At 51.3% G+C, this 142265-nt stretch overlaps 2 protein-coding genes and 1 long non-coding RNA gene across 5 annotated transcripts in view; all 3 read right to left on the reverse strand.

Annotated features, from left to right (window-relative positions):
• Positions 1-14149: 14149 nt before the first annotated feature.
• Positions 14150-34317, reverse strand: TBL2 (transducin beta like 2). The gene is made up of 7 exons (XM_005294340.5): positions 34101-34317; positions 31185-31315; positions 29598-29782; positions 28486-28637; positions 16488-16614; positions 15299-15451; positions 14150-14716 (listed from the first exon to the last, which is right to left on the reverse strand). The coding sequence occupies exons 1-7, from the start codon at positions 34216-34218 to the stop codon at positions 14260-14262; spliced, it is 1323 nt and encodes a 440-aa protein (XP_005294397.1). The 5' UTR covers positions 34219-34317; the 3' UTR covers positions 14150-14259.
• A 2712-nt stretch (positions 34318-37029) lies between these two features.
• On the reverse strand, positions 37030-94318 carry MLXIPL (MLX interacting protein like). 3 transcript variants are annotated; one of them, XM_065573281.1, is made up of 18 exons: positions 94217-94318; positions 93487-93638; positions 78869-78975; positions 78460-78542; positions 77428-77517; positions 76278-76322; positions 73697-73895; positions 72016-72096; positions 59215-59414; positions 58412-58982; positions 52404-52477; positions 46691-46865; positions 45322-45434; positions 44955-45074; positions 44373-44500; positions 42935-43058; positions 39873-40002; positions 37030-38921 (listed from the first exon to the last, which is right to left on the reverse strand). In XM_065573281.1, exons 2-18 carry the CDS (start codon positions 93615-93617, stop codon positions 38800-38802), a joined length of 2493 nt encoding a protein of 830 aa, XP_065429353.1. In that variant the 5' UTR covers positions 93618-93638; positions 94217-94318; the 3' UTR covers positions 37030-38799. The 3 variants fall into 3 exon arrangements, with proteins under 3 accessions (XP_065429353.1, XP_005294396.3, XP_065429352.1); XM_005294339.4 differs by lacking the exon at positions 94217-94318 and having other exon boundaries at positions 93487-94167; XM_065573280.1 differs by lacking the exons at positions 72016-72096; positions 94217-94318 and having other exon boundaries at positions 93487-94170.
• A 44789-nt stretch (positions 94319-139107) lies between these two features.
• The window catches only part of LOC135976542 (uncharacterized), a 10825-nt gene continuing 7667 nt past the window's right edge, over positions 139108-142265 (reverse strand). The window contains exon 2 of the long non-coding RNA XR_010593755.1: positions 139108-142265. This exon is cut by the window's right edge and continues 526 nt beyond it. This is a non-coding gene — a long non-coding RNA (uncharacterized LOC135976542).

Here is a 142265-nt window from a genome sequence, read left to right on the forward strand (position 1 = left end):
GGCCCTCCTTTTCCTTGGCCTGCTTCTCACGGTCACATGCTTCCACTGCCGTTGTTCTCCCCCCGACATTCCGGTTGTTTTCCGAAAGGGCTTTGTCTGGTCTATATAGAAGGCGAGTGCCCTTCTAACGTCAAGAGAATGGAGGCGTTGTTCACGTAGGTCAGCATGCGATTTCGGGTAGAAAACCGGTAGGAAGTTATCCTGGCTCACATGGAAGCGGGACACCACTTTTGGTAGAAAGGCTGGATGAGGTCTTAGTTGGACTTTAGTTTTATGAAAGATGGTATAGGGTGGCTCACACGTAAGAGCCCGTAGTTCGGAAACCCGGCGTGCGGAAGTGATGGCCACTAGGAAGACGACCTTCCAGGAGAGAGAGAGGAGAGCAGGTGGCCAGTGGCTCGAAAGGAGGGCCCATAAGGCAGGAGAGGACCAAGTTAAGGTCCCATGCAGGCACGGGTGGCTTCGTTGGAGGATGGATTTTCTCCAGGCCTTTGAGGAAACGCCACATGACCGGGTGTGCAAACACTGAGCGCCCCGCCGCGCCCGGGTGAAATGCAGAAATTGCCGCAAGGTGAACCTTAAGGGATCCAAAAGCTAGATGCTGGTCCTTTAAGGACATCAGGTAGTCTAAGATGCAAGGAATGGAAGCCTGGAGTGGGGGCACCTGCCGCTGAGCGCACCAGCTGGAAAACCTCTTCCACTTAGCCTCGTAGGTAAGCCTAGTTGACTGCTTGCAACTTTCCAAAAGCACCCGCCTTACCGAGTCCGAACAGGCGCGTTCAGCCTGGTTCAGCCACGGATCCTCCAGGCCGTGAGGTGGAGCGACTGAAGGTCCGGGTGTAGGAGACGACCGTGGTTCTGGGATATGAGGTCGGGGTCAAGAGGAAGACATGGGGAGCCTGAATTGATAGGTCCAGCAAAGTCGGGTACCAACACTGACGCGGCCAGGCAGGGGCTACCAGTATGACATCTGCCTTGTCCCGGCGGACCTTGAGGAGCACCTTATGAACTAGCAGGAATGGTGGGAAGGCATCCAGCAACTGGCCCGACCAGGTGATCTGAAAAGCATCCGCTAAAGAGTCCGGGCTGTGACTCCGGAAGGAACAGAAGGCTGGGCACCTTCTGTTGGTCTGCGAAGCGAACAAGTCAATTCGGGGAAACCCCCTGGTGCAGAAAACGGAATGAATGATATCTGGGCATATGGACCATTCGTGAGTCAGAAAACGCCTGCTCAAAGTATCCACCAGAACGTTTTGGACACCTGGCAAGTACGAGGCCTGAAGGTTGATGGAGTGGACTAAGCAGAAGTCCTACAGAAAGAAGGCTTCTTGGCAGATCAGCGATGAACCTTGCTTGTTCAGGTAGAACATGGTCGTGGTGTTGTCCGTTAGGACTACTACGCAGCGGCCCCGCAAGTGGGGAAGAAAGGCTTGGCACGCAAGGCAGATCGCCCTGAGCTCTCTGATGTTGATGTGCAGCGACAGCTCGCTCTCGTGCCATAAGCCCTGCATTGTCAGGCTGCCGAGGTGGGCTCCCCATCCCAGGGCAGATACATCTGTAACCAGAGTCAGAGTGGGTTGGGGGGGGATGGAACGGGACCCCGGCACCCACCATCTGAGGGTCCAGCCACCACTGCAGGGAGTCAAGTGTGCACTTTGGGACCGTGAGGACCATCTCTAAGCTGTCACGTCCTGCTCGATAGGCAGACGCCAACCACGTCTGCAGCGGCCTGAGCCGTAGCCTGGTGTGTTGCACCAAGTATGTACAGGACACCATGTGACCCAGCAGCCTGAGCCACTGCCTTGCTGTGGTGGTGGGAAACTTGCAGAGGCTGGTAATTATGCCTGCTATAGCCAGGCACCGTGCTTCTGGAAGGAAAGCCCTCGCTTGGTTTGTGTCTAGGACTGCTCCTATAAACTATGTTATTTGAGTAGGAGCGAGGACGGACTTGCTGAGGTTTACCACGATACCCAAGCGAGTGAACGTGTCCATGAGTAGGTTTACCTGCGACTGGACGTGATGGTGAGACCAGCCCCGTATAAGCCAGTCGTCTAGGTATGGGAAGACGTGTATGTGGTGTTGGCGAAGAAAGGCAGCCACGACCGCTATGCACTTGGTAAACATGCGGGGGGCTTTGCACAAGCCGAACGGGAGGGCTGTGAACTGATAGTGTGTCTTGCTCACCATGAAACGGAGGAAACGTCTGTGAGGCAGAATAATCTAAATGTGAAAGTACACGTCTTTCATATCGAGAGCGGCATACCAGTCTCCCGGATCCAGTGAAGGGATGATAGTGGCTAAGGAGACCATACAGAACTTCAGGTTGACAATGTACTTGTTGAGCTCCCTGAGGTCCAGAATAGGTCTTAGGCCTCCCTTTGCCTTGGGGACAAGGAAGTAGCGGGAGTAGAAACCCTTGCCCCTGAACTCCTGAGGAACTTCCTCCACTGCCCCTAGGGCAAGGAGGGATTGAACCTCCTGGATGAGGAGTTGCTTGTGAGAAGGGTCCCTGAAGAGGGACGGGGAAGGGGGGTGGGAGGGAATGGAAATGGATAGAATATCCCGTCTGCACTGTGCGGAGGACCCAACGGTCCGAGGTAATATGGGACCAGGCATGGTAGAAGCGGGATAGACGATTTAGAAAGGGATAACTGTCCGGGGTTAGAACTGGTAGTCTGTCCTCTGGCGCACCTTCAAAATGGGCGCTTAGGGCCCGGGGGTGGCTTAGACTGCCCTTGACCTTGTCCAGAGGGGGGCAAGACTGTCTACATAGAGAGTATCTACCTCTGCAACAAGAAGGGTCCTGCCTTGGTCTAGGAGGGAAAGGACGTTGCTGGGTGATCTGTGGCCTAAAGGGCTTCCTCTGGTTAACCAGGGTATGCATACCTAAGGACTTAATGGTGTTTCTCGTGTCCTTTAAGGTATGCAGGTGGGAGTCAGTTTGAGCCGCACTGACAAGCCCTGGCCATCGAAAGGGAGGTCCTGGATGGTATGCTGAACCTCGGGCGGGAGGCCGGAGGACTGAAGCCAGGCATTCCACCGCATAGCGATTCCCGACACCAGGGTGTGCGCAGCCGCGTCCGCAGCATCGAGGGAACCCTGGAGAGAGGTCCTGGCAACCAATTTACCCTCCTCAGCAATGGCCCCCAGTTCTGTACGAGCCTCTGCTGGGAGGAGATCTTGGAATTTGAGGACCACAGATCAAGAGTTAAAATTGTACCTACTGAGGATCGCCAGCTGGTTAGCAATCCGCAGCGAGAGACCCCAGTAGAATAAACCTGTCTCCCAAAAAAGGTCTAGCCGTTTTGCATCTTTTGATTTGGGAGCAGGCCCTTGCTGGCCCTGTCTCTCCCTGGCATTTACCGCGTCTACCACAAGCAAACATGGGGCAGGGTGGGTAAAAAGGTATTCGTAACCCTGGTGGGAACAAAGTACTTTCTTTCTACCCCCTTAGCTGTAGGGGGAATGGAGGCCGGGGTTTGCCAGAGAGTCTTTGCATTGTTTTGGATGGTTTTATTCATGGGAAGGGCCACCCTGGAGGGCCCTTCCGGGCCTAGAATGTCCACCATGGGGTCCTCATCTGCCACAACCTCCTCAATTTGGAGGTTCATATTGAGGGCCACGCGCCTCAACAATTCTTGGAGGACCCTAAAGTCCATCGGGGGTGGCCCAGACGTGGACGTGCCAGCCACAGCCTCATCAGGGGAGGACAAGGATGACTCCACTGGGAGGGCTGGTGCAGATGTAGCATCCTGATCAGACATGGGTGGCTCCTCCTGGGGAGCTGGGGTAGCCTCTATCGCAGGCGCTGGCTCCACAGTTTGGTCTGGGTCAGGAGGAGGGCGGCTGAGAGTTGCCTCAGGAGGTTTGGCGCTCGAGCGAGACAGCGGCCGGGCAACGGGGAGAGCGCCCTGGGCTTGATGGTATGCCCAGGGTGTCCAAAATTGCCACTGAGGTTGCCAGTGGGTTGCTGGTGGAACTTGGCCGAGGCTCCCTGGGCCAGAATGAGGGATGTCTGAGATCCCTGAGGTTCTTTCCAACCTCCCAGAAGGGGATCAGGACCGCGAAGGCCAAGGAGGGGCGGTACGGGAGTGGATCAAAGCAGCACCGAGTCTCTTGGAAGGCGCAGGTCACGCAGGGATCGGCGCCATGAGGCTGATCACGACCAGTGCCGTGTTGGGGAGCAGTGCCGTGATGGCGATCGGTGCCGATCAGTAGTGGACTGCAGACCGGTGCCATGGTGATCGTGACCTGGACCTTGAGTGGGACCATGTTCACGCAGTCGAAAGCAACCCCGAGCGGGAGCGGCTCCGAGGTTCGAGACCGCAGGACCAGTACTGCGAGTCAGACCGAGACCTGGGACGGTGCCAGGACTCAGAATGGCGCCGGGACTCCGAGTGGGAATGAGATGCTGGTCTGAGAGCTGACAGCCATCGCTGGCTTGCCCTTAGATGGCACCGGGACCCGTGCTGGGACCATAGGCACCGGAGCCGTCATCTCTATGAGACATCTCGCTGCCTCGAAGGTATCCAGCATGGACAGTAGAATGATCTCTTCTACTTGCACCATCTTGTGTGGAGGGGTGACCTGAAGAGATCGAGGCATGGTGGCCTGCTTAAAGGTCTGGCCAGGGTTTTGCTCCGTTGGGACCGTGGTAACTGTCTCGATCCTAAGAGGGGGTCCTCCCACAGCTTCCTTCTTAGCAGCAATTGGGGAATGGGAACGGTGCCGAGGTGGGCGTTTTTGGGGCCCGGGAGATTGCCAGTCCCGAGATGAGCGTGGGATCTTCTGCGGTGCCAGAGCCGGTACTGCTGGAGGGGCGCTCCACACCGAGGCGCTCGGGCCCATGTCTTGAGAGGGCTGCAGGGCTGACTCCATGACGAGTTGCCTAAGACAAAACTCCCTCTCTTTACGCGTCCAAGGTTTGAACGCTTTACAAATTCTACACTTGTCTGCTTGATGGCCCTCCCCCAGTCACCTGAGACAGGAATCGTGGGGGTCGCCCGTAGGCATGGACCTGTTGCAAGACCTGCAAGGCTTGAAGCCTGAGACGGCATGCCCCAGGGCCCCGCAAGGCAGTCGTTGACAAGACTGCCCTCAACAGCTAAACTACACTTAATACTATAGAAAAACAATTAACACTTACTAACTACTAACTATTTACAATGAAAATAAGAGAACACTAGGGATAAGTGGAACACTTGAAAAGACAAGAGAGCACTGTTCCAACAACAGTCACAGGCGGTAAGAAGGAACTGAAGGGGGGTCGGGCCGGCAGGGGCTTATATAGAGCGCCATTTCGGCACCACTCCAAGGGGCTCCCCAGCCAGTCCGACGGGTAGCTGCTAGGGTAAAAGTTTCCAACATCCGTGCATGCAACACGCACACACCCCTAACTGGAATTGATATGAGCAATCGAAGAAGAACAGCTGTTTCGTGGCGGCAAGCGCTGGGAGGAGGGGGAACGTGGTGCGCTCCCGGGGAAGAGGTGGGGCTGGGACGGAGATTTGGGGAAGGAGTTGGAATGGGGGCAGGGCGGGGGGGGGGCGCGAGCACCCACCACTGCCGGGAAGAGTTGGCGCCTATGCACAGGTCAGCGTTAGTGTTAGAGATGACAATACACAGCTTCATACTGGACTTCAATCAAAAAGTGCTCACTAAAGAAAAATGGCGATTTTGATACATATAGTATCATATATACAGTGATACTAACATATCTAACTTTAGCACAAGACTATAATTGTACAAAAAACAGTGAATGCTAACAACGTTCTTTGAGAACTTTACCTCTAGAATGGAAGTTACAGTCTGAGATGACAAGCCCCTTAAAGCTTACATCAAAAAGAAAAACCTCTCCACAAACTTTGAAAAATGTGTTATTTGTCAAGAAAATCAAAAGAATGCAAAACTGTAAAAAGGCCCCACTGGTGGACAGATTTCTGGGATGCTGATAGCAAAAGCCAGGAGAGATTAATTATATTGGGTATCTACTGGATGAATTTTCTAGTTCAGATGATGTGCCACCAATACCCTATCACGGGGGTTGCTCTCAGAAATACATAAGCAAGTTGAATTTGGCACATGTCAGAGTTGTACTGAGTCCAAGAAAGAAAAGACTCTGAATCTGATCAGACAGCAACACGTTCACCTGCTTCTACAGCCACCAGAGCAAGCATGTCCTCCAGCGATTTGTCCTGTTGTCTTGTTTTTCTCAAGTAAACAATGCAGACAAGAAACTTCATAAAATAGAAACATTTGAGAGAGCAACCAATCTAAGGGACATAGCACTTCAGAGAGGAGATGACATGTTGCGCAGACTAGCTGTGGAAGTCTTGATTGCTAAGGATCCAATTGATCACTCAACATGCCTTTCTTGCTGCTTGAGTAAAATAAATCTTAAAGCAAAACCATCTAGTTACACTGCAACAATAATCGCCATATGCAACTGCATTTTATCAGCTGATGGAAGATATAGACTATGATCTTGTACAGCAAGGTTTTTCTCCTGCCCAAGCTGCTACAAAGATATAAACACTACTTCCCTCAGATGTAGAAATTGCAAGCTTTTCCAAATTACAGGTAAGATCAAAAAACACCACTATGGTTCTACAATTTCATTCCATGCAGAGCATGGACAAAGCAAATCTACCATTGCTTCGTGCAGAAAAACATTAGCTGAGGCTATCCAAGTTGCTAGTAAGCAGAAGCAGGAACTTAAGTCATCCACATGTTTTGTGAATGTTCTTCTGGTGCATGAGCCTGATGAACAGCTTTCAGATGAACAAGTGGTTTTGTATAATGCTGCTTCAGTCCTTTGGTCTGAAATATCCAAAATAGCCTCAGAATATTATCCGAAGCAGGTGATTGTAGCTTCCAGGGATCTGCTACTTTTGTCCCCCAGTTGGTACTGGAGTTTGTCCTTTGGTCAATAAAGAGGCATCTAGTTCAGACAGCAGAGATATCATCTTTCAGAAGATATTCAAAGAAGCTGACATGGCCACGGTCTATACTACAATGCTGAAATATAAGCAAATGTCAGTGCTGTAGGACAGCAGCATGCCATTCAGAGCATGGATCAGCAGCTGTGTGCTATTGCTCAGCAAGTGAAATGGACTCACCCAAATGAACTCGGTACACAGCCTATGCTGTTTTATTTCACATATTGGAAAATTTTGGGGAGATGCAAGCTTGTTAGACCTTTTTGTTGATTCTGATTGTCCCTCCCTTGCCAAACGTAAATTTGGTGGTCTTGGCCATGTCAGCAAACGTTTTGATGCCAGATTTCCTGATTGGGCTGAAGAAACTACATGTTCCATCAGAATCATAGAATATCAGGGTTGGAAGGTTCCTCAGGAGGTCATCTAGTCCAACCCCCTGCTCAAAGCAGGACCAACCCCAACTAAGTCATCCCAGCCAGGGCTTTGTCAAACCTGCCCTTAAAAACCTCTAAGGAAGGAGATTCCAGCACCTCCCTAGGTAACCCATTCCAGTGCTTCACCACCCTCCTAGTGAAAAAGTTTTTCCTAATATCCAACCTAAACCGCCCCCACTGCAACTTGAGACCATTATTCCTTGTTCTGTCGTCTGCCACCACTGAGAACAGTCTAGGTCCATCCTCTTTGGAACCCCCCTTTCAGGTAGTTGAAAGCAACTATCAAATCCCCCCTCATTCTTCTCTTCTGCAGACTAAATAATCCCAGTTCCCTCAGCCTCTCCTCATAAGTCATGTGCTCCAGCTCCCTAATCTTTTTTGTTGCCCTCCGCTGGACTCTTTCCAATTTTTCCACATCCTTCTTATAGTGTGGGGCCCAAAACTGGACACAGTACTCCAGATGAGGCCTCACCAATGCCAAATAGAGGGGAACGATCACATCCCTCGATCTGCTGGCAATGCCCCTACTTATACAGCCCAAAATGCTATTAGCCTTCTTGGCAACAAGGACACACTGTTGACTCATATCCAGCTTCTCATTCACTGTAATCCCTAGGTCCTTATCTGCAGAACTGCTGCCTAGCCATTCAGTCCCTAGTCTGAAGCAGTGCATGGGATTCTTCTGTCCTAAGTGCAGGACTCTTGTCCTTGTTGAACCACATCAGCTTTTGGCCCAATCCTTTAATTTGTCTAGGTCCCTCTGTATCCTATCCCTACCCTCCAGCGTATCTGCCAGTCCTCCCAGTTTAGTGTCATCTGCAAACTTGCTGAGGGTGCAGTCCACGCCATCCTCCATATCATTAATGAAGATATTGAACAAAACCAGCCCCAGGACCAACCCTTGGGGCACTGTGCTTGATACCAGCTGCCAACTAGATATGGCGCTATTGATCACTACCCATTGAGCCGGATGATCTAGCCAGCTTTCTATCCACCTTATAGTCCATTCATCCAGCCCATACTACTTTAACTTGCTGGCAAGAATACTGTGGGAGACTGTATCAAAAGCTTTGCTAAAGTCACATCCACTGCTTTCCCCTCATCCACGGAGCCAGTTATCTCATCATATCAAGTGCACCTCTCACGAATCTCTCAATTTATTCTTTACCAATTTCTGCTATTTTCAGTAAAGGCTCTTGTACACCTGATATTACATGCAATCCAGTAAACATGCTGGTAAGCACCTCTGGCTGTGATTCAGGATTGAATGGCTTTGTCATATTATTGATGACATGGTTGGTAAGACCAACAACATACTCTTCATCCCCATTCAGTGCAGAGGCAAGGAATTTTGTTGATTTTGTGTTCACTACTTCTTGTTAGGCCACTTCTTTCTCTTGTAGCTTTTGCATATTTACTTAGGACATTTCTGGCTTCTCTCTCATCAGTCCTACAGTCCCAATGCTGACCTCTGAGTCTTTGATGACAGTTTTCTCTAATCCCATGTGACTCCAAAATTCCACTGAAAGAACCAGAAGTTGAACAGACAGCAAATTCCCAGATTCAGAGGCACTGTGTACTTCAGGCAGCTTTAACATATAAAGAATGTAGATTATTATCCACCTGGCACAGTTGTGCCTATTTGGACTAAAAAGTATGGAAACATGGCATGCTGTGTGTGTAGGTGAAGTTTCCAATCACACACTCGCTCTGTATGAACATTCTTCTTAGCATATGCGCAACATGCTTCAGGTGGCATGTGACCAGGACTCATCACCGAATTTGGTCAGCTGGTTGGATCATTAGCTTGCCAGGTACTGACAGAGAGCGCAACATGAATGCTGATCCATGCCCCCCTGCATGGACATTTAGAAGTAATATCTGCATAACTTGACAAAAATAACCCCAAAACTTGAATGTAGGATACTGGACATAACCCCCATTTGAAATCCCGCAGTACTGGTAGCATATGCTGAGTTATATCATCATCAGACTCTTTAAGGATATGTAAGAGCTTAATGTCTTCAGATTCAAACGCCTTTTTAGTGATAGCTAACGTTTGCCAGACAAATGCTGGAACTACACGAGTACTGCTCACACCATTTAACAAATGACTAAAGTTTCAGAGCATTCAGAATCTCAAATGCAGAGTTAAACTATGTAGAGTGAATTGCACTGCATATTGACATGGCCAAGGCCACCAAATTTGTTTGGCAAGGGAGGGACAATCACAGCAGCTATCAGTCCAGAAACTGTTTTCCGCAGAGCCCTGTCCTTAGCGAGACAGAGATGATGTTTCAATGGCAACTGTTCTTAGTCACCCAATAGCACTTGTGTCTATGGTCCTCCTCCATGCTGATGGAATAGTTAGAAGAACAGATAGAGCAGAATTAGGGCATCAGCTGGAAGCTCAAGCTGAAAAGAATCCATGAGCTAAGAGCGTGTAACCAAGAAACCACAGTGTACATCAGAAATGCCATTGCTATCGTACAAACTATGGCTGGAGACAAATTTCACACATTTGATGAATTGGTTACTGAGTACTTGGAGGCAGGTCCTAAAATGACTCGACAAACTAATTCTTTAATTGAAGTTTTTGACAGATACGTTAACAGTAACTCTGTAAAAACTGCAGAAAGACAGCACCAGAGAAGATCTAAGGCTGGATGCAAGAAATGCCAGATGATTGGTAGATGCCCTGTGCCTCCACAGCAAAAGGTTTCTAAACATGATAGCCAACAAGCAGTCACTTGTAAAATTTCTCTGAATATACAGTTCAAAATGCATCTGAGCATACCAAACACAAATACTGTTTGCTGGAGGTTTTTCCAATTGTGAAGTAGCAAAGTCCATCACCGGTAGAGGTGTTGAAGAAGCCCAAGATTTGCACAGTATTCAATAGGAAGCAGACACAAGGATGCTCCTGCATACTGTATGTGCCAATATGACTTTTTGGGTCTCTTGATGTCCAAGGAACAATAGTAATTTGATCACGTGATACAGATATTTTGGTCCTTGCTCTTCACTACTTTCCAAAATGGAACACCCAGATGATAGGAGGACTGAAACAGGCACCATTACCAACACAACTGACAAGCATAGTTTCATACTGTGCATGCAATTTGTGATACACTCATTCTTGACTTTGCAACATTCTTCCTGTTATACGCACATTAATAGAATGTGACTGTCATCCCTGTGTGGTATTGGGAAAAAGTCTGTGTTTAGTGCTGTCAAAACAATGGGAGCTTACCGCTTCAGAGATCTTGCAAAATTGGCAGAGTGTGACAGCCAAGCCACTCTTTCTGCGGCAAGGAAGTTGGTAGCAGTGATGGATGAGTAGAACAAGGAAAATAAAAAAAAAAGACCCACAAAGACCTGAATTACTTGTGCCTCTATCTACCATAAAAAAGGACAAGTCACTGGCCTAACTCCATCCATGTGAGGACAGTTTTGAAGAGTATGTCAAAAGACCATCTTGGCAAACAAAGATTTGGATGTCTTCACACGTAGGTAAACCAGATATTGGATCACCAGTGCAACATGGATGGAAAAATGTAAAAGATGAACTACTTCCCTGTATTCTTCAAGGATCCAGTGGCATCTGAGCATCTACCAGACCTTATTTGTGCCTGTCCAGTAGGGGTCATTGCATAATCAACTGTGTCTGTAGTCAGAACAAATCTTCCCTGCACAGAACTGTGTACATGCCAAGGCATTGAAGGCTGTGGTGACCCACACACTTTCAACAGAGATCATAATGAACAAGATCATGTTGACTAGAAATGTCATTGTGACATTCCCCTCTGGTGTCATCCGGACCGGTGACCCCAATTGGGTCACCCCAATCCTTGACTCTAGGAGCCAGCCTTATCCTGCTCTGCCATGAGAACCCCCACTCCGGGGCTGTTCATGCACAGCCTCTGGCATGTAAGCTGCTTCCAGCTACTTGCAAGCGAATGACACTAGCCAATAGTGTCCCAGACACAACCCTAGGAACCGCCGTCTTGCAGGGTCCAGTTATGCTCACTGGACGCTGCAAGCTTATGAGAGTTCGTCAAATTAACAAAGAAATTGATATGTACCAGGCTTGTTATCCCAAGGGGAGCCTCTGACATGCTTCAAACCAAACGCACTGCTTCAGGTAGAATAAACAAACAGATTTATTAACTATGAAGATAGATCTTAAGTGATTATAAGTCAAAGCATAAGTAGTCAGAGTGGTTACCAAAGGAAAATAAAATATAAGCATGCAATCTAAACTCTCAACCCTATTAGACTGGGAAGCAACTAGATTAAGCAGTTTTTCTCACCCCACTGGATATTGCAGTCCTTAATATACAGGTTTGTTCCTTAAACCTGGGCCAATCTCCTATGTTTGAGTCTTGTCTTTTTCTCAGTGTCCTGGTTGCTTGCAGTAGAGGTGGGGGCAGGAGAAGGGCCTCATCTGTGTCCACTCTGTTTTATACCCTCAGTCCATGTGCTTGTGGAACACAAGTCCAAGCATATCTGTAGGGTATTGCTGAGTCTCTCCCAGCAAAGTTGAGCAATTCCCCAGGTGGGGTCTCGTGCAGGTGAGTCATTGCATTGTAGCTCCCTTGCTGAACAATGGCTGTTCATGGGTTGTTTCACACCCCACCCGGGCATTGGTTACTTTCCTTGCTCTTGCCTCTGGGGAGCTAATAACTGGCTGATTCCCCCAATTTACAGCATGTTTTAGTGACAATCAATCATAGAATATCAGGGTTGAAAGGGACCTCAAGAGGTCTAGTCCAACCCCCTGCTCAAAGCAGGATCAATCCCCAGATTTTTTTGCCCCAGTTCCCTAAATGGCCCCCTCAAGGATTGAACTCACAACGCTGGGTTTAGCAGGCCAATACTCAAACCACTGAGCTATCCCTCCCCCACCCATAGAACTGGAAGGGACCCTGAAAGGTCATCAAGTCTAGCCCCCTGCCTTCACTAGGAGGACCAAGTACTGATTTTGCCCCAGATCCCTAAGGGGACCCCTCAAGGATTGAACTCACAACCCTGGGTTTAACAGGCCAATGCTCAAGCCGCTGAGCTATGCCTCCCCCCCCCCCCCCCCCCCCCCCATTACACAATCCTTATAACTTCATATGCATTAATGATACACATCTATGGATAGAGAAATGACTTTCAGCAGATCATAACCTTTCCCCTGATACATATAAAGCATGCCTTGTAAGGTAAGATTACGATTATATGAAAATGAGGAATATGGGGATTAAAGCATTCTCCCCCCCAAGGTATAGAACAGGGGTAGGCAACCTTTAAGAAGTGGTGTGCTGAGTCTTCATTTATTCACTTTAATTTAAGGTTTCGCGTGCCGGTAATACATGTTAACTTTTTTAGAAGGTCTCTCTCTCTAAGTCTGGGGGGGGGGGTGTGGGGGTGCAGGGCAGAAGGCTGGGTGTTGGGGGGAGGTCAGGGCAGAAGGCTGGATGTTGGAGACGACTCGAGGTCATGGCAGAGGGCTGGGGTGTGGGGGGGGTGCAGGGCAGAGGGCTGGGGTGCTCGGCTTGTGGGGGTGCTCCCAGCCCCCTGCTCTGAGCGGCTCATGGCAGGGGACTGGGAGGGATATGCCCTGTTCCACCCCCTTCCCCAAGGCCCGTCCCTACCTCTCTGCCTCCTCCACAGAGCACGCTTGGCTCTGCTCCGCTCCCCCTCCCCCTCGCAAGGGCCATCTCTGGCAGGGAGGAGGAGGGGCCAGAATGCACCACGCTGGGGGAAGAAGCAGGGGAGGGGAGAAGCTTGGCTGCTGCAGGAGCAAGCTTCTGCCTCCTGCCCCGGCAGGGGAGAGTGGTGTGTGGGGGGGTCCCGGCCCCCCGCCCCACTCAGCCCCCCCGCCCACTGCTCTCCCCTGCAGGGGCAGGAGGCAGAAGCTTGGTCCTGCAGCAGCCAAGCTTCCCCTCCTCTCCCGCTTCTTCCCCCAGCGTGGCACTTTCCGGCCCCTCCTCCTCTCACCGGGCAGGCAGCATGCCACTCAAAATCGGCTCGCGTGCCATGTTTGGCACATGTGCCGTAGATTGCCGACCCCTGCTATAGAATGTCACAGTCACCCAATGCTATTACATTTCAATACTTGTACAAATTTATTCAATTTTGTTTGCCCTTTAAATTGTTTTTGTGAAGCTTAGAGATCACAAAGAAATCCAATTTTATGTCTTGAAAGAATACACAGAGTCATTAAACTAACAGAAACAAATGCAAATGTCTATTAAATGCAGCTCCTCTCCATTCCCTCTCTCCCAGGAGAAAGCTGTATGCATAGCATGTGCGTGTGTGGGTTAGTTAGTGAGCTGTGTGTTGTTTGGGAAGACAAAGTCAAAGAAATGGGTCTTGCATTTGAACAACAGCTGTACACATTTCTAGTTCTTGTGAGAGTTCAACACAGTCTGGAGCAATCCCCTAAGAAGGCCCATCTCCTGCATGGACGTACTTCACCTCCGACAGACAGTTCCATTGCTCCTGAGGAGTGGCACTGACGAGCCCCTTCTAACTTCCTCACTCAAAACCAATCCTCCATTTGGCACAAAATCTCTCACGCTGTGACTCAGGCTTGAGGTGCAGTTTATTAGTAGTCTCCTTCTCTCAGTTCTCCTCCCCAGGCAGCTAATTCGCAGCACGGAGCCCCCCTAAACCCCCCCCAGACAAAGTAAAAGGCACCAGCCACTCAGCTCTGTAACTCTCCATTCAACTCTGTACAGAAACAACACAAGGCAACCGCAAAGGGGGAGGGGAGGGGGGTCAGGCTGTCAGTAAACTCTTTTATTACAACTCATTCAGTTATTAAAAACCCACCACACAGAGCATGAGGCTCCCTGACCTGGAAGAGTCTGCACATACCCATTTCCCAGAGAAGTTTAGTCCTTCTTGGCATAGATACTGTCCAGCGCATTCTGGGCATCTGTGATCTGCTGCTGCAGTCTCTCTCTGGTAGCCTCGTTAGTAGTTTTTTTCAGCATGCCTTTCATTTCTTCCACAACAGCCCGATAACCCGCCGTGTTATGGAACACCCGGATGGCCCGGTCCCCACACGACACAAGATAGCGACTGTTAATGTCGAAGGCTAAGTCCGTGATGTACTCTCCATGGACATTGACAAAGTGCTCCTCCTTCTCCCCCCTCCGGGTGTTGTACACAGTGATGCTGGTGCTGCTAGAGATGGCCAGCACACGAGCATCAGGGGACAGGGCAATGCGACAAGGCTCCATCACTTCACATTTCCCTGTCAGGAGCAGATAAGGATCTTGTTGCTTCTTGTATTCTACATCGGTGTCCCACAGCTTCCACGTACCATCCTTCGAAACGGTCACCATCCTATGGCAGGAGAGAGCACACACGTCACAGCTGCAAAGAGACTAGGCAGCACCATTCCTCTCTCCACCCTCACAAACCACAGCCCCTGTTATGGAACAGAAAGAAGGAACAACTCTCCTGAACAGTGCAGACTGCAAGTAGAGAGCAGCTGACCCCATTATCTGGGGAGAGGGGAAGGTTAGTGCTCATAAAAGCAATTCCCTTCAAACATGAGCATATGGGCCTGTCACCAATTGGGTCAAAACTGAAGGAACAGGAAATCTCAAATGTTAATATAAACGAGAGTCTTCATTCTCCATCCCCAAGTGGGGAAGAATGGCTATGTACCAAGGTTAGTGCAATCTGTCTGGAGTGGGGGAGGAAGAAGTGGGACCCTGCCTGGCACAGTCTCCATGCTGGCTCAGATTTGCTGCCATGGATTCCTTTTCCCAAGCTTCCTATTTGTCAGGATGGACAGAGTTTTGGGGCACACTGCCGAGAAAGGGGAGTCCATACAGGCGTACTGCTCCTATACATTAGGAGGGGCCAGTTAACAAGCCACAAGGGCATGGGATACTGATATTTTTCAGGGTAGCTCCTTACCGTCTGGAGTCATTGGAGAAAGAGAAGGAGTACACGCCAGCAGTATGGCCCTTCAGCTCAAAGGCCCTGGTCACCTCCTGGAAGTCTCCTCCCTTGCCAAAGCACACCTCCCATACCTTCACATCAGGGGTGAAACCACATGATGCTACAAACCTGGGGAGGGGAGAGAGAGCAGGTGTGTTCATCAGTTATGCCAGCCCAGTCACTAAGCATCTCCCAGGCCTGTGACAGCGCCAGCATGATTCCATTTTTGGATCCCTCCTAAACAAACTGAAGGAATAAAAAGCAACCAGTTGGGGGTGCCAAAAAGTGAGTGTGTATAAGAAAGCATTCAGGGTGCTGGCTGATCCTGTGTGGAGATGTGAATCACAGCTTGGGTCACATGGAAAATTAATTTCACCTGCCACCAAGAAGTCACTGCAGTGACAGGTGAATGGCAATCCCAAGGGATCAGTATGGGACAGGACGATGCAGAGAGACCGCTCCAAAGAAAGGAAATCCTGGCATCGCATGTTTCTAGCCCAGCGAAAGGGGAGCCCAAACACCTGCCTTCAGGGGTCAGGATCCTCTAGTGCCTAAGCTTGGAGGCTGATGAGCTCATGGCCTCACTGGTGAGAGATCATTACAGAGTGATCTTGGTTAATGGACAATGTCCACTACGAAAAATCACATTTCCATCAGAAGATTTGGTAAAAGTAACCCCTACAATGTTCTTAAACTTGGGGGGAAAAAAAAACACAGCAACACATCTGCACCTCTGACAGCACAAGTCTAGTCAGTCAGTCTCAGATCTGATGACATACTGCTAACCATGTTCTTGAAGACTGGGAAAGAGTGTAACAGCAGCAGCAATGCTGAAGGTGAACAGGCAGCAAGCAGGTGTAGAAAGGGAAGGAGAGAGGAGCCAGAACATGCCTAGTGGTACCACTTTTAGACCTTCTAAACAAGCAAGGGAACATAACCTTCCATAACTTCTCAAAGGTTTTTAGGAGTAGGATGTACTGTTTAAAAGTGGATCTATTGAAATTTAAAAATTAATCAACTGCAAACAATTCAAGTTGATGATGCCCCTTTGGGGAAGGAGTGAGGCTCCTAGCCTGTTTTATTTCTTGTGCCCCTCACACTCCCCGATGGGAGCAGATAGCATCCTGATCCCCCATCCCCTTGGCAGCAGTCTTGTGTTCCTCACCGCCCACAAGGAGATACAGCTGCAAAGGCGTTGTTCATCTGGTTAGTGTTGATGTTGGCCAGGACTTCACCCTTCAGGTCCCAGATCAGAATGGTTGTGTCACTGGAAGCTGTCATGATGAACTTCCCTAGGAAATGAAGGACAAAGATTAGTCGTCTCCCAAGTCTAGTGTTAGTCTAGCCACACAGAAGAACATGCTAGCAGCCAAGCAGTCATATCACTCAAGCTTCCTGTGGGCTGTCCCACCAACCACCAGGAGAGGAATGTCTAGTCTAGAAAGCGATCCATTCCCAGACATCAGGGAGGGAAAGAAAAAAGCAAAAGAATTCCCCAATTCTGAGAGCTGTGGGGTGGGGGAGAGATCCACTCTGAGCTCCCCTCTTCCTGGATGCAATGGCAGAGAGAGGCACAAGGCTGGCAAATGCTCATTGAGAGGCAGTTTCAGCTGCTCTTGGACCAAAACTCTCCCCTCTGAGCAGGACCCCTGCACTTGACTGGGCTTAACTTTTTTTGGAGCGGGAGCAGTTGTAGTAAAGAACAGGGCAGGAACTAAAGGTCCCAAATGCTTCTGCCCTGGGCATGCTCCTTTTTGTAGCTAAGTAGACCATGGGCTTTCTGCATTCAGCCAGATAAAGCTTTCCCATAGTGCACAGAATATGCCAACCAGAGTCTACAAGCTTCAGTGACACAAGGCTTTAAATGTGTCCTCCTTGCTCATCAGTCTTGTGAAGATCACTTGCAAGAAGGCTCAGTCCCTGAGTCTGCATTGATACTCAGTCCCTTTAGTTTCCACAGGGTGCACCAGGCTAGGAAGGGTTGACTTTGAAATAAGACAGTTACCTTTGTCCATAACTGGTGTTCTTCGAGATGTGAAGAACTTAGGTGTGTGTTCGCCACATGCACCGGTGCCAGAAGTTTCCCCTCAGCAATATCCGTAGGGGACCGGCTCTGGCGCCCCCTGGAATGGCACGCACATGTCACAGTATATAGGGCACTGCCAGCCCCCTCCACCTTCAGTTCCTTCTTTCTGGAAACTCCGACAGTGGGGAAGGAGGGCGGGTCATTGAACGGACATGAGCAACACATCTTGAAGAACACCAGTTACGGAAAAAGGTAACTGTCTTTTCTTCTTTGAGTGATTGCTCACATCCATTCAACTTAGGTGACTCCAAGCAGTACCCCTGGAGGCAGGTAAGGAGTTCACGGACATGTAGATTGCAACACAGCTCTGCCAAACCCAGCATTGTCCTTGGCCTGCTGCGTGATGGCACAGTGGGCCGTGAACGTGTGTACAAGGACAACGTCGCAGCTTTACAGATGTCCTGGATTGGAACACATGCCAGGAAGACCTCTGAGGATGCCTGCGCTATAGTCGAGTGGGCTCTGACGATCGGCAGCAGCGGGGCCCCTGCCAGCTTGTAACAAGTCCTTATGCAAGAGGTAATCCAGTTAGAAATCCTCTTCATGGACACTGAGAGACCCTTCATCCTATCAACTGTAGAGATGAAAAGCTGAGTTAACCTACGGAAAGGCTTTGTCCGATCTAGGTAGAAAGTCAGGGCCCTTCTTATGTCCAAAGCATGGAGGCGCCTCTCTTCACTAGTCTCATGGGGCTTAGGGCAGAAGTCCGGAAGGAAGATGTCCTGGCACATGTGGAGAGTAGACACCACCTTGGGAAGGAAGGCCAGGTGGGGCCGGAGTTGGACCTTGTCTTTATAGAAGACCATGTACGGCAGTTTTGAGGTCAGGGCACGCAGCTCAGAAACTCACCGCGCCGACGTCACCAGGAAAGCTATCTTCCATGATAGGTGAGACAGGGAGCACAAGGCCAAAGGGTGGGCCCGTGAGTCTGGACAGAACCAAGCTGAGATCCCACTGAGGGACCGGGGACCGAACTTGAGGAAAAAGTCTCTCGAGATCTCTGAGAAATGGGAGAACACCATCTGCCCCTGGACAGGTGGATGAAAGGCAGAAATGGCTGCCAGATGCACTTTGATAGAGGAGTGTGCCAGGCCCTGGTTCCTCATATGAAGCAGGTAGCCTAAGATCGACTGCACTGAAGAATGCGAAGGAGAGATGCCCCGTTCAGCCGCCCAGTGGGAAAACCTCATCCATTTTGCTGGGTAGATCTGTCTAGTCGAGGGTTTTCTACTCCCCAGGAGGACCTGATGGACCCCCTCCGAACAGGTCCATTCTTCAGGGTTCAGCCACGCAGCATCAACTTGCCGGCAAGTTAAAGAAGTATGGGCTGGATTAATGGACTATAAGGTGGATAGAAAGCTGGCTAGATCGTTGGGCTCAACAGGTGATCAATGGCTCCATGTCTAGTTGGCAGCTGGTATCAAGCGGAGTGCCCCAAGGGTCGGTTTTGTTCAATATTTTCATTAATGATCTGGAGGATGGCGTGTACTGCACTCTCAGCAAATTTGCAGATGACACTAAACTGGAAGGAGTGGTAGATACGCTAGAGAGTAGGGATCGGATACAGATGGGCCTAGACAAATTAGAGGATTGGGCCAAAAGAAATCTGATGAGGTTCAACAAGGACAAGTGCAGAGTCCTGCACTTAGGACGGAAGAATCCCAGGCACTGCTACAGACTAGGGACCGAATGGCTAGGCAGCAGTTCTGCAGAACAGGACCTAGGGGTTACAGTGGACGAGAAGCTGGATATGAGTCGACAGTGTACCCTTGTTGCCAAGAAGGTTAACGGCATTTTGGGCTGTATAAGTAGGAGCATTGCCAGCAGATTGAGGGATGTGATCGTTCCCCTCTATTTGACATTGGTGAGGCCTCATCTGGAGTACTGTGTCCAGTTTTGGGCCCCACACTACAAGAAGGATGTGGAAAAATTGGAAAGAGTCCAGTGGAGGGCAACAAAAATGATTAGGGGGCTGGAACACATGACTTATGAGGAGAGGCTGAGGGAACTGGGATTGTTTAGTCTGCAGAAGAGAAAAATGAGAAGGGATTTGATAGCTGCTTTCAACTACCTAAAGGGGGTTCCAAAGAGGATGGATCTGGACTGTTCTCAGTGGTAGCAGATTACAGAACAAGGAGTAATGGTCTCAAGTTGCAGTAGGGGAGGTTTAGGTTGGATATTAGGAAAAAACTTTTTCACTAGGAGGGAGGTGAAGCACTGGAATGGGTTACCTAGGGAAGTGGCGTAATCGCCTTCCTTAGAGGTTTTTAAGGTCAGGCTTGACAAAGCCCTGGCTAGGATGATTTAGTTGGGGATTGGTCCTGCTTTGGGCAGGGGGTTGGACTAGATGACCTCTTGAGGTCCCTTCCAACCGTGATATTCTATGACGCGAGGTCAGGGTGCAAGCGGCAACTGTGGTCCTGTGACAGCAAGTCTGGTCGGTCCAGCAGGGGCCACAGGAAGACCGCTGCCAAGCTCAGTGTGCCGAACCAATGTTGGCGCGGCCACACTGGAGCAATCATAACTTGGGCCATGTCTCTCTTGACTTTCGCCAGGACTCCGCTGACGAGCCGGATCGGAGGGAACGTGTACATCAGGCTTACCACCCAGGATAGGAGGAAGACATCGGAGAGGGAGATCCCCATCTCTGGAAGATTGCGCAGGCTACCTCTGAGTGGAGCGCCCACTCGTGGTGAGAGAAGTCCCTGCTTAGGTGATCCACTAACGTGTTCTTGACTCCCGGGAGGTGACACGCTTCTAGATGGATTCCGTGGTTGATGCAGAAGTCCCAAAGATGGAGTGCCTCTTGGCATAGGGCTGAGGCTCAAGCTTCCCCCGTGTGTTGATATAGAACATCGAGGCTGTGTTGTCTCAAGATTGTGACCACTCTGCCCAACAGGTGAGGAAGGAAGACTGCGCACGCCCTGCGGACCATCCTGAGCTCTTTGACATTTATGTGTAACGTCATCTCTTCTGGGGGGCCACGTACCCTGAGTCTGGAGATCGCTAAGGTGTGCCCCCCAACCAAGATCCAAGGCATCCGAGACCAACTTGGCCGAGTGGGGAGTGCTGTCGAAGGGGACTCCTTCTAGGACATTCCCGGGGTCGTACCACCATGGGAGCGAGGTGAGTATTGTTACGGGAATGGTGACAGACTTTTCCAGGTGGTGCCTGGACTGGGAGTAGACAGTTGCCAGCCATTGCTGCAGGGGTCGCATCCGGAGCCTGGCATGGCGCACAGCATACGTGCATGCCGCCATATGACCTAAGAGGCACAGGCAAACCCTGGCTGTGGTTAGGGGAAAACGCAGAGACTTCTGCAATGAGTTCCGCTAATGCCCTGAACCTCGCCAGCAGCAGGAACGCTCTGGGGGAGGCTGAGTCAAGCACCGCTCTGATGAACTGCAGCCTCTGTACCGGAACGGACGTGGATTTTGTGTTGTTCACCAACAGCCGCGGCGATGGCACATGCCCACAGCACCGCAACATCCCCTTGAACCTGGAGTTGCCCTTGAGAAGCCAGTTGTCAAGATGCAGGTAGATTGGATATCCAAATGTCTGAAGTAAGCCGCCACCATTGGCAGGCACTTGGTAAATACCCACAGTGCTGTCACTAGGCCAAACGGAAGGACCGCGAATGGATAGTGGTTGGGACCTACCATGAACCGAAGGAAGTGTCTGTGTCCCTCAAAGATGGGGATATGGAAGTATGCATCTTTCAGATCGAGAGCTGCGTACCAGTCTCCCAGATCTAGGGAGGGGGATGATGGAGGCCAGGGAGACCATGCAGAACTTCAGTTTCGCTAAGTAGTGGTTCAAGCCCCAAAGGTCTAGTATGGGCCACAGACCACTCTTGACCTTGGGGATTAAAAAGTATCAGGAATAGAACCCCTTGTTCCTGTACTCCACAGGAACTAACTCCACCGCACCCAGCTGCAGTAGACCCTCTGCCTCTTGTGCGAGAAGACTCATGAGAAGGGTCCCTGAAGAGGGAAGGTAGAAAGTAACTGAAGGGTGTAACCCTGCACCACTGTATTGAGGACCCATCAGTCCGATGTTATAGACGCCCATGCAGGGAGGAAGGAAAAAAAAAAAAAACAGAGGGGAAGGAAGGATCCGGGGAAACAGGCTGGTAGGTCGCCCTCAGGCATACCCTCAAAACGGGTGCTTGCCCATCTGCTTACTGCGGGTCAAGCCTGACTGTGATGTAGACAATGGTTGGTGGCCAGGGCGCCTCTTGTAACACCTGGATTTTTTTATGGGGAGGCTCCTGGCAAGGGTGGCTCCCCTGGCTCTGAGGCTGCTGCGGCTTAAACCGCTTGTGGGCAGGGCCAGGGATGTAAAGGCCCAGTGTTTTCAGGGTCGTGCGGGAATCTTTCAGGCCATGAAGTTTATTGTCTGTCTGTTCTGCGAACAGGGTGTGCCCGTCAAAAGGGAGGTCTTGCATTGACTACTGAGCCTCCGAGGAAAGACCAGAGGAGCAGCCTAGAAGCCCTGAACAATGAGATGGCCAATGCCATGGTACGGGCGGCGGTGTCCACTGTGTCCAACACCGTTTGGAGAGTTGCTCTGGCCACAGTCAAGCCCTAATCCAGGATCACCAGAAACTTCTTCCTCGAGGCCTCAGGAAGGGCGCTCTTGAACTTGGTCATGGCCTGCCACATATTAAAATCATAGTGGCCTACGAGGGCCTGATGGTTGGCCACCCGCAACTGTAGACTGGAGAACAAATAAACTTTACGCCCAAACAAGTCTAGTCTCCTTGAGTCTTTATTCTTAGGGGTAGCCCCCGGCTGACCTTGTGTCTCCCTGTGGTTGACTGCCTCTACCACTAAAGAATTGGGAGTAGGATGGGAATAAAGGTACTCGTGACCGTTGGTTGGCACAAAAGTACTTGTGCTCTGCCCTCTTGGAGATCGGAGGCAAGGAGGAGAGGGTTTGCCAGAGGGCATTTGTAATTTTTGCGACCCCCGGGAGGTAGGAGCAAAGCTACCCTGGCTGGGGCTATGGGGCAGAGAATATCAAAGAGGGAGTCTACAGGTTCCTCTAACTTCTCTGCCTGGAGGCTCAAGTTGGCAGCGACCCTCTTTAACAGCTCCTGATGCATCTTAGCATCATCCTGGGGAACAAGTGGAGGGGGCCCCACTATAACCTCGTCTGGCGACGATGAGGAGGAAGCCAGTACCAAGGGTCCTCCGCAACCAGAGGTGGTCCAGCAGCTTGCTCGCCCACTTCCTCCTGTGCCTTCGGGGTGCCTGCAGCTGAGGCCTCTTGAACTAGAGGGGAACGGGGGAAGGAGGTAGCCGGTCTCTCCAAAGCTCTGGATACCGAGCAGGCAGCCTGGGAGGGCTGAGTGAACCCCCATGAGTTCCATGGGTACCACTGTGCCAGCCACGGAGTCGGAGGCCACGGGGCCGGCTGTGGTGCTGTCAATGTAGTCTGCACCATAGGTATCTGAGCTTGTCCCGCAGCTAGGGAACCTTGCTCCGAACCTGAGCTAGAGCCAAGTGGTCGCACCCTGCGACCAAGACGGGGCTGAGAGGTGACTCTGTCCCAATCGGTACTGGTCCCCCTCCTGGAGTTGGATCTGGCTGACTTCGATGAGCACCTGGATCAGGGCTTCAGCGACCGGCAGCACTCGGTGGATCCGCAACGGCCCTGGGCTGGCAATCTACACCTCACGCTTGATGAGTGGTACCAGGAACCAGAGCGGGCTTGGCGTCGTGAAGATGCAGCCGCATGCGGTGATGCTGCCCTGGAGGATCGGCAACGGTCTGGAGAACGGTACCATCAGTCCCTCAAACTGTTCCTGGAGCAGTACCAGTGCTGCGGAGATTCTGGGCACTGACTGAAACTCCTGCTGTTGACGCGTGCCTCCAGAGGTCTGCACCCAGTCACTGGCGAGCTGCACCTCGAGTCTCTCTTGTCCGAGGTCCGGAGACCAGATGGGGCTGGAAGCTTCTGCCTATCATGGTCAGAAGCATGTCGGCTGCAATAGGGTGACCGTTGGCGGGATGTTCCCTGGGATGCGGAGTGTTGCCGTAGAGGTGGAGACTGTAGTGGTCCAAACGTGGGTTTTCCCTGTGACTGGGACCCCACAGGGGTCGGAGTGAGAAGCATGGGGAGGGACAATCTCTTGCACCGCTTGCAGGGCCTCCGGTGTGGATGGCACCTGGAGCTGACAAGGACCTCTGTTGCTATCCAGGGTAGCCAGCGGGGAGCGGGCTGGGGTACACCACTTGACCTGAGCTGGGGCCTGAGATCCCGAAAGGGGTGAAGAGACAGGGCCTTGATCCACCCCAGACTTGTCCTTTCCATTGCGGGAAGCTGGAGACCTTCTTCGCCCCGTCTTCTTGGGCTTCTTGACTGGAGCCATGTAAAGGGACTGGTGCTGGCTCACAGACGGTACTGGCAGGGCACTGTACGCTGAGGTCATGGTGCTTGGTGCCGAATCAGAGCGCTGCTTCAGCATTGGGGTAAGGGCAGACTCCATAAGGAGTGCTTTCAAGCAAATGTCATGCTCCTCCTTCATCCTGGGCTTGAAGGACTTGCAGATTCTGCACTTATCACTAATGTGACCTTTGGCCAAGCACCGTAAACAACTGTTATGTGGATCACTAATGGGCATGGGCCTTTTACAGAGATCACAGGGCTTAAAGCCTTAATGCCCCATCCCGAGGTGAAGTCCCATTCGGGACCTACTAAGTCTCTAACAAATAGGGAAACTAAAACTAGAGGGTAACTATATACAATAATATACAAGAGGTAAATGGGTTCGAACGAGAAGCAACAGTGCTAGCTGAAGCAGCAACAGTTCTATGCACCGTCACTGGCGGCAAGAAGGAACTGAGGATGGAGGGAGCTGGCTGCGCCCTATATGCCATGGCATATGTGCGCCTCTCCAGGGGGGCGCCAGAACCAGTCCCCTACAGATACTGCTGAGGGAAAAACTTCTAGCACCTGTGCACGTGGCAAGCACACCCCCCCAAGTTGAATGGACATGAGCAATCACTCGAAGAAGCAGCCAATGTACAGGCTGCCATCAGTCTAAATTCTGAGCACTGCCTGGGAAGTCACAGCTTCTTGGGCCTGGCACCTCTCAGAATCCATTGTCAGAGTTGGAGTCTAACGATGCAGTTAAAAGACTTGACTCCCCACAAGAAACTCACCCAGACAGGTGCAGGTAATAAAATTGAAGGGACGCTGCCCACTTAAAAGTCATAGATAAAGAAACTGATTTGGTTACAACCCATGCTACTAATGCACTGCAGATTGCTGCTGATGCCATTTACTTTGTGTATGTCTCTCAGCTTGGACACAATGAATGTTTCCCATTTGTTCAGAGACAAAAGGTGGGTGACATAATCGCTTTTATTGGACCAACTTCTGTTGGTGAGAGAAATAAGCTTTTGAATTTACACATAGCTCTTCTTCAGGTCTGGGAAATTTACTCAGGCCAGGTCTACACTTAGAACGCTGCATCAGCCCAGCTGCACCACTGTAGCACTTAAGTGAAGATGCTCCTACACCAATGGGAAAGAGCTCTCCCATCGGCGTAGTTAAACCGCCTCCCCGAGAGAAAGTAGCAGCTCTCCCATTGACATAGCACTGTCTACATGGAGGGTTAAGGTCAGTGTAACTATGTCACCGCCCTGAACAACTTAGTTATACTGACATAGCTCTGTAGTGTAGACCTGGCCTCAGAATATCACAGCTAAATACATGGTGGAACACATTGTTTAGGGTTAAGTAGGTAGTTAACCCAAGTTAATTCAAGGTGAAGTGGCCCATTAACATCCCTCCAATCACAGGGAGGAAAGGAAGGGTGGGAAGAGCAGTGTGTGTGTGTGTGTGTGTGGGGGGGGGGGGGTTATTAGTGGTTTGGTTATAGATTGTTATAAGCAGCCATAAATCCAGTCTCTATTCAGTCCATGATTCCTAGTGTCTAGTAGAGTTATGATTTTAAGCTCACGTTTTCAAAGTGTTGTGTAGGTTTCCTTTGAGCATGAGGACTGACAGGTCAGACAGTGACTGCTTTGTGAAAAGTGTTCACCCATTGGTGAGAGGGTTTTTTTTTGTCTGTTACCATTTTCCCATGTGAGTTTATTTGAGAGCAGTGATTGTCTACTTTGCCCCAATAGCAACTATGTGGGTGACTTAGTGCACTGGATGAGGTACACCGTGTGTTGTGATGGGCATCTATAGGACCATGGATCTTGAAAGGTGTGTTGTGGGGGGTTGTTGATCGCTGTAGCAGTGGAGATAGGTCTGCAGGTTTTGCATCTGTTGTTCTGGCAGGGTTTGGTGCTGCTCTGCGTTGGAGTCCCCTGGGCTGTGGGGAGCTTGTGTCTGATGATGAGCTTGGAGAGGTTATCTGATGGCTAGTGGAGGGGGTTCAGGAAAGATTTCTTTCAGGATGGGGTCCCCATCGAGTATGGGTTTAGTTGTTTGACATGGATTCCAGTTTGGGGTGGTAGATGACAACTAGGGGGATGTGGTCAGAGGGGGTTTTATTTCTGTGTTGAAGCAGGTTCTCTCAGGGTATTTGGGTGGCCCATTCCATGATGCTATCTATTTCAATGGTGGAGTGTCCTTGTTTGGTGAAGGCAGTTTTGTGTGTGTTAAAGTATTGGGAGCATTTTCTGTAGTCTCCGAGTGCCTGGCTGTAGATAACAGACAACTTCACCTTGAATGGTCCCTTGAAATAGATGCTAACTACTTATGCTATTGTATTTAGCTCAGACACTCTGGCTATGGCTACACAGCAACATAAGCCTAAGCCCCCTTGCATCCACCAATAACACCAATTGTTAATCTAAGGCTTAAACCTAGGGTCCCAGGACCCTACAGGGCTAGAGGGTCTCTGAGCCCTATTGCTTTCCTGTGTGTACGTGGCCCCAGAGGTCCTCCGGATATAGCCCAGAGTTCCTTGGGGCAACTTCCTTAGTCCTCTTCCTGCCATTGCACTCTATTGCAGCAGAAGTCACACCTCCCTCTCCAACTCAGATCAGTGTTCAGCAGACAATGGGTTAACACCAGTCTGCAAGCACACTGGCAGGGTTTTCAATGCAAAGAAGCTTTTTGCAAAGAGCTGCTCCCTGGTCACAAGAGCACAGCCAGATTTTGATGCATGACCTCAACACCCTGGCCCACTGTGGGGGTGGTGAGTAGGAGCCAGCCCAAAAACCTCCCTGCAGCCTCCTGTGGTGGTGGCTCCAGCTTCTCCTTGCCGCTGCACAGCGCTTGCTCAGATCAGGGAGCAAAGCTGACCGGTGGGAGATGGCTCCCAGCTGCCAAGGTACCAGGGGTCATCCCTCCCCCAGCATGCTCCCCCTTCCTGCAGGGCAGCTGCTTGGTCCCACCTTGCTCCTGGGTCCCCCACCCTCCCTGGAGCTATGTCCAAGGGCATCCATGCAGCGTACCCTGTGAGGGCGATGAGTGGGAGCCAGTCCCAACAGTTCCCCACAGCTTCCCAGGGATCCCTTATCCCTACCTCCCGGGGTACGGCAGGGATAAGGGAACCCGTGGGTGCTGGAATACACTGCACCCCAAACCCTGAGGAAGCTCTTCACCTCTCTGACAGCAGAGAGGTGAAATCTACATTTTATGTCAAACTTGAAGACAGACAAAAATAAATAAAAAGCCAAACAAAAACAATTTCACTAGACATCCCATTTTAAAAATTAAGAATAGCAACGTTTCATTTTAATAGTTTGACAGCCCTGGAGATTGATATGCCAATTATCCCCAGACAGGTGCACACGGGCATTTTCCTGCCAATGTGACTCAGATTAGAGCTGGAGAGCCCAGTTCTCAACTTAGATGGTAGCTCAGTATAAAGCCGCCTCGAACTGCAGTCATTCTACTGAGACAGCCACCAAAGGAGCTAATTATGCAGTTATGTGCTCCTTATGGCACCAGAGTCCCATCAATAGCACCTCACAGTTAGGAAACAGGGTGGGCAGTAGAGTTTTCCCACGGTGAAACACATTAATAGGGATAGGGTTACTTTGACTTGGGCCTGTGCTTGAGCATGGGACAGAAAATCCCTAGTTTAGGGTTAAAATACAGTGTAGATGCTCAATCCCAGAGTTCTCCGATCCAGGTCAGCTGACTCGAGTCCCACTAACTCTAGTCTTACATTGCTGTGTAGACATGCCCTCTAAGTTTCCCAGACTTGAAGTAGAGCTCTGTATAAGCTTGCAAGTTTGTCTCTCTCACCAACAGAAGTTGGCCAGTGAAAGATATTACCTCACCCACCTTGTCTCTCTAATATCCTGGGACTGACACAGCTACAACATCCCATTTGTTCAGTCAGGTTTGCCCTCAGGTTCTTTGCTGCAATATTTGGGATTCCAACATCACAGCCAAGTGTTGTGTTAAAAACTAACATTTCTCCACAACTCTAAAAAAAAGAAATCCAATGAAAATACTCATTTTACTCTGGAGTCACACACAGGTCAACAGTGTCCCTTGAAATGCTAGGGCTCCTATAAACAATGATGTGACCTTTCTTGCAGCCACAACTCTGAGCAGGATCACAAGACATTCAGAGGTAAATCTTAATCCATCAGGACCTGTGTGGATTAACAGTACAGCAGCTGAGGTCCCACCGTTGGGAACAATGTTTTGTTACATGGATCCCAGAAGCTCTCGGTGAGCACTCCCTTCCTCATCCTATCAACCTGCACTTGGAGAGATTCTTACCAGTTAAAAACACATCCGTGTGTCAGAACACAACACGTACAGTGTTAGAGACCAGACCTCTTATTAAAACCTCTTTGCAAGCAGAATCTCTGAAGAGTCAAGAAGGGAGAACATATGCACTGGGAAGTGAATCTGAATGTTCCTGGCTGTTATAGGAAGAACTCTCTTTGTGGACATTAAATATATCTACTTAACACATGAGAGTGGAGACAAGTGTTAAGTGACTTCTCCAAGGTCACTCAGTCAGTTACTGAGCTGGAATTAGATCCGAGGTGTAACCAATGCTCAAACCAGCAGCTGTTGCTCTTCAGAAAGTACAGGGCAGATGGCTCATAAGCCCAGATGAAAGGGGGCAGCCCTGTCTCTGTACCTGTCTCAGCAATTCCGATGTTGATGATGGGGGCTTTGTGCTTCTTTGGGAAGTCCTCAGGGGCTGCAGTGAAAGTGAAGTTGCCATCCTCCTTCTTGGTCATTTTAAAGACACGAATGGTCTCTCCGTTTGCCAGCCAGGTGATGAAGGCTCTGAATGAAGGAAGGACAGTCATTTCCTGTAGCCAACTCCCTTTGTGAGAATGCAAAGTGTGGCACCTAATGCCCATTTTGATAGTGGTTTTTTGGTGATGCAGGCACCTGCCCACTGGGTATTACACCAAGACCCCCCAGCTCATTCCATACAGGTCAAACAGTCAGAAAATAACTTTTGATCCCTACAATCTGGGCTGGATTCAAACCAATAAGGCTACAGCTACATGTAATCAGGCACAACCTAGGAGAGATGGCTGGGGTCATTACTGTAATTAAGGGGTTTGGCCAGTTTTTATATTTAAAGACCACAGCTTATCATGCTGACCAATATTCTCTTTGTTTCCTTGGGTACAGAGAGATGGGAATACACCTCGCGTCTCTTGTCTTGCACTTTGATTGTAAACCCCTTGAGGCAGAGACTGTCTTTTTGTTGTTTGTACTGTGCCCAGCACAATGGGGGCTGGGTCCATGGCTGGGGCTCCTAGGAGCTACATTAATACAAGTCATAAAACAAAGACTCCAGGATCATTTGCCACTTTCTCAGCAGGTTTACATCACGCAAACAGCTGCAGCTCTGCTCACAGCACTGGCCTGAAAGCCTGGGAAGTGCTGCAGCTTGCTGGCCTGCACAGTTAACCTCCCACTCAAATCCATTTTCCTGTTGCCAGGCCCAGACGGTGGGGTGAGGGAGAAAGAAGCTGAAATAGGAACAGGCCAATTCTGAACTCACTAAACCCTGTGAAAAGAGGAACTAATTTTCAGGTGAGGGAATTTACTTGTTCAGATCAGCAAGGATCTAATAAATCTTCAGGGGCAGTGTGCTGGACAAGATCCTGCTCCCCCACTTAGGCCTTTGGAATAAGAAGGGCTATCCTGTCAAGCTAGGAAAAGAAAACCCTTCCTTTGTAAGTCTCCTGCTTTGATTTCCCAGCCACACCCACAGCAGTCACTTCTCACCTGGAATCTGGGCTGAAGCAGACCAGTGTGGCATGGTCCAGTTCCACATTGGCTCGCATGCAGCGGTGCTCACGCTCCAGGAAGTCTTTGGTGCTCCAGATCCGGACAGTGCGATCATCAGCGCAGGACACCAAGTACTTGCCATTGCTACTGAAGTCGAGGCAGGTTACGCTCCCACTGTGACCCTGCAGAAAACATGATTAGCACCAGCTTTCTGTGTGATGAATGGAACAGGTAATCTGCCTGTTCCATCCCAGGGCTCCAAGGCCTGCTGAAGGTGACCACTGGCCACAGCTGAGACACAGAGAGAGAAAAACATGTACATGAATCCCATCTGCTTCAAGAGCAAAAACCCACAGGACAAAGACCCCCTTCCCGCCCAAACATAGCAACAATTCGATCCCTAGGTCCTCACACCCATTCTCCTTCCCCCTGCTCTTCTACTGTTCCAGGGCAAACCTTTCACAGCTGATTCTCCAGGGCACTGGGCAAGTGAGTCAGAGGGAATGGACACAGGATTGCGTGTGAAGAATGAGGTGGGCTACAATAGGAAGAATTATAATAATTCCTAACACTTACACAACGCTAGATCTCAGAGCACTTCCAAAAGGAGTTCGGGATAATTATCCCCATTTTACAGATGAGGAAACTTAGGGTACGTCTTCACTACCCGCCTTATTGGCGGGTAGCAATCGATTTATCCGGGATCGATATATCGTGTCTTGTTAAGACGTGATATATTGATCCCCGAACGCGCTCACCGTCGACTCCGGAACTCCACCAGAGCGAGCGGCGGTAGCGCAGTTGACGGGGGAGCCACAGCCGTTGATCCCGCGCCGTCTGGACCCCAGGTAATTCGATCCAAGATACTTCGACTTCAGCTACGCTATTCGCATAGCTGAAGTTGTGTATCTTGGATCGATCCCCCCAGTGTAGACCAGCCCTTAGGCACAAGGAAGTCAAGATCACTAAGCAGGCCAGTGTTAGAACTGGAAACTGAACCCAGGTCTCCTGAGTCTCAAACCAGTGCCCTCTCCACTAGGCTATATTGCCTCCCAAAAATACCACCAAGCTGTTATATAGCATTTTTCATATCATGTCATGCTACCCCTTGCCTGTGTGACTGCCTACAGCACCTTCCTGCAGCTTGATTTCAGGAGGCAGCTACTGACAAAAGGAGAGACTTTACCCATCATTAAGGAACTCTCAGCATTTCAGTGGGGACTGAAGCAGCAGAGAAGAGCCCAGCAGAGGAATGCGAAGGCACTGAGGTCTGTGAGGAGCTGCAGCAATCACAGATTGGGATGGGGACAGGGACATGACAAGAAGTGTTCATTTTCCAAGTTCCCAGGAGGAGCTGCTCAGGGGTTGCAGACATTAAACAAAGCAGTCCCAAAGAGGGCACATCCTGGAACGGGCAGGGAACTTGTGCCTCATGCTTGAATGGCAGATCTCTGAGCAGGTGTGTGCAGATGCATGGAAATCTGTTGGTACCTGTCCCCATGCATAACAGTAGGTCAATGTCCGTTGCCAGGCAAAAAAAAAAAAAAACAGGTGCTGATGTTCACCAACTGATATGCCAGTTACCTTGAGAGCGGCAGCTAGGAGTGGATGTATGAAGTTGTGTTGCTGGGGCTTATCCTTGCGGCTTCGTTGGTGCTGCTTCTGTCTCTTCAGTCCCGATGTCTGTCTTACTGCTTCCCCATTTACTTTCTGGTCTAGAAAAAAAACAGGAGGAGGGAGAGGCATCAAGGTGATTTCCTGACATCTGTATCTCATTAGGAAACAAAGAGACAAATCGAGTAAACCAGACCCACCATGCACAGTGGGACACACGAAAGAGTTACGAAGCAGCTCTGATGCTAAGGCATTCCCTAGAAAGTCTGCTCCCTCCTCTTTGCTAAAAGATTCTCACCTGATAGATAGACAGCCCCTAAAAAGACATTCTCATGGTAAAGCAAAATAAATCAGTTGTTCCTGGGAAGGGTGTGGGAAATTAATTGCCCCCTTAACTTGCCCTGAGTTGTCTAGGTATGAAAGCGTGTACGTAACATAAGGAGCAATTGCTTGCACCACTTATTGTTAGAAACATAAAACTGAAACTAGTTAACATACCATGTTTTTTATATATATATATAAATAATATGCTGGAGTTAGGGTTGAGAGTTTTTACCAGTAATTTACAGATGCAAAGCTGTAGAAGAACATTGTAGTTATATGAAAAAAATCACCACTAGGAACTCAGCCTAGATTCCCCTTCCCATATCCCTGTCCTTCTCCACATGTGGTATGGGGAAAAAAAAAAAAAAAGGCTCTTGGATTTCTACTTGAAGCAAAAATATAACTAAACGAGTCTACTGGTCTCTTTTTTTATCCTGGACACTAAGGCTGTCCCTAAGCAACAAGAACAGAGTGTATTTACTGAAGAAAAGAACACAAAACAGGATTATAATGTTAGCGAATTACACATACACCACTATTCCTAAGAGTCACCTTGCTCCAGGGTGTGATGGAAACGATTTAACTCAGGTTTGCCTGGTACATTATCCTGCTCCACAAGCAGTGACTGAAGCTACATCAAGGTGACATACTGCATTCCCAATTATGAGGACTGACATTAATATTCAATAGCTTCTGGGGCCCAGACCCCAGAAACGGATAGAAGGCTTCTCTTGACACCCAGGGTCATGACACCCAGGCCCAGCCACCATCAGTTCCTGGCAAACATTTACTCTTTTAAGCAAAAGGATTTGGCTAGTGCCAGCAAAACTACAGATTCCCACCAGAGCAAGAATGCATTTTGGAGACCCCAGGAAAAGTACAATCCTACTACGAGTGCAATCAGGAGAGGGCAGAGCTACAGTGTAAGGTGGTGTCTCAAAGGACTAAAACATCTGCAAGTGATGCCCTTTTGCTATGAGGCTTGTTAATGTAGTGGGTTTAGGCCTTGTCTACACTTAGAAGTTTTGCTGTTTTAACTATAGCTAAAGCAGAAAACCCCCCATAATGTAGATGCAGCTACACTGGCAGTTGGTGGTATAGCTCATTCAGGTTTGGCAAACCACAATATACCAGTATATCGGCATCGACACTAGCGGCATGCTTTGGTCTGAATGCTGCTGTTACCAATCAGGTGGACAACAGAAAGTGGATTTTTGAGTTCTGTTCTTCATCAAAATCTGCTGTCCGTTGTAGAGCAGTGGTTTTCAAACTGTGGGTCGCGACCCAGTACTGGGTCACAGCACCTCTGATCAGCACCGCGGACCAGGCCATTAAAAGTCCTGCGGCGGTGCCGCCTGACTAAAGCACCGTGCTGTGCCCCCAGAAGCGGCCAACAGGTCTAGCTCCTAGGTGGGGAGGATACAGGGCTTTGCATGCTGCCCCCACCCCAAGTACCGGCTCCACACTCCCACTGGCCGGGGGCGCAGTGCCTGCAGGCGAGAGCCACGAGGGACCACTTGGGTGCCTCTGCTTACGAGCCGGATGTGCTGCTGGTTGCTTACGGGGAGCACAGTGAGGTCTGTAGTGCCAGAATAGGCGGGAAGCTGTTGACTGGGAGCTGCTGGAGGTAAGCCTGCGCCCCAACCCCCTGCCACAGCCTGGAGCCCCCCTCAAACCCAGAGCCCCTCCCCGCACCCCAAGCCCCTCATCCTCAGGCCAAAGCCCACAGCCCACACCCCCAGCCCAGAGCCTGACCTGCTCCAGCACCCCAACCCCCTCCCCCAGCCCAGAGCCTTCATTCCCAGCCCCACCGCACAGCCCTCACCCCAACCCTGAGCTCCTCCCACACTCCAACCACTCATCCTCAGCTCTGTTGGGCCACGGGCCTCAACAATTTTCTTAACTGGGTCACTAGAAAAAAAAGTTTGAACCCCCCTGTTCTAGAGAGCTTTCCTGACCTGGAGACCAGGCTTGTTTCACGGAGCAGGGTGATTTCGGGGCTATGGGTACGCTGGCAGACAGACAGACAACTTGGGGAGAAGGATAGCACTGGGGCTGAGGCAGAGAATTAGCGGGTCGGAAACTCTAGTGTCCCCATCCTGGGTGACTAGAAGAGCCCGTGTCTCTGGCTCCGGGCCGGAGGATACCCCGGCTCGGCCTGCCGGATGTCTGGGAAGCGCTGACAGGAGCTAGCGCCCTGGCTTTACTCCCAGCAGCTCCCAGGCGGCTTTCGCCTCGCCGTCCCGCTCTAGCTCTGCTTCCGAGCCGGGCGATCCCGCACACCGGCCGGGCGTACCCAGTCCCGTTTCCCGGGCCGGTGCTGAGCAGACCGGGACCCACACCCACCCCGGCAGCCCCGCGCTCCCCTCAGCGGGAGCTGGCTTGACTCCCCGGGGATCGCCCGGGTCCGCTGGCTCCCTCGGCAGCGCCTGGCCCGGGCCGCTCTCGCAGGCAGACCGCTGAGCTGGACGGACCCAGCCTGGCTTGCCGGGCTGGGGCGAGCCGCCCGCTGAGGGGCTCTGGGCACGGGGCCCGATCGAGGGCGGCCCCGGCCCCGCTTACCAGCCGGCTCCCCGGTGCCCGGCTCCCGCGGCGAGCCCTGTCCCAGCGCCGCCAGCAGCAGCAGGACCAGGGCGCCCAGGAACAACGAGACCCCGATCAGCGCCGCCGCCGCCTCCATCTTGCCGCCACCTCAGCGCACGGGGCCGAGCACGGCGCGGCAGTCACGCGCACGCTGAGACCACGCCGGCGGCATTGCGATTCAATGAACAGCAAGAGGCACGGGCAGTTCTCGCGTAGTCTTGGAAGAGGCGTGTCATCATCAGGGGAGTCGTATTTACGCATGCGCAAAGACGCTACTCTGGGATGAGCCATTCATCCTGACAGGTCCTTGCAAAGCAACCCCTGCTGAGGGAGAGCTGCACTGCAGGCAATCACCTGTGCGCATGCGCTCTGGAGGCAATGGGTAGCCGCTTGCTGCGTGGCTAGGGCCCTGTGCGGGCCGAAGTTTGGAGCCCCGGGTTCGGATCCCAGCTCCGCCGCAGACGTCTGTGTGAACCTGGTTGGGCCTGTCCCCTATCTGCACCGATGGGGAAGGGTGTTGTGTGGTTCTTGGCAGCAGCGCCCTGCGCCCTTCCCTCACCCTCCTGCACAGCACCCTCCCTGGGAGGCTGGTTCCATTAGCCTTGTTTGGCAGATGGGGAAACTGAGGCACAAAAAGATGACATGACTAGCCACCAACCCAGGAACAGAACCCAGCACCCCTGTGTGCCAGACCAGTGTCACAGTGGGACACCAGAGCCACTCTACTGCCTACTGTTTTCTAGCTTCATGCCCTTCCCTCTGCACACAGAGACGGTGGTAAAAACTGCAAACCCATGGTGATGTTGCATTCCATATGTTTTATAGAAATATGTTTATAAATGTGAATATAATTTAACTGGAATATGCTTTATGCAAAAGGTCTCATTATGTAGATATCATTACAAAGCTTATAATCTACTGAGTGTGTTCATCCTATTTGTATGAATGTATCTAAAACTAGAAATATGAAGTATTACTCTGAGGTCCTATTGTAAGTATGCAAAGTGTGGGCCATTAATGTGGCTTAGGATCTTGATGGCTCCCATTGACTAGGACAATTGGTTGTGAATGGGTTTATTTACCTGCAAGCCTTCCATGAGGTCTTACAGTGACATGTGACCATGTCACATGATACTGGAATCCATCTTAAACCTGGTGCTTTTCCATTTAGAAGGAGGGGTGGGGACCCAGAGAGACAAAGGATCCCCGCCTTGCATAGGTGCTGACTCCGTGAGTGCTCTGGGGCTGGAGAACCCGCGGGGAAAAATTAGTGGGTGCTCTGCACCCACCAGCAGCCAAGTGCCCCGCCCCACCTCACCTCCTCCTCCGCTGAGCACGCCACATCCCCGCTTCTCTGCCTACCTCTCAGTGCTTGCTGCTGCCAAACAGCTGTAGCAAGCTCTGGGAAGGAGGGTTGAGGAGCGGGAACGTGGCGTGCTCAGGGGAGGAGGAGGGGGTGGGGCGGGGATTTGGGAGAGTCGGAATAGGGGCAGGGAGGGGGCGGAGTTGGGGCAGGGACTTTGGGGAAGGGGTTGGAATGAGGGTGGGAAGTGGCAGGGTAGGGGTGGAGTCAGGGCCTCTGCCGCCTTATGCCAAAGCTATAAAAGGGGATGGAGCAGGACAAAGCGGTCCCAGTCATGAAAAAAACCCTGCTTTTCACCTAAAATGTATGCTGGAACTAGCAAGGAATTACCAGGGGAAAGAATTGGGCCCAGACTAGGAAAGAGTCTAGTCTGTGAAAGAAGCTTATTGGAACATCTCTGAGGGTGAGATTTACCTGTATTCAGTTTCTTAATATATTACGCTTAGACTTGGGTGTTTTTGCCTTATTTTGCTTGGTGACTTACTTTTTTCTGTCTGTCATCACTTGAAACCACTTAAATCCTACTTTTATACTTAATAAAATCACTTTTGTTTATTAACAAACTCAGTGTATTTGAGTAATACCTGGGGGAGCAAACAACTGTGCATATCTCTCTATCAGTGTTATAGAGGGCGGACAATTCATGAGTTTACCCCGTATAAGCTGTATACAGAGTAAAATGGATTTATTTGGGGTTTGGATCCCATTGGGAACTGGTGTCTGGGTGCTAGAGATAGGTAACCTGCTGAGTGGTTTTCAATTAAAGCCTTCAGTTTTGGGGGGGCATGGTTCAGACCTGGGTCTGTGTTGCAGCAAACTAGTGTGTCTGGCTCAACAAGGCAGGGTTCTGGAGTCCCAAGCCATCAGGGAAAATGGGCTCAGAAGTAATTTCAGCATGTAAAGTGACAGTCCCAAGGGGGTCTCTGTGACTGAGCCCGTCACACCCACCCCGGGCTGTTCTCAGGAGACGCCGGGGGGAAACACCAACCCTGTAGGCAGCAGTGCCAAACAAGGGGAGCTCTGGGGGCTCCAGCAGGGGGGTGGTGAGTGTGGGAATGAGACACAGTCCAGGAGGGAGGGTGCAGGGGTGCATCACTACTGGCGGAGATGGCTCTGCTCTGGTTAGTGGCTTCCCCATCCTACTGCCCACGTGTGGCCTGCGTCCCTGGCTCCTCCCCTCCCAGAGCCCCTGTAGTTGGACTTTTCTCCTTTACATAATATGGGAGCATTTCCCCCACTTCTTACAGAGGTTGTGGCTCCAGCTCTTGGACCAGCAGGTTGTATGCAGGCACAGCAGCTGGAGACACCTGCATAGTCATAAGCACCTGAAACCTGCCTGGGGCTGGTGCAGGTTACTATGCACTGTTCCTTTGCAAACCATCTATTCACAGTATGTTCCACTTGGTCTATTACAGAGCCCAGGGAAAGGAGGAATCCTTTGGTGTGGGCTTTTGGCAGCAGGAGCCCCTGTTGCTCAGTTCTGTGTATCCAGAGGCAGCAACAGGGTGAGAAATGCTGAAAAACTTAAGAAATACACCATCAAAATAGGAGGGAACAAAGTCTCTTTATCACAAAGGATCTGCCATTACTTACAGAGCCAGGGCATGCATGGGATATAGGAACAGGACATTCCTTTGGCAACATGACATCAAACAACATTCATGGGAAAACTCCTGCATTCTAGAACATCCTAAAACTAAAAGACAGAGAACATTTGCTTGGGAAACACCCATGAAGGGGAAATCCAGCAGCTGCCTTTGAGCTACTGTTCCAAACATGAGAGACAAGAAGATACGTTGCTCACCTTACAGGAAAAGGAGCAAAAGGGCAACAAAATGCAGCAGGAGACAACCGAGCAGCCCAATTATTCAGCTGGGCACAACAATATGAACAGGAGCTTTCTGTTGATTTGTACAGTATTCTCCACTCCAGAAGCCAGCTTCTGAGTTCAAATTGGACTGAAAGGGAGGTGGGGATTCCACCAGAGATATGACCAGAACAACCACTGCTTAGAATTTAACCCTCACCAGCCAGAGTAACCACTCAGACCTAGTGTGGACATAGGAGCTATTAACAATGGGCTGGAGACTAAAGCAAACACACAAAGAGTCTGGATAGAGTTGGTTATCCAGAGTCTAGGCCCTCCCATACTGAACAGAAGTAGCCATATTTGTGAAGATAAGGCTTGGGTAGTGAGAGATGCTGACCTTCTCATGAGGCATCTTCCATGGAACCACAAAGAGCTTCATGCACTAGCCTCATTGTTGGCAACTCTCCAGGGGCACTTCCATCCCTAGGACAGGTGGGGGATGAGGAACTAGCATCTTGTTGCTGAGGTGGGCTTTTCTGCAGCTCTTGTGGTCTCCCTGTCCCTTGATCTCCGGGGATGCAGCTGAGTGATTCCCTCCCATGGTCAGTGGTTGCTGCCTCTAGAGCTGAGCAGTGAGTTGGGGAAGGCGCTCTCCTCTCAGTGGGCACCCTGGGCTCCTCTGAACCCCTTGGGGCCCTGCTCTCACTGGTTATCATCATAGCTTGTCACTCCAAAACTGCAGCCAAGACCTGGTGTTCTCACTGATCTCAATAATTCCTTGGGAGTACAGGACGTTGCCGGGGCACTTCATCAGCCAATGTTCAAATGTTTGCCTAAGCTCTCCACATTCGGGGTTGTCCCTCAACTTCCACTTAGAATAGAATTATAGAACATCAGGGTTGGAAGGAACCTCAGGAGGTCATCTAGTCCAACCCCCTGCTCAAAGCAGGACCAATCCCCAGACAGATTTTTGCCCCAGATCCCTAAATGGCCCCATCAAGGATTGAACTCACAACCCTGGGTTTAGCAGGCCAATACTCAAACCACTGAGCTATCCCTCTCCCTAAAGTCACCAGCTTTTGCTACTTCGCCTCTTGTTCAAGTTAGAGTACACCAGTGTTTTAGTTTGAGATCAGCACCTGGAGGGAGTCATTGTGAAGGAACCAGGTTCTCCAAGACCATCGGCATTTCCCACCATTGTGTTACTCTGTAGCCTTGCACGGTGCTATTTTCAGGTAAAGGATTTTCCAAGGCAAAGCTCTTCTGGACATCAGCATCTTGGGTAGTGGAATGTGTCGATACAGCATGTGTCCTGGATCATGCACTGATTTTGTCTCTCCTTTTGCTGACGGCCTCCCACCACATGGATGGGGGTGCAGTCCTCGGGAGGCAGTATGGCGACGGCGGGACTGAGACTGCAATAGGAGACTCTTGCTGGTGAAGGTGAGTGGTTGTTCTGCAGAAATGGAGCATCTTACCAGGTGTGATGGGCTCCTCCCTTGTAACTAGGAGGAGTTGTTGCTGGGGTCTGTCCCCATCACTGCCTGGGTGGCCTGCTCGGGTATGCATGCTGGGTCGGTCAGGATAGAGGTGGAAATGCTCAGCTGGCGGAGAGAGCTCAGGACAGCTGGGGAGACAAAACCAAATGGGACGAGTCAGTGTCCTCTGCTGATAGGCTCTGAGCTGCTTCAGGCAGCCTGTCAGCTTGCCATAGGGCACAGTGACCGCCGTGCCTGGCCATCTAACCCATACCCCGGCTCTCACACTGGCCTGGGCCAGCTGCTGCACAGGAAGATCCCTGTTTATAGGCAGCTATGGCATAACCTGCCCCAGAGGAGGTGTCCTCCTAACCCCTGGCAGGGCTTAAATCCTGTCCCATGTACCCATGGCGCTTCTCATTATCTGCACCTTTGTCCGATCCCCTGTTGAATCCTGCTAAATTTTGCCTTGGGGAGCTCATGTGGACGGGAATTCCACAGGCTAATTGTGTGATGTGAAAAGTATTGCTCCTCCCTCTGGGTTTGCAATGCGCAGCCTTTCCCTTTGCCCACAGTATGAGACTGGGAAACCATCAATGTCTCTTGCTGCAGCTGCAGACCAGGAGACTGTACATCCAACAAGCCAGTCTTCTCCTCCCCATCCTTCCAATCCTGACCTTGCTCCCGGAACCACATCCCAGTTTGGCGGGTCCCTGCCCCTGAGCCCCATCTAATGTAGAGATTGGACCTCCCTCTGGCCAAGCTCAGGAGCAGGAGAAACAGGGCGGAATTGAGCTAGGAAGTGAAACCCTTGCTGACCCCAAGGCAGGGGGGAAGAGCATTGCCAGAGCAGCTTTGGGCAACCCCAGAGCTGGCCCTGAGAGCGCCACTCCCCCGAGACAGCATCCCCCAATGCAAACACAGCCCCCTCACATGCCCCCATCACAGTGCAGTTCTCCTGTTCACGGCACTGACGGGTGAGACGACTTCCCACCCAGCTCAGGCACGAACAGCAGGGGCTGCAAGCTGGGAGCAAATGCCAGGCAGGGCCAGCCCCTGCCTTCTCCAGGGCAGGCAAGGGACGAAGTGGGACTACGTACTAGGCCGAAGTGCTGGGAGGGAGCAATACTGGTCCAGCCAGGCTAGTGACGTCTGGCTGAGGCTGTCCATGCTGGCTGTGGAGACCATGCCATTGAAGGATTCAAACAGAGGCCGGATGATGATGCTGAACTGATGTGAACAGAGCAGTTAAGGATTCCCCGTCACAAGGCAGAACTGACTGACCAGCCCCCATGTCCCTCACTCTGCTGCTGCCCCTTTCCTGCTGGCTCCTGGCACTTGGGGAGCGACACAGCAGGCTGCAGAGTTAGTGCCACCCTGCGTGGTGCCAGGCCAGGCCATGGCTCATCTGGAGGGCAGGAGCATGAGCTCTAAGCCCACAGCATCTTGCTGGGAACAAGGACAGGTGTCCTAAAACCAACACCGGGGGGACTACAGGGCATGTGGATACCAGGAGTGTGGGGGGTGTCAGGTGATACCCTGTACCCCATGTTCACCACTTTTGTTCTGATATATTTTGTACAAAGCATGCCTTGCGAAGTATCGTTTGAAAACTCATGATTTACTGAATATTGCTGTCCTGTTAACATGTGTATCATCATTGTGTAGGGCGGCATGAGATTTTGCTATATGTTTGTTACTGAAACATGTTGTGAGTCTGGGGAATGCCCATAGACTAGGTCCTTAGAAATAACAAAAGGCCTTGCATGTCATCCCTGAAGATGCTTCAAACATCAAGAACACAGATGGTGTCAGCAAGAAATTTACAATCCACCTGAAAGGGGCTTTGAATCTCATGTACACCACAGAGTGATGGTCTGAACCCCAGCCGGGGGTAGGTGTGCCTCACAGAGAGGAGGAGGAGGATATAAAGAGTATAAGAGACAATGGCTTCCCCATTACCTTTCTTCTCCCACCTCCATACATGGAAGCAAGATCGTTTGAAAGACCAAGATCTATCATTGAACTGTGGGAGGGGTCATAGGCACCGACTCCGTTGGTGCTCATGGGCTGGAGCAGCCAAGGGAAAAAAATGGTGGGTGCTGAGCACCCATTGGCAGCCCCCCCTACCAGAACCTCCCCATCCCACCCCAGCACCTCCTGCCCACTGGCGGGCCCTGTCCATCAGCGCCTCCACCTCCCTCCCAGTGCCTACCGCCTGCCGTGGATCGGCTGTTTTGTGGCGTCAGACTCAGGAGGCGCTGGGAGGATGGGGGGAGGAGTGAGGCGCAGCAGGCTCGGGGGAGGGGGTGGAACTGGGTGGGGAAGGGGCGGGGTGAGGGCGGGAAGAGGTGGCGCAGAGGTGGGAAGAAGCAGGGTGGGGGTGGGGCCTTGGGGGAAGGGGTGGAGTGGGGGCGGGGCCTGGGCAGATTAGAAACTCAGCACCTATGGGAGGGGTTGTCCCAGGTTGAGAAGAAACAGCCTGTGAAATGTATTGCAGATTATGGTGAGACAACGGTTTTTGCTTTTAGAACTATTAGCAGGGCCGGGTTAATGGAGGGGCTTTAGGGGCTGCAGTACAGGGCTGCGGGCTAAGGGGGCCCTGCATGCCTGCAGGCCGGATGCAGCCTGCTGCTTCTTTTCATCTGGCCAGCGGCATGTCTCCGCACCAGCTGGAGCCGTGAGCACCAGCTTGTCGATATGCCCCTGTGGCCCCTAGGCAAGGGACGTTCAAGGAATCTCTGCTCTGCGCACTGCCCCCGCCTCCGGCACCATATCTGCAGCTACCATTGGCCTGGTACCGCAGCCAATGGGAGCTGCAGGGGCGGCGCCTGTAGGCATGGGCAGCGTACACTGTGCAGAGTGGACTGGCCCCTCTGCCTAGGGGCTGGACGTGCCGGCCACCTCGGGGAGAAGAGCAATACAGAGCCAGGGCAGGCAAGGATCCTGCCTTAGCCCTGCTGCGCCACTGACCAGGAGCCACCCGAGGTAAGCGCCTCTTGGCCAGAACCTGCACACCGCACCTGCTCCTGCAGCACAACCCCCTTCCCCAGCCCAGAGCCGCCGCCTGCACCCAAACTCCCTCCCAGAACCTGCACCCCAAACCTCTTGCTGAACCCCAACCCCCTGTCCCATCCCTGGCCCCACTCCAGAGCCCATCCACCCCCAGCTGGAGTTGCACCCCCTCCCGCATCCCAATCCCCTGCCCCAGGCTTGAGCCCAATCCCCCACTCTAAACCACCAGGGCCCCCACAAAATCTAATAGCCCCGGGCCCACAGGAGAGTTAATCTGGCCCTGACTATTAGCCTTGGTAAAGCGTAGGAATTGTGATTTTATCACTTTATTTCCTTTTGTAACCAATTCTGCTTTTATGCTTTTATCACTCAAAATCACTTACAATCTCTCTTTCTCTAGTTAATAAACTTGTTTTAATATTTTGTCCAAGACAGTGTGTTTTGACTGTAGTATCTGGGCAATCTCTACTCAGGTTAACAAAGGCTGTGGCATGATCATTTCCTTTGATGAAATGATGAACTAATTAATGAGCTTACACTGGTCAAGGGGGTCTTAAGCAGTGCGAGATGCACATTTCTGAGGTGCAAGGCTGGGGGATTTGCGGGTGTCACCCTGTATACAGTTAATGAGTGGCTGTGGGAGCATTCGTGTAACTTTGCTGGGTGTGCCTTCACATGCTATTGGCTGTGTGAGTAGAGTCTGCAGGGGCTGCTTTTCACTAGCAGAGCAGTGTAAGAGACACCCTGGGCTGGAGCAGTAAGGGGACACTGCTATTCAAAAGTCCAGCTTGGACCCTGGGAGCTGCAGAGGGGATCTGGAGACTAGCCTAGGGGAGCGTGCTTCAAAGTCTTAAAAACCTCCAGCTGGCTCCAGGGAGCAGGCTGATACCTGCGGTCCCAGTGCCTGGGGTGCGGGAGCAGGGCATAGAAGCCATGGACTCAGAGCCATTTCCCAGCAGCCAGGCTCTAGCAGGCACGGGTGTCCCTTGAGAGGTGATGGAAGAGGGGAGGGGCTGTGAGATGTCTGCCTCCAGGAGGCTGTCACCATGGTAACATCTTTGGCCCTCCTCAGCACCCCAAGAAGCTGCAGGGACCCCACGTGTTTGGGCAGGGGACAACGGGGTGGGGTGCCCGTCTCCAAGGATACAACCCAGAACTTCCAATTCTGCAGCGTGCAGGAGCGGACGTACTCGTCAAACATGTCACGCATCTGGTCGAAGCGCTGGCGGGTGATGGGCACTCCTGTGGCGGGCAGCTGCTGCTGGCACAGGCTGCAGGGGCACAAGAAGATGGCATCTGCCTCGGTTGACAGGCACACACACAGGGAGATCGGGACTGGGGAGAACAGTAAATGTCCCACCCCCAGGCCCAGCTCTCCCGCCGCCTTCACCCCCTGCTGCGCCCCAGCCTTGTCCAGGAGGGATGCTGCGGCAGGGAGCGATGGACTGGCCCTAGGCATGGCTGAGCTGATCACCAGCGATTAGCGATTCCATGGCTGATGGTCACCTGAGGAAAGCCCCACTTCTGAGACGAGTCAGCAAGAGGTGGTGGTGGGCAGCACCCCCATCCCAGGGGCAGCGAGCAGCTCCTGCCCACCTCCCCGTGCACTCTCTCCCACTGAGGGCTGCCCCATACTGATGACCATGCCAGGCTCTCTAAGAGGTGCCAGGCTCCTGGTGCCCCGCTCCACCTGGCCATGGGGGAGGAGACTGCCAGGGGCGGGCTATTGCTTGCATCCGGGTGAAGCTGGCTGGGGCCCACTCACTGCTCCCCATTCTGCCCCTGGTACCTGGGGCCCAGTGGGGTGGGCTGGCAGGCTCCACAGTTCCCCTCAGGAGGGTGATCCTTCCCAAGACCCCTGTGTGTGGGGCTCCAGGTTCTGCCCCGCTCTGGAGGGGCTGGCTCCCAGGACTGTAGCAGAGGCAGCCCCAAGCCCATTCCCTGCAGCCCCAGCCTCCCAGCATGACTACGTGGGGCATTTACAATCGAACCAGAGTGACTGAATTGTGGAGAGAGGAGCTGGGGCTGTATGGGGAACTGTGCCCACATGGGCTAATCCCCCCCCATTGGCACCATGACAGGTTGGGCGCTTCATGGAAAGGGGCAGTGCGCCTCGGCTCCATTAATAATAACCCTGCATTGCTGGGGCACTCTCCATCTCCGGGTCCCAAAATGCATTACAAACATAGCGGGAAACCTCCTCCCACATGACTGATGTGCTGCTACTTCTGGGGTGGAACACAGCAGCTGCTGATAGCACACACTGCACAGCAACGCTGCACCGCCAGCCTCATGGGAAGGGCCCCCTTTTAGATGTGACATCTCATTCAGCAGACAGCAGCCCAGTGCCCCTTTGCATCATGCTGGGGGATTAAGTTCAACACTGACAAGGGAAGAGCGCCCCCTACTGAGTGGTCACCCTTTGCAGCACACTCCCTGTCTGCTCCCCTCCCTTCCCTGCCTTTACCCTCCCCAGCAAGGCTCCCCTTCCCTCCCTGCCTTTCCCCTCCCCAGCATGGCTCCCCATCCCTCTCCACCCTTCCCGTCACATGACATGGCTCCCCTCCCCTCTCCCTCCATCCTACTTGATGGTTGCATTGAGCTCCTCGATCTGCTCCCGCAGCCGCTGCGCCTCGTCCTGCAGGGCGCCCCTCTCCTGCTGTAACTTGCAGATGTACTCTGCTGTCTTCTGCAGTGTGGTGGCCTTGCTGACCTGAGGGGCAGATGTGGGGGCTGAGTGACGCTGATCTCCTGCGGCTGTCCCTCATCTCCCTCCCATCGCTCTGCCTCCCAGGAGGAAGGAGCTCTCCAGCAGGGGGCTGGGCCTATCAGGTTTTGGGGAGACACAGCCTCCCCCAGCCACCCCTACAGGGGCTCCGAGACCTAGATGGTTGGTCAGCACAGAATGCCCGATTCCACAAGAGTCTGTAGCTGGGGAAAGGGCTGGGGGCCTAGAGCCGCAGGGGCACCCAGGAGCTGCCTGGCCAGGGCAGAGCTGAATGACTGATGCAGCCCAAGCCTGGCACTCCCACTCCTAGCTCTGGGGACTCTCTGGGGGGGGCTGGGGCACCGCGGTTGGTACTGTGGGCACTGGGTGTCACCTGGGGAGCTGCCAGTCCCGCCCTCAGCGCCTGCTTTGGGGTTTGCTTTGCTACCCTCTCACTCACCTTGATGCTGGGCTGGGCACTCAGAGTGCTCACCAGCCCGTGCAGGGTGTCAAAGCCCAGCTTGATGTTGAAGCGTCTCTTCTGCTCAGCGGAGATGTGCGTGATGCGGCGGCTCTCTGTCTGCAGGGCAGGGGCAGAGTCAGGCACCGCAAGGGGTGGGGGGGATACCCCCAGCACCCTCCACCTGAGCCAAGGCCAGGACAGACCCCTTGACATTGCAACAGGGGGAGCAGATGCGATGCAATGGGAACACAAGGGGAGGGAAGCAGGCAGTCTGGAGCCCTGGAGGGGCAGGGAGGAGAGGGCTGTGCCCGTTGGGTGGGCAGAGAGGAGACAGTCTCCCTGGGAGCCCTGGACTGTTCCATACCTTGCTGGACTCCGGCCTACCCCGGCTGGGGGTGGAGTGATGCAGCGAGATCCCGGCAGTCAGCACCCCAACCGGCACCGGGGAGACTCGTCCAGGCTTCAGCCAGTCACTGGCTGGAAGATAAAACGAGACTCTTTGGGTGGGGCTGAGTGGGCAGCACTTACTGTCAAAGCTCCCCGTGCTCCTTTCTGATCCCAACAGGCCTTGTCTTTTGACATGCTAACAGCATCGTATCCGTCGGTAGTGCTTTCCATCAGTGCTTTTACCGACTCTTCTCAATCCCACCAGGAGGCAGGCATGAGCTATTCTCATTAGGCAAGGTAAGTGATTCGCCCAAGTTCACACAGCAGGTCAGTAGCAGAGCCGGGAGAGACCCTACAAGCCTTGACACTAACCAGTAGTGGTGCCCCTAATACTTTTCATTGCCCCTTTCTGTTCTGGCTGCAATGGGTGACCTCATGTGAGCACGGGATCCCAGCAGGGGTGGGAAGATCCCCACCAATTTCAGAGCTGCTCAAAAAATGCCAGTTATGTTCCCTGAGTAATTTTGAACTTTTTTTTTTTTTTCAAAAACTTCCAGCAAAAAAAATGTGGATTTTCAAGGAAAACCTGAAACAACCCAAAAAGGTTTGTTTAAAAAAACCAAACATTTCAGGCAAACATTTTTGGTTTTTGAAAACTAAACATTGAATTACTTTTTCCAAAAACCAAACATTTTAACCCAAGTTGATATTTTTACTGATTTCTTTTTTTTTCCATTGTAAAAGCAGAACATTTCAAGCAGAATGAAGAGTTACTGCGAACATTTTCCATTTGGTGAAAGGCACATTTTTTGCAGAAAAAACACTGAGATGAAGACTCCAACCAGCTGCCCTGGGTTGCCCTGTTGGCAACCAACCCTCCAGCATTTGGCACCAGTTCCCCCCGGAACTGCCCACTGACCCTGCATGCAGCTACCCACCAGGACCATGTCAGCTAAGTCAAGCTGGTTCAAGTTGTCCACATGGTTCTGCCCACTCTAGGACAGCAGTACGGCAGCAGGGCTGGCTCTGGTGTCGTGTCGCTGGCTTTTCTGGATCTCTCTTTTCTCACCCGCCTGCCTAGTCTCTGCTAATCCCAATCACTCTGTATTGTCAACACCCACCCATCCATCTCTTGGGTTAATAAACAGAACTGAGGGGTGGGGTGGATCTTCAAGAGGATCTCAGGGGGGCAGCACCAGCAGCCTGCTTGGCTCTGGCGATATAGGGGGGAGCCTTCTTCAGATGGATTTCCCACACTGAAAAGCTGCTGAGCCTGCATCACCTGCAGGGGCGTTTGTTCTCTCTGGTAATCAAAGAGGAGGTGTCAGAGACGCTGCACCGCTCACCACAGGCCGACGGGGGGGAGAGCTGCTCCGTCTTGGGGACAAGCAGGGATCCTGGCTGTGCCACAGCCAGTGTGATGGGGACAGACTGCGAAGGGCTGGAACCAGGAGACAGCCCTGGACTCAGCTGGGCCATGCGGGGCAGGAAGCCAGAGGGGACTTCAGCAAGGCCCCCTGCCTGCAAAGAGAGAAGCCAGAGAGAAGGAGTTTGCACTTTGGGCTCCCCGGCTGAAAGTCTCAGACCTGCAACCCAGGAGGCAAAGGGCGAGAAGGGGCCAGGGCCCTTCCCCAGCCAGCATACAGGAGACAGTCATTGAAGTACCTACAGCAGCTTGACTCTAGTAGACAAGTAGAGCTGGTCACTGCCCGTGAGGCTCACGGTCAAACTAGACCTAAGGGGATGGGGAGAAGGAAGGGCCCCCAACTCCTCACAAGGTTACAGCAACATGGCATGAGCCCTGGGGCTCCTAGGGACTGGACAAGGGACAGACCCTCTCCAGGGGAGCAGCGCCATGTGAGACGGCTCCCATTGGCAGCCAAGGGACTCTTTGCCAGCCCTGAGCCAGGCAGGGGCAAAAGGGATTTTCTTTAACCTCAGGAAATGCTCTCCACTTGGAAATACAGGGCGTAAAATATCATCCTGAGTGTCCCCTGAGCTTTGCCAGTGCCCCTCGCTCCTGTGCTGGTACACTCCTTGTTTGTCCAGTCCCCAGTGCCCCCCAAGCTCTGCTGGTACCCCTCGCTCCTGCCCTGGTACACTCCCTGTTTGTCCAGTCCCCAGTGCCCCCCTTGCTCCTCCGATGCCCTTCATTCCTGCCCTGACCCACCCCCTGCTCGTCCAGCCCCAATTCCCCCCTGCTCCACCAATGCCCCTCGCTCCTGCCCTGATGGTGTCACCGCTCACTTTGGTTTCCTTGACCATGGAATCCTGTTGCGAGAAGAAGGGCTGCTGAGCAGAGATGGAGTCCACCTGACTTGGAAGGGAAAGAGTGTCTTCAGACACAGACTGGCTAAGCTACTGAGGGGGCTTTAAACTAGGTCCAACAGGGGTAGCTGACAAAAGCCCACAGGTAAGTCTAGAACATGGAGACTTGGGTGAAGGATCTGAATCTGAGGGGAACATGGGAAATCACAGCATTGACAAAGGAGAGACCAGAGGGAATATAGAGGGGAAATGTAATAAATATCTCCGATGTAATAAATATCTCCAATGCAAGAAGTATGGGGAATAAACAGGAAGAACTAGAAATACTAGTGAATAATCATAAATAGAACAGAACTGGCATCACAGAAACTTGGTGGGATTGTTCACATGACTGGAATACTGGGACAGAAGGGTACCGCTTGTTCAGGAAGGCCAGGCAGGGGAGGAGGAATTGCCTTGTATATCAAAGATATCTACACTTGCACTGAGACTGAGACAACAGTGGGAGGCAGACCTGTTGAAAGTCTCCGAGAAAGGATAAAAGGGGTAAAAAACAAGGGTGATGTCATGCTAGGGGGTCTATTATAGAGCACCTCACCTGGAAGAAGAGGTGGATGAGACTGTTTTTTACACAACTACCAAAAACTAAAGCACAGGACTTGGTAGTGATGGGGGACTTCAACTACTCAGACATCTATTGGGAAAATAACACAGCAGGGCACAGATTATCCAACAAGTTCTAGGGATGCGTTGGAGACAACTTTTTATTACAGAAGGTGGAGAAAGTGACTAGGGGGGAGGCTGTTTTGGATTTGATTCTGACAAGCAAGGAGGAACTAGCTGAGAATCTGAAGGTGGAAAGCAGCTTGGGTGAAGGTGACCATGAAATGACAGAATTTGTGGTTCTAAGAATGGTAGGAGGGAAAACCGCAGAATAAAGACAATGGACTTTTAGAAGGCACTTTACCAGACTCAGAGAATCAGTAGGTAAGATCCCATGGGAAGCCAGTTTAAGGGAAAAAAGAGTTCAGGAGAGTTGGCAATTTTTCAAAGGGACATGATTAAGGGCACAAAAGCAAACTATTCCACTGCGTAGGAAAGATAGGAAATATGATAAGAGGCCACCCTGGCTTAACCAGGAGATCTTCAATGACCTGAAACTCAAAAAAGTGTCATACAAGAAGTGGAAACTAGATAAAATTACAAAGGATGAATATAAACAAACAACACAAGCATGTAGGGACAAAATTAGAAAGGTAAATGCACAAAATAAGATTAAACTAGCTAGGGATATAAAGGGTAACAGGAAAGTATTTTACAAATACATGAGAAGCAAGAGGAAGACCAGGGACAGGGTAGGCCCATTATTAAATGAGGAGGGAAAGACAATAACAAAAAATGCAGCATTGGCTGAAGTGTTAAATGCCTTTTTTATTTCAGTTTTCACCAAAAAAGTTAGCAATGATTGGACAACTAACATAGAGAACATCAGTGTAAATGGGGCAGGATATGAGGCTAAAATAGGGAAAGAACAAGTTAAGAATTACTTAGACAAGTTAGAGGTCTTCAAACTTGATGAAATACATCCTAGAATACTCAAAGAACTGACTGAAGAGATCTTTGAGCCATTAGCAATTATATTTGAGAACTTGTGGAGGACGGGACAGATCCCAGAGGACAGGAAAAGGCAAATATAGTATCTGTCTATAAAAAGGGGAATAAGGAAAACCCAGGGAAATACAGATCAGTCAGCTTAACTTCTGTACCCGGAAAGATAATGGAGCAAATAATCAAACAATCAATTTGTTAAGCACCTAGAAGATAATAAGATGATAAGCAACAGTCAACATGGATTTGTAAAGAAAAAATCATGCCAAACCAATATAATATCCTTCTTTGACATGGTAACAAGACTTGTGGATGAGGGGAAACGATAGATGTGGTATATCTTGACTTTAGTAAGGCTTCTGATACTGTCTCACATGACCTCATAAACAAAGTAGGGAAATACAACCTAGATGAACCTACTATAAGGTGGGTGCACAACTGGCTCCAAAACTATGCATAGAGAGTGGTTATCAATGGCTCAAGTCACAATCAAGCTGGAAGGGCATATCGAGTGGGGTCCCGCAAGGATCTGTCCTGGTTCCGGTTCTATTCAATAGCTTCACAAATGATTTAGATAATGGCATAGAGAGTACACTTATAAAGTTTGCAAATGATACTAAGCTGGGAGGGGTTGCAAGTGCTTTGGAGGGTAGGATTATAATTCAAAATGATCTGGACAAACTGGAGAAATGGTCTAAAGTAAAGAGGAGGAAATTCAATAAGGACAAATGCAAAGTACTCCACTTAGGAAGGAATAAACAACTGCCCAATTACAAAATGGGAAATGACTGCCTAAGAAGGAGTTCTGCAGAAAAGGATCTGGGGGTTATAGTTGATCAAAAAACTGAATGTGGGCCAACAATGTAATACTGTTGCAAAAAAAGCGAACATTTTCTGGGCTGTATTAACTGGAGTGTTGTAAGCAAGACACAGGAAATAATTCTTTCACTCTACTCTGCATTGATTAGTCCTCACCTGAAGTATTGTGCCCAGTTCTGAGCACCATACTTTGGGAAAGATGTGGACAAACTGGAGAAAATCCAGAGAAGAGCAACAAAAATGTTTCAAGGTCTAGAAAACATGACCTATAAGGGAAGATTGAAAAAACTGGGTTTGTTTAGTCTGGAGAAGAGAAAACGGGTGGGGGGGGGGATATGATGAAACAAGGTGGGTGAGGTAATATCTTTTATTGGACAAACTTCTGTTGGTGAAAGAGACAAGCTTTCGAGCCACACAGAGCTCTTCTTCAGGTCTGGGAATGTGGGACATGATAGTCTTCAGGTACATAAAAGGTTGTTATAAACAGGAGGGTGATAAATTGTTCTCCTTAGCCACTGAAGAAAGGACAAGAAGCAATGGGCTTAAATTGCAGCAAGTGAGGTTTAGGTTGGACACTAGGAAGAACTTCCTGACTGTCAGGGTGGTTAAGCACTGGAACAAATTGCCTAGGGAAGTTGCGGAATATCCATCACTGGAGCTTTCAAGAGCAGGGTAGACAAACAACTGTCAGGGATGGTCTAGACAACCCCCGTCAGTGCAGGAGACAGACTAGAAGACGTCTCAAGGTGCCTTCATGTCCTACATTCCTGAGATCTATGATCTGATGTACCCCCTGTTCGTCCAGCCCCAATGCCCCCCCCAGCTTCACCAGTGCCCCTTACTCCTGCCCTGACCCACAACCTCCTCGTCCAGCCCCAATGACCCCGAGCTCCACCAGTGCCCCTCGCTCCTGCCCTGAGACACCGTCTGCTTGTCCAGCTCCAATGCCATGCCAGCTCCACCAGTGCCCCTCATTCCTGCCCTGAGACACCCTCTGCTCGTTCAGCCTCAATGCCCTCCCCAGCTGCACCAGTGCCCCTCGCTTGTGCCCTGAGACACACCCTACTTGTCCAGCCCCAATGCCCCCCCAGCTCCACCAGTGCCCCTTGTTCCTGTCCTGAGACAGCCCCTGCTCCTCCAGCCCCAATGCCCCCCCAGTTCCACTAGTGCCCCTCGCTCCTGCCCTGAGACACCCCCTGCTTGTCCAGCCTCAATGCCCCCCTCCTACACCAGTACCCCTTACTCCTGCCCTGAGACACCCCCTACTTGTCCAGACCCATTGCCCCCCCCAGCTCCACTAGTGCCCCTCGCTCCTGCCCTGAGACACCCCCTGCTCATCCAGCCTCAATGCCTCCCTCCTCCACCAGTACCCCTTGCTCCTGCCCTGAGACACCCCCTGCTCCTCCAGCCTCAATGCCCCCCTCCTACACCAGTACCCCTTGCTCCTGCCCTGAGACACACCCTGCTCGTCCAGCCCCAATGCCCCCTGCTCCACCAGTGCCCCTCACTCCTGCCCTGAGACCCCCTGCTCGTCCAGCCTCAATGCCTCCCTCCTCCACCAGTAGCCCTCAATCCTGCCGTGAGACACACACTGCTCGTCCAGCCCCAATGCCCCCCAGCTCCAACCGTGCCCCTTCCTCCTGCCCTCAGACACCCGCTGTTCCTCCAGCCCCAATGCCCCCGAGCTCCACCAGAGCCCCTTGCTCCTGCCCTGAGATGCTCCCTGCTCGTCCAGCCTCAATGCCCCCCTCCTACACCAGTACCCCTCGCCCCTGCCCTGAGACACCCCCTACTCGTCCAGCCCCATTGCCCCCCCCAGCTCCACTAGTGCCCCTCGCTCCTGCCCTGAGACACCCCCTACTCGTCCAGCCCCAATGCCCCCTGCTCCACCAGTGCCCCTCGCTCCTGTCCTGAGACACCCCCTGCTCCTCCAGCCCCAATGCCCCCAAGCTCCACCAGTGCCCCTTGCTCCTGCTCTGAGATGCTCCCGGCTCGTCCAGCCTCAATGCCCCCCCAGCTCCACCAGTGCCCCTCGCTCCTGCCCTGAGACACACCCTGCTCATCCAGCCCCAATGCCCCCCTCCTGCACCAGTGCCGCTCGCTCCTGCCCTGAGACAGCCCCTGCTCCTCCAGCCCCAATGCCCCCGCAGCTCCACCAGTGCCCCTCGCTCCTCCCCTGAGACACACCCTGTTCGTCCAGCTCTGCCTGTTGTTAGGACTGAGGCACACAGAAGCAAGGTGTGATCTCACTGCCGTCCCCTGCGCACTGCTGCTTGCCAGAGCCCATGTCTGAACCCAGCATGCAGCGGTGAAAGGCCAATGCCCTTGGCTGCCCGGCAGAGGGTGTTGCTGGTGAGCTCTTACCGGGGTGGCTGGCGACGTGGGGATGAGGGTGGTACTGGGAGTGGACGGAGGGTCCAGGGCCAGCTCTGGTTTAGCTGCAAGACAGAAGGCAGCAGAAGGTGAGGACGCAGCATGAGAAGAGAGCCAGACTGGGGCTCCAGGACATCCCCTCCCACCAGAGTGAGCGGCTAGCACAAGGAAGCCTTGCAGGGAGATGCGGACTTACTCCTGCTGCCGCCTCCTGGTTCTCAGGGCAGAGAGTCTGGGCCCAACAGCCCCAGGGAGGTGCTGCTGCGACTGGCCAAGCCTGGGGAGTAGGGTGGGGCTGGAATGAAGGTTCCAGCCTTCGTTTCTTTGCAAATCAAGCCAAACAGCGAAGGGGCAGGGGGTTGAGTGCTGACACTCCACAGCTGATCTGGACTGTGTGGACCTACTCATAGGGACTCCCAGGACCAGGGTACCCGGTGTTACAGAGACAGAGATACAGGCCCAGGAAACTGCAGGGTTTGTCAGTAGAATGAGGCACAGCATCCAGGCAAGGCAGGGCTGGTGAGAGGTTTGACATGATCACCAAACGTGGCAATCCGTGATCCCTCCCTATGCTGGCACAGAGCTTGTCATGTGCTCACAGACAGTCCCTGCGCTGTTAAGGAGGATGAAAGGCCCAGGGAAGCAGAGCAGTCAACGGGAGCAGAGGGAAACTTTCCCATAGTTGGGACCCTCCTTCCAGATTGTGTTAGGGTATCCTTTAGCACTGAGGTTACCTCTGCAGGGCAGGGAACTCCAGTCACTAGGAAAAGGCAGGTGTTAGTAATGGGAGTTTTGATCATTAGAAACATAGATAGCTGGGTTTGTGATGACCGGGATGTCGGAGAAAAACACAGTTCTCACTCTTTTGGTTGGGTACAACAAAGTCAGATACTTTATTTTCTCAAGCAATTGCGTAGAGGGAGAGAGTGCTCCACCAGGGCCCACTTAGTTCTGGGTGAAGCGCAGGAGCTGGTCCAAGAGGTAACCGCTTGGAAATAGTGACCATAATATAATAACATTTAACATCCCTGTGGTGGGAAGAACATCTCAACAGCCTAGCACTGTGGCATTTAATTTCAGAAAGGGGAACTATGCAAAAATGAGGAGGTTAGTTAAACAGAAATTAAAAGGTACAGTGACTAAGGTGAAATCCCTGCATGCTGCATGGATGCTTTTCAAAGACACCATAATAGAGGCCCAACTTAAATGTATACTCCAAATTAAAAAACACAGTAAAAGAACTAAAAAAGAGCCACCGTGGCTTAACAACCATGTAAAGAAGCAGTGAGAGATAAAAAGGCATCTTTTAAAAAGTGGAAGTCAAATCCTAGTGAGGTAAATAGAAAGGAGCATAAACACTGCCAATTAAGTGTAAAAATGTAATAAGAAAAGCCAAAGAGGAGTTTGAAGAACGGCTAGCCAAAAACTCCAAAGGTAATAACAAAATATTTTTTAAGTACATCAGAAGCAGGAAGCCCCTGGACGATCGAGATACAAAAGGAGCACTTAAAGACAATAAAGTCATTGCGGAGAAACTAAATGGATTCTTTGCTTCAGTCTTCATGGCTGAGGATGTTAGGGAGATTCCCAAACCTAAGCCGGCTTTTGTAGGTGACAAATCTGAGGAATTGTCACAGATTGAGGTGTCACTAGAGGAGGTTTTGGAATTAATTGATAAACTTAACAGTAACAAGTCACCAGGACCAGATGGCATTCACCCAAGAGATCTGAAAGAACTCAAATGTGAAGTTGTGGAACTATTAACTATGGTTTGTAACCTGTCCTTTAAATCGGCTTCTGTACCCAATGACTGGAAGATAGCTAATGTAAAGCCAATATTTAAAAAGGGCTCTAGAGGTGATCCCGGAAATTACAGAGCTGTAAGTCTAACATCAGTACCGGGCAAATTAGTTGAAACAATAGTAAAGAATAAAATTGTCAGACACATAGAAGAACATAAATTGTTGGGCAAAAGTCAACATGGTTTCTCTAAAGGGAAATCTTGTCTTACTAATCTATTAGAGTTCTTTGAAGGGGTCAACAAACATGTGGACAAGGGGGATCCAGTGGACATAGTATACTTAGATAGCCAGAAAGCCTTTGACAAGGTCCCTCACCAAAGGCTCTGACGTAAATTAAGTTGTCATGGGATAAGAGGGAAGATCTTTTCATGGATTGAGAACTGGTTAAAAGACAAAGGGTAGGAATAAATGGTAAATTCTCAGAATGGAGAGAGGTAACTAGTGGTGTTCCCCAAGGGTCAGTCCTAGGACCAATCCTATTCAACTTATTAATGAATGATCTGGAGAAAGGGGTAAAAAGTGAGGTGGCAAAGTTGCAGATGATACTAAACTGCTCAAGATAGTTAAGACCAAAGCAGATGGTGGAGAACGTAAAAAAGATCTCACAAAACTAAGTGATTGGGCAACAAAATGGCAAATGAAATTAATGTGGATAAATGTAAAGTAATGCACATTGGAAAAAATAACCCCAACTATACATACAATATGATGGGGGCTAATTTAGCTACAACTAATCAGGAAAAAGATCTTGGAGTCATCATGGATAGTTCTCTGAAGACGTCCACGCAGTGTGCAGAGGTAGTCAAAAAAGCAAACAGGATGTTAGGAATAATTAAAAAGGGGATAGAGAATATCTTATTGCCCTTATATAAATCCATGATACGCCCACATCTTGAATACTGCGTACAGATGTGGTCTCCTCATCTCAAAAAAGATATACTGGCATTAGAAAAGGTTCAGAGAAGGGCAACTAAAATGATTAGGGGTTTGGAACGGGTCCCATATGAGGAGAGATTAAAGAGGCTAGGACTTTTCAGCTTGGAAAAGAGGAGACTAAGGGGGGGGGATATGATAGAGGTATATAAAATCATGAGTGATGTGGAGAAAGTAAATAAGGAAAAGTTATTTACTTATTCCCATAATACAAGAACTAGGGGCCACCAAATGAAATTAATGGGCAGCAGGTTTAAACAAATAAAGGGAAGTTCTTCACACAGCGCACAGTCAACTTGTGGAACTCCTTGCCTGAGGAGGTTGTGAAGGCTAGGACTATAACAGCATTTAAAAGAGAACTGGATAAATTCATGGAGGTTAAGTCCATTAATGGCTATTAGCCAGGATGGGTAAGGAATGGTGTCCCTAGCCTCTGTTTGTCAGAGGGTGGAGATGGATGGCAGGAGAGTGATCACTTGATCATTACCTGTTAGGTTCACTCCCTCTGGGACACCTGGCATTGGCCACTGTTGGTAGACAGGATACTGGGCTAGATGGACTTTTGTTCTGACCAAGTATGGCCATTCTAATGATATTATGTCCATCAATGGCTATTAGCCAGGACGGGCAGAGATGGTGTCTCTAGCCTCTGCTTGCCAGAAGCTGGCAATGGGTGACGGGATGGATCACTTGATGGTGACCTGTTCTGCTCATTCCCTCTGGGGCACCTGGCATTGGCCACCGTTGGAAGACAAGATACTGGGCTAGATGGACCTTTGGTCTGACCCACTATGGTCACTCTTATGTTCTTTTGAATGTCTGGCCCAGACTGTTCCTGCTGAGGTACTGCAGCCATTGAGTTCCCCCTCTCTTCCAGGTGGTCACCCAGAGCTGAGGGGCCGCGGTACCTGACCTGGGGAAGGGCAGCTCCCCCCAAACTGCTCAGAACGCAGGTCCCCTGGCTCCCCCGAGAGGGCGGTCACTGTCATGGGCTCCGGGGGCAGGGCACTGCACTGAGGTGTGAACAATCCCAGGGGGTAAAAGGGCAGCGCTAACCAATCTCCCAATCTGTGTGACTAGCATTGGGCCCAGGGTTCAGATCCTGTCCCACAGCACCCTATGGACAACTGCACCCATCCTGCCCTCGCCAGGGTCGCCAACGGCCTCCTCCGAGCCGAGGTAGAGTCACCCCCTGCCCTGTGCCCTTCTGGAGCTCCCTGCAGCCTCAGATACAGGTGCTGTGATCACCCGTCCTCACCTGCCTGCTGAGACACCGCTGCCCTGTTAGCACCTCATGCCCTTGGCCAGCGGCTCAAGGCTCTCACTCCCAGTGCCTCCTGCAGGCAGCGATTCCCAAACTCAGGCTCCCAGGTGACTCCTCCTACATTTCAGCCACCATCTCAGACTCTTTTCTCTGCACCCCTCCTCCTCTGCCAGACCTCCTGCTCCCCCCCCCACCCCCGCTCTCTCCTGCCCTGGATGCTTCCTCCGCATCATGGCAGCCTGTGGATCAGCAGGTGAGGGAAAGAGTATCGCTGGCATGAAGAGAGGAGGCTAGGTGCCTGCAGCAACGCAGTGCCATGGAGAGTGGCATCGAATGAGATGAGTAATGATCCCAAAGAGGGGGCGCTACCAGCCCGTGCCCAGATATCAGCTCCCCTTCCCCTAGGGTTACCAGATGCCACAGATTAAATATCGGGACGCGGGGGGGGGGGGGGGGGGAGGCCGCGGGGGAGGGGGGCAGAGAAGAAAAAAGCCGGCGGCGGAGAGGGAAAAAAAAAACAAAAACGGCCGGAGCACCCCCCAGCCGAGCCGCGCTCCGGGCCCTTCCTGCAGCTCCCTGCCCAGCCGTTCCCGGGCTCCGTCGCCCCGGCCCCGCAGCAGGGGCTGCTCCGCTCCACCCCGCCAGGGCTGGGACACTCGCCCCCGCAGCCCCGGACAGCCCCTCTCCAGCCGCGGGGAGCTCGGGGACCTGGGCAGGGGGCGAACCAGGTAGCCGGGCCCGGCCCCTCCCGGCAGGAGCGTGTCAACAAGGACAAGTGCAGAGTCCTGCACTTAGGACGGAAGAATCCCATGCACTGCTACAGACTAGGGACCGAATGGCTAGGTAGCAGTTCTGCTGAAAAGGACCTAGGGGTCACAGTGGACGAGAAGCTGGATATGAGTCAACAGTGTGCTCTTGTTGCCAAGAAGGCTAACGGCATTTTGGGCTGTATAAGTAGGGGCATTGCCAGCAGATCGAGGAACGTGATCGTTCCCCTTTATTCGACATTGGTGAGGCCTCATCTGGAATACTGTGTCCAGTTTTGGGCCCCACACTACAAGAAGGATGTGGAAAAATTGGAAAGAGTCCAGCGGAGGGCAACAAAAATGATTAGGGGTCTGGAGCACATGACTTATGAGGAGAGGCTGAGAGAACTGGGATTGTTTAGTCTCCAGAAGAGAAGAATGAGGGGGGATTTGATAGCAGCCTTCAACTACCTGAAGGGGGGTTCCAAAGAGGATGGAGCTCGGCTGTTCTCAGTGGTGGCAGATGACAGAACAAGGAGCAATGGTCTCAAGTTGCGGTGGGGGAGGTCCAGGTTGGATATCAGGAAAAACTATTTCACTAGGAGGGTGGTGAAACACTGGAATGCGTTACCTAGGGAGGTGGTGGAGTCTCCTTCCTTGGAGGTTTTTAAGGCCCGGCTTGACAAAGCCCTGGCTGGGATGATTTAGCTGGGAATTGGTCCTGCTTTGAGCAGGGGGTTGGACTAGATGACCTCTTGAGGTCCCTTCCAACTCTGATATTCTATGATTCTATGATTCTATGACCCACCGCACTGCCCCGCGGGCTGCAGGGCTGGAGCAGCCTCCGCACTGCACTCCCGGCCCCGGGCCCTGAAGGCGGCGGTGAAGCCAAGCGGCTTGCCCTGGTGACCCTAAGTGAGCCTAGGGGGCGAGAGTCCCTCCAGGACGTCAAAATTGCTTGTTTGTCCAGTGTCCCGACCGCACATCGGTCGGGACGCGGGACAAACAAGCCAATATTGGGACAGTCCCGATAAAATCGGGACATCTGGTCACCCTACCTTCCCCTCTCTAGAACGCAGGGTCAGCCCATCTGCCACTGTGGGTGGGGGGTGGGGAAGACATCCTCCTGCCCAACAGCCTGGTACCAGCTTCCCACTCCAGCTGAATGAAGCCAGCTGGCCAGATGGGGGCAGTCCGATGCCCTCAGCCAGCGGCAAACGGCAACCCCCCCAAAGCAATCCCCCACCCTGTTACCTGCAGTCAGGAGCTGGGTCAGGCAGGGGTTGGGCACAGCCACACGCGTGGGCACAGGGAGTCCCATGGGTCTCTTTGTCTTGGGGCTGGCTGGCTTCACCATTGGCCTGCTGCCCCCAGGCGGCGACTGCTCTTTAGGGGTGGCAAACCTGGGGCCGCTCCGCATCACTGGGGGCAGGGGCTGGGCACTGGACAGAGCAGGGTATGCTGTTGGCAGAAGGTCCACGCTGTAGCTCAAGCCTGGTGCATGCTGGGTAAAGCATGGTGTGGAGAGTGAAGAGCCACTAATGGAGCTGGAGTAATGGAATTTGGATCTCGGTGCTGAAGCCGGTGGGTACAGGGGGTCCTGGCCCAGCAGGAAGGCTCCTGGGGGGGCTGCTGGGGTGCAGTAGGAAGGGGCGAAGGGCTCCATGCTGAGACTCTTGCTGGGGAGCCCATAATGGAGCGGGGGCTTGTGCTTGAGGTCAGAGCACAGGCCGCTGCGGGGGTCCACGGGCTGCGGGGCTGGCTGGAAATCAGGGCTGAGGAATGAGCCAGGCAGGCTGAGCCGGGAGGAGCAGTTGCTGCTAGACTGAAAGAGACAGAGGCAGATTACAGAGCGTTTGCCCCTGGACTGCTGGATTGGACCAGGACTGAGAGGGACAGGGATAACAGACAGCAAGGGAGACGGGGACAGAGCCCGCTGCGCAGCAGCACAGGGGCCTGGCACCATTGCCTCGGTGAAGCAAACACAGAGGGCAGAGCAATCCCAGGGCCAGAGAGAAGCAGACCAGGATGTGATCCCTGCCTGGAGACCTGCTCACCTGTAGGTGGCCATTGGGCGGGATTGGGGCATCAACGTAGCTGGCAGGCAGGGCTCTGGAGGCCATCAGTGGGTCTGCATGGCTGGCAGGTGGGGCACTGCTGCTGCCATATAGGGTGTCAGCCATGGGCATGAAGCAGGGCTGCTCTTGGTAGCTCAGATGCATTTGGTTAGGCAGTGGGCGGTGGCCGGTGAAGAGATCTGCAAGGCATAGCAGAGACATGGTGACCCACATCTCCTGAGGCAGCCCAAGCCCATGCTACTCGGCCCCCTGGGCAGGTATAAGGTTTGCGCTCACAGCACAGTCGCAGCCAGAGCACTGGGCCATCTGGGCTGACACACAACCCTGAGTTTAGCAGGCCAATGCTCAAACCACTGAGCTATCCCTCCCCTACATGAGCCTAGGCAGTTGTGTAAGAATTGACTTGGGGAAAATCATTCCTCCCTGCCCCCTGCAGGCAGCTCACCCCTGCACCCCAGCAAGGGGCCACTACTCTTGTGTCAGAGCCCAGCTCCGCACGTTTAAAGCCATGCAGGCTTCCAGCCCACCTTAACCCATCTACAGTATCATACTCTCCAGGCTCCTGCCTGCCAGAGACCAGGCCCCTTCACCTCTCCTGCCCGGGAGTAGCCCCTGATGCTGGGGGGTGGTCTCAGGGGGAGGGGCTGCTTGGCTCACTCTCCCCTTCCCAGCACCATCCCTCCATCAGTCGCCCAAAGTGCCTCCCTCCCAGGCAGCATCAGCCAGGGCTTTGCACCCTCTCCGGGCCCAGCACAGTGGAGTGGGGTGTTACTGCGGGGGAGGGGGACTCTCTGCGGGGATGCTGGGAATGGGGAAGACACTCCTTAAAGCAAGGGGCGAGGCTGGCGTGCTGGGCCAGGTTCTGCCAGATACAACCCGGCTTGTGGCAGGGCTCCGTACCCAGCTCCCAACCAGTCCTTGTTAGCATGCCTGGCCCAGTTTCGGCAGCATAGCCCAGACACTGCTGGGGCTCACAGTCCAGGCCAGTCAGAGACAGCTGCTGCCCCACATGCCCAGACTGGATGAGCAGTGTGCCCACCTGCCCCATGTTCAGACAGGCACAGCGGGTTGCTCCGACAGCTGCCTGTGCCCTGGCATTCCAAGCCTCCAATAACCAGGAGTTGTAACACCTGGCCCCAGACACCCTAGGCTTTTCCGCCCATAGTGCCCCCACCGGGAGCAAGGACCAGCTGCCCTGCTTCTCACTCACCCCACAGAACTTTCTTTCCCAAATTCAGAAGCAGCCTCGCCCTTCCCTCCCCCCGGCCCATGCTGGGGGAGGCTGATGATGGCAGAGGTGGGGAACTTCCAGAGTATCCCAGGGAGACAGGGTTTTGCTCACCAATTTTTCTGCCTCTAGCCAGGGGCGGCTCCAGGCACCAGCGCACCAAGCACGTGCCTGGGGTGGCAAGCCGCGGGGGGCAGCCTGCCGATCACTGTGGGGGCGGCAGTCAGGGAGCCTTCAGCGGCATGCCTGCGGTAGGTCTGCCGGTCCCACGGTTTCGGCAGCAATTTGGCAGCGGGTATGCCAAAGGCACGGGACCAGTGGACCTCCCGCAGGCATGCCGCCAAATCCGCGTTACCAGCGGACCGCCCACAGGCGCTCCGCCGAAAGCCGCCTGACTTCCGTGCTTGGGGCGGCAAAATACATAGAGCCGCCCCTGCCTCTAGCTGAGGTGAAGGGGTGTCAGTGTCCCCTGGCTCTCCCTCGTGGGTTCTGGGGGCTCGGGGCAGTGGGGTGGGGCTAAGGGAGTTCCTAGCTCCCCATGCTCTAACGTGGCAGCAGCAATTGTGAAATGCTGGAGTTTCTGGTGCAAAGAGGAAAGAGGCAGCTCTGTGCAGCCCCTATACCAGGAGCCCAACCGTGCTGCACACAGGGAGAGGGACACAGGAAAACCCTCCCACGCCACAGGGAGCCACCGCCTGCAGCAGGGCGGGACGCTCCTTCCCTCGCCCATCCGTCCAGCCACGGCAAGTATGGTTCTCGGGGTGAGGCCAGCCTGCAGCACGACTGAGCCTCTCCAGGCTCCATCCTGCACCAGCCTGAGCAGAGTGGGAAACCCCTGGAGAACAGAAGAGAGACATCACCCAGATCTGCAGCCCCAGCTCCAGCCTCCAATTCCACAAGCTGGTGGGGTCAGCATGTGCGCTGTTGAGTGGGGTGTAACAAGCTCAGCCAGCCCTGGGTTCCACGTGTGTCCCCTCCCTCAGCCGTGGATCCCAGGCATGTCCCCTCCCCCAGCTCAGCCAGGCCTGGGTCCCACATGTCTCATAGACTCATAGACTTTAAGGTCAGAAGGGACCACTATGATCATCTAGTCTGACCTACTGCACAACGCAGGCCACAGAATATCACCCACCCAAATCCCTAACCTATGCCTGAGTTATTGAAGTCCTCAAAACGTGGTTTGAAGACCTCAAGGTGCAGAGAATCCTCCAGCAAGTGATCCATGCCCCATCCTTGGGTCCCATGTCTGTCATCTCCCCCAGCCCTGGGTCCCATGTGTCATCTCCCGCAGCCCTGGGTCCCACGTGTCCCCTTCCCCAGCTCGGCCAGCACAGAGTCCCACACATATAATCTCCCCCGGCCCCTGGGTCCCATGTGTGTCTCCACCCCCAGCCCTGGGTCCTACGTGTGTCCCCTCCCTTAGCTTTTGGTCCCATATGTGTCCCTTCCTGCAGCTCGGCCAACCCGGGTCCCTCATGTGCTGGGTGCCATGTTAACTCCTGCAGACATTCCCCATCACCCCGGTGAGCTTTATCCCAATGAGGCTCCTAGCCTAAGAGCGGTGCTGGGGGATCAGGCCCTGCCTAGCATGGCAGTGCCAGGCTAACACCCCGCCGGCGGTCTGGGTGGAGGTTTATTTTCATTGTAGGCTCTGAGTCCCCCATGCCCGTGCTCTAACCTTGCGTGTGGCCTGTGGCTAACCACATCCTGCAGCCTTCCCGAAACCAGGCCCCGTGACCCTGCTGCGACTCCGCTCTCCCTTCCTGTCCCCATCTCCAACCCCACTCCTTCTGCAAGCTCAGACAGGCACAGCACAAAGTGCTGGGCGGGCAGTTTTGGGCCTGCCACCTCCGTGCAGGGAATGACCTTCGCCCTGTAACCCCCCCTCTCTTCTGGGGCAGTGCCTGGCACATGGGGCTCCTGGGCTTCTAATGGACCTGGCTGAGCACCTAGCCCCAGCCACTGATGATGCTAGTGCCTCATGCCCCTTGGGAAGGGGCCCTGTGCCACACGCTGCCCTCTGGGGCCCCGTTAGAGGCAGATCAGAGGAAGGAGGGCCAGGGTGGAGTTGGCCTGGGTTATGCACTGTGCAAACCAGTGTGCTGAGGACATGTGCTCAGGTCTCCGGCAGGGGTCAGGGCGCTGCAAGCCCCACAACGGGTTTGCTGGAGAGGAGGCAGCCTTGTGCTCCGTGTGAAGGCAGGCGCGCAAGGGCAGCCAGCTGCCCAGGCGGGGTTGTGCCCAGGCATCTGTACACATGGCACAGGGCCATGTCTGACACAAGCCCCTGGCAGTGGGTCTCACTAAGCTCAGCCTCTCCAGAAAAGGAGGGATTTGAGGGGCCTGGGCTCCACCAGGACTGTACCTCGGTCCTACAGCCAAGTCGCTGTCCCCCTGGGAGCTGACCGTCTGCCCACCCAGCCTGACAGAGACGCCCCTCCCCCAGGAGATTTCCTCAGCCCCTTCACACGTACACCTGCAGCTCTGTTGGATGTCTGCTGCTTTCCTGCTTCCCCTTCCACTGCCCTGGGAGTGCTGTTTATAGCACAGCACTGCCTAGCATGAACCCTTGGCTGGGAGCCCAACCCCCGACCTCGTGCGGGTGCCGGTCCCCAGGAGCCTGCGGTAGGGTGTTCGCCATGTGCTGGATCCAGGGATGCTGTAGTCCCCATCACAACCCAAGCCCCAGATCTCAGCACTGCCCTGGCTTGGGAGAGCTGATTGGTTCTCTCTAGGGTTCATCTACACTGGAGCTGGAGGTGCAATTCCCAGCTCGGGTAGATGTACATGGGCTAGCTCTGATGGAGCCGGCACACTGAGAACAGCAGCATAGCTGTGGTAGTGCAGGCCGGCTGCCTGATGACAACCCCATCTCAGGTCCCAGGTACATGCTCAGGTGTCTAGCCGCACCGCTGCTGCTACTTGCTAGTTGTCTCATGTTAGCTCAGTCAAAGCACCAGTGCGTGTATGTCTGTCTGAGATGGGACTTACACGTCTCCCTGCAGTGAAGCCGTAACCTAGAGACCAGAGGCATTGTGTCTAGCAGGGAATGCACTAAGGAATGGGGATCCCAGTAGAGCCAAGAGCTTGTTTTGACACCAGCCACCCTGGGGGAGCCCCGGCATTAACCAGCCACAGGCCAACCCCACCACTAACTGACCTTCTCAGCCTCATGTCCATTGCAAACTCGTCAGCGCAGCAGGGTCCTAGTCTCTAGGGTTCAGCTCCCAGCAGCTGCGCAGATCATTCTGGATGGGCCTCCCTGGGCTCTGACGTTTCCTCAGGCTGAGGCCATCTGGGGAGTGAGCCCTGTGGTGCTGCCTCAGAAAACACTTCTCTTCTCTACAGAGCTGATAACCCCGGAGGCCCCACTTTCACCTTTGTAAAGTCGCCTCCTTTAGGGACACTCTGGTGGGTGCAGGGGCCCACGGAGAAGAGAGGAGGGACCCAGGTGTTCAAGGCAGCCATTCTGCACCCACTTTGCACAGGTGTGAGTAACTCACTGCAGGGCAGGGCAGAGTCAGGAGCCCAGCCCCTGCCTGTGCCACTCAGCCATGGTAGTGGGGTCGTGGGGGAGGTGTTGGGGTAGGCGTCTCGGGTTACTCGGCGCAGTATTCCAGGATCTCAGCCATACAAAGTGCGAAGCCCCACAATCACCCACAGAGATGGCAAAGCCAGCCTCCCCCATCTGGTCTTCCTTGGCAGAGGGGCTGGGCTGTTTCCATGGCCAAGGGAATGAGCTGCCGGCACAGCAGGGGGTTGTGTGTATTTTAGGCATTTCCCTGGTGCTCAATTCGATTCCTCGGAGGAGCTCTCCAAGTGCACGACAGAGACAGGCAGCAAGCCCTGCCCAATTGCTTCTCAGTGCAGAGACTGTATGTGCCCCCCTATCCCTCCAGGACAGTCTAATGCTCTCCCCAGACCCCTCTGTCCCAGTCACACCTCTCCTCCTCCCCTAGCACATGGTCCTGGGCACTGGCTGCTGCGTCCCACTGAGACACCCTGGGCTGGTGAAGGTAACCATGGTGGGCTGGAGTTCTAGCTTAGAGCAGGAGCTCATGCTGACAGCCCAATACCTGAGCTCCCAAACCCTTTGCCCCAGTGACAAGAGTACTGGGGCTGTCCTCAGTAGAGTCCCAGGGGGCGGTACAGCTCCTTCTTGTGTCTTTTCCACCCTCCCCAGCTTCCAACTCAAAGCCCCTTCAGTGCCATCTATGGGCTTTAACCCCCTCCCCCCCCAGTCCGTGGAGAAGGGAGGGGCTGTCCTTCGGGACAGCCGGGGTAGCCCAGCCCCTCAACAGTCCCAAGAGCAAAGAGCAGGGTCCTACCTGAAGAAGGATGCAGGCAGCAGTCAGACACCAGGCCCAGCTGCTCCCCTGGCTCTGCCATTAGGACTTCTCCATCTGACTCAGACCCCTCTCCCACACACCCTAAGGGCACAGGGTGGTTCCTCATTCCGGACTGGCTTCTGCTCCTTGACTGACAGGCACACAGCACCGTGACAGGGCCCAGGCTTATCCTCGACTCAGGCTTTGTCTCTCCCTCTTGGGCTTTGCTTGTTTTATTCCGCTGCCTGATGCTTGCGATGGGGCCAACAACCCCCCAGGCCCACCTCACTCTCCCCACAGCCCACACTCTGCGCATTTCGGTCTCCCAGCACTTCCAGAGCAGCTCAGCTCCCACTTAGTCCGCTCAGCCAAGCGACCAGATTGTCAAAAGCAGTGGGCACCCAGCAGCTCCAGTTGAGAACAGCGCTGAGCACCTGGAAGTCTGGCTCCAGCAGCCTTCCTGGCAATGGGGGTGTTGCGATGTTCCCTATCCCCAGCAGCCCCCCAACACACACCTCTACGCACCCCACTACACACACACACACACACACACACACTCACTCACATTTCAGGTTTTTCCAGGGGCTGTGATCCTGGATTATAACGTTTTGGGGGAAAGGGATGCGTCATTCCCTTGCACTGGGTAGAGTCCTGGCTCTGAACAATTCTCTTCCTATTTGCATGCAGCGAGCTCCCGCACTACACCTTTGCCTCTCCCTCCATCCCAGGCCTAGGAGCACTGACTAGGCGGGCACTGGGCCTTTGGTGCCCACTAGAAATACGGCTTAAGCCAGCCAGCCCCTCCCAGCAGGAGGGTATTTTCCTCTCTGGCTGTGCTCAGCAGAAATGCTACGACTTCCTACAGTCTCCATGCAAAAGCAGCAGCAGCAGCACAAGCCCAGAGAGAGTGAGCATGAAGGGACCAAACTGAACTGCTGCTTCAGCTCAGAGCCCTTGCTGGGCTGAGTGGTCACTCCACCCGTCCAGCACGCCAGGCTCTCCCCAGGAAAGACAAGAAAGGAAACATCTTGGAGAGTATCAGAGGGGTAGCCATGTTAGTCTGGATCTGTAAAAAGCGACAGAGAGTCCTGTGGCACCTTATAGACTAACAGATGTATTGGAGCATAAGCTTTCGTGGGTGAATACTCACTTCATCAGACACGTGTAGTGGAAATTTCCAGAGGCAGGTATATTTATACATATTTATACCTGCCTCTGGAAATTTCCACTACATGCGTCTGACAAAGTGGGTATTCACCCACGAAAGCTTATGCTCCAATACGTCTGTTAGTCTATAAGGTGCCACAGGACTCTTTGTCGCATCTTGGAGAGTGTTCCGTAGAGTCGCCCCTTCCCACTCATCACTGCCCCTCAATCACATAACCTCCGTGGGGCAGCTGTAGAGAACAGGAAAGGGAGCTTGTGCTTCCATTCATGCATTTTAGCAGCTGGAAATAAGAACCACTGCATTCCCAGTCTGCCCTCCACAGAGCCCCAGCCACATGCTCCATGGACCATAGACTAGGAATGGCTGATGTAGGTCACGGTTCAGGAGTGCTGGTTGTGGGGAGCTCCTAGCAGAGCGAGTTGGAAAATAGGGAAGTGGGGGTCACGGAAAATTTTGAGTTTTCAGCCAAATATTTTGGCTAAAAACTGAAATTTTTTATTCAAACTAGTGCCATGGTGCCTTATGGGAGTTGTAGTTTGGGTGCCTTACGCTAGCCTATTTAGTTACCTCTTCCATGAAACACCCCTTTCTCCCTCTTGGTAGGGCTGTCAAGGAAAAAGCAGAAAAGGCAGAAGTGCTTAATATATATTGCTGTTCTGTATTTGGGAAAAAACACAGCCAGTGTAGTCATGTCAGAGATGATGATGAGGATGAAGATGATTATGAAATACTTTCCATTCCCATAGCAACATAAGAGTATGTTAAAGAGCAACTACTAAAGTCAGATATTTTTAAATCAGCAGGATGGGATAACTAACGTAATCCAAGACTTTTAAAGGCGCAGGCCAAGAAACTCGCTGGACCATTACTGTTGATTTTCAATAACTCTAGGAGCCTTGGGGGAAGTTCCAGAGGACAGGAAGAAAGCGAATGTTGGGCCAATACACCTCTACCCCGATATAACGCTGTCCTCGGGAGCCAAAAAATCTTACCGCATTATAGGTGAAACCACGTTATATTGAACTTGCTTTGATCCGCTGGAGCGTGCAGCCCCGCCGCCCCAGAGCGCTGCTTTACCGCGTTATATCCGAATTTGTGTTTTATCAGGTCGCGTTATATTGGGGTAGAGGTGTATTTCAAAATGATAAACGGGATGATCTAGGTAATTACAGGCCTGTCAGTCTGACATCAATTCTGGGCAACATAATAGAATAGCTGATCTGGGACTCAATTAATATACAAGTAAATGAGGGTGATATAATTAATGCCAATCAGCACGGGTTTATGGAAAATAGCTCCCATCAAACTAATGACATCTTTTGATGAGATGACAAGTTTGGTTGATAAAAGTAATAGTGTTGATGTAGAATCATAGAATATCAGGGTTGGAAGGGACCTCAGGAGGTCATATAGTCCACCCCCCTGCTCAAAGCAGGACCAATCCCCAACTAAATCATCCCAGCCAGGGCTTTGTCAAGCCTGACCTTAAAAACCTCTAAGGAAGGAGATTCCACCACCTCCCTAGGTAACCCATTCCAGTGCTTCACCACCCTCCTAGTGAAAAAGTTTTCCCTAATATCCAACCTAAACTTCCCCCACTGCAACTTGAGACCATTACTCCTTGTTCTGTCATCTGGTACCACTGAGAACAGTCCAGATCCATCCTCTTTGGAACCCCCTTTCAGGTAGTTGAAAGCAGCTATCAAATCCCCCCTCTTCTCTTCTTCAGACTGAACAATACCAGTTCCCTCTGCCTCTCCTCATAAGTCATGTGCTCCAGCCCCCTAATCATTTTTGTTGCCCTCCACTGGACTCTTTCCAATTTTTCCACCTCCTTCTTGTAGTGTGGGGCCCAAAACTGGACACAGTACTCCAGATGACACCTCAACAATGCCAAATAGAGGGGAACGATCACGTCCCTCGATCTGCTGGAAATGCCCTTACTTATACAGCCCAAAATGCCGTTAGCCTTCTTGGCAACAAGGGCACACTGTCAACTCATATCCAGCTTCTCATCCACTGTAACCCCTAGGTCCTTTTCTGCAGAACTGCTGCCTAGCCACTCGGTCCCTAGTCTGTAGCAGTGCATGGGATTCTTCCATCCTAAGTGCAGGACTCTGCACTTGTCCTTGTTAAACCTCATCAGATTTCTTTTGGCCCAATCCTCTAATTTGTCTAGGTCCCTCTGTATCCTATCCCTAACCTCCAGCATATCTACCACTCCTCCCAGTTTAGTGTCATCTGCAAACTTGCTGAGGGTGCAGTCTACACCATCCTCCAGATCATTAATGAAGATATTGAACAAAACTGGCCCCAGGACCAACCCTTGGGGCGCTCCGCTTGATGTAATATCCTTAGGCTCCTGTAAGGTGTTTGACTTGGAACTGCAAAGCATTATGATTAAAAAATTAGAATATACAAAATTAACATGGCACACATTAAATGGATTAAAAACTGGCTAACTGATAGGGCTCAAAATGTAAATGTAAATGGGAAATCACCATCAAGCAGGTGTGTTTCCAGTGGGGTCCCGCTGGTTCTTGGCCCAACACTATTTAACAGTTTTGTCAGTGACATGGAAGAAAACAAAATAATCCCTGATGAATTTTGCAGACAACACAAAGATAGAGGGGACGGTAAAGAATGAAGAGGACAGGTCACTGATATGCAGTGATTTGGATCACTTGGTAAGCTGAACGCAGCAAACAATATGCAATTTAACTTGCCCAAATGTAAAGTCATACATCTAGGACCCCAGAATGTAGGCCATACTTTACAGGACAGGAGACTCTGAGAAGCAGTGACTCAGAAAAAGATGTGGGGGTCATAGAATCATAGAATATCAGGGTTGGAAGGACAATCAGCTGAAGATGAGCTAGAAGTGGGCTGTAGTCCACAAAAGCTTATGCTCTAATAAATTTGTTAGTCTCTAAGGTGCCACAAGTACTCCTGTTCTTTTTCCCAGTGCGCTGTGGCCAAAAGGGCTAATGTGATCCTGGGATGTACAAACAGGGGAATCTCGAGTATGAGTAGAGAGGTTATTTTACCTCTGCATTTGGCAGTGGTGGAATACTGTGTCCAGTTCTGACATCTACCACTCAAGAAGGATGTTGATAATTTGGAGAGGGTTCAGAGAAGAGCCATGAAAATGATTAAAGGTTTGGAAAACCTGCCTTCATTCAAGGAGTTCAATCTATCGATCATAGTTTTTAGGTACTTCTATGGGGAAGAAAAGTTTGCTAGTGAGTTCTCCAATCTAGCAGACAAAGACAGAACAAGATCAAATGACTGGAGGTGGAAGCTAGACAAATTCAGTCTAGACATAAAGTGCAAATGTTTAATAGTGAGGGTAATTAACCTTTGGAACAATTTACCAGGGGTCATGGTGGATTCTCAAGCACTCACAATTGTTACATCTGGGATGTTTTTCTAAAAGCTCTGCTCTAGTTCAAACAGGAATTAATTCAGGGCAGGTCTCTGGCCTGTGTTATACAGGTCAGATCCCAGGGATCCCTTCTGGCCTTCTAATCTAGGAATGTCAGGTTCCTTGCCTATGGTGCAGCGTGAGCAATGGAGTCAGAATGGGAGTGTGAGGCATGCACACGACAATTCCCATGAGGCACCATGGCGCCATGTGTAACAGAGGTAGTTCTGTTTGTCAGTGATGTGGGAATTTTCCATAGAAAGCAAACAGTCTTCGGGAGCATTCTGCTGAAAACCCGATTTTTCATCGAAAAACAATTTCAGCAGAAAATTTCCCACTAGCCCTAGCTCTTGGCTGCAGGAGCACTGGCTGTGGGGAGCTTCCAGCTGCTCCAGTCCTGACCTTTCCCCCCAGGGGGTGCTGTAGGAAACGAATTAGGGGGTGCTGGCCAGAGGTGGGGCATCCCCAGTGTCTCCAGCAAGCGGGGCTGCAGGAAGTGGTGTAAGAGTGCAGAATCTGCATTCACTTCCTCCATGTCTGGCTCGTCCAGAGGGCGCCCCAGGAACGCACCTACAGGCTGCGCTAACGTCTACAGTCCCAGCCTCAGCTTTCTGCCAGCATCTGGTCTTGCATCAGCCAGCAGCCAAATGATGCAAGGTCACTTGTTTCCTCCCAAGGAGGAAAGTGGGAAGTGGATACTGGCAATGGAGCTCCAGGAGGCCCAGGCCAACCAGCCTTCGCAAAGGTCTACCTTGAGCCCACATGAAGCTGCAGGCACAAGAGCTGTGGTGATGCCCAGGCCACTCCACTAGGACAGGACTCCCAGCCACCCCTGGTTTGCGAGATACGGTGCAGCCAAAGTGACTGGCCCTCTACATAGCTCCTTACCGACCTCTGCTGAGCTCAGCAGGTTGTGCTGGCTGGGCACCTTCCACATTCACAGCTAGGGCACTCCCCTCAGCTGAAGCCCAAAGCTGCAGGTTGGTTTGGGGACAGGTTGGGCCCATCAAAGGCAAGGGGCCATGCTGGAGCCTTGGGTGGGGCTGCCCCACGGCCAAAAAAAGTACAGAGGGGCCTGAGCTGTATCTCTCATTTGTGTTCCTCCCTTGGCTCCCTGCCCCTCTCCTCAGTGCTGCTCAGCATCTCGCTCCAGCCCGGTTTGCAGTGCTGTGAGCAGGCGTCTCTGCTCTCCCTGACAAGTCTCTAGAACTGGGCTTCCTTTAGCCCAAGTTTCATGGTTTGACTCTGTCCCGATTCCCCACTGCAAACTCTTTCCTGCATTTTCTCACCCCCCCCACCCACTCTCTTAGCCTCCTCCGCAGCCTCTCTCCTCCCAGCCCCACTCCAGCAGGGGAGGGAGAGGCCCCCAGATGCTCACACTCCTGCCCCCCACCCAGATGGGGCACCCCATGACTCCTACCCCCTAGAAGCCCTTGCACCCCTGCTCTCAGATTGGGCTGTTCCCCTTTGCAGAGCTGGTGGCGCAAGCATCTTGGGGCACCATTGGGGCATCCACCATTTACTATTGCCCAGTCTGGCCTCACCGTCCCTCCCTCTGGGGTAGAGTTGGGGGCTGAGCCGCTGGAGCGCGATGGAGAAGCCCAGCACCTAGTGGATGCGCCCCCTCCCCTTCCTTCTCCCTCCCTTGCACAGGTGGCCCATGACCCGCCTGCAAGCCCAACCCCCAGATGAGGAGGCTGGTTCCATGAGCAGCACTGGGAGGACGGCATTGCCCAGGGGACGCAGGAACAGCCCCTTGCGGGGTCAGCTACCATACGCATTAAGTCACTGCCCTCCCCTGGCAGCAAATCACTGCCCGGCCCCATCAGGACCTGATACCCTGGGGGCCACCATCAGGACCCCACTTCCTTTCCTCTCAGCTGCAAGGGGCAGCTGTCACAGGGCTGCACCTCTGTCCGGACCCTGAGCCATGCATGGTGACCGGGAGTTCCCTGAGGGTCCTGCTGGGGGGATCCAGCCCCCATACAGCCAGACGTAGGCTGTTTCAATGGCCCAGGGGTGCAGGGGCAGACAGGGGAGTTACAGGGGCAATGAGGGGACCCCTTCGAAAGCTCCCTCCCATCCCCCCCAGGCTCCTTCCCCCATCCCGCCCCCAGCCCTGGCAGCACAGCAGAAAGCTGCTCGCCCCCTAGAGATTTCCTCTTTCTTGCGGGGAGAGTTTTCCTTCCTCTGTCTGCAGCCAAACCCCCTTGTGGTTTCACATTCCTGTAAAGAGAGCTACATTTGGAGAAATTCATTTCCCCAGGACCTGGCCTCCTGCCCTCCTGCCCCAGCGCAGCTCGGCTCCCCAGGACAGGCTGTATACTCTGTCCTTGTTCTGTTTGCAACTCCCCCCAGCTTAGTATCATTGGGTTGTTTCATCACAGTGCCACTGCTTCCCCTTCTTCAGCTCACTGGTGTGAAATCCCAGGGGCCCCGCAGATCCCCGTTCAGCTCTACCCACTGCCATTTGTCAGCCCCCTCTGTTGCCAGGCCAGGGGACAGCACTCAGCTCCAGCCCACTGTGGCTAAGCTCTCTGAGGCAGTGGGGAGATGGACCATGCGTCCCCATCCCCGCTGCACAAATCCAGCTTCCGCAAACAGCTGGTCCTCTGCCAGGGCTGGCTCCTACCTGAGATTTCCATAAAATCATCAAGATTTGGCTGCAGTGGGGTCAGGCCTGGCTGGATCATGTCGGCGTTCCCAGTGTAGGCTGCAAAAGGGCAGAACCAGCCCATCAGTTCCCCTTTCCCTGGTCCCTGATTCCTGCTCCCCATAGTCCTTCACTTGTGCCCTACATTCCCTGGCTCACTGTTGCCAGCTTGTTAGCCCTCAAGTAGCCTCCTGCCCTGCCTCTCTGCCTCTGCCCCATTATTGGGCTCTCCTGGGAGACCATTCGCCTCATGGCCTTGCAGAGAATGTGCCACTAGCCAGTAGAAGGGGGGCAGCTGAGAACTCATCTGCTCCAGCGCTAATACTGGGCAGCCCCCCTCCCCCCAGAATCCTCTGCTGTTCCCCCCATGGCCTGAAGCCTCCATCATCTGCACAAGGGGTGGGAGGCATTTCCCCGCCCTGGGGGCTGGATCCCCTCTTCCTGCTGGTTGGGGGAGCCAGAAGCCCAGGAGGGGGTGCTGCATTCTGGTGGGAGATTCTCCTTCCCTCAGGCAGGAGGGGAGGGCTGAGATGTCAGGGCTCCTGGAGCAGGAGGGAGAGAGCCTGTCCTGCACAGGCCAGGGAGGGCTCAGCCAGGTAGAAGGATGCGGCAGGGGAGAACTGCCCTGGAAGGGGAGATATTAATAATAAACTCCAGCCCCTATCCAGCACCTTTCAGCCACGGGTCTCAGCACATCTGAAAAGGAGGCCAGTCTCATTATACCCATTTTATAGATGGGAAAACCGAGGCATGAGAAGGGATGTGACTTGTCCAAGGTCACCCAGCGGTAGAGGCGAGAATAGCACCCAGGGATCCTGAGTCCCAGCCCAGTGTGCCAGCCTCTAGGCCACACTGCCTCCCTACAGGGCCAGTAGTGACTTTGCTCCCTCCACTGTAAAGCACTAGCAGCTTGAAGCCCTCCCTGGGACTCTGCCCCACTGGGGCTCTTACAACAGCTGCTAGGGAACACTCCTGTCTCAGCCCCACCTCTCCCACTGACCTCCTGAGACACGCCCATGGCCCTGGCCACTGGGGGAGAGGGGGGCTACCAAAGAGGCTATCAATCAACATGTTAGCCTGTTCCCACTCCAGGCTTTACACTGCGCCCACTTTCAGCAGGGCACGGCATTCTCCGCCTGTCATTCTAGCTTGCTGTGCAGTGGTACACAATGGCCACATTTTACCCCAGAGGGGGCTGCATGTCCGTGGTGGCTGAGTGGAGCCCTGAGGTCCCCTGGCAGGAAGGTGCTCTGGAAGTGTATGTTGTTATTATTAGCGCTGGACCATTGCTCCTGGGACTAGCACCCTGTATCGTTTACTCCGCTGCACGCATGGGAAGTGCTGCCGCTGCCCCTGCCCCGCCTGAATGGCTCGTGGGCTGCCGGGTGGGGGCAGGGCGCTGGAGGTAAGGGCGCGGGCACTGCCTGTGGCACCTCGTTAACCTGACCTCGCTGCTTTGGGAGGAGCTGCCCTGGGGCGATTGCTCCAGAGACCGGGCCTGGCTAGTGCAGGGCAGGACCAGAGTGCCTCGTTTGGAGGGGTGGGTGCTAAGAAAACATGAAGAAGCTAATGCAACTAGGGCAAGACCCCCCCCATAACCCCTCAGCCACACACACCCCCGGTGAGGTTCATGGGTGAGAACATGGTCCTAGGAACGTACCGTCTTCTGGGAGCGTCTGGTGGGAGCAGGGGGGCTGCGTCATGGTGAAGAGTGTGTCTGAGATGTCCGAGAGGAAGCTGTCCAAGTCAAAGAGCTGCCGCCCTCCGGCCTCCTCATTCTCATCCCCCAGCAGCATGGGCACAACGCTGGAGAACAGCTGGTTGCACCATTTCTCCGATGGCTTCCACACACCCTCATCCTACACAAGACAGTTCATCAAAGGAGTCCCCCCAGATACCTCTCCCCCGGCCCCTCTCCCCGGGCACCCGCCCAGCCCCTCTCCCTTGGCAGCCCCCAACCTCCCCCGGCCCCTCTCCCCGGGCACCCGCCCAGCCCCTCTCCCCTGGCAGTCTCCGGCCTCCCCTGGTCCCTCTCCCCTGGCAGCCCCCTGGCCCCTCTCCCCTGGCAGCCCCCAGCCTCCCCCGGCCCCTCTCCCCGGGCACCCGCCCAGACTCTCTTCCCTGGCAGCCCCCTGGCCCCTCTCCCCTGGCAGCCCCCAGCCTCTCCCGGCCCCTCTCCCCGGGCACCCGCCCAGCCCCTCTCCCCTGGCAGCCCCCGGCCTCCCCTGGCCCCTCTCCCCTAGCAGCTTCTGGCCTCCCCTGGTCCCTCTCCACTGGGCAGCCCCCTCTCCTGCTCTGACAGAGCACCTTCTCTATAGTGCTGGGTGGCTGGTGCTGGTTCCAGGTCCTCTGTCCTCACAGCCATTGCAGTCCTCAGGGAGCCTTTAATCGGGGGTTGGGGGGCTGTTAACCTCCCTGCCCTGGCCACACACAAACTCTGGCAAGGACCTTCTGCCATTCTCCATCCCATCCCCCTGCAGTTTGATCTGACACCTGTCCTTTGCTGCCTGCCCGAGAGTGCCGTGGGGTGTAGCTACGCAGGGGAACAGTTGCCCTCGCCTAGCCCAGAAATGGCTGCATGTCGCGATGGGAAATGACTCTTGTACTAGAGCCTTCCCCAGCAGGTGGGGCTGCCACAGCTCCTGTACCCCAGACTCTCTGAAGAAAGTTTTCCTGGTTCATTCAAGATCACATCCCCTGTCTCAACCCAGAGAGTCTGGGATAGTGAGAGCAAAATGCATCCAGCTGGAATTTTGGGGCATTGGGAGAATCCCACCATTTCCCCTCCCTTGCCTTAGTGGAGCCATCCAATGTGTGGGTCTGGCCAGCCACTGCCCTCCTGGAGGCAGCTGGGCTGCAGGGTGGGACGGGACAATCTGGACCTGCAGAGCTGGTTGCAGCGCCCTCCGGACCCAGAGGAATCAGTGCTGGAGTGAGGGTCACTCGACATTGGCCTGACTCCAGACACAGAAGGGCCCAAACTCAAACCACAGGGCCAAGTCCAGGAGATCTTGCAGCTCAGGCCCAGCTCTCATCCAACCATGGCAGCAAATGGAACAATATCACCCCTCTCCCCGCCCCCCAGCCTACAAACATACAGTCTGTCCGGCCTCTCCCGACCACATTTACAGACAAGGAGCAGCCCCCTCTGACCCACAGCCAGCCTGTCTGGGGAACATAATTAGCCCATGTGTAGGGCTGTACGTCTGCATTTACCAACACAAGTCTCCTTTCATCCTCACAGCCCCACTTACAGATGGGGACGTGGCAGCCCAGGGAGGACACTTGTTGAATGCCACTGTGTCTCCCAGTCACACACTCAGGCCTCAAGCTCTCTCTGAGCCTGGCCTGAATCCCCTCTTTTGGGGGACACGATGGAGGTCTGCCATAGTTCTACCATTTCTCGCTCCGGCTCCCAGACCTGGCAGGTTTGTACAGCCAGCTGAGGGACGTCTCTTCCCTGCTTGTGGTGGCAAGGACGCCATGCTTGGAGACGCAGGGTGGGGCTGGGGGCAGGATGGCTGGAGTCTGGAACTGGACTCTTCTCTCCATTTCAGGTCCCATTTCTTGGAGCTGAATTCAGCCCAGGCGGTGAAGCAGTGCTCCAGCTGGGTCCCGGAGGGCATGCTGGCCCCTGGGTGCTGGCCAGGCTTCAAACCATTCCCAAAGGCAGCTCTGAAGCTGCAGAAATGCTTCCCCTGCCAGCACCCCTGTGCTGTGTAGAGGGCTTAGCCGATTAAGCCAGCTCAGTGGTTTTAACCAAATGAATATTTACCTGCCCAGGACTTTATTTAACCCTTCATTGCCAGGACGTTGCTCCTGTTAATTTCATACATTCCAACTTGGAAGATGAGGCTCCAGCATCTCCAGCCCCACGAACTCCAAAGAGTTGGGTCCCAAAAAATCATGAGACTGGCTTAAAAGCCAGGAGTCCTTTAGAAAAGACCACTGCATTCAGGGCATGTGGTACCTGCCTTCTGGGATCTGAGCCTTTTGGAGGCACTTTCCGGCATTTTCACACATCCATGAGGGCTAAAAACTTACTTTTTAAAAGACACCAAAACTGAGATACTAGTGTAATCACCAGATTCCAGCAGCTGGGGCTTTAAGAAAACACCAAGTATCACAAGACAAGTGATCAAACCATGGGAGTTGGCAATGCTGGGGATCCGGAGCGAGTGCCACTCCTCCCACCACTTCCTCCTGCAGAAAGCCGCCCCTCACCCCTTTAGGGCACTCACCTGCTTCGGGCTGGAAATCTCACCCTCCCGGCTGGACTTTCGAAGCTGCACGAAAAACATGGCTTGTCAGCCCCTCCTCCTGATGGGGGAGCTAGGCTGGGGTGAGGTTGGCAGTGCACCCCAAGCAACCAACAAGGGAGGTGAACAAGGGCACCATGGCTCTTCCCTTTGGGCAGGGCTGATGAGACTGCAGTGGTCTCCAGCCCACGGGTGGGGTGACCTGGGAGAGGGCAGTGCTGTAGGGTGGCATCTGGACCCTGGCACCACAAAGTAGACACTCTGGCCACCCTCAGCATGGATAACCTCCCATTATTGGCCAGGACCATGACCCCATGCACTGGCCAAGTGACAGTGGCGTTTTTATTTGTATTTATTTTATAAAGGCTCTGATCCTCCCCCTGCCAAACCCCAGCAGGATCACGAGAAGACTGCCTGGGGAATAGAGGGGATATCACAGACGCCTGGCAGCGCCCTCCCCTTGTCTTGCTGGAACGCTGGCTCCAGTAGGTAAGCAGCAGTGAATGAGAGATCCTGCCCCCGGAAGAGCAGCTGCTCTTCCTGGCTTACGCAGCCAGCCACTGCAGCACTTCAAAATGGGAGACTCTGGAGAGAGGTCACGTGCCAGGAACCTAAGACAATCACTAGGTGCCATCACCACCCTGCCTGGTGCCAGCAGATTTCTGCAGAACCCTTTGGTTGCTGATTTTTCCTCCTTCATTCTGTCCCAGGTCACCTGCTCCTGGGGTGGCTGATGGGGGCAATGGGGCCCATCAGTGCCCAGCGAAGCGCAGCCCCGGGGATCCCACTGCAGGTAGCCTGGCAAAGTGCAGCCCTGGGGATCCCGCTGCGGGCAAGCCAGGCCAGGCCAGGCCATGTGAGGTCTGGGGAGTGAGTTGTGCCAGGCTGCTGAGACCTGAGGCCTGCCCTCTATCAGAGACAAGGGGGCATCTGCAATCCACCCTACACAGCGACAGGTGCAGCCCTCAGCCTCCCAACAAGCTGCCACCACTGTCTGTCAGGGGCCAGCTCAGGATCTGTGCATGTCAAGCATGCCCAGTGCTATAGTGTCTGGGCCTCGCCACCCACGAGTGCCCCGCTCTGGCCTCACAGCCCCAAAGCAATGAGCACCGTGGGGAAGGGAGATGCTGACCCGCTTCTTGTAGTAAATCCTCCACTTGTGATACTCCTTCATCACCACCTCGATACGTCGCTTCCAGTAGTTCCCCTCCAACACAACAGCCTAGCAAGGACACAGCCAGCACATAGGTCACGGGCACCCTCAGCAAGCACCTGGGTGTTAGCGCCCACCACAACCAGTGCTCCTCCCCCCTCCCCACAGCACCCCCTGCTGGGAGAGGCTGGGCTGGTGTAGCTGGGAGCTCCCCCCACAACCAGCGCTCCTCCCCCACCTCCCCACAGCACCCCCTGCTGAGGAAAGCTGGGCTGGCATAGCTGGGAGCTCTCCCCACTGCCAGCGCTCCTCCCCCTTCCCCACAGCACCCCCTGCTGGGGAAGGCTGGGCTGGTGTAGCTGGGAGCTCCCCCCACAACCAGCGCTCCTCCCCCACCTCCCCACAGCACCCCCTGCTGGGGAAAGCTGGGCTGGCATAGCTGGGAGCTCTCCCCACAACCAGCGCTCCTGCCCCCTCCCCACAGCGACCCCTGCTGGGAGAGGCTGGGCTGGCGTAGCTGGGAGCTCCCCCCACAGCCAGCGCTCCTGCCCCCTCCCCACAGCGACCCCTGCTGGGAGAGGCTGGGCTGGCGTAGCTGGGAGCTCCCCCCACAGCCAGCGCTCCTGCCCCCTCCCCACAGCGACCCCTGCTGGGAGAGGCTGGGCTGGTGTAGCTGGGAGCTCCCCCCACAGCCAGCGCTCCTGCCCCCTCCCCACAGCGACCCCTGCTGGCAGAGACCTGACACATACATATCCCCTTCCCCAGCTGTGGGAGTGCAATGTGGCTCCCATCTGGGCGCTTGGCCTCAGGGCTGGCTTTCCTCAGCCAAAAGAGAAGCCATTGAATACTGGACCCTGGGAACTGCAGAAACAACTCCCACCACCCCATCACTGCCCCCAGCCTGTCAGAGCCAAACCAGTAGAGACCCTCAGCCCAGACCCCAACAAGCAGCTCCAGATCTATTCCCCCACCCCCCACCAATGTGGCTGGGAAGAGCGCTTGTGTACGTACCTCGGGTTTCCGGTGCTCTTCCGCCTCGGAGCCCTCCAGGGGGGTCACAAACCCACACACAGGGCTCTTCCTCCGCTCCACATCTGCCCACAAGAGGGTAGAGTCAGGGTCTAGTCGCCCCTCTCCACGCCATCCAGGGACAGGCCTTGTCCCCACCTGGGGACAGGACTTGCCCCCTCCCTCACCTCATCCAGGGAGAGGACTTGCCCTTTTCACTCAGTCACTCCCCCCTCTGAGTCCCTCCTCAGGGTGAATAGCTGCCCCTCCCCTACCATGGGAGAGAATTCTCCCCCTCCCAGAGTCATTCCCCCTGGACCCCCAGACGAGGGCCAGGCTCTCGGAGCCATAGGTTTGCCTGCACAGGGAGGATTCAGGGCCCAGCCGCAGGGCAGCTGGGCTGTGTACTCACATTGGATGTACCAGGCTCTCCAGATAGCATTGTTGAGGCGGATTTTATCCCTGCAAAGCAGCCTCAGACCCTTGAAATTCTTCCATTTCGGAGACACCAGCTTCCCACTGAAACATACACAGGAGAGGGATGGGGTGAGATTGGTTTAGTTGGGAATTGGTTCTACTTTGAGCAGGGGGTTGGACTAGATACCTCCTGAGGTCCTTCCAACCTTGAGATTCTATGATTCTATGATGGGAGATGGCTGGTCCTAGCAGCACTGTCCATCAGAGGAGTTCCCAGGGCTTTATAAACCAGCAGTAATGGTGCCTCATAAATCCTGGGAGTTGGGTAAGGGATGAATAGTATCGCCTCCTCCGGCCCTGAAATGCAGCCACTTCCGGGTGGGGCAGGACAGCTGTTAACAGCTTCCATGTACACTACTGCACAATGTGGGTACATAGCCAAAGGAAACTACAGGGCAGCCGGAGATTGCATACTGCTCTGGGGCTGAACACAGTACTGGGCTGTGTCACATTCAGTGCTGCCAAGGTCTGTGCAACTCCATTGGTGGTGATCTGCAGATAGGATTTTTCAAAAGCTCCCCCTCATCTCCGCCTCCCCTGGGTCTAGGCCTGCTCTCTGCCTCCCTTCTCTTCCCCTCCCTGCTCTCAGGGCCTGGCCTGCACCCTCTCTCCCCGTATCCAGGCTCCCAGAGGCAGCAGTGTTTGTTTTACAGCTTGTTGTGGTAGCTGTGTGCCCCTAATGGGCCTGCGGTGCTGGCAGCCTCATTACACTAATCCATGCACCTGGGCTCAGGAGAGCACATCTCCTTCCAGCCCAGAGAGCAGCTGGGCGGCCACTGCCCTGGGAGACCATGTCTGGTAGCAGAGTTCAGGGCAGTTACCCCAAGTGTAACTTCAGTCAGGGGCTTCCAGGCTGCTTGTGCACAGCAAGAGTTTGCCAAGGCCCAGGGAGGGGCAGGCTTCAGGGCTGGGGGTATGGGACAGCTGGGGCAGGGCAGGCTTCAGGGCTGGGGTATGGGACAGCTGGGGCCAGGGCTCTTTAAACACATCAACCGTCCCAGTCACAGGCCTGGCCCCTCAATGGCTTTTTGCTCCTCCCACCAGAGGGCTCAGAGCAGCTGCTCGTTGGCCATGTGAACCCCTGGCTGCGAGGAGAGTCTGAGGTCTATGGGCAGCAGAGTGCCTGGGGCTGTTGCTGCTCAGCTCTGCAGCCCCTGCCTTGGGAGCCTGCAATTTGTTGTGTTTCTCCTCCCCCAGCCTCGGAGACTCAGAGCTGGCTGGGGCCAACCTCGCAGCATCCCCGTTGTGCTGCCCTTTGCCTGAAGAGTTCACCCCTATCGGGTCTTAGTGGATCCCTGTCTGCTCCTGGATTATCACTTAGCAGCAGTGCCCCATAGCTCCTTCCCAGCACTAGCTGCCCAGCGGACTGACACTTTGCCCACTCTGCTGCTCTCCATTGCCTTGTCTAGCTCCTGGCTGGGTCACTGCACTGGCTGCAGTTTAGAGTTCCCCTGGAAAATCAGCTAGTGCCCATCCTAAATGGAGTGAGCTGCAGTGAGCACGTGATGCCAGGGATCTGAACTGGAATTCTTTTAGCTTCTGGATGTCATTCAGGATTCTGGGGACAAGCCCAGGAAAGGTCCCTTGCAAGAGAGGCTATGTTTTGTCTGGCATTGCAGCAGGAATTCTACAGCCATTTCTTGGGGGTGGAGCTCGGTTTCTCCAGAGACGACTCCTATGCACAGGATGTAGAAGCAGGAGGCGTGGATCCTCTCTTTATACAACACACCCTGCTGTTCCCAGCATCCCCCTAGCTTTCTAGAGTTGCCCCCACGTGCAGTGCCCTGACGGGGCCTGAGAAGGCACCATCCTGGTGTGTCTCTATGGGAATGTCATGGGAGCAAAGTCTGTCCCGCCAGATACACTAAGATGGGAGCCCTGAGGCAGGCTGCTCCTGCAGCTCTCTCTTTGTCCATTCAAATCTACGAAACTCTCCTCCTGCATGATCTCCCCTGAAATCTATTTCCTGTGACCTAGGCTCCTGGAGCCGAGTTTCAGAAGAGCTCAGCATCCAGCGTGCACCCACCATGCTGTGTCCTTCTGAACACCTGGCCTATGGTGTCTATGGTCAGTTCTCCATAGCGTCCCCAGGGCCATCGGCTGTGTCACTGACAGAGTGTGCGACAGGATCCTTCAAGAACCACATGTGTCTAGAACCCCTTCCTGGAGGGAGGCCAGGAGACCCCTGGGATTTCTGAGGCTCCAGCATACGGAGCTCCTGGAAGGCCGGGCACACTAGCGCTGCTCAGTCTCCGCTGGCTGCATGGTGGGGCTGCTCCCTGTGATTCCCCCTCCTCAGAGGTGCTGCCCAGTCCTGGCACAGTGAGGTGTCTGCCTGTGAGCCCCTAGGATGGTCTGTCACCATTGCCCCTGCTATGGGGAGGGGGAGGTTATAATGTACAGTTGGGACCCCCACCTCACTCTCTATGAACACACTAGGGAAGGGGTGGTGGGGTCTCTCCATGTTCCATGCTGCTCCTCCCAACACAAGAACAAAAGACAGTGAGAAAGCAAACAGCTTATGGCCGCCCCCAGCTCTGTCTGGGCCTTTCCTGGCCCAGGGTGTGATAAGCTGGGGCCCTGGCTGAGAAAGGGTAGGTGCACTACGGAGGAGCAAATGGCCAGCGGCAGTGCAAATCCGGTGGGACCCGTGCAGTGGGGTTACACTCTGGGGCAGCTCCTGTGCCAATGGTGCGAGTGCCACCTGCTCACCGGAGTGCCCATCACGGGCTGTGGAGTTGGGGGTGGGGTGTCAGGCAGACAGGAGAGAGGTGCACAGAGGGGTGCATCTGCTATCACCAGGGAATTTGAACTTTCCCCGGAGCTACAAAGCAAACACCCTGCCAGTGCCAAGCAGGCGAGCCAATTGAGTTGCAGAATTTCCTGGGTGCTTGGCCAGTGCCAGCCGGCCAAGGTTACCCAGGCTCAGTCACTGCCAAAAGTGCTGAACTTTGACCCCTTAAAGAGACAGCAACTCCCCCTTCTGCAAAAGGCTTTAAAAATCCCCTATGCCCACACTGGACATGGTGCCAGTCTCTCTCCCCATGGCAGGACACGGAGCCCCCCTTAGAAGCATGGAGAGAAGAGGGAGATGAATTTAGGGCTTAATTATCCTTATGTTGTTTCCCAACATTAATTATCACGTAATCATTTGTCAAGTTCATCAGGCTGATCTTTGCTCCCTGATCCACCCTTGAAGACGGCCCTACCCCTTCAGGAACAACTCCTGGAGGAGAGCGCAGCTGAGCTGGGGAGCGGGACTTGAAGAGACAGATGAGCCACTTGGCCGGCCACCCGAAACTCGGAAAGGGAAACCTCAGGTCCTGATCACAGGCATGTCATGGAGGGCCAGAGGCAGCTTCCCCTTCATGGCCCAGGCCTGAGATAGGAAATGGTTGGGATTGTTTTCAAGCCAGACAGTCAGTTCCCTGTGATGTCATTACCCTGCACTGAGAGTCAGTTCAGCCAGGCTGGGAAATGTATCTCGGTGCCTTGGTAGTGCCACAACAATAAGGCCATAATGGAAAAGGGAAGGAACTGGAACACAGGAGTCCTGGTTTCTATCCCTAGCTTTGCCACCGACTCACTCTGTGATGTAGGGCAAGTCACTTAACTTCTGTGCCTCAGTTTTCCACTTGTAAAATGGGGACCAACATACTTACAAAGGTGGGGAGCTTTGGGGTGGGGGGGATCTATGGTCAAAAAGTGCCAAGCCTGAGGATTATTCCTGAGTACAGCTCAGTGAAGGAGGGTCCTGGGTGGAGTTTGCAGCAATGTCACTGAGACCTAACACAGCACTAACTTCCGCTGTGCCCGGATCGATGCATGCGCCCCTCCCACCCTCCAAAACACCCCCAACCGCACAAGCACAACAGCCCCTGCCCATGCCACAGCCCTTTCCCAGGCACACACAGAGAATGTTGGTGCAGACGGCACAGCGTGGGAGGCAAGAGCAACAGAGAGACCAGAAACAGGGCCAGGAAACAGAACGAGATCCATTGTGACAAACATGAGTGAATCCCCCGGTGCAAGGCTGTAATCAGAAGGAGAGAGACCCTGGCGTGAGAATACAGGGTGAGAGCAGATAGCAATTAGAGGAAATGTAAGCGTGACCAGCCCAGGGAAAGGCCTGGAGGCATCACGTCACAGACCACGTAGGGGACAGGTCGGTGGTTCTCTGTGGCTCTGGTTCAACTGCCACTGGAATATCGCATTCAAATCGGGACCTCCCAAAACTAGATAAACACAGACAAGTGGGAGGGAGCTCTGAGAAGAAGCAACAAAAATAGAGGGACTGCAGGAAGAGTGAAAAACTAGATTTGCAGATCTTAGCTAAATGACTTCACATGGGGTGGGGAATGTGATCTGTGCACACGTGACGGGGATAAATACCAGGGGGGCAGAAATTAATCAGGTTAGGGCTCAGGGCTAGATCAAGGAGAAGTGGGATGAAATGAAGAAAGGGAACATTTAGGCTGAATATCAGGAAAATCTTCCTTCCTGTCAGGGAGATCCAGGGACCTGGGGAACAATCCCCCGAGGGAAGCGGGAGCCCCAGGACTTGAGCCATTTAAATGAGACCAGACAAAGCACCCAGCAATGCACAGTAGAGACTATCCCGCGCTTGGGTCTCTGGGTAAATGGACAAGGTGGAGTTGCACAAGACTCCTCCAGGCCCTCCTGACTGCTTTCCTGGGATAAAACACCACTTCAATTAAACATGATGCCAACCGCACATGCAACCACCCCAGCCTGGCCTGGCAGTAACAAGAATGGCTGTCAGGTCACATGATAAATCCTTGGCCTCAGAATTCAGCCTTCCACAGGCCTGTTCAACCGCTGAGCCTGATCCTTCACCTGAATCCTGTATTTGTTGCTCCTGAACCAGACACCCCACCAGTGCGTAACAAACGGGCACCCCTTCCATTAATACTTCATTTCCCCCTGCAGAGAGTGCCATGTCCAGGGCTCACATCCTGGCACCAGGGCACACTCCTCAAGGTGCATTGGGAGACCCAGAACACTAATGGTTGCCCTCCCCTGTGCCCCTGAGAGCACAGGCTCCATGGTGCATTTAGAACACTGAAATACCCTGTAACTATGTCAGTAAACTGTTAACATTCCTCATCGGGTCTCTGCTGGTGGTTCTCTGAGCTGCCTCTGCAGACCTGTCCCAGATCCTCGTCTTGTCCTCTTTCCCTGCCATATCCTCCAGCTAAGATAAACATAGCCACAACCCTGCTTTGCATTGTTTTCCCTAAAACTCTCTATTCGCCATTGCCACAGCAGACACCATCCTCCCTGGTTCTCAGGCTCACAACCTTGGATTCATCTTCAAAGCCCCCTCCCCATGTACAGACATCCCCACTGCATTTCCCTCCATAGTGTAGCAAAAATCCAGCCCTTTCTTCCTATCCACACAGCTACAACACATGTCCATGCCCTAGTTATCTCCTGTTGTGACCACTGGCCCCTCCTCCTTGGCCTCCTCAACACTTATATTTAGTATCCTACATAGAGAGGAAGTGTGGGCCAGTGTTAAACGTGCTGCACTGCCACAGACTTCCTGGGTGACCCTGGACAAGTTATTCAGGCCTGGTCTGCACTTAGAATTTAGTTTGCCGAAATCCACACCCCAAGTGCTGTAACTATGCCAACATAAACCCCAGTGTAGATGCAGCTAGACTGCCAGAAGAATTGGTCAAACTAGCTACAGTCACTTGGGGAGGTGAAGCTCCTAAAATAATGGAAAAACCCCTTCCCTGGCTGTAGTCTGTGTCTACACTATGGAGTTACAGCACCGTAGCTATGCTGCTATAGCACCCCAGTGTATCATGGAAGATTAGGGCTCAAAGCAGGAACAACCCCAACTAAATCATCCCAGCCAGGGCTTTGTCAAGCCAGGCCTTAAAAACCTTTAAGGATGGAGATTCCACCACCTCCCTAGGGAACCCATTCCAGTGCTTCACCACTTCCTAGTTTTTCATAGAATATTAGGGGTAGAAGGGACGTCAGGAGGTCACCTAGTCCAACCCCCTCCTGCTCAAAAGCAGGACCAATCCCCAGACAGATTTTCACCCCAGATCCCTAAATGGCCCCATCAAGGATTGAACTCACAACGCTGGGTTTAGCAAGCCAATGCTCAAACCACTGAGCTATCTCTCCTCCAACAACATACCAAAGCCTGGGATTGAACTAGGGACTTCTAGATCTTCGGTCTAACACACACCTGACTGAGCTATTTTGGCAGCTAATAGCCAAATATCCTATTCCTAATATCCAACCTAGACCTCCCCCACTGCAACTTGAGACCACTGCTCCTTGTTCTATCATCTGGTACCACTGAGAACAGTCCAGATCCATCCTCTTTGGAACCCCCTTTCAGGTAGTTGAAAGCAGCTATCAAATCCCCCCTCTTCTCTTCTTCAGACTGAACAATACCAGTTCCCTCTGCCTCTCCTCATAAGTCATGTGCTCCAGACCCCTAATCATTTTTGTTGCCCTCCACTGGACTCTTTCCAATTTTGCCACCTCCTTCTTGTAGTGTGGGGCCCAAAACTGGACACAGTACTCCAGATGACACCTCAACAATGCCAAATAGAGGGGAACGATCACGTCCCTCGATCTGCTGGAAATGCCCTTACTTATACAGCCCAAAATGCCGTTAGCCTTCTTGGCAACAAGGGCACACTGTCGACTCATATCCAGCTTCTCGTCCACTGTAACCCTTAGGTCCTTTTCTGCAGAACTGCTGCCTAGCCACTCGGTCCCTAGTCTGTAGCAGTGCATGGGATTCTTCCATCCTAAGTGCAGGACTCTGCACTTGTCCTTGTTGAACCTCATCAGATTTCTTTTGGCCCAATCCTCTAATTTGTCTAGGTCACTCTGGACCCTATCCCTACCCTCCAGCGTATCTATCTCTCCTCACAGCTTAGTGTCATCACAAACTTGCTGAGGGTGAAATCCATCCCATCATCCAGATCATTAATGAATTAATGTAGACATGGCCTTAGTCTCTCTGCCTCCATGCCCCATCCGTTCTTCCCACCCTGCTCTGTGTCTACGTTAAAGATGGAGAGGTGCACAGAAACTACAGTAATGGAGCCCATATAAGAACCTATGTGTGCCAGAGCTTTCCCTCTCCCTCTATGTTGTACACATAGAGCAGTATGTTGTGTAAATATAGTTGGCCAAGCGAAGCGAGGCCTTACTCTCAATTCGATGGCATTTCTCTGTCTGAAATGTGATAATGCTGCATCCAATACGTTCCAACATTTCAGGGATTGTTCAATGCATCTAAGAGCAGAGCCCTAGTGATTGCGGTGAAAATCAGAACACTAGAAGAGGGAATGGGGGGACACATGGAATCCCTGGTGTCCCAGTTTCAGGATAAGTGCACCTGTATTCCCATATGGTGGGTGGCATAGATGCCAAATTATTTCCTCGCCTTAGGAGTGGGATGACCTGGGTGTGTTTCTAAATGCTTTTGAAATGGGGTGTGAATAGAACAAGGTGGAGCAGAAGGACATGGTCTGGTATCTGGCTCCACTGCTGTCAGGGACAAAGGTCTAATGGCTTGTCTTCACTACCTGCCTGGATCGGCGGGTAGAAATCGATCTCTCGGGGACTGAATTATCGCGTCTCGTTGGGATGCGACAATCAATCCCCGAATCGACGCGCATACTCCACCAGCCCAGGTAGGAGTAAGCGCTGTCGACGGGGGAGCCGCGGTGGTCAATTTGCCCCCGTCCTCACACCGGGGTAAGTCGGCTCGGATACGTCGAATTCAGCTACGCTATTTGCGTAGCTGAATTTGCATATCTTAAATCGACCCCCCCCCCCCAATGTAGACCTAGCCTTAGACATTTTCACCCTTTTGGATAGAGAGGACTATATAGATTATGAGCAATGTAAACAAGCTCTGTTGCAGAAGTTTAAACTGACCCCTGACGCATACAGGAAAAGGTTTCGGGGAGTTTAGAAAAAAGGGGACATGACCTATGCTGAGGTTTCAGCTCAAATTAGGGGTTACGTAAGAAAATGGGGAACTGCGTAAGGGGTTACCAGAGTCAATGAGGCCGGTGAATGAATGGGTTTAGAACAGTTCTATCGATTCTGCCCCTCTGGCCTGAAATCATGGTTAATAGACCAAGATCCTAGAGATATGACCATAGCTGGGAAATGGAACAAAAAATATACAGATAGCCGGCCTGGATCTGAGAGGAAAATCCAGGGAGATGGCCACAAAGTGGACCCCAATCTGGCCCTCCCAGAAGGGGACCTCCCAGGAAGGGAGAATGGGCTAGATCCAGACTTGGATGGTAGGTAAACCCTAAGAGGGGCCCAAAAAGGGAACCCAGGGAGCTAAGATGTTTTTATTGCCATAAGTCTGGCCATAAGGCGACACACTGCCCAGTGCTAGGGAGACCAGGGGCTAGTGGTAACCCACAGTGGGTCCAGGTAGCAATGACCTCACCATTGATGGAACCAGCCCCAATGGTCCCAGCAGAAACCTGACCTTGTCAGACCCCAAAGGGGAATGAGCTTCCCTGTGGCGGTGGATGGGGAAAGGGCCCAGGTAACTCTGGCTCACAAAAGGGTGCTGGCCCCTTGAGCATCATCCCGGATAGCTTTCTGACCAGTCAGGGACTAGTGGGACCCCCTTTCCTTGGTGGCTCAGATCCATCTGAAATGGGGTGACTGTAAAGGGCCTAAGGATGTTGGGTTACACTCCCAACTGCCAGGAGAGGTCTTGCTGGGAAATGACAAACGGTCCTGGGGCCAGGTCATTTGTGTGGTCTCCTGGAGCCAAAAGCCAGCAGCTGCAGCCCTAGGCTGTGACCCTGAGCTGCATGCTGGCAACTGAGGAGAAGCTCTGAGTGGCTGTCTGATAGTGTGAGTGTGTGGCCACGGCCATGTAGAGTCCTGCTGATATGGTGACCTGAGGGGGACTGGGGATGGGCCCCAGTGACCAGGCTGAGCAAAGAATCCCAGCTTCCAGTTTGGAATTGATTGCAACTGATTGACCCTTAGCTAGAAAAAACGAGGACTTCAACAGACTCCCTTGGCAGCCCTTGGAAACGTTTTCTGGGTCTCAGGGGCTGCTCCATAGAGAGTGGCTGCCCCCTGGGAAAGTTGAGCCATGGGGAATACAGAGACAACTGGTGGTACCACAAAAGTACTGCCTTAGATTTCTCAGCCTGGCCCATGATATATCCTTCTCAGGGCACACGCATAGTGCACCAAGCAGCACTTACTACACGTTTCATACTGGCCTGGGGTTTGTGAGGCAATGCAAAAATAGTGTAAGTCCTGTAACCCCTGCCAGAAGATGGCAAAGGGCCAGGATATGGGCAAGGCTGCCCTGATCCTCCTGCCCATCATAGTGGAACCCATTCAGATGGTCATTGTGGGGCCCCTTAGCAAAGTTAACCAGAAGGGGGGAAAGGCTATTCTGGTGGTAGTAGGTTACACCACCCACTTTCCACAGGCAGCAGCTCCATCCTCCACAGAGGCAGAAAAGTTGGCTGACACTTTGCTGGCACTATTCAGCTGGGCAGAATTTCTGCAGGATATTTTGACTGATCAGGAGGCAAACTTTATGTCTGCCCTGCATAGAATAGAATATCAGGGTTGGAAGGGACCTCAAGAGGTCTAGTCCAACCCCCTGCTCAAAGCAGGGCCAATCCCCAGACAGATTTTTGCACCAGCTCCCTAAATGGCCCCCTTAAGGATTGAACTCACAGCCCTGGCTTTAGGAGGCCAATGCTCAAACCACCGAGCTCTCTCTCCCATGCAGATCAGTCTACTGGAGAAACATGGAGTTCAGCACTTACCATCACCTCCCTATCAACCCCAGGCTAATGAGCTGCTTGAAAGATTTAATAGGACCCTTAAAATGATGCTGAAAACTTTTGTGGACCAACCCCCTGTTGGCTGTGACCTTACCAGCTGTTTGCCTATTGGAAGGTTCCCCAGGAATCCATAGGATTCTCCCCTTTTGAACTGCTCTATGGGAGGAGAGTATGGGGGCCCCTGAACCTAATGAGGGCAGAGTGGGAAGGTACGGCCTCTCCCAAGGGGAGTCCTTGCTGCAGGATGTGCTGGCCTTCTGGGAGCTGAACTCACTGAACCACTGGGTTTTGCCCAGGAGAATCCAGCGAGCGCTCAGGAGAAGCTTGATCTGACCACAACACGTGCCTGGATGTATGGCACAGGGACTGAGTGCTTGTTCTCATCCCAGTGTGGTGGAATAAACTCCAGGCTGCCTGGGAAGGGCCCTTTAAAACCATGAAACAGCTCAATGAGGTGACCTGTGTGGTGGAGCCGCAGAGGTTAGGGGTCGATGTGCAGGAGGTCAGACCAGATGATCACGATGCTCCCTCCTGGCCTTAAGGTCTATGAGTCTATGAAGGAGGCCCTGAGCACAGACTCTGTTCTGGTAAGCCCACAGTTCGACAAGCTTTTTGTGGTGTTTGCAGATGCCTCTGACACAGGGTTTGTGGCAGTGCTGATGCAAACTGGTGAAAAGGGGGAGAGACACCCCTTAGGTACCTAAGCAAGAAATTGCTTCCCTGAGAGAAAAATGAGGTGACAGTGGAAAAATAATGTTTGGCCATGCTGTGAGCGCTCAGCAAATGACAGTCCTTGCTTACCACTTCACTGACCACTTCCCATGCACCCGGCTACAGGAAATGAAAGGGCCAGATGCCAAACTGCTAAAATGGAGCCTGGTACTCCAAGATTCTCTATAGACGTGACTCGTGTTAAAAGGAAAGCAAATTTGGTGCTGATGCTCTGTGCAGGAAACAAGTCAATAGGCCCCCCTATAATGCTACACTCCGTAACACTCATTTCTTTAGGCGGAGATGTGACAGACATGGCAATTTCCAGGATCTGATTGTATGAAGCGTAGATATTATTATGGGCCGGGGTTGTGTGTAACCTCTCTAGGGTGACAAATAGAAGATCTGAGAGTTCAAAAGGTTATAGTGAAAATGTGTCAGACCAGAATGGAGTTTTGGGACAAAGTGTGAAGTGGATTTCCTGGGGAATCCTATGGCAGAGGTTATGCAAAAACCCAGCCTTTTGAAGCTATGCTCTGAGGAGTAGGTCTTTGTCTGCTGATTACTTGTTACAGAAGAAAAATAGCAAAGGCCCAAGCTGCCTAAAGAAATGGCTGCTCTGCCCAGTTGTTGATTTGGTTCTGGGTCTAAGATATGAACTTGTAACCAGGGGGAAAACCCAGTTGCGGTTTTGAAGGATTGACTGCCCCAGGCTGGATTTGGGGTGAGCTCTGGTGAGCTTTTTAGCATGTGTGTAGGTTCTTCTATTGTTTTAAAAGGTTTTCTCTGTAATGCTTTTATCTTAACACTACACAGGCTTGCTTAGAAAGAGTTGGGTGGTAACTTCAGCTGTAGGCAATACCCAGGTCACCACCCTAGGAGAGAAAGCAAAGAGCAGGCGCTGGCCTGTTTAGGCAGCCTGGCTTGCTGGGGATATCACAGAGTAAATCCAGGGAGCTATGCAGCCTTGCAACCCCTGATCAGGACAGAGCGAGACATGGGTCTCTGCCCAAGAGAGGTGATGGCTGGGAGCTGGAAACCTTTAACTGGGAGCCTTTGAGGGACCATGGAGGGGGCATACAGGTGCAGTAACCCTGAAACTGTGACAACTGGCAGTGGGTTAGCAGGGCCATCAGTTTTGTCCACCTCTGTAACTGTCTATAGATCAAAGAACCTGTGACGGCAGCGATTACCAGCTTCCACTATAACAACACCCCGTCTAGGCCTTGCCCGCCCACCCGCCCTCCCTCTCAATACAGTGTAAAATGGACTGAGCTGTCAGACAGAAATAAGAATAGAAGGGGGAAGAGAGACACATGGGGGCATACTCAGAGCCCCTGGGTAGGGGAAGAGTATGGGCGACAATAGTGCGGGGGAGGGGAATGGGGGGGGCACACAGAAATCCTGGCATGGAGTGAGGGGGCAAAATGAGGGGGTTTTCAGAGCCCCAGGCATGGAGGGAGAAAGGGGGACAATGGTATGCAGAGGGGGAAATTGAGGGGTACACAGAGCCCCAGGCATGGGGAGGAAAGGAGGACCCTGGGATGGCAAATGGGGGCACACAGATCTCCTGTGGGCATTGCAGAAAGTCCCTAAAATAAAGTGGGATGGGAGATGGCACACAAGAAATTTGTGGGGGGGATACAAGGAGCCCCTGATGTCTAGTGGCATCTTGGCCAACAGAAGCTACAAAGTGTGTGACCCCCAAATTTTAGAGCTGGTTAAAAATGCCAGTGGGTTTGGGGGGGAAATTTTGAAAATAAATGGTGGGTTTCTTTTTAGCTGCTCATGAAAGATTTTTGCTTTTGTTTTATTTACATAAAAATGAAAAAGAAAAATGTTGGATTTCAAAAATTTTTTAAAAGTATTAAAAAAGTGAACCTGAACATTAAACATTTTTAACAAAAAATTGTCCAGAAAATTTCTTCATTTCTGGCTTTTCATCCCAAACTTGGAAAGCGTCTACCAAACTGCAGCTTGTCTGTTTCCCTCGTCCCGGGGAACAGAACAGGCTTCTCTTAAAAACTTGTTTTGATGAAAAGTGCCGACCGTGACCTAGCGCTGTGCTGTTTACCGAGTCCATTCCTGGAAGTCACAGAGCTGAATTCTGGCAGTCTCGTTAGCAAAAGATGCTAAACATGTATCTAGGTGAGACATGTACCTGTGCTGATGGGACGTAAAGGCAGGGCCGCCCAGAGGATTCAGGGGGCCTGGGGCAAAGCAATTTCAGGGGCCCCTTCCATAAAAAAAAGTTGCAGTACTATAGAATACTATATTCTCGTGGGGGCCCCTGTGGGGCCCAGGACAAATTGCCCCACTTGCCCCCCCCCCAGGCTGCCCTGGGAAAAATAAACATTTTAAAACCTTCCGCATCTCGGCACAAACCCAGTTTTGAGAAAACTTCTTTTCAAGTCACCTTTACAAGGTATCACTCATTAAAAGGGTTGGACAAATATTTTCCGTCAAAACTTTTTTTGGATCGAAAACTAGGGGTTTTTAAAAAGCAGAAAAAATCACGGACAGTGTCTGCTTTCCTTCAAAATTTGTTGTGGTTTTTTTAATTGAAAAGCTGAAATTAGTCTGCCAAAACCTGAACATGGTTTGGGGTTTCAGAAGCATGTGACCAAATATTTGCTGCTTGCTTTGTTTGATTGTTTAAAGAAACAATAAAAAAATTCTGCTTAAAAAAAATCCAAAACTTTTGAACCACCTCAGCTTGTGACCAAACACCTGAGCGCATCCAGTCAGAGATTTTTCCAGGTTTCTGATACTCTGCTGGATTCCTTGACTCATATCTGTCTCCATAACTTTGGGTTCATTTAGGTTAGAACATAAGAAAGGCCGTACCGGGTCAGACCAAAGGTCCATCTAGCCCAGTATCCTGTCTACCGACAGTGGCCAATGCCAGGTGCCCCAGAGGAAGTGAACCTAACAGGTAATGATCAAGTGATTCCTCTTCTGCCGTCCATCTCTACCCTCTGACAAACAGTGGCTAGGGACACCATTCCTTACCTGTCCTGGCTAATAGCCATTAATGGACTTAACCTCCATGAATTTATCTGTTTCCTAGAGACTGGCTCCATGGGGTCCCTCACAAACTGGAGATGGTTACTGTGGGTTTGTCTTTAGTATAGCTTATGTACATACTCCACGAACTGAGCATTTGAGCTTGTTCCAGAATCTGGGATGTTGTGAAAACTGAAATGCTCAAAATAGCACATGCATGTGAATGGACACAGGGTGCTAAAATTAAATTAACCCAGGGGGTCTCAAACTGGGGGTCGGGACCCCTCGGGGTGGGGAATGGGGGGGTTATTACTGGGGGTCATGAGCTGTCAGCCTCCACCTCAAACCCTGCTTTGCCTCCAGCATTTGTAATAGTATTAAATATACGGAAGCTTGCACTGCTCCATCCCAGAGCCGCCAGGGCTCTGTTCAGCCTCCTGCCCCAGGCACAGCTGAGGGCAGCCCTGAAATCTGCCCTACCCTGTACCTGGCTTTCCAAGGGTCCCTATGGAACTAGTGGCAGCCAGGATATAGTTGCCACAGCCATATCCCTTTCTGCCTCTGGAACGCTCCGCACTCACCCAGAATCTGCCTGAGCCTGGGAGTGCTTGGGGGAGGGGAGGGTCCAGAGCTAGCAGAGCCAGGGTGACCCTACTGCCCCAGGAGCATTCCCCAAGGGTTTGTGCAGCTGCTTTGCAGCTCCTTAGCACCAGTGTGTGCCCTGTAAAGGGCTGCAGGGTGACGGGACATCTGGTCAGCCAAATGGGGTCCCGCGGGCCTTTGCTGCTTCCTTTCTTGGTTAAGAGGGAGAAGGTTGGTCGGTTGTTTGGTTGGGGAAATTCCTAAGCAGACTCCTCAGTCTGTCCCCCGTCCTCCGCAGCCCACAAGTTCTGGGCCAGGAGGCTTATCCCGGGGAAGGGGATCACTGATCCCAGGGGAGAGGGAAGCCAGGGGTCCCGGGCAAAAGGATCCTCAGACTCACCTGTAGGCCAGGCTCATGCACTCGAAGAGCCGAGTGAGGGTCAGGTCGATGGTGTGGGGATCAGCTGGCTCCGGCTCAGTACCATGGTGGCGCCGGCGGGGCACCGAGTCGCTGTGCGGCGAGGAGACCATGAAGTGGCCGCTGTGGATGACCTGCGAGTGGGGCAGGGAGCCTGAGCCTGGCCCAGCACTGCCCATACCCAGGCCCTCTGAGTCTGAATCAGAGTCCGAGTCTGGACCTGACCTGACCTGTGGGTCCGGGAATGGTCCGTGCAGCCCCACCTGCGTTTCAGCCATTGTGCCCGGTGTTGGTAGCAAGTAGCCGCCTGCCAGTAAACCTCTCTGTCTGTCTGGGTACCTAGAGCGCCCACATCACAGCAACCCCACACATGCCCATTAGCATAATGAGTGTGCACCACGCCCCCTGGTCAGCATGTTGCTTCCACACCCTTTCCCTCCCACACCCTGTCCCTTGCTTGCTTGCTCGGTCTCCTCTAAGACTCCCTGCTAAGCTTGCAGTTCCCCTGCTGTCTCCCCGTGAGTCCTATCTATAGGGTGTAATCCCGCCCCTGCCTCAGCCCTCAGCCTAGCTTCTTTACCCCAGCCATGCCCTTGGGTGGGGCTAGGGGTGGGCACAGGAGTCGAGCAGAGAGTTAACTCCTTGTCCGCTGGATCCATGGAAAAGGTGGCACCTCTGGGTCACACTAGATTTTATTTCCATAACAAGCTACCTGAATTTAAAGGAGAAGCTGCGCCAGCTTCCTCCTGTTCCCAACCCCCCTAGCTGGGAAGCCAGAGACAGGACTCACAAGCAGCAGGTCCTCACTCTGCTGCTAGAGAGCTCAGTCGGCTTTGTTTACCTTGGCTCGGTGGCTGCTCTGCCTGCGTGTGGGAGAAAAATACATGGTATTTACCTAGCGCCTCTGTACTAATGTATCCCCCAACACTTCCCGGGGAACAAATACAGATTAAGGGACAAAAACAGAGGAGATTATAGCAACCAGGGTCCAGCTCAGCACAAAGCAGGGAGCGACTCACTGAGCCATGCCCCAGGGCCTTGGAAACAGACGGGGTGAGAACCTGCTTTAAACTGGCTTCTCCAGGGTCTCTCTCGGAGTCAGGCAAAGATACAGATAGTGTCTCCCCGGGGACCTCCGAGGGGGCAAGGACTCAGAGAAAGTTCAGCAGACCTAGTCCATTCAGGGCCTGAAAAGTTCAAACAAAAGTCTTAGGGGGAGATTTTCAAAAATGGATCCCACCTGCCTCTGACTTTCAGCGGGAGTCAGGCAGCCAGCTCCATGGGTACCATTGAGAATCTCTCCCTTAGACCCAGGAGGTGTCTACAGCCAATGAAGGTAGCAGTGGGCAGGCAGGACCCTCTGCCCAAGTCTCCATGCTCTGTGTTGGCTGTGGATGATGGTCTGCGTAGGGGGAAGTCTAAAGGATGGTGCAGTACTGTAGCCAGACCTCAACTGAATAATAATATTAATGAAAAGAGTTGCCCTGGCATCACAGAGCTGCAAACAGAAGCAGCTAACAGGAGTTTGGAGGAGTTTAGAGAGAGTGAGTGGGAGAGGTTTTCCTTCCAGGTTCAGCATCACATGTGATATCAAGATGGTCAGCGATGGAACGGATGTGCCTGTCATGCTTTCTTTCCTGTGCATGGAATGCAAGTTGGTGGCTGTGCTGGAGGAAAAGATCATTGGATTGGAGAGGCGAACAGAGATGCTGCTGAGAAGCAGAGAAGCTGAGATGTTCCTAGACTGCCAGGTTTGGGAAACACCAGTAGCTCAGGTTCAAAGAAGAATGGAGCTGGCCACAAAGGAATTGGGGAGAGAGGAAGACAGAGAGAAGGCCCAGCAGTTCATAACCACCAGAGACAAGAGGTCACGGCAGCATTCTGCACAGATGGAGACATAGGAGGTAGGCAGGCTGTGGCCACCAGAGAGAAGGACCAAGCGGAATTCCACACAGCTAGAAGTTTCCAATCAACACCAGGGCCTCCATCTGGAAACTTTGGAAGGTGCCTGTCAAGATTCTGCAGGGGCAAGGGGAGGGAGAGATGTACGAGACACACCTGGGGGTGGCAGCTTAGCCCAACCTGTAAAAAAAGCAAGCTTGCCCACAAAGAGGTCTCCAATCATCCAAGGAAGACAAACAATTCTTGTTGGAGATTCAATACTCAGAAGAATCAAAAGAAGATTCTGCAAGGGAGAGGCAGACCACAGGTTGGCCAAGACATGAGACGTCATTCTTCAATTGGCTAGGCTTCTGAAGTTAGTGGGTGATGGCTCATATTGGCAATGGTTCATATCAGCACTAATGACCCTGTGTCGTGGGCTATTTTACAGATAGTAGATGACTTCAGGGAACTTGGAAGCATGTTGAAGAAGAAGAGTGTCCAAATGATCTTCTCAGAGATCCTTCCAGTCCCACAAGCCACAAGTGGGTGGGTGAGGTTCTGTGACCTGCAATGTGCAGGAGATCAGACTAGATGGTCATGATGGTCCCATCTGACCCTAAAGTCTATGAGTCTATGCCAAGGAAGACAGAAGGCAGGAGATTCTGGAAGTGAAGCGCTGGATGAGTAAACGGTGTAGGGTAGAGGGTTTTGTGGAACATTGGTCTACCCTCTATGTGGAGAGGGGGACGTATAGTTTGGATGGTCCCCACCTCAGTAGAAGGGGGAACCAACCTCCTCAGGGACAGGCTGGCTAGAGTAGACAGGAGGGTGTTAAACTGATAGCAAAAGGGGAGGGAAGATATAAACAGCACAAAATTGAGATGTTGAGAACAAAATTAATCAAGGAATCAAAGGACGTGAAGAGAAGGAATTACTGAATTGCCTACACACCAGTGCTAGGAGACTGGGTTACAAACATTTAGGAGCCTACATTTGCACTAGTTGGTACTATACACGCCTGTTTATCTGGAACCCTGTTAACTGAACCTCCACACTATCCGAGTCCCTTCCTTGTCCCCCAGCTGGAGACAGATGCTGCAGAGGGTGTGGATCTCATGCTGGGGGACAAGGAAGGGATTTGGATGATGCAGAAGCTCAGATAATACAGCAGAGTCTGGGCTGTGAGGAGGAGGATGGTCCCCCACTGAGAGGAGGCCACCCTGAACTGAATGGCTCTTGTGGCAGTGCAGGAAGCCCTCTCCACCCCTGCTTTCATGAGAGAGAGAGAGCAGGCCGAGCAGAGACCCCCAGCCAGGGCTGAGAGGAGGAGGAGGAGGAGGGGGCGGCCCTGGCCAAGGGGAGGCCACCCTACTGCTGAATGGCTCAATGGCTCCTGCCCTCTCGATTATCCGAATAAAATCCACGTCCCCCAGGTCATTCAGATCATCGGGAGCATGCTGTATCTCTGACATCTGGTGGGATGATTTGCACGATTGGAATGTTGAAATCAATGGTTGTAACCTATGTAGGAAGGATCAAAAAGGCAAAAGGGGAGGGCGAGTGGCACTCTGTCAAAAATGCCATGACCTGTTTCCATGTCACTGATAACTCGGAAGAAAATGATCTGGAATGCTTATGGAGCAATGTCCTAACAGATAAAGCACAGACCAGGGTATTAATTGGTGTGTGCTACAGACCACCAAATCACACTAGGTGCTTCCTTACACACCTATCTGTAATGTGTAGGGGAAAAGCTACGTGATCATGGGGGACTTCAATCTGAGTGACACATGCTGGAGGTCTCATGCTGCCCCAGCACTAAAACATTCTTGGAATTTCAAACATTAGAAATGACAATTTCCTAACTCAAAAAGTCTTGTAACCAACATGGGGGAATTCTCTATTAGACCTTGTCCTAACAGATAAAGAGAGATCACAGAACTAAAAATTAATGGTTGCCTGCAAAAGAACCAGTATAACTGTCCAATTTTTTTGAATATTAACATTTGACAGACATGTCTGATCTGATAAACATACATAAGGGGAGCAGTGGGGGCAAAAGACATATCTGGCTTCAAGACTAAGCTTGATAAGTTTATGGAGCGGATGGGATGATGAGATAGCCTAATTTTGGCTATTAATTGATCTTTGACTATTAGCGGTAAATATGCCCAATGGCCTGTGATGGGATGTTAGATCAGGTGGGATCTGAGTTACTACAGAGAATTCTTTCCTGGGTGCTGGCTGGTGAGTCTTGCCCACATGCTCAGGGTTTAACTGATCGCCATATTTGGGGTTAGGAAGGAATTTTCCTCCAGGGCAGATTGGCAGAGGCCCTGGGGGGTTTTCGCTTCCTCTGCAGCATGGGGTACGGGTCACTTGCTGGAGGATTCTCTGCACCTTGAAGTCTTAAACCATGATTTGAGGACTTCAACAGCTCAGACGTAGGTTAGGGGTTTATTACAGGAGTGGGTGGGTGAGATTCTGTGGCCTGCGTTGTGCAGGAGGTCAGACTAGATGATCATAATGGTCCCTTCTGACTTTAAAGTCTATGACTCTATTTCACTCATTTTTGACAAACTCACTAGAAACAACATAGGTGTTGAAATGGTGCTTACACTGTACATCCTGTTAAATAGAAAGTTCAGATGACTATATTCCTGTATAACATCTCTTTAAACAAAAGCTAATTGTTGTAATGCCTTTTTTGTTTCTGATATTTACATGGCAAGGATTTGTAAACTTGTTAAAACTTCTTAAATAAATAGTTAAAAAAAAATTAATGGTAGCTTAAGTACAAGTGATCATGACTTGATCACATTTGTAATGTGCAAGCAGAATAAACTTCAGACCAGTTTAACAGCTCCAGTTTCACAAAGCCAATAACAATTATGAGCCAAATCAGCTAGTAGGAAGAATTTAAGCAGAAAAATATGAATGATAATTGGAAATTGTTTAAGAACACCTTCTAGACACACAAAAAGCCACAATCCCACAACTGAGGAAGAAAGCTGTGCTGGTTAAAAAACCAACCTGATTTAGAGGGGAACTGAAGGCAGCTATAAAAAATAAAAAAATAATATATAACCATGGAAGAAAAAGGAAATTGATAGTAATTAATATAAATCAGAAGTTATGAACTGTAGAAGATTAATAAGGGACACAAGGAGAAATCTATGGCTAACAAAGCAAAGGACAATAGGAAGGAGTTTTTAAAATATATTAGGAACAAAAAGAATCCTGACAATATAAAATGAACATGGCACACATTAAATGGACTAAAAACTGGCTTACTGATAGGTCTCAGCAGGTAATTATACATTATCGAGCAGGTGTATTTCTAGTGGGGTAGTTCTTTGCCCTAGGCTATTTAACATTTTTATCAATGACCTGGAAGGAAACATAAAATCATCAGTGATAATGTTTGCAGATGACACAAAGATTGGAGGAGTGGTAAATGAATAAGAGGACAGGTCACTGATTCAGAGTGATCTGGATCACTTGGTAAATTGGGCACAAGCAAACAATATGAATTTTAATATAGCTAAATATAAATGTATACATTTAGGAACAAAGAATGTCGGCCACACTTACACAATGAGGGACTTTATCCTGAGAAGCAGTGACTCTGAAAAAGATCTGGGGGTCGTGGTGGATAATCAGCTGAACACGAGCTCCCAGTGTGATGCTGTGGCCAAAAACAGATAATGTAATCCTGGGATGTTTAAACCAGGAATCCTGAGTAGGAACAGAGAGGTTATTTTATCTCTGTATTTGACATTAGTGCGACCGTTGCTGGAATCCTGTGTCCAGTTCTAGTGCCTACAATTCAAGAAGGAGGTTGGTAAATTGGAGAGGGATCAGAGAAGATCCACAAGAGTGATTAAAAGATTAGAAAACCTGCTTGATAATGATGGACTCAAGGAGATCGGTCTACTTAGCTTACCAAAGAGAAGGTTAAGGGTGACTTTATTTCAGTCTATAAGTATATACAGGGGGAACTAATATTTAATAATGAGCTATTCAGTCTAGCAGAGAAAGGTCTAACAATCCAACGGCTCGAAGATGAAGTTCAACAAATTCAGACTGGAAAAAAGTTATACATTTTAACAGTGAGAGTAATTAACCATTGGAACAATTTACCAAGGTTGTGATGGATTCTCCATCACTGGCCATTTAAAAATCAATATTGGCTGTTTTTCTATAAGATCTGCTCTAGGAATTATTTAGGGTCAGGTCTCTGGCCTGTGCTATACAGGAGGTCAGACTAGATGATCACAGTGGTCCCTGCTGGGCTTGGAATCTATGAATCTATTAATTTTCCTGGCGCCATGCGGACTTGAACGAATGTCACTATGGCCTCATAAGAACGGCCATACTGGGTCAGACCAAAGGTCCATCTAGCCCAGTATCCTGTTTTCCGACAGTGGCCAATGCCAGGTGCTTCAGAGGGAATGAACAGAACAGGTGATCCATCAAGTGATCCATCCCCTGTCGCCCATTCCCAGCTTTTGGCAAACAGAGGCTAAGGACACTCAGAGCATGGTTTTGAATCCCTGCCCATCCTGGCTAATAGTCATTGGTGGACCCATCCTTCATGAACTTATCTAGTTCGTTTTTGAAACCTGTTAGTGTCTTGGCCTTCACAACATCCTCTGGCAAAGAGTTCTACAGGTTGACTATGCGTTGTGTGAAGAAATACTTCCTTTTGTTTGCTTTAAACCTGCTGCCTATCAATTTCATTTGGTGACCCCTAGTTCTTGTGTTACGAGAAGGAGTAAATAACACTTCCTTATTTCCTTCTCCACATCATTCATGATTTTATAGACCTCTACCATATCCCCCCCTTAGTCATCTCTTTTCCAAGATGAAAAGTCCCAATTTTATTAATCTCTCCTCATATGGAAGCTGTTCCATACCCCTAATCATTTTTGTTGCCCTTTTCTGAACCTTTTTCAATTCCAATATATCTTTTTTGAGATGGAGCAACCAGATCTGCATGCAGTGTTCAAGATGTGGGCATCCCATGGATTTATATAGAGGCAACATGATATTTTCTGTTTTATTATCTATTCCTTTCCTAATGTTTCCCAACATTCTGTTCCCTGTTTTGACTGCCATTGCACATTGAGAGGATGATTTCAGAGAACTATCCACAATGACTCCAAGATCTCTTTCTTGAGTGCTAACGGCTAAGTTAGACCCCATCATTTTATATGTATAGTTGGGATTATATTTTCCAATGTGCCTTACTTTGCATTTATCAACATTGAATTTCATCTGCCATTTTGTTGGCCAGTCACGCAGTTTTGCTTCCACACTGTCACTAGATCAGCAGGAGGATGAATTGGTCAGAGATTAAAAATTCTTATGTTAATCATTCCCCCCCCCCACAATTTCTTCATAATAAATATACAAGAGCAGCTGGATCAGCCCCAGCACAGGCAGATGGAAGTGTCCAGCTCAGCTACTCTTGGCATAGCCCCCTGATTATAACCAGGGCGAACAGTGGCATGGAGCTGGGGTCAGTCTCATAGGGCCTGATTTCCAAACCGAGGGCCAGATCCTGTGAGGTGCTGAGTGTCCTCAACTCCCACTGAGAGATCAACCCTGCAAATCTGCACTCAGATGAGTAGTCCCTGCCCGGGTGAGTAGTCTCCATGACATTCAGTATGGAGATCATTGTTGAGAGCTGGGTGAATAACATGCACAGAGAGTTTATTTGACTGACTTTTCTGTTGATTGGCACAAGCATCATTCAGGAATCATTTTTTCATTCTCCAACCCACTCTTCATTTGCTCCCAATTCAGAGAAAAACAAGCCTGTACCTCACCACTGTGCCCTGCAGATTCATTACAACACTGGGAGCAGGGCCGGCTCCAGGGTTTTGGCTGCCCCAAGCAGCAAAACCAAAAAAAAAAAAAAGCTGCGATCGCGATCTAAAAGAAGCCGCGATTGCGATCTGCGGCGGCAATTCGGCGGGAGGTCCTTCACTCCCAGGCGGAGTGAGGGACCGTCCGCCGAATTGCCACCGAATACCTGGACCTGCCGCCCCTCTCCTGAGCGGCCGCCCCAAGCACCTGCTTGAGAAGCTGGTGCCTGGAGCCGGCCCTGACTGGGAGCATCTTGTAGACTAGCCGCTGAGAAGTTAAAGGGAAATGTTTTTTAAAAAATCCTATCTGGAGACATTTTAAAGGCATGGTGAGCCGGCTTGGTGCCCTTGTAGACTGGGGATTAGCCACTTACAAGAGGAAAAGGGAAATGGAAGAGATGTACTGTGACTGAGTGTCTGGAGGGACTACATGGACAATGCCACACTCAGGGCAGACTGCAAGGAATAGGGCAGACAATCTCCCTAACTGGTAGTTTATTCTAGAATTAGATTCACCAAGCCCGTAACGAAACAGCTTCTGAAATACCAGACTGGTTACCAAGAAGTAAAATACAGTCCCCTTTAAGCATTCCAGCTCTTGGTCCCCATCTAGACAGCCAAGTCTAATATAGTGAGTGGTTACTGAAAACCAGATTCCCCAGATGTTCGGTCCACCAGTCCTAAAGAACCAGATGCTGATCCCCAGCTCAATATGAGTCTCAGATCTTACCCAATAATCACACAGGTGTTAACCCTTTAGTAACTAAAACTAAATGTTTTAATAATAGAAAGAAACAAAAAGGAGAGTGTTGCAGTGGTTAATAGATCAATATACATACAGGTATGGGAAAAGTCCTTAGGTCAGTTTCACAGTGGAGATGGGAAGGCTACTGATTTACAAAATCTCTCTGGAATCAATTTAAAAGGTTATACTCCAATAGGCAGTCCAAGTGCAGAGTTTGTTCAAATTCTTTCATGAGAATCCCATGGTAAATCCAGAGTAAACCTGGAGACCTCAGTCTTGTGGCTTAGACTGTCCCGGTCAAAGTTTAAGCAGACCTGAGATAAAAAGGATCAGATCCGGGGCTTTTTCTGTATAGTTTTCTAGCAAGCTGATAAGCCTCTTGACAGCAATTGTCACAGCAGGACTTTCCTGCATGAAGAATAGGCAGCGCATATTGCTGCTTAGAAGCTAAACTTTCATTTCCTATGCATATACAGGTAAACTAGTGGCATTCATTTACATAAGGCAATTATCAGAGGGGTAGCCGTGTTAGTCTGAATCTGTAAAAAGCAACAGAGGGTCCTGTGGCACCTTTAAGACTAACAGAAGTATTGGAGCATAAGCTTTCGTGGGTAAAAACCTCACTTCTTCAGATGACTTGAAGAAGTGACGTTTTTACCCACGAAAGCTTATGCTCCAATACTTCTGTTAGTCTTAAAGGTGCCACAGGACCCTCATAAGGCAATTAGCCATTCAAACTATCAAGAGAGTTGATTATAGCCTAGATAATTAAGCTGAAGACAAAGTAAATGATATTATTGATTCCTACAGTAGCTTACATCTTTGATCTTAAGGTTAATTGAACCATCCGCATGCATAATATAATGCCATTAAGACATGAAAGGGAATTAGCATCTACAAGCTAATCTGGTTACATTGTTAAACTTCCAAGAAGATACAGGTAAACACAGAGAAATACACTTAGCCTGGATTTCTATCACTACAAATAAATGGGTTAATGATTTCTGGTTTAGTACACCTCTTTGAAATTCACATACAATTGTCTTGATTGTAGATTGTCTTGATTACATTTCAATGCCTGTTAAGTTGTTACGGGTCATACCCAGTTGACCAGTCTGTCAGTGTCACACATACCAACTTTGAGCACAGTCCTTCCTGCAATCAATACAATAGAACTGGGCTTGTCTAGTTCTTTCCTCCTAGCGCATTTACAGAGAAAGATCCCCATGCAAACAGCTCCCTCCCAACCCGCACTGCATGCTTTTCAAAGTGTTTCAATCTGCAAAGAACCAGGAAAGGCTCCATGGACCATAGTCTAGAGCTGCGGCGGTAGAAGACTACTGATAAGTGCAATACCCCACTAGGAGAAACGGTTACTTACCTGATAGTAACTGTTGTTCTTGGAGATGTTTTATTCATGTGGCTCCCACCTAGGGAGTGGCTCCCACCTAGGGAGTGGCAGTGCCCCTTGCCCAGGAGTTCGGGAGTTCAAACAGCAGTTCATGCCCTTGCATCCCACCTCACAGGCATAAGGGGGCAGCATGACCCTTCACCCTCAGTTCCTTTGCCATCCACAGTTTCCAGAGAAGTCTCTGAGCTGCAAGGCTGGAGGATGGGTTGTGGGATCCATGAACACAGCTCATCTCAAAGAGCAGCAGTTTGTATTGTATAAGGTAAGTCATTGTTTCTTCCTCTTCCAGTTCCTGCCCACGTGCATGGGTGGCGGGTATAACAGGCCAGGGGAGACTCTGCCTTCCTGGTGCTGCCCAGGAAGCTGAGTAGCAAATACTGCCTCCTCAGCCGCCCTGGAACCTGCATGGGACATAGCAAAAGCATCTTCGTGAGAGTGAGATGCTTTTCCCCAGGGCAGGCTGGGGTCTGGGGAGGTGAGGCGCAGCACAGCTATGGCTGGCTCGGGGCTCCTTCAGGCAGGTGTGGGGGACTTGGGGCTTCAGCCAGCATGAGTAGGAGGGTCTTGGGGCTCCGGCCATGGGTGAAAGGGGCAGAGCCAGGGACTAGCCTCCCTGAAGGGGGGGCTCCACCTGCCACCCATGTCTACCTATCCCCCATTTACGGGTGGGAGCTGGGAGCCCATCTGCACGTGGATTGCAGAAGCTGAGTATCCACACTAAATACTGAAGAGTAAGGTTTTGTGGTATATACCGAGGACCATGTTGCTGCTCTACAGTTTTAGATGATTGGGAGTCTACTGAAGCCTGCTGCTGAGCTAACTTGGGCCTGGTAGAATGAGCAATTGCTTGATCTGGTAGCTGGAACAAATTTTGAAAGAGAAAGTGGTTAAGGACGTAGACGTAAACGGTAATTGGGATAAAATACAGCAGGGTTTTACAAAAGGTAAATCATGCCAGACCAACCTGATCTCCTTCTTTGAGAAGATAACCAATTTTTTTGACAAAGGAAATGCAGTAGATCTAATCTACCTCAATTCCAATAAGGCCCAGTTTGAAAATTATTAGTTACATTGGAGAAGATGGGGATTAACATGAGAATTGAAAGGAGAATAAGGGACTGGTTAAAGGAAGACTACAACGGGTCATACTGAAAGGTGAACTGGTCAGGCTGGAGGGAGGTTACTAGTGGAGTTCCTCAGGGATCCAGCTTGGGACCAATCTCATTTAACATTTTCATTCATGACCTTGGCATAAAAAGTGGGATTGCGCTAATAAAATTTGGGGATGACACAAAGTTGGGAGGTATTGCCAATATGGAGAGGAACCGGAATATCGTACAAGAAGATCTGGATGACCTTGAAAACTGGAGTAATAGAAATGGGATGAAATGTAATAGTGCAAAGTGCAAGATCATACACTTAGGGACTAACAACAATAATTTTTTGCTGCAAACTGGGGACATATCAGTTGAAAGTGACAGTAGAGGAGAAAGACCTGGGTGCATTGGTTGCTCACAGGATGACTATGAGCTGCCAATGTGATGCGGCCATGAAAAAGGCTAATGCAGTCCAAGGATGCCTCAGGTGAGGTAATTCCAGTAGAGACAGGGAAGTATTAGTACCATTATACAAGACACTGGTGAGATCTCATCTGGAATAGTGTGTGCAATTCTGTTCTCCCAAGAAAGATTAATTCAAACTGGGACAGGTGCAGAGAAAGGCTCATAGGATGATCTGAGGAATGGAAAACCTACCTTACAGGAAGAGATTCAATGAGCCTGGCTGGTTTAGCCTAACCAAACTAAGGCTAAGGGGAGATATGATTGCTCTCTATAAATACATCCAAGGATAAATGGCATGGATGGAGAAGAGTTAAGTGCCAATGTGGACACAAGAACAAATGGTTATAAACTGGCCATCAACAAATTTAGGCTTGAAATTAGGCAAATATTTCTAAGCAGCAGAGGAGTAAAGTTCTGGAACAGCCTTCCAAGGAGGTAGTGGGGGTAAAAAACCTAACTGGCTTCAAGTCTGAGTTTTGTAAGTTTATGGCGGGGCTCGTATGATGAGACTGCCTACAATGGCATGTGGCCCATCTGTGACTGCTAGCAGCAAATATCTCCAGTGGCTTGTGATGGTGATGGGACACTGGATGGGGAGGGCTCTGAGTTATTACAGAAAGAACAGGAGTACTTGTGGCACCTTAGAGACTAACACATTTATTTATTTAAATTTATTAGTCTCTAAGGTGCCACAAGTACTCCTGTTCTTTTTGCGGATACAGACTAACACGGCTGCTACTCTGAAACCAGTTATTACAGAGAATTCTTTCCCAGGTTTCTGGCTGGTGGATCTTGCCCCCATGCTCAAGGTCCTACTGATCACTGTATTTGTTGTTCAGGAAGGAATTTCCCCCAGGGTCAGATTGACAGAGACCTTGGCGGTTTTTGCCTTCCTTTACAGCCTGGAGCATGGGTCACTCGCAGGTTTAAATTAGTGTAACTGGTGGATTCTCCGTAACTTGAAGTCTTTAAATCATGAATTGAGGACTTCAGGAACTCAGCCAGAGGTTAGGGGGTCTATCACAGGAGGGGTGAGTGAGGTTCTATGGCCTGCAATGTGCACGATGATCCCTTCTGGCCTTAAAGTCTTAAAGTCTATGAGTTGTAATTTATTAATGATGTTAGAAATCTTGATGCAATCCACAATCCATGTGGATAAATTCTGAGAGCAGGTTGGTTTACCCTTTAATGCACTGCCATATACTGCAAAGAGTCTAGGAGATTTTCTAACTGCTCTTATTCTAGGGTGCATAACCTTGTCTCATCTAGGGACAGGTGAGGCCTTGGACAAAATACCAGTAAGTGTATGTATTGATTAATATGAAAGTTTGAGACAATCTTAGGGATAAACCGAGGGTGAGGTTACACAGTTACTCTGTTTGCAAGGAATACTGCATATGGAGGAGCAGGCATAAATGCCTGGATCTCACCTACTGTACATGCCAAAACGATTGCCATGACAAATGCCACTTTAATTGATAAATGACAATAAGAACAGTGGGCCAGAGCTTCCAAAGGGAGCTCCACAAGTTTAAGTCCCAAGAAGGTGGCATTTCTCTTATTGGCAGATACATGAGCAATAAGTCTGCAAGGAATCCTATGACTGGTGCCTGAGAAAAACCCAAGGAACCTTGACTAGGAGGATGAAAGTCTGAAATCTCAGGTAGGTGCACTCATCAAATTAAGTGAAAGTCCTGACTGGTTTAGCAACAGAAGATGGTCCAGGATTGGTGGAATAATTGATTGAAGAGGAGCAGAATGCATCCATAGGGAAAAACTCCTCAGTTTAGCCAAATCTGCTCCGTGGTCAAAGGTTTTCTACTTTCCATGATAATGCCCTGTATGTCATGAGAACAGCCTTTACGCAGTAATGATAACCAGAGGGTTCCCAGGTCCAGCGGTGAACAGGGATGCAGAGGGAGGTTGCACCCTGCGTGGTTAAGTCTGGCAGAGGTGGAAGAGTTATGAATTGATGATTGGATAGACGCAGTAGGTCTGGATAGCAGAAGTGATAAGGCCACGCTGGGGCCACCAGGATCAGCTGAGCCCTCTCCGACCTCTCTGTCTGTAGCATCCTGGGAATTGGAGACATAGGTGAAATGTCAGCCCTGAAGCCTGAACTTACCAGAGGAGGGAGGTATCGGTGAGCTCTCTGAAGGCACCCGTGGGACAGCAAGGGGAATTAAATGAGTGAGACAGCACCTCATTTAAATATCAGCTGTGCCATCTATTGGACAGCACGGGGAGTGGACTGAGAGAGGCAGTACCTTATTTGCCTATTACTGTAACTGCGGGTCGATTGGGGACTTTGGGTATAATTGCACTAAGTTTTGTGTTTGCGGCCCATATTTTCGAGATGATCCTGTTGGGAACCCACCGGGGCAAAGCCTGGCCAATGAGTGGGTGTGGTGTCACCCTAACAATCGCTGATGTTTGCCGAGGGAGAGGGTGGTAAGAGGCCCTGGACAAAACTAGAGGGCAAAGAGCAGGAGTTTGCATCATTCTTGGGTTGTTGCTGGGAACACCTCTCCGGGGGGTGACAGGGACTCTGATGGGTCAGAGTTACCCAAGCCCACTGATCCCCTGTTATCTGGAAGAGCTGAGCCATGAGCTGTCCCTGCTGTATGCAGGCAGAGCTCACCAAGGGGCCAGTTGTCTAGCCAGCGGGACAGAGGCCAGAGCCCAGCAGCAGTTCTGTTCACCTGAGCAGCAGGCAGAGCCAGGCAGCCATTGGGCCCAGCCACAGCCCCCAGCAGGCAGCGCAAAGCGCAGTGGGATTCAGCCACAGGCCACAGCCTCCAGCAGATGGAGCATCGGAGTGAGAGCAGTTGGGTGCACGCCAGTGGGAGCAGAGGAATCCATAGTGACTATCTACATCAGCCTAGTGACTCTGGTGAGGCCTCCCTGTCCTAGCTGCTGACATCATTATAGCAGGGCAGGAGGTAGAGCCCCAACTGTCTATGAAACCGGGCCCTTGATTTTGCTGGACTCTTGGAACCACAGACTGTGAGTGAGGAAGCTGGGGTACCCACAAACTGAGAGTGGGAGGCCGAAAACTGCACCAGCCATTCAGGGTCCAACTGGTTTATCTGCCAGAACCTTCGATTCCCTGGGAGATGGCTCACTATGGGATATATGTAGTGACTGAGGCGCCATTCCCAGAGTAGAATGTCTTCTTGACAGAGGGGGTCTGATCTGGCTCCTCCCTGTCTCTTTATACAATACATTGCTGTGGCATTGTCTGTTTAATATTGTCACTGCTTGGTTTCTCGACAGTGGTAGGAATGATTTGCAGGCGTAACAAATCACCCTCAGCTCCAATACTGCAAGCTGATGGATCTTCAGAGGTCCATAGGCTGTGACTGTGGAATTGAGCCAGATATGCACCCAAGCTGCTTGTGGATGCATTGGTGACTAGTGTCTGGGTGGGAGAGATCAGACAGCTATTCCTTGACAAACGTAGTCCTAATCTAACCACCAACAAAGGGACAAAAGAATCGACTGAGGAATCCCGATACATTGGTTCAGGCTCAGATGTTATTCAGGACTGAAGAGATCTGTCCCAATCTGGCAAAGAGGGTCACCTGTGTGGAAAAGGTCATGCAACCTAGTAACCTCAAACCAGTTCTTATCAGTGTTTGTGGGTGTGAGAGGTGAGAGAGATGATTGCCAGCCTGGAATCCAGGAGCACCTATAAACTCTATGGATTGGGATGGGCTCAAATGTGATTTCTTTAGGTTGATGGGAGGGAGAGAGAATGATATGACATTGTCGGGCAAACCTCTATTGAATGACCTGCAAGTCCCAAGGATCTGAGGTTCTTGCAGTTCAGGCCTCCCTGAAGAGAGGGGGGAACCAAACGGGGGTGGGGTGGGATAGGGGTGAAAGGTGCAGATCCACATAGGCTGGCTTGGTATCCTCAACTGAAGCCTCAAATTTGTTGTTTCTGCTATTGGAATGCTTGAGAAGTGAATAGAGAAGTTGGTTTCCACATTAAGAACCTCTGTCCCTTCCTGAACCAAACTGGTTGTTTTGGTGATACCAGGAGGAAGACGAATGAGATTGCTGACAAGCGGTATAATGAGGGTTATACTGTTTATTTTAAAGTTGGAAAGACAAAAGCCCAGAGATCAAAGCATGGCCCAAGAATCTTTTGGGAGTGCAGCGTGTCATCTGTTTTAGTACATAAAAACATAAGAACATAAGAGTGGCCATACTGGGTCAGACCAAAGGTCCATCTAGCCCAGTATCCTGTCTTCCAACAGTGGCCAATGCCAGGTGCCCCAGAGGGAATGAACAGAACAGGTAATCATCAAGTGATCCATCCCCTGTCACCCATTACCAGCTTCTGGCAAACAGAGGCTAGGGACACCATCCCTGCCCATCCTGGCTAATAGCCACTGATGGATCGATCCTCCATGAACTTATCTAGTTCTTTTTTTGCCTTCACAACATCCTCTGGCAAAGAGTTCCACAGACTGGTAATCTGTGTGAAGAAATACTTGCTTTTGTTTGTTTTAAACCTGATGCCTATTAATTTCATTTGGTGACCCCTAGTTCTTGTGTTATGAGAAGGAGTAAATAACACTTCCTTATTTCCTTTCTCCACAGCAGTCATGATTTTATAGACAGAGAAGCAGCTGTTTGCAGAGACAGCACCAGATTTAACCAGCTGGGGAGCTGGGGCAAGAGCCAGGCTTCCCCCTCACCCATGTGGAGGAGGTGCTGCCCCCCACATGCCTGGGCTCCGTGGGGAGGGCTGCCAGATGTCACACACCTTGCATGACAGTGACACACTTGGCAGGGTGGTCATGCCAACCTGCTGCTCAGCCACCATTTCACTGCAGCATCCAGCTGCACTGGGACAGGACCTAGAGGCTGCAGAGCCTGGCTTCGAACTGTCAGGACTCAGACGGCCTGCTCGGCTCTCCTCTGGCTGCGTTCCCTGCTGGGCTCAAGCAGGGAAGAAGCAGTCGAGAGAGGGTGTGAGGTAGCCGCAGTGGCTAGTTGATTGGAAGGGAGGGCGATGAGGTGAGAGGGCTCAGTACTAGCAAAGGGCTCCCCAGTCAGCCCCCACTGTGACCCCTGCTCCACCAATCTCCAGTGAGCTCCCTGCTTTCAGACAGACCCCAAACCTACCCACCCCTAGTCAGAACCCTAGCTAGACCCCTGACTCCCAGAGCACTTCCAGATTCCTAGAGAGAACCCAGCCAGACCCCAAACCTCTACCACACAGAGACCCAGATACATCCTAGTCCCCTGCCCTCAGAAATGACCCCAGCTGCCCTTCCCACTTCATGTACTCCAGCACCCACCCCAGCTAATACTGGCAGCATGCCAAGGCCTATACCCTCCCAGCTACCCCAGACACCCTCTGGCATCCCCCAACCCAAGCACTCCAGAACCAACCCACCTAACCAAATACACTGATCCCAGGCACTCACCAGCACCCTTGAACCACCCCATCTTCCTGCCTGCCCGAACGTCAGAGCTGCCTTACCCCCACCACTGCTAGGGAAAGGATGTATTGAACATTGCCTGAAGTTTATAGTTATATGCAACTGATCTGAAAATATGCATATTAGCACATTGAATAATATACATAAAGTGTCACACATGAGGCTGCACAAAACGTAGCAGCTAGGAGAGCGGGGGGGAACTAGAGGAACTAGAGGACACCTGCCAGCCATCTCCCGATTTGGGAGAGGGAGTCTGATGGGTTGGGTCAGAGGAGATCTGGGGGAAGAAAGAGGCTGGGAGGAGAGAGAGAGGTGGAGAAGACAAAGGTTTTGCTGGGGATAGGGTGGGGGGAGGTAGAGGAGACCTTGGGGTGAGAAGGAGAAAAAAGGCAGGGCAGAGAAGGCCAAGTATCAGTTTGCTGGGCAGGGATGGGGGCATCCCCAAATAGGTCATTCCTTTGAAAGGGGTTACAAAAAGGTTGGGAAAGTCTGGTCTAGCAGGAGGAGATGGTACTACACCCCCACTACCCCCAATAGGGATGTTTCCAGTACCTAGGCTCATACCTCTTCCTTGCCTCTTTGACATCTCTCTTCTAAGCCTTGGCCCATAATGCCCAGGCCTGAGTCACTTTTCCATGAACCCCCCAGGAGGCAGTAGCAGGCCTGCTTTGCATTCTCCTGGTGAAGGGGGTATTGACATTGTCTGTGGGATTTGGGGGGATACCTCAGCAGGGGAGGGGAGTGTTGGGAAGAATAGGGAGAAGCCAATAGCCAGCTCACCCATCATGACTCCAGAGCAGTGGGAGCTACAACCCTTTTGTATATTTCTCCTGGGATGGTCTCTTTCCCAATTAGCCAATGGAAACTATCCCCACAGGGCAGTAACATCGCCTGCTCCCTGCAGTGGAGGGGGCATGTGGAGAGCGTGCTAAAGAAATATGAATTGACATTTTAGGCAGCACCTGTAGAACCCTGACCTAAAGGACAACACCCCCCTCTAGCACATTCATGAGCAGGGTGAGGGGTCCGGGTTAGCCCCCGCAGTACCGGTTCATTTCACAACCAAATGCAGCTTGACCAATCCTGGGACAAGATCGCCATCTAGAGGCCATTACCAATGTAACCAACATCAATCATATTTACAGAGACAAGTTCCTGTGACGGGTTGGGTCACAGAAACCCCCTTGGGACTGCCACCTGATGTGCTGGGACTACCTCTGAGCCTGTTTTCCCTACCAGCTTGGGACTTCAGTACCCTGACTTGTTTGAGCTAGACATGCTAGCCTGCTGCAAACGCAGACCCAGGTCTGAACCATGTCCCCGACAAGTGCAGGCTAAACTGAAAACAGCTTAAGAAGTGCTCCTGTCACCCAGCACTCAGATACCCAGCTCCCAATGAGGTCCAAACCCCAAATAAATCCGTTTTACCTTGTAGACAGCTTATCCAGGGTAAACTCATAAATTGTTCACCCTCTATGACCCTGAAAGAGAGATATGCACAGCTGTTTGCCCCCCCCTCCAGTATTAATACTTACTCTGGGTTAATTAATAATTAAAAAGTGATTTTATTAAATATAAAAAGTAGGATTTAAGTAGTTCCAAGTAAAGACAGACAGAACAAAGTAAATTAACAAGCAAAATAAAACAAAAACAAGCAAGTCTAAGCCTAATATAATAGGAAACTAAATGCAAGTAAATCTCAGTCTCAGAGATGTTCCAATAAGCTTCTTTGACAGACTAGACACCTTCTAGTCTGGGTCCAGCAATCCCTCACACCCCTGTAGTTACTGTAGTTACTGTTCCAGTTTCTTTCAGGCATCTCTTTGGGGTGGAGAGGCTATCTCTTGAGCCAGCTGAAGACAAAACAGAGGGATTTCCCAGGGCTTAAATAGACTCTCTCTTATGGGTGGAAACCCCTCCTCCTCTCCTATGCAGTATCCAGCTCCAAGATGCAGTTTTGGAGTCACATGGGCAAGTCACATTTCCATGCGTGACTCAATTCTTTACAGGACGTTCCCAGGAAAGCTCAAGTGTGGATTGGCGTCTATCAAGGTCCATTGTTAGCCAAGTACTCCCAATTACTTGAATAACCCCTTGTCAGGGTTCCCTCCCCACTCTGAACTCTGGGGTACAGATGTGGGGACCCGCATGAAAGATCCCCTAAGCTTATATTCCACCAGCTTAGGTTAAAAACTTCCCCAAGGCACAAATTCCTTTCCTTGTCCTTGGATGGTATTGCCGCCACCACCAAGTGATTTAAACAAATATTCAGGAGGGGCCACTTGGAGCCCTATCCCCCCCAAAATATCTCCCCAAGCCCCTTCACCCCTTTCCTGGGGAGGCTTGAGAATAAACTACCAACCAAATAGGTTAACAAGGTGAGCACAGACCAGACCCTTGGGTTTTTAGGACACTAAAAACCAATAAGGTTCTTAAAAGAAGAACTTTATTATTAAAAAAAAAGTAAAAGAAGCACCTTTGTAAAATCAGAATGGAAGGTAATTTTACAGGGTAATAAAAAGATTTAAAACACAGAGGATTCCCCTCTAGGCTCAGCTTCAAAGTTACAAAACAGGAATAAACCTCCCTCCTGGCATAGGGAAAATTCACAAGCTAAAACGAAAGATAATCTAACGCATTTCCTTGCTATTAGTTACAATTTCTGTAATTTTATATGTATCATTTCAGTAGGAGCTGGATTATCTGCTTGGTCTCTCTCTTTGTCTCAAGAGGGAACACATACAAAAGAGCACAAACAAAACCCCAGATTTGAAAGTATCTTCTTTCTCCATTGATCCTTCTGGTCAGGTGCCAACTAGGTTAATTGAACTGATTAACCCCTTACAGCTAAGTGATTCTGTACCTCTGTCCAAGAGGGATTTTATATTACTGCATACATAAAGGTTGTTACCCTTCCCTTTATATTTATGACACGCCCCCCAAATCACAGACGGTGCTGGACAGCCTGCTCCACACTGGCTGTGATTTCTTCCTGGAGCTTTAGGAGAAAACAGAGTTAATAAGACACATGCACCTCTAGATATACTACACACCTGGGGAAGTGAGGAAACAGATTGACAGAGGAAGACGGGTACCCAGAAATCACCTACTACAGGACAGGCCCAACAAGGACAATAACAGAACACCACTGGCCATCACATACAGCCCCCAGCTAAAACCTCTCCAGCGCATTATCCACGATCTACAACCTATCCTGGAAAATGATCCCTCACTCTCACAGACCTTGGGAGGCAGGCCAGTCCTCGCTTACAGACAACCCCCCAAACTGAAGCAAATACTCACCAGCAACTACACACCACACCACAGAAACACCAACCCAGGAACCAATCCCTGTAGCAAACCTCGTTGCCTACTCTGTCCCCATATCTACTCTGGTGACACCATCAGAGGACCCAAACACATCAGCCACACTATCAAGGGCTCATTCACCTGCACATCTACTAATGTTATATATGCCATCATGTGCCAGCAATGCCCCTCTGCCATGTACACTGGCCAAACTGGACAGTCCCTCCGCAAAAGAATAAATGGACACAAATCAGACATCAGGAATGGTAACATACATAAGCCAGTAAGTGAACACTTCAATCTCCCTGGTCATTCTATTACAGATTTAAAAGTCACTATCATTGAACAAAAAAACTTCAGAAACAGACTTCAAAGAGAAACAGCAGAACTAAAATTCATTTGCAAATTTAACACCATTAATCTGGGCTTGAATAGGGACTGGGAGCAGCTGCCTCATTACAGAAGCAGCTTTTCCTCTCCTGGAATTGACACCTCCTCATCTATTATTGGGAGTGGACAACATCCACCCTGATTGAATTGGCCCTGTCAACACTGGTTCTCCACTTGCGAAGTAACTCCCTGCTCTCCATGTGTCAGTATATAATGCCTGCATCTGTAACTTTCACTCTATGCATCCGAAGAAGTGAGGTTTTTACCCACGAAAGCTTATGCCCAAATAAATCTGTTAGTCTTTAAGGTGCCACCAGACTCCTTGTTGTGTTTGTAGATATACTACTGATTATATAAAAACTAACAATATTTCCCACATTTCAAGGACGATTTTAACTAGTTGATTCTGGGAAATTTTCACAGGAGAGTGCATCAGCCACTTTGTTAGAAGCTCCTGAAATGTATTGTATTTCAAAATCAAAATCTTGGAGAACTAAACTCCACCGAAGAAGTTTTTTGTTATTTATCAGGGGGTAGCCGTGTTAGTCTGTATCTACAAAAACAACAAAGAGTCTGGTGGCACCTTAAAGACTAACAGATTTATTTGGGCATAAGCTTTCGTGAGTAAAAACCTCGCTTCTTCGGATGCATAGAGTGAAAGCTACAGATGCAGGCATTATATACAGACACATGGAGAGCAGGGAGTTACTTCACAAGTGGCGAACCAGTGTTGACAAGGCCAATTCAATCAGGGTGGATGTAGTCCACTCCCAATAATAGATGAGGAGGTGTCAATTCCAGGAGAGGAAAAGCTGCTTCTGTAGTGAGCCAGCCACTCCCAATCCCTATTCAAGCCCAGATTAATGGTGTTGAATTTGCAAATGAATTTTAGTTCTGCTGTTTCTCTTTGAAGTCTGTTTCTGAAGTTTTTTTGTTCAATGACAGTGACTTTTAAATCTGTGATAGAATGACCAGGGAGATTGAAGTGTTCACTTACTGGCTTGTGTATGTTACCATTCCTGATGTCCGATTTGTGTCCATTTATTCTTTTGCGGAGGGACTGTCCGGTTTGGCCAATGTACATGGCAGAGGGGCATTGCTGGCACATGATGGCATATATGACATTAGTGGATGTGCAGGTGAATGAGCCCCTGATGGTGTGGCTGATGTGGTTGGGTCCTCTGATGCTGTTGCCAGAGTAGATATGGGGACAGAGTAGGCAACGAGGTTTGCTACAGGGATAGGTTCCTGGGTTGGTGTTTCTGTGGTGTGGTGTGTAGTTGCTGGTGAGTATTTGCTTCAGGTTGGGGGGTTGTCTGTAAGCAAGGACTGGCCTGCCTCCCAAGGTCTGTGAGAGTGAGGGATCATTTTCCAGGATAGGTTGTAGGTCGTGGATAATGCGCTGGAGAGGTTTTAGCTGGGGGCTGTATGTGATGGCCAGTGGTGTTCTGTTATTGTCCTTGTTGGGCCTGTCCTGTAGTAGGTGATTTCTGGGTACCCGTCTTGCTCTGTCAATCTGTTTCCTCACTTCCCCAGGTGGGTATTGTAGTTTTACGAATGCTTGATAAAGATCTTGTAGGTGTTTGTCTCTGTCTGAGGGGTTGGAGCAAATTCGGTTGTATCTTAGGGCTTGGCTGTAGACAATGGATCGTATGATGTGTCTTGGATGGAAGCTGGAGGCATGTAGGTACGTATAGCGGTCAGTAGGTTTCCGGTATAGGGTGGTGTTTATGTGACCATCACTTATTTGTACTGTAGTGTCCAGGAAGTGGATCTCTTTTGTGGACTGGTCCAGGCTGAGGTTAATGGTGGGGTGGAAATTGTTGAAGTCCAGGTGGAATTCTTCAAGGGCCTCCTTTCCGTGGGTCCATATGATGAAGATGTCATCAATGTAGCGCAAGTAGAGGAGGGGCACTAGGGGACGAGAGCTGAGGAAGCGTTGTTCTAAGTCAGCCATAAAAATGTTGGCATACTGTGGGGCCATGCGGGTACCCATAGCAGTGCCACTGACTTGAAGGTATAAGTTGTCCCCAAATCTGAAGTGGTTGTGGGTGAGGACAAAGTCACAAAGCTCAGCCACCAGGCTTGCTGTGGCCTCATCAGGGATACTGTTCCTGACAGCTTGTAGTCCATCCTCATGTGGAATATTGGTATACACACCACACCACAGAAACACCAACCCAGGAACCTATCCCTGTAGCAAACCTCGTTGCCTACTCTGTCCCCATATCTACTCTGGCAACAGCATCAGAGGACCCAACCACATCAGCCACACCATCAGGGGCTCATTCACCTGCACATCCACTAATGTCATATATGCCATCATGTGCCAGCAATGCCCCTCTGCCATGTACATTGGCCAAACCGGACAGTCCCTCCGCAAAAGAATAAATGGACACAAATCGGACATCAGGAATGGTAACATACACAAGCCAGTAAGTGAACACTTCAATCTCCCTGGTCATTCTATCACAGATTTAAAAGTCACTGTCATTGAACAAAAAAACTTCAGAAACAGACTTCAAAGAGAAACAGCAGAACTAAAATTCATTTGCAAATTCAACACCATTAATCTGGGCTTGAATAGGGATTGGGAGTGGCTGGCTCACTACAGAAGCAGCTTTTCCTCTCCTGGAATTGACACCTCCTCATCTATTATTGGGAGTGGACTACATCCACCCTGATTGAATTGGCCTTGTCAACACTGGTTCGCCACTTGTGAAGTAACTCCCTGCTCTCCATGTGTCTGTATATAATGCCTGCATCTGTAGCTTTCACTCTATGCATCCGAAGAAGCGAGGTTTTTACTCACGAAAGCTTATGCCCAAATAAATCTGTTAGTCTTTAAGGTGCCACCAGACTCTTTGTTGTTTTTTGTTATTGTTCTTGATGGTATGAAGCCACTTCAGTGCAGCATGGTCAATTTGCAGGTGGAAACCCCATCCCCAAACATATGGACATAGCCTTTCCAGAGCGTACATAATGGCGTAACATTCCTTTTAGCTGATTGACCAGTGGCTTTCCCTCTCAGACAGTATTTTGCTGAGAAACACGACAGGATGGAATTCTTGATCCAGTCCTTTCTGCATTAAAACTGCTCCCACTCCACGCTCGGACGCATCTGTGGGAAAGGTTTGTCAAAGTCTGGGGCCCTTAGCACAGAGTCAGACATGAGTGTCACTTTAAGCTGGTTAAAGGCCTTTTGACACTCTTCAGTCCACTGAACGGCATTTGGCTGTTTCTTTTTGGTCAGGTCTGTCAGTGGGGCGCCGATTTGGCTGTAGTGTGGTACAAATGGCCTGTAATATCTAGCCAAGCCTAAGAAGGACTGCACCTGTTTCTTTGACTTTGGGACAGGCCACTTTTTGGATAGCATTCACTTTGGCCTGTAGGGGGTTGATAGTTCCTTGACCCACCAGTGTCCAAGATAAGTCACTCTGTTTAGGCCTATTTGACACTTTTTAGCCTTAACAGTTAGTCCTGCCTCCCTTATGCGCTCAAAGACTTTTTGTAGATGCTCCAGGTGTTCTGCCCATGAATCAGAAAAGATGGCCACATCATCAAGGTAAGGCGACTGCAGATTCTCCCAGTCCCTCTAGACCACCATCTACAAGTTTCTGGAAGGTGGCGGGTGCATTTCGCAGCCCAAAGGGGAGCACATCAAATTCATACAGCCCTGCGTGGGTGATGAAGGCTGCCCTTTCCTTGGCAGATTAATCTGGCAGTACTTGCCAGTATCCCCTGGTTAAGTCTAAGGTAGAAGTGAACTGGGCACGTCTCAGTTTCTCCAATAGCTCATCTGTGCATGGCACTGGATAGTTGTCTGGGTGAGTCACAGCATTTAGCTTATGGTAGTCCATGCAAAAGTGTATTTCCCCATCTGGTTTGGGAACTAGAACCTCTGGAGATGCCCATGCACTGTTAGAGCAGCGGATTACCCCCATCTGCAGCATGTCCTGGATCTCCCATTCTATAGCAGTTTTGGCTTGAGGAGACACCCGGTAAGGTTGGGCTCTAATTGGGCGAGCATTACCTGTGTCGATGGAGTGGTACGCCTGTTCGGTCTGTCCCGGGGTGGCTGAGAACATCGGTGCGAAGCTAGTGCACAGCTCCTTGATCTGCTGTCGCTGCATATGTCCGAGGGTCATTGAGAGGTTCACCTCTTCCTCACCACCATCACTTTTTCCTTTGTAGTAGACACCTTCAGGCCACTCAGTGTCATCTCCTCCCTGGGCTGTAAGCTGACAAACTGTAAATTCTCTGTAATAAAAGGGCTTTAGAGAATTAACATGGTACACTTTAGGCTTTGGGTTTGAGGTGGGGGGTGCTGTGAGATAGTTAACAGCTCCCAGGCGCTCCTGGACCATGAATGGCCCTTCCCACGACGCTTCCATCTTATGGGCCTGGAGCGACTTCAGGACCGTGACTTGGTCCCCTACTTTGAAGGAACACTCTCTGGAATATTTATCATAGCAGGCCTTTTGCTCTTCCTGAGCATCTTTTAGGTTTTCTCTAACTACGGCTAAAGAGGCTCAGAGGGTGTTTTGCAGGTTGTCTACAAAGTCCAGAATCAGAGGGGTAGCCGTGTTATTCTGGATCTGTAAAAAGCAACAAAGAGTCCTGTGGCACCTTAAAGACTAACAGATGTATTGGAGCATAAGCTTTCGTGGGTGAATACCCACTTCGTCAGACGCCATGCGTCTGTCGAAGTGGTTATTCACCCACGAAAGCTTATGCTCCAAAGTCCAGAATGTTAGTTCTTGGAGAAGGCATAAACCACCCCCATTGCTGCTTCACCAAATGTAATGGTCCCTTAACCTCACGGCCATACACAAGTTCAAACGGTGAAAACCCTAAACTGGGATATGGTACAGCCCTGTAGGCAAAGAGCATCTGCTGCAACACTAGGTCCCAATCATTGGAGTGCTCATTTACGAATTTACATATCATGGCCCCCAAAGTTCCATTAAACTTCTCCACCAGGCCATTTGTTTGATGGTGGTAAAGGGTGGCAACCAAGTGGTTCACCCCATGAGGTTCCCACAGGCTTTTCATGGTCCCTGCCAGGAAATTAGTTCCCGAATCCATAAGGATGTCGGAGGGCCAACCTACCCTGGCAAAAATGTCTGTTAATGCCTGGCACACGCTTTGAGCCCTGGTGTTGCTTAGAGCTACTGCTTCCAGCCATCAGGTGGCAAAATCCATGAAAGTCAGTGTGATGTTGCACTCTATATGATTTTATGAAAATATGCTAATTGTAACTGGAATATGCTTTACGCAAAAGGTCTTTTGTAAGATATCATTACAAAGCTTATAATCTACTGAGTGTGATCATCCTATTTGTATAAATGTACCACTTCTGTAAGCTGCTCTCAGGTTAAGCCTGCAGCTGTGGGGTGAGTAATTCAAACCCTGGGTCTGTGGTGGAGCAGATGGGCATGTCTGGCAAGACAGGGTGCTGCGGTCCTGAGCTGACAGGGAAAGCAGGAGCAGAGGTAGTCTTGGCACATCAGTTGGCAGCCAAGGGAGTTTCTGTGATTCAGCCAGTCACAGTCAGTATGTACTGCTTTCCTCTTTTTCGGAAAAGGACCCAGAATATCCACTGCTACGAGCTGAAATGGAACCTCAATTATGGGGAGTGGCTGGAAAGGGGCTTTGACCTGGTCTTGGGGTTTTCCCACTCTCTGGCACACCTCACAAGACCGGACATAAGTAGAAACGTCCTTGCCCATTCCCTCCCAGTGGAAGGACTTCCCCAAACGGTCTTTGGTTCTGTTCACCCCAGAATGGCCACTAGGATGATCGTGGGCTAAGCTCAAGAGCTTTACCCAGTACTTAGTTGGAACTACCAACTGTCTTTGAGGATGTCAGTCTTCCTGGTGCCCACCAGAAAGAGTTTCCTTGTATAAAAGTCCTCTTTCTACCACAAACCAGGATCGATTAGAAGAGCTGAGAGGCGGTGGGGTGCTCCGTGCCACCATCCAAGCTCCTTGGAGGCTTTCATCTGCTTCCTGCTTGGCCTGGAACTGTTCCCTTGATGCTGGAGACATCAGTTCCTCACTGGATTGTGGACTGGGCCTTGGTCCCTCTGGAAGCGATGTAGGTGATGGGGCTGTTTCTGTTGACTGTGAACCACTCTCCGCTGGTGCACTAGGTTGTGTTTCAGGCTCTGGTTGAGCCTCTTGCGTAGGTTTATCTGGTGCTGCCAGTGCAGGCTCAGTGGTGCCCTCTGGTGTTGGAGTTGTAGACAGGGTTGCAAGCGCTGGACTCAGTGCTGGCAATGGTTCTGGTGCTGGTTGCTCCGCCAGTTCCGGTTCTGAGACTGGCTCTGTCTGGGTCTCTGCCACTGGATCCACTACTGCTGTCGCAGACCTTGGCATGGGGTCCGGTTCCACCACCTCAATCTGGGTCTCTGGTAACACAGACTGGGCCCTTGTAGAAGGCTCAGGAACAGAGCTAGGTGTGAAGGCTTGCTTAGCCTGGCTGCGGGTGACCATTCCCACCCTCTTGGCTAGCTTCACATGGTGGGCCAAGTCTTCCCCCAGCAGCATGGGAATGGGATAATCATCATAGACTGACCATATTCCTGACCAGCCCTTGTACTGGACAGGCAAGTTGGCTGTAGGCAAGTCAAAAGAGTTTGACTTGAAGGGTTGAATCATCACTTGGGCCTCTGAGTTGATGAATTTGGGGTCCACTAAGGATTGGTGGATAGCTGACACCTGTGCTCCAGTGTCCCTCATGCGATAACCTTCTTCTCGCCCACACTCACAGTTTCCCTTCGCTCTGAGGGTATCTGGGAGGCATCTGGGCCTGAGGACCTTTGGTGTGACCCCAGTGCAATGAACTGTAATCTGTTGGGGTTCTTGGGACAGTTGGTCTTTACATGCCCCAGCTCATTACATTTAACACACTGCCCAGCTGACTGGTCAGTGGTGTGAGGTGGGTTGCTGGAGAATGGTGTGGTGGGACAACAAGGTGTCTGGGTTTTCCTTGGGGTATAGATGGGGCCTTGGTCTGCTCCCGGTGGTATGGTGTGGTCTCGGGGTGTCCCTTCTGGTATCCGCCCAAACTGCGACCAGGGTTGTCCCTCTCTGCTACCTCCACCCGTTTTGTTCCGATTTTCCCCACCTCTGTGGTGGTCTGGGACTGCTCATATTGATCAGCATAAGAAGCAAGACTTTCTGCTGAGTCCATTTTCTTAGCCATAAGCACTGTTTTACATCATCATTGGTCATAGTCAGGAACTGCTCCTGTACAACCAAATCACACATTCCTTCAGAGCTAGTTACACCCCTTCCTTTGACCCATTTATCTAACAGATCCTTTATCTGGTTTACATAAGCCACATTACTTAGTCCAGCCCCTCTCTTAAGGGCTCTAAATTTTACGCTGTAAGTTTCAGGTGTAATTTGAAATTGTTTCAAAACCAAATCCTTAAATTTACCATAGTCAGAAGCATTCTCAATAGGCATCTTGTTGAATATGTCCAGAGCTTTTCCAGTCAATTTTGCTACCAGTATGGTCATCTTGTGATCTTCAGGAATTGCATGGGGTGTGCTCAGTCTCTCCAAGGTGATGAAATATTCAGCAATATCACTGGATTCGGCATACTGTGAAATAGTCACTCCCATTTGTGGATTTTTGTGGAAGTGGAGCCAGCTGCTGAAGGGTTCTGTCTTTTCAACCTCATAACAGCCAGTTCATGCTTCTGGGCCTCAATCAGGGCCTGTATTTCTTTGTCTTTTAACTCCAGGGCTCTTTTATGGGCATCCTCCTCCCTAACTGTTTCTGCCTCCAACTCCAAGAGCTTTAAGGCTATTTGTCTTTCATTTTCTTTCTGTCTCTCTTCAGCTTCCAATCTGGCTAATTCTAGTTTCTCTTGGACCTCACTTTCCGTCATCCTAGCCTCCCTGCGCTTAGCCTAGCCTAACCCGAAAGCTAGAAAGAAAAAAATAACAGCTTGTGAATTCCCTTGCAGGAACTTAGCTACTCAGCATCCAGGCAAAGAAAGAAAAAAAACGCCAACTACTCTCAGCTAAAAAAAAAATGTCCTTTTAAAAAAGAACATCCCTGGTTTTCAATCAGCCAAAAGAAAAAATGTTTTTAAAATCCTGAGATCTGTGCTTCTGGTTCAAAATGATCCCACCTCGCTGCCACCATGTCAGGGTTCCCTCCCCACTCTGAACTGTGGGGTACAGATGTGGGGACCCGCATGAAAGACCCCCTAAGTTTATATTCCACCAGCTTAGGTTAAAAACTTCCCCAAGGCACAAATTCCTTTCCTTGTCCTTGGACGATATTGCTGTCACCACCAAGTGATTTAAACAAACATTCAGGAGGGGCCACTTGGAGCCCTATCCCCCCAAAACATCCCCCCAAACCCCTTCACCCCCTTTCCTGGGGAGGCTTGTGTTGCGGAGTGTGGGGGACTCAGGGCCCTGTACCCCCGGCTTCCTGCGATTCACCATGACTCTCAGCCAGCCAGTAAAGCAGAAGGTTTATTTAGATGACAGGAACACAGTCCAAGACAGGTCTTGCAGGCACAGACAACAGGATCCTCCTCAGTTAGGTCCATCTTGGGGTCCCCGGGCACCCCAGCCCTCTTGGGAGGTCAGAGCCCTGTCTGCCTCCCAGCCATATCACCAGCCAGCTCCTGAAAACCCTCTCTTCAGCGACCCCTCCCACAGCCCTTTGTTCAGTTTTCCAGGCAAAGGTGTCACCTGGCCTCTAACCCCTTCCTGGGTTCTCATGTTACATGCTCAGGTATTCTCCGTCGGTCAGTCTCCCATCCCCCAATGCAGACTATCCTAGCCACACTCCCCTGTCAGCATTCCAAGACCATGGTAAGAACAGTCCCAGTTCATCACAGCTTGAGAATAAACTACCAACCAAATAGGTTAACAAGGTGAGCACAGACCAGACCCTTGGGTTTTTAGGACACTAAAAACCAATCAGGTTCTTAAAAGAAGAACTTTACTATAAAAAAAAAAGTAAAAGAAGCACCTCTGTAAAATCAGGATGGAAGGTAATTTTACAGGGTAATAAAAAGATTTAAAATGCAGAGGATTCCCCTCTAGGCTCAGCTTCAAAGTTACAAAACAGGAATACACCTCCCTCTTGGCATAGGGAAAATTCACAAGCTAAAACAAAAGTTAATATAATGCATTTCCTTGCTATTAGTTACAATTTCTGTAATTTTAGATGTATCATGTCAGTAGAAGCTGGATTACCTGCTTAGTTTCTCTCTTTGTGTCAAGAGGGAACACATACAAAAGAGCACAAACAAAACCTTCCCCCAAGATTTGAAAGTATCTTCTTTTCCCATTGGTCCTTCGGGTCAGGTACCGACTAGGTTAATTGAACTAATTAACCCCTTTACAGGTAAGTGATTCTGTACCTCTGTCCAAGAGGGATTTTATATTACTGCATACATAAAGGTTGTTACCCTTCCCTTTATATTTATTACACCTCTTCACACTATGTTGACCAAATCTACCTTCAGCGCTTTCTACAGCAAACACTTTAAATACAAGCATAGAGCCAACGCTCATAACTTCAGATATAAAAATGATACATGCATATGAATAGGATGAATACATACAGAAGAACATAACCTTTGAAAAGATATGTTACATGGCATATCTAGCATAATACATATTCCAGTTTGTCATATTTACACTCATAAGCATATTTCTGTAAAGCATTATGATGTGCAACGTCACAGTTCCCTTCTGATTGGTTGCGTTATTAAAGTAAAGTAAGTGCTGATGAGAGCTGCCATCTTAATGGTGCTGGAGAACAGAGGTGGATTAAGATTTATTGGGGTCCTGGGCACAAAGAACATTGGCGGGGACCCTAGGGTTGCCAGGAGTCTGGTTTTTGACCAGAACACCCGTTGAAAAGAGACTCTGGCAGTTCCAGTCAGCACCACTGACCAGGCTGTTAAAAGTCCGGTCGGTGGTGCAGTGAGGCTAAGGCAGGCTCCCTACCTGGCTCCGCACGGCTCCCCAGAAGCGGCAACATGTCCCCTCTCTTGTTCCTAGGCACAGGGGTGGTCAGGGGGACTCCACACGCTGCCCATGCCCCAAGCGCCGGTTCTGCAGCTCCCATTGGATGGGAACCACAGCCAAATGGGAGCTGCGGGGGTGGTGCCTGCGGAGCCAGCCAGAGAGGGGACATGTCGCCGCTTCCAGGGAGCCGCCCGAGGTAAGCGCTGCCCGGACCGTGCACCCCCTCCTGCACCCCAACCCCCTGCCCCAGCTCGAAACCCCCTCCCAGACTCTGAACCCCTTGGCCCCAGCCCAGAACCCCTTCCTGCACCCCAAATCCCTCACCCCCGCACCACCCCAGAGACTACACCCCCAGCTGGAGCCCTCACCCCCACCCCAGCACTGAGCCCCCTCCCATACCCTGAACCCCTCATTTCTAGACCCACCCCACAGCCCGCAACCATAGTCCAGAGCCAGTACCCCCTCCCACACCCCAACCTCCTGCCCCAGCCTGGGGAAAATAAGCAAGTGAGTGAGGGTGGGGAGAGTGAGCGACAGGGATGGGGGATGGAGTGAGCGGGGGCAGGGCCTCGAGGAAGGGGCGGAGGAGGGGGCAGAGCAAGGGTGTTCAGTTTTGTGCAATTAGAAAGTTGTCAATTCTAGACCACCACACACACTCCCACCACGGGGCCCCACCCCCTGCTCCTCCCCTTCCCCCCATGGCCCTGCCTTCTGGCCTGGCCAGAAGTCAGGCAGTGATAAGAGCTGCTCAGGGAGCCTGGCCTGCGGTGGGGAGCCCTGGGCCCTCCACCTATCCAGGATGGCACACCCTGGGGGGTAGAGACACAGGTAGGGGGCTGCTCTTGGACACCCCAACTCCTCGGCCAGGGCAGATGGAGGGACCAGGGCTCCCCACAGCTGCCTGGGAGGCTTTTACTACAGTCTAGGGTGACCATACATCTTGTTTTGGCCAGGACAGTCCCCTTTTTAAGCCCTGTCCCAGATGTCCCGACTTTTTTGGTAAAACTGGGCATTTGTCCATCATCAGTTGGCAAGAGCAAACAGGACAAATGCCCAGTTTTGCCAAAAAGGGACTCGGGGCAGGGGGCAGCCCTGCGTGTGGGGGGGAAGTGGGGGGCTTGGGTGGCCCCTAGAATGGAAGGTATGTTTACAAATACAGGGAGCAAAGGAGCAGTATGTATATATATTTAAAAGAGAAGGGGAATTTTGGCTGTCTAAAAGGCCCATTCAAATAGGGAAGGAAGGAAGGAATCTGAGTGAGGGTGAGAGGGGAGCAAAGAAAAGCCTAGATAGCTTATATAGAATGTACTGGGTTGGCGGGAAAAGTCTTTTTTTAAAAACAGCTCTGAGGGAAAACCAGCTATTTATTGAAGACAACAAAGGAACTGCATACAGTTGCTGTTCTTTATTTTACTGACTTTATTGTTTTAAATGAGATAGAACTGCCTATCTTATTGCAACTGGTTTAATAAAGAAAAATGTGCATAACCCTTCTGCCAGGTGCAGCTGGCAGCAACCAGGGCTGGGTTCAATATCTAGGGCAGGGGTCAACAACCTTTCAGAAGGGGTGCGCCGAGTCTTCATTTATTCACTTTAATTTAAGGTTTCGCGTGCCGGTAATACATGTTAACGTTTTTTAGACGGTGTCTCTCTCCAAGTCTATATTATATAACTAAACTATTGTTGTATGTAAAGTAAACAAGGTTTTCAAAATGTTTAAGAAGCTTCATTTAAAATTAAATTAAAATGCTGATCTTACGCCGCCAGCCTGCTCTGCCCGCTTCCAGCCTGGGGTTCTGTTCACCTAGGCCGGCAGCGGGCTGAGCAGGGCCTCTGGACGGGACGCCAGCTGGCAAGGGGCCAGCAGCCGGGACCCCAAACCTGGGGGGAGTTTTCAGGGGTCAGGGCAGAGGGTGCAGGGCAGAAGGCTGGGTGTGTGGGGGAGTTCAGAGGTCAGGGCAGAGGGCAGTGGGGATGTGGGGGTGCAGGGCAGAAGGCTGGGTGTTGGGGGCAACTCGAGGTCAGGGCAGAGAGCTGGGGGTGTGTGGAAGTGCAGGGCAGAAGGCTGGGTGTGGGGGGGTTCAGGGCAGAGGGCTGGGGTGTGTGGGGGGTGCAGGGCAGAGGGCTGGGGTGCTCGGCTCGTGGGGGTGCTCCCAGCCCCCTGCCCTGACCGGCTCATGGCAGGGGGCTGGGAGGGAAATGCCCTGTTCCACCCCCTTCCCCCAGGCTCCATCCCTACCTCTCTCTGCCGGCTCTACGGAGCTGTGTGCACACTGCCACTCCACTCGGCTCAGCTCGGCTCCGCTCCGCTCCCCCTCGCAAGGGCCATCGCCAGCAGGGAGGGGGAGGGGGAGGGGGAGGAGGAGGGGCCAGAACGCACCAAGCTGTGGGAAGAAGCGGGGGAGGAGGGAAACTTGGCTGCCGCAGGACCAAGCTTCTGCCTCCTGACCCTGCAGGGGAGAGCAGTGGGCGGGGGGGCTGAGTGGGGCGGGGGGCCGGGACCCCCCCCCCACCGCTCTCCCCTGCCGGGGCAGGAGACAGAAGCTTGGTCCTGCAGCAGCCAAGCTTCCCCTCTCCCCTGCTTCTTCCCCCAGTGTGGCTCTTTCCGGCCCCTCCGCCCCTCCTACTTCACGGGGCAGGCAGCGTGCCACTCAGAATCGGCTCGTGTGCCGTGTTTGGCACACATGCCGTAGGTTGCCGATCCCTGATCTAGGGGTTCCTATTTAACAATACAACACAGAACCGGCTCGGGGCCTCACCCAGTAACCTGAGAAAATTATACACCACCCCGGGCACCTCTGAGAGGCAATACTTCCCTACCCGCAAGCACAGAGTCTGAGTGTAGCAAAGAAACTTTTAATGAAAGGAGGGAAGTCACCCAACATTAATTAGAGAAAATGCTGCATGCAGGTTTCATAACCATAAAGCTGCAAAGAGTCCTGTGGCACCTTATAGACTAACAGACGTATAGGAGCATGAGCTTTCATGGGTGAATACCCACTTCTTCGGATGCATGTAGTGGAAATTTCCAGGGGCAGGTATAAATATGCAAGCAAGAATGAGTAAGGCTAGAGATAACGAGGTTAGTTTAATCAGGGAGGATGAGGCCCTCTTCTAGCAGTTGAGGTGTGAACACCAAGGGAGGAGAAACTGCTTTTGTAGTTGGCTAGCCATTCACAGTCTTTGTTTAATCCTGAGCTGATGGTGTTAAATTTGCAGATGAACTGAAGCTCAGCAGTTTCTCTTTGAAGTCTGGTCCTGAAGTTTTTTTGCTGCAGGACTACCCTTAAATCTGCTAAAGCTGTGAGCAGGACACCCACCCCAGAGTGTGGGACAGTGCCTTCCGCCTCATGTTCTTGAGTTCTACAACTCAGTTCCTTTTGCCCCCCTCTGCTTTCTTACCACACCCCACACACAGTGGTTGTCCTTGGTCAGTGAGGACCCAGTGTTCAGAGGTGCATCTGTGTGAGTTCACCTCCCACCCAGGGAAGAAGGCACCTTGCTTGTGCCACCATCTGAGCACTTGCTCTAGTGGGCCACCCCACCAGCCACAGCTCCTCTACGCCACACACCCTGCCAGCCGCTGTTCCTCACTACCTGGTCCCCCCACCAGCCAGACAACTGTTTGCCAGCCCCCTGCCTCTCTGCTGTCACCTCTGTAGATCGGTCTCTTAGTGATTTTTAGTTCTCAGCAGGCTGGGCAGAAACCTCCTGCCTTAGCCCTGGGCACGGGCCCCGTGGGCCCATATGGTAATTTGCCACTGCTGGAGAATGAAGACCTCTGTCTACAGAACAGGGCAGACATAGGACTAGCTTTCCCCACACCCTTGTTATGATGATGGGGCCAGTTGACTTGGCCTTCCTCCGGGAGACAGTCTGTAATAGACTTAAGGCCTGTGGCCTGTAGACATAGATTTCTAAGAAAAAAACTAAAATCATGCAACCAAAATCGGGCCATGGAATTTTTATAGCATGTTGAGGGGGGGGCTCAGAAAGAAAAAGGTTGAGAGCCCCTGACTTATGGGATATTGCTAAACTCACGCCTAGAGATACAGCGGTACTGGACAGAGGCCTCTATGTAAATTAACACTCCAATCCTCCTGTTAATCTGCCCCTCCTGGCGAGATCAGTCACTAGTGCAGACCCAGATTCACCTTTTCCCAGCTAGTGTTTTGCAATTTTTTATTTTTAAAATTAGCCCTGGAGGCTAAATCCTTCATTTACCCACAGAACAGGTACAACGAGCAACGGCAGCACAGGCTTCCAACATACCACAGCCCATGTCTCAGCCCTGGCCTGCAGGGACCAAGCAAGAAAGAGATGCTCCTAAATAACTCATGCCCTTTGGGAAATCCCTTCCCTCCCCTTTTGCTTGGTCCTAGCCTGTGGCCCAGAGTTGTTTCCATGTAATTGTATGACTGCAGGCCAACAAACAACAACCCCTACAGGAGACAGCCCCTGGGTTGTGTCCTCTTCACCGAAGCACGTGGCCAGGCAGAATTGGGGCAGAGCCCTGATTCTCAGGCTGAGGAGTGGCTCTGCCTGCTGTGGGAGCACAATAGACCCCGTGTCTGCCCCACAGGCTCTCTCTGGGTAATGAATCAATAGCAGGTAGCCCATAGTCTCCTCTCCCAGCATCCCAGTCTCTTCTCCCCGAAACGTGAGAAAGGACTGGTGTCCCAAAGAGTTAATTTTGGTGCAGTTGAGAGCAACGGGCCCATCTCAACAACCCTACTCTAGGGCCCTGATCCAACACCTACTGAAGTCAATGGAAGATTGTCTGTTATCAACTGGCTTTGGACTAGGACCTACTTGCACATGTGGACAGTAATTCAAGATACTGATTAAAGGGCCCCTCAAGGCCTCTGCTGCAGCTACCCAGATGTCTTCAGATGCGAAGGCCTAGTTTTCAAATCCTACTAGGCGTTGCTCAAAATTCCCTCATAGGAACCTGCAGACCCCTAAGACTGTGGGGCAATGAACCCAGTCAGGTCTGGCAGCCCAACTCCCCTGTAACCCCCAAGGAGATGACCTAGATTCCTGGGGCTCTGTCTGCTGGCAGCTCAGGGAGAGGCACACTGTCCCTGGCAGGCTCAGAGTCTGCCCAGCAACCAATAAGGAATGAGAGGCCCTCCTAGGGAGTTCAGGAAAGGGGAGAAGCCATTTTTTGTCAGTCTGGAGCCAGCCAGGGCAAGGGCAGGACTGGCTGTGTGGGGAGCTGGTGAGTCCCAGGCCTGCAAGCAGGTTCCCCCTGAGAACTGGCCTCTAGCAGGGGCGTAGCCAGGTTCTAACATCAGGGGGAGCGAACACATAAAAAAAGGCACCACCCCACATATCAAATTACATACTTTTAAATTCGTTATACATATTTATTTTATACTTAAAATAAAAACACAAGAATGATATTGTTTTATAAGTACTGTGTTATTTTGCATTTTAAAAAAGGTGAAGACAAAATGTTTACAAAAATGTGGGCCTCTTGGCTCTTGCAAGGGATTCACATGTTACAAGACTGACTAATGCTGTAGTGGTAAGTGTTACAAGTGTACAGATGACGTTTCTACCACATTTGATTATGTGATGGAAGCTACTGCCCGATACCAGGGGCTTTCCTCCCCCCACGCACCATACCCCCCACAACTCCAGATTTGCTGTGTCACAAGCCCAAGGCTGGGTCCAAGCTGGGGGAGGGGAGGGGAGGGCGCCCCCCCCCCCCCCGACTCCGCAAACCTCTCTGCCAGCTCGGGAGAGGCACTAGAGCTAAGCACTGCGAAGCTGGCCCAGCCCCTGCAGCCCCCACCCCCTGGCCCGTGCACACACTGTAGCAAAGGGATCAGCTGAAACCAGCTGGGGTGTGTGTGTGTGGGGGCGACACTACCAGGGGTCTGTCTCTCCAAAGCCCCAGCCTCAAATTGCAACCTCCTGGCAGGTGAGCGCTGTAAGGGGAAAGCCCCCAAAGTGGGGCAGGCAGCCTCTGAGGCGGGGGGGGACAAAGCTTAGCCCCCATGTGAAAAAAAGACTTCGTATTGTCTGGAGCCACCAGATTTCTGCCTTTTTTAAATTAAAAGCTCCAAAGGAGAAGCAGATTGCTCGCGCCAGGCTCTCCTTCCCTGCGCAGCTGGAGTCTGGGCACAGCAGACCCAGGAGTGGGCTGGGGATGACCAGCCGCTGACTTGATCCTTTGGGCTCTGCCCCTGTTCTCAACCCTGGGACTCAGCAATGCCTCCCCCGCACCCGCCAACATGATCACTAGTCCTTCCCTTAGGAGACAATTCAGGTTTCCCCCTCCGACCCAACATGGTGCCTGGACTTGTGTTTGCCAGAGCACATGGACTAAACACATACCATTACAACAGGAGATAGTTCCAGCCTTCCCTTGGGAGACAATTCCATCCACACCCTGTGACAATGCGGTTCTGGCGGAACCCAACTGAGAGTGCCAACTCAGGACAAATTGCTCAAATAGGGCAGTTACAGCCCAAGGCTGGGGTTTTTTCCACCTCTAAGGCAAACCAAACCAGCCAGACTAAGAGGACTTCAGTCTCACCCCACTGGCTAACTGCAAGTCTCACAAGCAATCTCCTTAGATACTCCAGTTTCCCAGTATTACCACCAGTACCACTCGTTATGGGGACAAATGGTTATGAAAACCAATACCCCAGTAAAAGAAAAAGGTTCTCCTGATCCCAAAGGACCAAGCCCCAGACCCAGGTCAATATACAAATCAGATCTTACCCACAAATCACGCTGTTGCCAATCCTTTAGAATCTAAAATCTAAAGGTTTATTCATAAAAGGAAAAAGATAGAGATGAGAGTTAGAATTGGTTAAATGGAATCAATTACATACAGTAATGGCAAAGTTCTTGGTTCAGGCTTGCAGCAGCGAGGGAATAAACTGCAGGTTCAAATCAAGTCTCTGGAATACATCCCCCGCTGGGATGGGTCCTCAGTCCTTTGTTCAAAGCTTCAGCTTGTAGCAAAGTTCCTCCAGAGGTAAGAAGCAGGATTGAAGACAAGATGGAGATCAGGCATCAGCCTTATATAGTCTTTTCCAGGTGTAAGAACACCTCTTTGTTCTTAAATTACAGCAACATGGAGTCTGGAGTCACATGGGCCAGTCCCTGCATACTTTGCTGAGGTACAAGGCGTATCTGCCTTTTCTCAATGGGTCCATTGTACAGCTGATGGTCCTTAATGGGCCATCAAGCAGGCTAGGCAGAGCTAATCTCAGCTTGTCTGGGATGTCACCCAGAAGCATAGCATAAGTTTGCCATACAGACAGTATAGAGCCAATATTCATAACTTCGACTACAAAACTGATACACACATATAGACAGCATAATCATAACCAGTAAACCATAACCTTGTCCTAGACACCCCATTTGACCCCCTTTATACAAGATTTGGGTGCCACTACAGGACTTTGGTTGCAACAATGATCTATATGGTCCCAGTTTATGCCAATAACGTCACACCCCCAACGCAAAATTGATGCAGGAAGGGATGACACAAACATCACTGACTGCATCCCAAGAGCTCCCCATTCTGGATTCTGTCTCACTACAGCTAGTATTGGGTTAGAAGCCATACCAGTGTATAACAGAAATGGTTTATCAAAATCATGTTCAACCACATGATTGAACCTCTTTACAAACTCAAGGTAACACTTAGTTAGAACAATAGTGGATTGGATCTGCTCTGGCAGCATGGTTCCTGTATGTGCCATGTGATCTTGCCAAGAGCTAAAGAAAACTGCTACTTTATCCATACAAGCTCGGGCCAATGTTTGGAACCCAATTAACATCGAATAAATGCAGATATTAATGTTCTTCATAGTCCAGGAATCTTGGCATTCAGCCATGAAAGCAATATGGTAGTGTGCCTCAGTCTTCCTTTTCATACAGCACATTAGGTCTGGACTGTCCTTTCCCCTGTGAAAAGTTCCCATATTGTTTATATGCATTGCCTGTGAAACCCCAGTGTAACAAGGCCTTTTAACATAACGTGTGTTTTCATGTATTCCTTTTAACATGTTCAAGGAATTCTCCAAAAGATTAGGCACATTGTATATTTTTACAATTTGTGGCAATAGCAACACATTAATTACAAAATCTAGCAATAACAACAAGTTCATTGCAAGTGTCCATCTACAGTCATGTTTGTCATGCCACCCCTTTGGCTCAATACCATTGGAGTTTGGGCATTTTAGGGTTAACCTGCGGCTTCCCTTTGCAAATTTCAGTTTTCTCTTTCCTCCTTGTCCTGCAGGATCAAACCCTGATTTTTCTTGCTTAACAGAATTCACTGGCTGATGGGGTGGGCCCTCTTTGCTAACAGCTATTAGCAAGTCCTTCCTTTCCCAGCCAGGCAAGTAATTTGCACTACCCCAGACCAGAGCCAGTCCACCAGTTTTCATATTCGTAACTGCTATCATCTCCAAGGCTGGACTCTGTCTTAAAGAGATACCACACAAATCCAAAGAGTCTGCGGGTGAGAGTTTGCTTCCTCTCCCCCGCATCCTCAAGCATTTAGCCATAAAACTGCTCTGCTCTGACACATCAGTAACCAAATCTGTCCTTAAACCCTGAAGCCCAAACTGCTCATTTAAAGAATCAGAAAGGAGACATTCCTGTTCCAACACCATTGTCTCCCCAACAAGTTGGCCCCACACAGCCACTTGGTTATAGGGATGCCTCAATTCCTTAACAACTTTTACTTCCTCTGAGACCTTCTCAAAGCTACCCACACTGGATCTTTTACAAGGAAAGTTAGTGGATCCCTTCACAACAGACAATTTTTGGCTGCTAGGAACTGAAACTTCCTTGATTAAATCACTCTCACACCCTTCAATTGCAGGGAACTGCTTGCACCGAGTACCATGAGGATTCCTTTCTCCAGGAGCTTTTCTAAGCAGCAATTCACCCCTCACAGAAATTCTGCCCTTACCCTCTTCACCTAGGGCTTGCTCTAAAGGCACACTTTCCTGAGCAACAACAGACTCTGTCTGGGTCTTACTTACATTCAGGATCACCTTTGGCCCATCAGGCAGATCTCTACACAATCCCCTTTCAGGCGAACCCATAGACTTCCTAGATAAAAGGTTAGAAATACTTTCCTTCTCTTTGCCACACACAAGCTTAGGAATTTTTTCCTTTTTGCTACAAGTTGTTAAACTGTCGGTAGGTAACACAACCAAATTACCTTTCTGCTCTCCTTGTGCCCTGGCTAGGGTATCACCCTGATCAGACAGAGTTGTTACACCCTTCTCCAACCACACATGAGCAACAGGCAAAATACAAGCACCAGAATTGTTTGGTCTCTGGGATTTTGCTAAGCCACTAACTGGATGCAACCTAGTTACGGGGCCATTCTCCCCAGCAGATGCAAACTTAGGACCATTCCCTTCCTGGGCTTTAGTTGAATCCAGAACCAACTCGGAGACAACTAAATTACTCTCAACCATCACAGGCCGAAAGGCACCTTCTGTCTGCTCCACAGACAAAAAAGAGTTGGAGACGCATTTTCCTTTACTAGACATACTGTTTGGGATTTCATTTCCCTTGTCCCAGCACACCGGGCTGTTCACAGACAACTGCTTGGAGACTGGGGTAGCTTCCTCCATAGGCAAGTCAATACCCCTGACAGACACAGGCACATTTCCTTCACTGTCACTATTCTTCGCACAGGAAACAGATAAGGTATAGGGACACTCATCTTCCACTCTCCTTGCCTTCCCAAACTGCTGACTAGATAAAGCCATCAGCTCACAAGACTGCCTAGGCTCATCCAAAATCTCCTTGTTCTCCTCTCCCTTCGCTTGATCTAATTCCAGATTTACTTCTGAGACATTAGATAGACATTCAGAAACTTCATTCACAGCCAAACAGCTACTTTCCAAAGACAAACTTTTGGAGAAACCCTCCATAGGCACAACCTTAGGATCAATCCTCTCTTGTGCCTGGTTTGTATTAACTTGACTGATCATAGCTTTAATATCATTTCCAATCATAATATCCTTAGGGATTATGTCTTTTACTCCCACAACCATGGTGCCCTCCAATCCCTTCCATTTCAGGTGGATTTTAGCCAAAGGCACCCTGACAAAATACTTAGATAAGGCTACAACAGTTACATCTTCACCTGGCAAATAATCTTCCTTCCTGACAAGACTTGCTTTAACCAGAGTAATATCTGCTGCGGTGTCCCTCCATGCCATACACCTCACTCCATTCACTTCTGCACTGCTAATAAACTCTGCATTATTTCCCCCATATTTAGCTTTAATGTGAGTTTTAAGGTCAAATTCTTCAGAGACCACAGAAATAGCATTTGCACACAGGGCACCAATGCTGGGCTCTGTGTGGCTTGCCTGTGAGTTTACAACAACAGGGTTAGCATTGGCCGTGGCATTTGGGGTTGCTGGTTTTGGGCTGCCCTTCAGTGTCGGGCAGTCTGGTCTCATGTGGCCCAGCATACCACAGCGATAGCATGTAACCTGCTGGGGATGTGAGTTCCTACCCTCCGGGCCCCCTTGAACTCCTTTAGAAGAGTCAGGTTTATTTTTAAATCCTTCCCTCCTCTTGAACTGGGGAGAATGGTGATCAGTTTTCCCCGGGGTTTTACACCCTTCTCGAGCCCTGTTTTGGGTATGGGCATCCGCAATCTCCGCCGCCCGTAGGACTGACTCAGGGTCCCTGTCACACACAGCTGCTCTCACATTGTCAGGCACAATGTCTAAGAACTGTTCCAAAGTTATTAAATCCAGCAGTTTTTCAAAACTCCCATGCACCTTTTCTCCCATAACCCACTTTTTAACAAAACCCATCAGCTTATGAGCACATTCTACAAAAGTACAATCCTTAGGCATTTTAAACTCTCTAAACTTAACTCTGTAAGATTCAGGAGTAACCTTGAATCGCCTTAACACAGAATCCTTAAACCGCTCATAATCCAAGGCTTCTTGTTCCCCCAAGTCATTGAATACCTCCCTGGCTTTTCCAGTCAGTCTGGTTAGCAGGACAGGCATTCGCTGACCCTCAGGGATCTGGTACAGATTGCAGAGGCGTTCAAAGGTAGACAAAAACTCCTCTATATCCTCAGTATCATTGTAAATGGGACACATCCTTTCCCAGTTCTTCTCATGGCGGGGGGGAAGTGGAGTACCAGGTGGGGATGACTTTCTCCGCTCTTCCATTACTTGGAGCTGAAGTCTGGCCGTCTCCTGTTCCGCAGCGAGCAGCTCTAGACGCCCCTTACGAGCTCTCTCTTCTCTCTCATCAGCCTCCTTCTCTAATTCTGCTATTTTTTGCTTCTCCAGCAATCGAAGATCTGCTAGCTTCTGTTCATGCTCAAATTGCAGTTCACTTGTCACCCTTTGCATCCTAATTTTTTCTGCATCTTCTGCAGCCTCAGGTAAGGGCTGTGCTCTTGCCCCCTGATCACTGGCTATTAACAGATTTCTCAATTCTTCCTTTGTAGCTTTCTTTCTAAAGCTTATCCTCTTTTCTGAACACAAATTTTCCAGGGCTTTTTTCCCAAGTCCCTCATATGCTCTTTGCTCAGCCATTGCAGCAGCTCTTTAACCAACAAAACTCTCAATCCCAAAATTCAAATTTGGATAGCGTGGGGTTCTGACCCAAAGCTTAATTGACCTGGTTCTGTGGATCCAAGCACGACTACGCCACTGTGACAATGCGGTTCTGGCGGAACCCAACTGAGAGTGCCAACTCAGGACAAATTGCTCAAATAGGGCAGTTACAGCCCAAGGCTGGGGTTTTTTCCACCTCTAAGGCAAACCAAACCAGCCAGACTAAGAGGACTTCAGTCTCACCCCACTGGCTAACTGCAAGTCTCACAAGCAATCTCCTTAGATACTCCAGTTTCCCAGTATTACCACCAGTACCACTCGTTATGGGGACAAATGGTTATGAAAACAAATACCCCAGTAAAAGAAAAAGGTTCTCCTGATCCCAAAGGACCAAGCCCCAGACCCAGGTCAATATACAAATCAGATCTTACCCACAAATCACGCTGTTGCCAATCCTTTAGAATCTAAAATCTAAAGGTTTATTCATAAAAGGAAAAAGATAGAGATGAGAGTTAGAATTGGTTAAATGGAATCAATTACATACAGTAATGGCAAAGTTCTTGGTTCAGGCTTGCAGCAGCGAGGGAATAAACTGCAGGTTCAAATCAAGTCTCTGGAATACATCCCCCGCTGGGATGGGTCCTCAGTCCTTTGTTCAAAGCTTCAGCTTGTAGCAAAGTTCCTCCAGAGGTAAGAAGCAGGATTGAAGACAAGATGGAGATCAGGCATCAGCCTTATATAGTCTTTTCCAGGTGTAAGAACACCTCTTTGTTCTTAAATTACAGCAACATGGAGTCTGGAGTCACATGGGCCAGTCCCTGCATACTTTGCTGAGGTACAAGGCGTATCTGCCTTTTCTCAATGGGTCCATTGTATAGCTGATGGTCCTTAATGGGCCATCAAGCAGGCTAGGCAGAGCTAATCTCAGCTTGTCTGGGATGTCACCCAGAAGCATAGCATAAGTTTGCCATACAGACAGTATAGAGCCAATATTCATAACTTCGACTACAAAACTGATACACACATATAGACAGCATAATCATAACCAGTAAACCATAACCTTGTCCTAGACACCCCATTTGACCCCCTTTATACAAGATTTGGGTGCCACTACAGGACTTTGGTTGCAACAATGATCTATATGGTCCCAGTTTATGCCAATAACGTCACACACCCCCAAGGCAGAGATTGCACTGCTAGGAAGGTTTCCCCTGATTGCCTCTTAGGGGTTGGGGGGTGGAAGGGAAGAGGCAGTGGGGAAGGGGTAGGAGAGGGGAACCGAGGCTGTCACCCAGATGCCAGGGAGGGGGACTAAGCGCACTACGTGGACGTGGCCACTGTCTCTGAGAGGCAAGCGTCTCTGCCTGGGCAGGGAGGGCAGGCAGAGGGGGCACCACACACCCGGCAGGAGACCAGGAGATACCCCCCCACCCACCATGCCCGTCCTGGTCCAGATGCCCAGCAGGGGCTGGTACACTCAGTCTCTCTGTGCTGCGGGGCTGCAGGGGATGTTTTTGTAGATGCCTCTGGCTGAACCCCCTGCCAGATGCAGAGAGCTGGGTGGCAGCTGGTGCCCCCCCCCATGCAGATGGCCACCCCGCCAGCAGGCAGGTGCCAGCTCTCAGCACAGCCCCCGGGACAGGGTTTCAGTCCCCCCCCCCCCAGCACCCTCACCACAAGACCCCCTTTGAAATACACTTACCAGATGCTGCTACTGGCTGCCGTTAGTCGGGTGAGAGGTTAGGAGCTGCAGAGCCAGAGAAAGCACGCCTGCCACAAGAAGCAGGTAGGAGAAGCAGGTGGGGCTGCACCGCACTGGTGGGGTCGCTCAGCTCAGCCCAGCCAGCCCCTGCTCCAGGAGCAGAGTTCCCCTCGCTGATTGGCTGGTGGCCAAAAACCAGCTAAACAGCACTCCCCTAGCTACCCTACTGCCCCCACCCCGGCCAAACAGCTGATGGCTCGTGGCCCCCACGGGCCCCATAAACAGTTGACTGGTGGGTGGGTGCCCCTGCCCCTATGGCTGGAGGGGCATGCCCAGGGGTGGCATGTTTGTAGAAATTTTGGTGGTGCCCAAAACCCGCCCCCGCCCAAACTCCGATCCCCACCTGCCCAAGGCTCTGGGAGGGAGTTTGGGTGAGGGAGGAGGTCTGGGGTGCAGGCCCTAGGCTGAGGCAGGGGATTGGGGTGCAGGCTCTGGGAGGGAGTTTGGGGATGGGAGGGGTGCAGAGGGATGGGGTGCAGGGGTGAGGGGTGAGGGCTGTGGGGTGTGGCTGCAGATGAGGGGTTTGGAGTGTGGGAGGGGCTCAGGGCGAGAGTGGGGGTGTGGGGGTTGAGGGCTCTGGCTGGGACTGGGGATAAGGTGTTTGGGATGCTGGAGGGGCTCAGGGCCAGGGTAGAGGGTTGAGGGCGTGGTGGGGGCATGAAAGCTCTGACTGGGGATGTGGGCTCTGGGGTGGGACAGGGCTGGAAATGAGTTTGGGGTGCAGGCAGGCTGCTCCAGGACAGGGGCCAGAGAGGAGGACTCCCCCCAGCCCTTTCCCTGCCAGCAGCAGCGAGCTCTGGGGGAGGAGCCCCCCTTTCCCGCCCCCCAGCAACACACTCACCCCCACCACTGTCACAGCATGTGCTCCTAGGGCCCCTCTCAGGTCCAGGAATCTCCCTCGCCTCCCCCATGGTGGGTGCCGGGGGGTGCTGCGTGCGCCTCCTCCCCTGCTGTTGCCCCTGACTGTAGCCTCACTTGGGGTGAGGGATGGGGCTGCCCTTTGCCCAGCATGGGGCAGGAGCGGTGACTGCGGGCAGGGGGGCCCCTGTGCTGCTGGAGGGTCCCATTGGAAAATGAAAGGGTCTGAGGGGGAAGGGCAGGCTCAGAGTCAGTCTGCCCTGGCAGTGGAATTGGGGGGCACTAGGACCCTGCAGCAGCAGTTGCTGCCGGGAGGCAGCACACCGAAGATACAGGGACACTGCTCCAGGAGGCCCGTGAAAGGCGAGCGGGGGTGCCGGGGGTGCCGGGGGCAGCAAGTCGGGGCCAGGGGACACTTGGGGAAGTCGCGGGGGGGGGCGCAGGTGGGGGAGGACACCCGGCCCCAAGTATTGCTGGAGCTGGGCCCCCGCCTCTCCTGCTCCCAGGAGCGGCCAGCAGCTTGCTGGAGCTCAGCTCTTCCCCCTACCCTCCCTGCCACCCAACAGCTGGGAGACAGTTGATCGGCTTGGCTGCTCCCGGCAAAGCCTGCCTTGCTGCAAGATCCCAGTGCCAAGCTTTAGAGCGGAGCGTGGGCCCCCTGGCACCATTGGTGCTGTCGGGGACTTTTTAACCCAGACGGCAAGGTTCGTTGTCTGACCGCAGAGTGAGAGACAGCAACACCAGCAAGGTCCAATACAAGCTCTTTATTGAAGAGTGCACACAACAATAGAGAGCAGCCCATCTCCAGAGAGAACCAGCCACGATTACAATAACTAGTGAGATTATATAGACAGTTCCGTCGCGTCATAGTTAAAGCAACCCAATCCCCCTTTATTAGTTAGAAAGCTTCTAATATTCATGCATATCTATCTTCTTTGACACTACAAACAATTCGTGATGCCTCAGCAACTTCTTATGAGCTTTGTTGTCATGCACCAGAAACTAGGAGAAAGGAGGGAGTTAAGAACAGAAACAGGGAGTGGAGACTGCAAGTCTCCATATGTCCAAACAAACCGTTCCTAGTACATTTGGTACAAGAATACGGTCCCCCCCTTTATCTCATTCTTTGAAGCCCAAGCAAGCATGTCCTCATGTTTCACAGAGAGACAGGAATGGCCCAGCAACTACAGTTAGCCTAACTTTGGCTAAGCTGGCCAAACAACCTGTTCTATACTCCATTTTCCTTGGACCTAACAGTCTCCCCTTTGTCCCTGGAGTACCTTGAAGGGACTCCTGGGACAACTAACTACTGTGAGTGGTAAACTTGGGAGTTTGTTACCTTTGGACAGAACACACCTTGGCACCCATCCAACTTTTATCATAACATACAAGGCCAGCAAGCTGCATATAATTACAACGGCGCTTCGGAGTACATTATGGAGCCAACCACCTATATTTGGAATCCAATTGAACAGGTTACTCCACCAGGATTCAATTCGCTTCCTTCCGTGGTCCTTTGCTACCTCCATAAGGTAGTTTGCTCTTTCCCAAGTGGCATTATAAACGTCTGGGACATACACACAGCATTCTTGTCCAATTAATGCACATGTTCCTCTCTGAGAGGCCAGTAAAATATCTAGAGCCAAGTGGTTCTGGAGAACCATCTGCCTTAGTTTTCTCTGTGCGGTTGCCAAGTCCACCAGGGCATCGGCGTTAGTCTAATTTCCCAGATGTCTCGGTGAATTACCCAATCCCACATGCATCTTCCCCATGGACCCGGCAGGATTCGGTATGTGGGAGCCCACACCTCCCTAACCGGTCCATATGCTTGGAAGGAGCATTGAGAATGTCCGCACTTCCACCAGGAAAGTCTCCAAGTATTTCTTTATGGCCACAGATCAGATGGTACTCCTGATGTGTCTGTAAGGGCAGTGGGCCAAGCCTGAACATGCTAGATCCCACTGCAATGCCTTCCCAGCCTCAGTGATATTCAATACCATCTCTGTCAGCAACTTCTGGGTCATAGAACTAAGGGCGGAGATAACATGTAACTCACCAATTCCAGCCTGTACCTGGGTTAGCTGTGCTCCACAAATAAGGCTTGTGGCCTTCTTTAGTTGCCCTAATTTTTTATCATGTTTTTGGTTCTTAAAAATATTTTAAACTGCTGCTGTACTGTTGGCCCTATCCCATAGGGATCCGGTCAAGTCTCTCTTCTTTCTAGAGGAAATAACCCAAGCTCTCTGTTGTGCTAATCTAATACAGCCCCTTTTGCATTTAAAATCCAATTAGGGAGGGCAATACATGCTGAAGGATTTATTCAAAACACAGGGCGCAGCCTGTAGAATAAACCCCAAAATTCAATCAAAACCACATTCCCAAGCATGGGTCCCACAAGTTTCTTCCTGACAGTGTATAATTCTTTGTTTCTTCACCAGGGTCAGTTCTTAATGTTTTTTTGTAGTCAGGAATTCCTGGACTTTGGTGGTTTCAATGGAGCGAGTGTTTTTTCTTCTCTTTTTCTGAAACAGTGTGGTTCAGCATCATACAGGGGAGAGGTTACTAGCACATTACCCTGTAATGGGTTTTGCTTCTTTTAGAAAAAAATCCAAAGGCACAGTAGGTCTGTCAGTGGACAAGGGAGAGGTTACTAGCACTTCACCTTGTCTTTTTTTCCCTTTACCCTGCTGTCCAGAAGGCAGAGCAGAGTTAGAAGGAGGAATAGGCTGATCATCAGTCGGAGAGTCCTCCCGAGGTTTAGGGGTCTTTTTGCAGTGAGAAGCATGAGTCCAGGTAGGCAGTCCTTGGCACTTCACAGCAGTGTTGGTGGTTAACAGGACTTGGAAAGGGCCTTTCCAGTGTAACCCTTCTGCCCATCTAAGTTGGCAGCAACAAGGGCCGGGTTCTGTATCTAGGGGTTCCGTTTCAATAACGCAATGCAAAACCGGCTCGAGCCCCCACCCAGTGACCTGGGACAATTACATACCACCCCCTGGGCACCTCTAAGAGGCAATACTTCCCCTCTCGCAAGCACGGAGTCTGAGTGTAACAGAAAATGTTTAATAACATGAGGTAAACAACATCAGCATTAAATGGAAAAAAACACCACAACTAGAGTTTTTAGACCAAACCATGAGCGAAGACCCACCCCAGCAAATTGGGCCGTGTCCTCTCCCGTTGGTTCTTGAAACCAGCGACCCAAGAATCACCAAAGTCCCAAAAGTCCACCAATCCCAAAGTCTCTTGGGTCCAGCAACCCAAGAATCACAAAAGTCCCAAAAGTCCGACAACCCCCCAAAGTCTCTGTCCATGATCAGTGCAGCCCCAGAGTTCAAGGGGGGGGGGTGAGCAGGGTGTTAAGGGGTACCTTACGTGATCCGAGGCCAACCGGCTGCTTCTCCGTGGGGTTCCACTGCAGCCTTCACCACGAACTGCTCCACTCCACCCGCAGTCCCACGAACTGCTCTGGCAGCTGCTCCGCTCCGCTCCGCTCCCCGACCTGTGAGCCGTGCTGCTCCGCTCCGCTCCGCTCACCGACCTGTGAGCCGCTCCGCTCCGCTCCAGCCGTCCCTTGGGCCGCTCCCACGAGGCTCTGCTCTGCTAGCTGCTCCTCCAGCCACTCCGCTCACCGACCTGTGAGCCGCTCTGCTCCGCTCACTCCCCGCTAAGCTAAGTTAGCTTAGCTATAGCTTCAGGCTCCCCCACTAGTTAACACAGCCTCAGTGATCTCAGCTCTTAAATAGCTTTAGCTCTTTTGTGATTTCAGCTCTTAGTGATTTCAGCTAGTAGTAGGGGAGCCCCAGTGCTAGTGCACTATTGGCCCAAAGCGAACTCAGCTCAGCAGTCTGTAACTAGACTCCTAAGGGAATCAAAGTTAGCTCTGACATTCAACAGTGGAGAGAGGAGG

This window comes from Chrysemys picta, chromosome 19, assembly GCF_011386835.1.
Source record: "Chrysemys picta bellii isolate R12L10 chromosome 19, ASM1138683v2, whole genome shotgun sequence".
NCBI classification, from domain to species: domain Eukaryota; kingdom Metazoa; phylum Chordata; order Testudines; family Emydidae; genus Chrysemys; species Chrysemys picta.

What these genes read in the sequence shown, in the direction of transcription:
- TBL2 (XM_005294340.5), bottom strand. Translation starts at nt 34,218, where the DNA reads ATGGAGGCGGCGGCGGCGCTGATCGGGGTCTCGTTGTTCCTGGGCGCC. An exon ending in TGCTTCAGCCCAGATTCCAG is followed by an intron (nt 28,638 to 29,597) that starts GTGAGAAGTGAC and finishes TCCTTCATTCAG; the next exon opens with AGCCTTCATCACCTGGCTGG. An exon ending in CATCGGAATTGCTGAGACAG is followed by an intron (nt 16,615 to 28,485) that starts GTACAGAGACAG and finishes TTCATTTCCTAG; the next exon opens with GGAAGTTCATCATGACAGCT.
- MLXIPL (XM_005294339.4), bottom strand. Translation starts at nt 93,782, where the DNA reads ATGGCTGAAACGCAGGTGGGGCTGCACGGACCATTCCCGGACCCACAG. An exon ending in GAGAGCCTGGTACATCCAAT is followed by an intron (nt 78,543 to 78,868) that starts GTGAGTACACAG and finishes TCTTGTGGGCAG; the next exon opens with ATGTGGAGCGGAGGAAGAGC. An exon ending in TGATTTTATGGAAATCTCAG is followed by an intron (nt 59,415 to 72,015) that starts GTAGGAGCCAGC and finishes TATGCCTTGCAG; the next exon opens with ATCTCTTCACCGGCCACCGC.